This window comes from Aegilops tauschii, chromosome 5, assembly GCF_002575655.3.
Source record: "Aegilops tauschii subsp. strangulata cultivar AL8/78 chromosome 5, Aet v6.0, whole genome shotgun sequence".
Lineage (NCBI taxonomy): Eukaryota > Viridiplantae > Streptophyta > Magnoliopsida > Poales > Poaceae > Aegilops > Aegilops tauschii.
In genome coordinates, this window is record NC_053039.3 from 135,930,687 (window position 1) to 136,074,865 (window position 144,179).

Genomic DNA, 144,179 nt, shown 5'->3' on the forward strand with positions numbered 1-144,179 from the left:
CTCTGTCGCACGTCTGCGCTGCTTTTCGCCTTGGTATATGATCCTTTGAGAGGATCATCGATCGAGTATACATGAGGAGCCTGGAAAAGGGCCCTTGGTATCAGCGAAAAGTGATGTAGGTTTTGAGGAACCTGAAAAATAAAAATAAGAAGAAAAAGGGGAGAATATGAGGGTCCGGATAGGGTCAAACCGCATTGTGGACCTTGTTTTTAGTGGGCCTCCGTCCTTGCCCATGGTATCTTTAGTGCGTAGTTACGTACGCGCGGTACGTATGCCGCTATCAGGTTGGGGCTTTGACGGAGGCTGAATTGCTAATCTAGCTCTGGACGAGCCAGACCGCCATTCTGCAGGGTAGACCGGACTCGTTTCATAGTGTCCGGGGGCTTGACTGCCGATGTAGTATTCGGCTTAATGAGCCCACCCTGTACTTTGGCTACGAGAGCCGCAGTATGCTCCTCAGTACGGAGGGAGCGCTCCATGTTTCCATTGACTGTTATAACGCCACGTGGTCGAGGCATCTTGAGCTTTAGATAAGCGTAGTGCGGGACTACATTGAAATGGGCAAAAGCAGTTCGTCCGAGCAGTGCATGATAGCCACTGTGGAAGGGGACGATGTCAAAGATCAAGTCTTCGCTTCAGAAGTTATCCGGTGAGCCAAAGACAACTTCTAGTGTTATGGATCCTGTGCAACAGGCCTCCAAGTCGGGTATCACTCCTTTGAAGGTGGTTTTGGTGGGCTTGATTCTTGACGGATCGATGCCCATTTTGCGGACAGTGTCCTGATAAAGCAAGTTAAGGCTGCTACCTCCGTTCACAAGGACTAGCGTGAGATGGAATCCGTCGATAATCGGATCGAGGACCAATGCTGCCGAATCTCCTTGACGGATACTGGTCGGGTGGTCTGTGCAATCGAAAGTGATCGGACAGGCTGACCATGGGTTGAATTTTGGGGCGACTGGCTCTATGGCGTAGACGTCCCTTAGCACGCGCTTGCGCTCCCTCTTGGGGATATGTGTAGCATATATCATATTCACTGTTTTAACCTCGGGGGGAAATTTCTTCTTTCCCACTGTGTTCGATGGGCGAGGCTCTTCATCGTTGTCCTCGCTGGGCGGCCCTTTCCCCATATGTTTGGTGTTTATCTTACTGGTCTGTTTAAAGACCCAACAATTCTGTTGGTATGATTGGCAGGCTTGTCAGGGGTGCCATGAATCTGGCAAGGCCGATCGAGTATTCTGTCCAAACTGGATGGACCATCCTTGTTTCCTTTGAATGGCTTCTTCCGCTGACCGGGTTTAGAGCCACCGAATCCGGCGTTGACCACCGTGTCTTCGGTATCTTCGTTGTTGCTTCGACGCTTGTGTTTGTTGCGTCGTGGCTTGCCGTTGCCATCTTTGGCTTCGGAGGTGCCAGGGTCGCTCGTACTGTTGCTTCTACGAGCGAGCTAGCTGTCTTCTCCCGCGCAAAAGCGGGTCATGAGTGCGGTAAGGGCTGCCATGGACTTTGGTTTTTCTTGGCCGAGGTGTCGGGCGAGCCACTCGTCCCGATGCTGTGTTTAAAGGCCGCGAGGGCTTCGGCGTTCGGACAATCCACAATTTGGTTCTTTTTAATTAAGAACCTGGTCCAGAGCTTCCGGGCTGACTCTCCGGGTTGCTAGACTATGTGACTAAGGTCATCGGCGTCTGGAGGCCGAACATAGGTACGTTGGAAGTTGTCTCTAAAGGCATCTTCCAAATCTTCCCAGCTACCAATAGAGTTTTCTGGGAGGCTGTTTAACGAGTGCCGTGCTGGTCCCTTGAGTTTTAGGGGGAGGTACTTGATGGCATGGAGATCATCACCGCGAGCCATGTGAATGTGGAGAAGAAAATCTTTGATCCATACTGCAGGATCCGTCGTACGATCATATGACTCAATGTTCACGGGTTTAAACCCTTCTGGGAACTGGTGCTCGATTACCTCGTCGGTGAAGCATAAGGGGTGTGCGGCGCCTCTATATCGGGCGACGTCACGATGTAGTTCGGATGAAGTCCGTATGCGGTTTTCGGCCCGGGTGAGGTTGTGTCTGTCGCACCAGGCCTAATGGTCGTCCTCTCGCATTGAGGCACGCCCCCTTGATCCATAGAAATATCTGGCTTGGCCTGATCTATTGTCCAGGTCCTGCCGTAGGTCGTAGGTGTATCCTGGAGCCGCTATTTCTCTACCTCTATGGCGAGGTGGTGCGGGTTGGTGTTCGGCGTAGGTGGCCGCTTTATCTCACCCACGTGGTGGGCGGTCTGGTTCATCAGCATGGTCATGTCTTGACGGTATGGGCTCGAGGGCCTCGTCATCAAATTGTGGTAGTAGCCGACGCTTCGGATAACTCTTTGTTGGGCGTTGAAAGCCATACTCTTCGGCAGCTAGGACCTGGGTCCATCTATCATTGAGTGTATCATGTTCGGCTCGTAGCTGTTGCTGCTTCTTTTTTAGGCTTCTCGTAGTGGCGATTAGCTGGCGCTTAAAGCGCTCCTGCTCGAGTGGTTCCTCTGGCACGATGAAGTCTTTGTCGCCGAGGCTCACATCATCCTCGGAGGTTGGTAGATTGTTACTATCCTCCGAGTCCTCGTTCCTGACTAGATCGTCAGGGTTAACTTGCCCATCATCCCAATCATCCTGTTCGGATCTTGCCTCGACAGGGGCTTCGGGGTCTTCGGCGTTCTCTAGAGTGTTATTGTCTCCGGTGCCGGTATTGCTGTCTTTTTTGCGACGCAATTTTGAGCGGCGCTGTTGACGTCGACGCTTTGGAGGTGCCTCAGCGGGCTTGTCCTCAAACGAATCCTTTCGGCCGTCGTCGTCATCTTCTTTGGTGTGTCCACCATATACACGTCATACGGGGAGGTGGCCGTCCAACGTCCGGTGATCGGCGGGTCTTGGCCTTGTTCTTCTCCGGCATCATCATCCATGCCGTCAATGTCTTCGGAGGCGTAGTCCAGCATGTCGGTTAAATCTTCGACAGTGGCTATGAAGTGGGTGGTGGGTGGGACGTGAAATTCCCCGCTCTCAGCCCCTAGTCCGGGCTGGGCGTAATTCGGAAGTGATTCCTCTGTAATGGCGAGGGATCGCATTAAGTCTAGAGCCTCGTTTAAGAGCGAGGTTTGGACGGGGAAACGAGAGTCCGCGGGGCTGGCCGGGGCGAAGGCCTCCTGGCTATGCTTGCTTGGCACGGACTTCGAGAGTTCGGATCTAGAGTCCAGGGGCGAGTCCGGCCTTTCAACGATAGGGGGAACCCGGTCTGATTCCAAGTTCGTCGTGGACACAATCGCCTCCGGATCCTCGATAATGCAGTTTGCAGCGAAGAGTCCGATGGGCTCCAAACTCCCGTCTTCGGACCTAATGGTTTGCTCCGGATCTAAGGCTAGAGCGGTGATCGAGGCCGCGAACCCTTCGAAGGTCAAGTCTCCTCGGATATCAGCGACATAATTTAGGTTCCCAAAACTGATCTGATGACCATGGGCGCAGCTGCCGATCTGTTCAAGCTGGCCAATCGAGTTGGCACGCAGTGTGAAGCCGCCGAATATGAAAATTTGGCCGGGGAGGAAAGTCTCCCTCGAAACAGCATCATTGTATATGATCGGTCGAGCCATCGAACCTTCTGTCGACAGCACAATGGAACTCCAAATGAAAGCACCAATGTCGGTGTCAAAACCGGCCGATCTCGGGTAGGGGGTCCCGAACTGTGCGTCTGGGGATCGAAGGTAACAGGAGACAGGGGACATGATATTTACCCAGGTGCGGGCCCTCTTAATGGAGGTAATACCCTACTTCATGCTTGATTGACTTTGATGAGTATAGGGGTTACAAGAGTTGATCTACCTTGAGATCATAATGGCTAAACCCTAAATGTCTAGCCTGTGTGATTTGTGATAGCCTCTACGGACTAAACCCTCCAGTTTATATAGACACCGGAGGGGCCTAGGGTTGTACAGAGTCGGTTTACAGAGAAAGGAAACTTCATATCCGAACGCCAAGCTTGCCATCCACGCAAAGGAGAGTCCCATCCGGACACGGGGGAAGGCCTTCCATCTTGTATCTTCACGGCCCATCAGTCCGGCCCAGGTCACATAGCCCGGACACCCGGGGACCCCCTTATCCAGGACTCCCTCACTAGTGGACGACATTTGCGGTGGAGTGGCGTTCCATGTGATGCATTGACAACGTGGAGTCTCGGCAGCATGCCGCGGCATGGCCTCGTCGACAGATGTGTGGTGATGGACACACGTATGGAGGAGGTGTTGTCTGGCGCCGTGGTAGCGTCGACAGCAGGCCTGGCAATGTCGGTGCGTCAATATTTGCTTTGAAGATGGATCAATGAAAGATGGAGACGACGACCTAAGTGCATCGGGCCGGTTTGGGCCCAGACCTAGTATGTGGCTTGGTCGGAGTCTCTGGCTTTAGATGTTAGGCTTTGGTGAGAGGTTAAGGTATTCGACTCATATGTTCTGCACCCCTTCATCAATGGATACGAGTAGCAACAGATGTTTCCAAGATGGCGGCTTCACACATATTAATGTATTACTTTGTAATAAAGTGGTTTCATGGATTTTCCAGATGCAGAGGCCGGTGGTCATTCTCCTTTTCTAAAAAAATGAACCAAAGGAGGCCTTATTTTTGAGAAAGCCTTGCGTTTTAATTCATTGGTAGAAGAAGAGTTTGTGCAATCCCACACACGAGTACACCAAATGCTACAACATAAAGCAACTAAACGCCAGCCACACAAAGCAGCTAGGCCTCTTGCGCCTGTGGTCGCCCAATGCCAGTAGTTATACAAGCCAATTACAAACGCATTACAAATATAATCACTTGCAACCAATTCACCATAAACATCTTTCAAATGGTTCACCTATTTTTTCGGTCACAAGTTATGAGATGAGGAATGACCGGAGCATCATTTTTTTCTCGAAGGCCATTCACTTGCTCAAGAAAACGACTTATGTCTCGACAAAGAAAGCCACACACTTGACTTTTGAGCTATGGTTGGTCTCTGTGCCAATGGAGCAATGGGTCTTCTATTAAGTGAAGCCTAATGGAGTATATAAACCAAGGAGACAAAAGGAAAATTAAGTCAATGTTCTAGTTAACTCAAACATCCTACTCGCAAACCTTATCAACTACGATGCCCATCAGGTGCCAGTTATCTTCCTGAACCAGTTAGTTGTGCACAGACATGCCTTGGTCATCTGTTGGAAAGAGCATGTGCATAGGAGCAAGCACACAGAGCATGGTTGCTCGGCCTATGAACCATGCGAGGTCTAAAAGTTAGGAAGCATGACAAATAAACTAGCCGACCAGGCTCCATGGTGAGAAGAGACTGCGTAGGCAAGATTAGCTCTTCGTCGGATCGAGGCCAGCAGTTGAAAGAGCCAGACAACCGTTGTTTGAGTAGGGCTCGTGACAGTCAGGGTCTGGTAAGTCCAGGGTCCTCTGCATCTGAGTAGAAGCAACGGGTGGTAGCGACATGCAATGTCCACATTAGGCCCTGCTGCCTGAAAAAATAAGCATGCAATCTCTCCGGAACGGCATGGCACTAGTTAGGCAAGGTTAGCATTCGAACGAAGAACCGCACTCAGGATAATATAAGCAAAAGGAAACAAGGCAAACCGCCCAGATGATCGTATTTGAGGTTGAACTTTAATTTGATCACAAAGTTTGGGTATTATAATATGAATTTTCTTAACCACAGTTGACACCATAGAGTGTTCCTTAATCCTAACATGAAAAGGTGGTTTCTCAGTATAAGCAGTAGGTAAAATAGGATCAACATTATTAACTCGCAATTCCTTATTAGCACTTATAGTTTCCTTACAAGAGATTTTTAATGGGTTCATGATATTTAAACTACTTATCCTTAAGGAGATCAATATGAGCACAAAAAGATTCACAAAAGTTGACGACTATTTCATAATCAAGTCCATACTTAGTGACCCATCTAGCTGCAAAGGTCTCAAGGTCCGGTCAGTGCTCAAAAACCACACCTAGATCCCAAAACACGCTTTCCCGTCAACACTACAAAAAAAATACACTTCTATGATGATACGTGTTTGTCACAATAGGTCACGTTTTCTGTCATGCATGTACATCCATGATGATTTTATGACAGAATCAAGATAGTCATACATGTGCTGTCATAGAAGTGTTCCATGACATTACCAAAATTATCATCACGGAAGTGTCCACTTCCATGACGATAAATCGCGCGTCACAGAAGTGCTTTCGTCAAGGGTGACCGACACATGGCATCCACTGTAACGGAACGCCGTTAAGCTATCGTGTCCGGTTTTGGATCCAATAACCCGTTAACAGCCCCGACCAATGGGAATTTTCCACGTGTAAAATCATCATTGGCTGGAGGAAACACGTGTCGGCTCACCGTTGGGACAGATGTCATCCACTCATTGGACCCAAAGCGCCTATGATACGTCGACATGTGGCACGGCCCAACAGAGGCCCATTCCTGCGAAAAGGCCGGCTCATTTGACTTGGTCAAAAGGTGGCGCGCCGGCCCACGGCAAGCCTGTTAACGGCCTCATCGCATATAGCCCATTTACAGCCCGCTAACCCAGGGCCCGTTTACGACCTATCCGAATTAGGCCCAATAGCGTCATTTGGGCCGTCCAATATAATTACAACCCGTTTTAACTTCCGGCCCATGACGTCTTTCGGCCCATATGAGGCCCTTTGTAATTCTCGGCCCATTAACGACCCATGGTAAAACTGGCCCGTAATGAACAGTGTATCACTTTATACCCATTAACGGCACATGGTGAAACTGGCCCGTAATGAACAGTGTATCACTTCATACCCATTAACGGCCCATTATTCCATTAGGACGTTTCCAGCCCATGTTATCTTTCGGCCTTCTCAGGGCCCATTTATTCTTGGGCTCATTTCCAGCATTCGGTTACTTACGGCCCGTTACTGTCAGTTTCTGCTTGTGCGCCAAATTCAGCCCGTGGTTACAGTCGGCCCGTTTGTGGCCCGTTAATACGTTGGGCCGTTTTCATGTCAAAAAAACCCGTTTGGCTGTTTTCATAGAGTTATCAAATACGGCCTATTAACGGCCCGTTATTGTCCACGAATAGTACAGCCCATGATTGGCGAAATGATGATACGCCCCGTAGAAGGCCCATGGATCGTACGGCCCGTAAAAGGCCCATGGCTCGTACGGCCCATATAGAAGGCCAATGGATCCTACGGCCCGTAGAAGGCCCATGGATCATACGGCCCGCAGGAGGCCCATGGTTACAACAGTCCGTGTGTTGCCATGATTATTTTGGCCTAGTTTCCAAAAATAGGTTATTGTGGCCACTAGAAAAACATAGAAAAAGAACTGCAGTGACTACAAGCAAACAACTAAACAAGACAATAAGGAAATAAATAAGCAAGCAATTAATGCTAGCCTATTACCGCTATTACACATATTAGATCCACTGGGCATCAAAGTTCGCCACCAGCGCAAATATAGGGAACAAAGCAGCATATTACATACATTGGCCGTCTAAATTGGCCACCAGTGCAAATAAACGCGGCAGCAAAACAAGAGCATAACTGAAACAACTTCAGAAGAGCTCAAGAAACGTTATCCTGGGTACCCACCATGCTAGCAATAAGCTTAGCAAGCTTATTAGCTTTGTACTATTTGGCGCTAAAATCCTCCAACGCTTGCTGTTGCACCAGAAAGTATGCATCTGAATGCTCCAGGGACTTCCGCAGTCCTTCCGCTTCTTGTTGCAGCACAGCTGATCGATGTCTTTCAGCTTGTAGTTGAGACTCAAGAAACCGAACTGATTCAGACAATGAGTTTGAATAGCTTGTGCAAGTGGTAGTGGCCAGTAACTCGAACACTAAACCAAGACAGGACTTTGGGGTTGTCTCACTGTCTTCAAGATAGTCTTGCTTACCTATTTTATCAGCTTTGTTGGAGACCAACAAGGATGTGTCACTATCCTGAACCTTATCTGCATTACTTCCTTTACCATTGCTTAATAAGGCACTCTTCCCCAATATTCTGTCAGCATTCTAAAAGAAGAAACAAGCAGACACATAACAGGTTTAGCATGTACTAGTATATGAAACTCATTTCGGTGAACCAGTTCATTAGTAAGGTGGACAGGATTAAACTACCAAGTCTTCTATTGCCAAGTACTAGTACATAATAAAAGCATCAAACAAACATATATCTATGTCCTATGGTCACTGCATTGTCTTGCCAAATCAAAATAGAGACATGGTTCAAATCATATCAGTTCAAGACAAAGCAGAAGTGAAAGAATACAAAGCGTGGGAAACTACACAGCACAACAAGATTTCAGATGGGTACCACGGGTCTACATGTACAACAACACTATTGGCTCTGTTGTGATGCTAGTAATGTGCATGATATGAGAAGTCAACTGCATACACAATTGAAATTGAAATCAACAGAGCTATTGATAAGAGCAAGCTTGTTAAAGAAACATGCGTGAACATACCTGCTGTGCCATTGGAGTTTCGATTGGATCTTTCAATTTAAAAATAAGTTTGTATGAGTAAATACAGTGATACAAGAGCAAAGCAGTATGCACGATAGCAATCATAGTTAAAAAAGGCACGCCTAAGCGAGGGCTTAAGCGCGCCTAGGCTCTAGGCGTTGGCAAAACGCATTGCGCATAACTACGCTTAATCTGTGCATAACTACGCATAAGCATGCGCTTTGGTCAGTAAAGTTCAAGGCGGTGGCAGAACGCACAATTAACGCCTAGCGCTTTTTTGAACTATGATAGCAATGGAATCTTAAATTAGAACAATTGTCTTTAGGTTTAGGCACTTGTTCTACATGAACAGAGTACAGTAAGACGCAAGAATATAGTACTTAAAAATAGAAAATGAGCTCATAGACCTTACCACATTCTTGGTTCGGGACCAGTACAGAACAAGGCGTTCCCAGTCATCGTCCAGTAAATGTGTCTCAGGAGAACGTAAGGGAATTTGATGAGTTTCTTTGTCGGTGAAGTATGTTTTCTTCAGGTAATTCCGATACTGCCACCAAGCATTCTTGAAGATAGCAGAGGTATTAGCACAGGTTACCTCATCCCGAGTTTCCAAATCGGTCCTTCTCTATAGAGAAAAATGGGAAAATTTGCTGTATTATAACCATCATGGTGGTAGGATGTATGGGACAAAGCAAAGTAATTGCCATTAATAACATTACTTACACATAACTCCTGGACAAACACCTGCAGCTGGCATTTTCCTTCATCTTCAGTATAATATTTCCAAGATGAGAAGATACGCACATACGATTTAACAACATCAAATGCGATAGATGCTAAACTACGACTAGCTGGTTGTGGTTCCTCCACAGGAATAGGCGTACTAATTGGTGGAGTTGGGGTTCGCCGTGGTAGTACTGGCCCTTTGGGAACTAGAGCTGCCTTACTAACTGCTCTTTTTGGGAGCTCTATGGTGGAGATGGTGCTGTGTCAACAGGAACTCGGTTACTATCTGCTGGGGTTGGGGTTAGATTGGGTGAAGCTGGTTCTCTGTCCATCGCAGTAGGGGTACAATCTGCGAGAGTTTGGGTTATGTGTGGTAGGGCTGGTTCTCGTGCATGTACAACCGGGGAGCTATCTCCACCAAGAGGTAGCACTGGTTTATTTGAAGACCATGTTTTTAGTCCGCTAGATACTGGCATCACCCGCTCCAATTCAAATGGCTAATAAACAGGAAATATAGTTGAATGTACACACATCTGTAACATCCCAAATTTTCAATTTGGAATGTTATACATTAGATCATCATTGCATATCATATTTTATTGCATTTTGGCTTGATCCTAGAAATTCTACGCAACTCAAGGACCCACGGGGAGAGTTGGGGATTTCATTATTTTCATATTTGAGCTCTCTCAAATTTTGAAAAGAGGATCGTTTGATTTTAATTATTTTTTCTCTTCGAATATTTCTTTTATGAAAATAAAAGAGAAGGGATAAAATGACTTCCCCAAAATAAAGAAATATTGGAGATTTAATAATAAATTCAAATAAGATTTTATTCGGAGTTTTTACCGCTATTTTATTTGAATTAGGAAAAAATATGCATTTTTCAAAATTGCATTAGAGGCCCAAATAAATGTTCACCTTGTCTGCTATATTTTTTAGAGGACGGGGAAAAGTTATTTCAGGATTTTTGGAGCCTGTTTAGTATTTCTTTTCTTTGTTTTTCTACGCGCGGAGTTATTTAAAAAAAGTCAACCGCCTTACCGGGCCATGTTCGACTAGGACACTGCACCCGGCCGACCTTTTTAAGGCCGAGGCCTGAGCCACCCAGCCCCAAACCGTAGCGCCCCGCCCCGCCTCGAAATCCGCGCCGCCGCCGCCGGATTCGCCGCAGCCGCCGCCGCCGGATTCGCCGCCGCCACCCCGTCGCCGACCCCGTCCCCCCCGCCGCCGCCGCCGACGCACCGCCGCCCCGTCGCCACCCCGCCGCCTCGCCGGAGTTGCCCGCCGCCGCCGCCGTCACGCGTCCCGAGGTAGCCGCCGGTTTTCGTTGGAAAACCGTATGCTTTTTTTCAGAAACCCTTGGTTATTTTATTTTAGATCGGTTTTATTTTTTTCCCGGTTTAGTTATTTAGCGAACGCCCGTTTGTACGTTCGTTTTAACGAACACCGTTCACCCGTTAACCGCAGACAGCGAACGTTCGTTCGTTAGCCTGTTCGTCAGTTTTTCTTTTTCCAAGGTTTTTTCGCGATTATTTTCGATCGTGATTTCTGCCCTGATTTTCGTTTTAGTTTATCTTTTCGCTCGTTTATCGGAATCAGGCGATTCAAGCGCCTAGATCTTCGTTTCAAAGCCGCTTTTCTGTTTAACCAACTTGAAAAAGATTTTGCTACTGTAAAATTTGACTTAAGTCCAGATTAGTAATCGGATCTTGTTTCTTTCGCAGTTTGAGTTTTGTTGCTTCGTTTGATTTGATTCTTTTTGCAAACCAGAGTTCTTCAGTTCAACTCTCTGGTTAGATCTCTTATTTGAGTTTTACCCGTGCTTCTAGTTGAGTGCTTATTGTATGCTTGTTTGTTTGCGATAGAGTACCCGGAGTGTGAAGCGTGCTACTACGAGTCTCTAGGTTTCACGGATCATCAGCAAGGCAAGTAACACTTTGATCATACCTCTTTACTACCCAGTTTTATTGCATTAGATCAATCCTCAAACAATTGCATGGTTAGGATTTGATTAACTTGTGGGTTTTGGGAAGTAGATGAGGTAGTACCTATTTACCTGTTTATTATCAAACCTATGGGAGTTACTTCTACATTGCTTATATTGCTATGCTATGCTCATAGACGTGGATTGGGTTTGAGTGTATCCATGACATATGTGAGTTTGTTAATTAATGGTTCAACTTAAGGTGGCAACTTTAATACCCATCTGGGTGGATTGCTTGTGGGCACCTGGAGAATCCAGTGTTGTCCTAGGATATCCCGGAGGACCCGTGTGATCATCCTACGGTCCGCCACCCAGGCTCAAAGGGATCATAAGATTATTCATGCTAGAAACTTCCATGTGCAGCCACAAGCCAATATGGGCTCTGGCATAGTTGAGTAAGTTGCGTGAAGCTCTTGAAGAGGTAGACTAGCAGATGTAGTGGGTTGTAGGTGGTACTGTCTATCCAGAGTAGAGAGTTAATGCTTCAGAAAGACTGTGTCTCAAATCTCCGACCATGGATGTATTTGAGTCTTGTGGGGAAAAGTGCGCAAACCTCTGCAGAGTGTATAAACTAATCATGGTTAGCCGTGTCCCCGGTTATGGACGTTTTGAGTATCTAGTTCTTGGATTATCATGTTGATCTCATCACTCTTAATATAATTTGATTGGGTTTAATGATGATGCTTAATTGAGGAACCTTCTCAATGTTTAACAACCACCATGATAGTTAAATAAAATTTATTCCATTTGTTGTAGGGAAAAATGGGCTTTTCGCAAAACATATTAACCATACAGCCTCCACCAGCCAAATATGCATGTAGTGATAGCAATTATTCTGTTCATTACTATATGTGTTACATTGCCAGCATATTCCATGTGCTGACCCGTTTCGGGCTGCAACGTTCATGTTGCAGACTTTTCAGACGACGAGTAAGGAGCCATAGGTCATTGTCTTTCACTCAGTGATGCCGTTGGAGTTGATGGACTCATTTTATCTTCCAAGCCTTCTGCTGTTATCGATTTTAGATGGCCTTAAGCCATATTTATTATAATAAGTTCTCTTTTAAGACATTCGATTTAGTAAGTGTGTGATTACTACTCTGTTATATATCCTCAAGTACTGTGCGTGTCAGCATTACCGATCCAGGGATGACACTGATGCACAGGGATCAGACTGTTTGAGGTCTGGTCGCTACAAGATGGTATCAGAGCACACGCTGACTGTAGGACACGACCACTAAGCTAAAACCCTAGATCACTACTCTCTTCTCATTTCTGACTCCTCTCCCCTTTCTACTCTATAGGATGGCAGATGCAAGGAACAAGTTCACTCAACCGGATGAAGATACACCTTTTGGACGACACTTGAAGGAAGTTACTAGATACCTAAACATCGGAATACCAAGCTTCACCGGGACCTACATCGCCACTTTACCAGAAGAGGAGCGTTGGATGATTCGAGTTCAAGTTCCAGGAAGGACATTCATGCCAGTCACTGAGCCCATAGAGTTTTCCTTTGATGCACCAACCTGGAGTCTAGGAAAGAGCATGGCAGCCCACATCACCATGGGACGCATTGGAGAATTTTACCACAAGGATCTCAAGGATACTATCTACCAGATTTGTGGGCGCCGAGATGAGCAATGGGAGATGATCAGGACCAGGAAGGATAGATCTATTGCAGCTTTCATCCAGGAGTTAAACCAGCACATTCGTCGCCAGGAGAACCAGATGTGCACAGGCATGATAGATCTGAAGAAGGCAATGACCAGGATCACGGAGCTTGAAGAGGAACTCAAGTCTACACGCGATGGATACGAGGAGGAAATGACGATACTCGTGGAGAAGAATGACGATCTGACAAGGAAGCTAGGAGTATTCATGGGAGACCCCGCGCCAGGAGGAGAAGACGACGATTCCACTTGTCCAGAGAGCTACATTATCATGGACGACACCGACTCGGACCCCGACGATAGCGATGATGACTTTGTTGATGAAGCTGGAGCAGATATTATGGAATCTTCCACCGATCAATTTTTCTAGTCGACCACCATATCAGTAGTAGTATTCCCCCATGTATATAGCTTAGTCCGAGCACTTTTGTAACGATAGTTAGACCGATTGTATGCCCTTGTTTGAATTGATTGAAGTGATATGTTTGTGTTTGTCTCATGTGCATATGGGTAGTGTTTCCCCCTAGACCTCATTCTATTCTGTTTTCTCATCTTTTCTAAACCCATCAGATGCCTCCGAGACGCGACAATGGATTTGCTTTCCCACCAGAGCTCCACTCAGTTGATCCAGCAGCAGAATGCATTGATGCAGACCCTAGTCCAGAATCAGAATCAGGGGAACAACAACAATAACCCACCACCACCACCTGTTGATCACTTAGCCCGTTTTCTAAGGTAGAACCCGCTGGTGTTCTCCAGTAGCACCGAGCCGATAGTTGCAGATGATTGGCTCCGCAAGATTGGAAGGGAGTTGACCATTGCAGGATGCACAGATGCGGAGAGAGTGCGTTTTGCCGCACATCAGCTTGATGGACCTGCAACATCATGGTGGGAGAATTTCACAGCCACTTACCCCATCGACACTGTCACATGGGACCAGTTTCAGCAGGCTTTTCGCACTGCCCATGTATCAGCAGGAGCTATGGCCATGAAGAAGCGCGAGTTTCGCAACTTACGCCAAGGAGGACGCACCGTCGACCAGTATGTGGATGATTTTAGTAAGCTAGCACGTTATGCCCCAGATGACGTTGCTACAGATGCAGCTAAACAGGAGAAGTTTCTGGAAGGACTAAATGATGAGCTGGGCATGCAGTTGATGGTGGCAACCTTCAATAACTACCAGGAGTTGGTAGATAGAGCTCTCATGATTGAAGGGAAGCAGCAACAGATTGACAACCGCAAGAGGAAGTATGGACAAGGGAAGTATAATTCTGGAGCTCAGCAGAGACCCCGTTTTACCCCGAACTCGGGAGGGCCCCTTCAGCATAACCATGGAGGTCACAATCACAATGGAGGGATTTCGCACAACCATAGTGGCCCCAAGAATGGGAATGGTAATGGAGGAAGCAACGGTCAGAACCGTTCCAACCCAGCAACGCCCGCTAAGAAGGATCTAAGTCACATTACTTGTTTCAAGTGCGGGAAGAATGGACATTATGCCACAGAGTGTTCTGAAGCAAAGAATGGCAATGTAAATGGAAGCTCTGGGAAGAAGCCCAAACCTTTCAATAGGGGACAAGTGAACCACGTTAACATGGAGGAGGTTGAAGCGCAACCCGATGCAGTAATAGGTATGTTTTTGGTTAAGTCATTTACTGCAATCGTTCTTTTTGACACTGGTGCATCGCATTCATGCATGTCAAGGGGATTTGTGGATAAGTTTAAACTGCCAACGCAAGGCCTTAGGTCACCCATGTTAGTAACCTCGCCAGGAGCAGAGTATATGGCTAGCCTATGGTGTCATCGGTTACCATTAAGGATTGGTAACTACGTGTTTCCCTCAGACCTAATAGTATTGGAGTCACAAGGACTGGATGTGATATTAGGCATGGATTGGTTATCGAAGTATGGAGGGAACATTGACTGCGCCAGTAAGTCGATTTTGCTTACCACCCCAGAAGGAAGAAGGATTAAGTATGTATCCCGGCATGTGCCGAAGGGGACTCAAGTGAATTCCTTATCAGGAGTTGTACAGGAGGAAGTACCAGTGGTGAAGGATTTCCCGGATGTGTTTCCAGAAGAGTTGCCAGGCATGCCACCGGATAGAGACATTGAGTTTTTGATTGAGCTTTTACCAGGCACATGGCCAATATCTAAGAGACCGTACAGGATGCCCGCAAAGAATTTAGAGGAAATTAAGAAGCAAATTACGAAGTTACTGGATAAAGGCTATATTCGCCCAAGCTCGTCACCTTGGGGATCACCAGTGCTTCTAGTGGAGAAGAAGGATGGATTGTTGAGGATGGTTGTTGATTATCATGGATTTAATGAGGTGACGATCAAGAACAAGTACCCACTGCCGATGATCAATGATTTTTTTGACCAGCTGCAAGGAGCTAGAGTGTTTTCCAAGATCGATCTGCGATCAGGGTACCACCAGCTGAAGATTCGAGAGCAGGATATACCTAAGACAGCTTTTACCACAAGGTACAGGCTATATGAGTATACCGTTATGTCATTTGGTCTGACTAACGCACCTGACTATTTTATGAACATGATGAACAAGGTGTTTATGGAGTTTTTGGATAAGTTCATCGTGGTGTTCATTGATGATATTCTGGTCTACTCGAAGAATGAAGAGGAGCATAAGGAGCATTTGCGTTTGGTACTTGGGAAGCTCAGAGAACATCAGTTATATGCCAAGTTCAGCAAGTGTGAGTTTTGGTTGAAGGAAGTTGGATTCCTCGGACATGTTATATCCGGAGAAGGAATAGCAGTAGACCCTACCAAGGTTGTCACTGTGACAAATTGGGAAGCACCCACGTCAGTTGGAGAGATCCGGAGTTTTCTTGGACCCGCAGGATGCTACCGGAGGTTCATTGAGAATTTCTCGAGTTTGCCAGCCGAGTCACACGCAGTAAGGTTATCAAGTTCTGCAAAGTTCAGTGGAGCCACCATACCGAGGATGAAGCCACCTGGGAACGAGAGGAAGACCTACGGAAGGATCACCCTCACCTATTTTCTAGCCAACCCGAATCTCGAGTGCGAGATTCATCTTAAGGGGGGTAGGTTTGTAACATCCCAAATTTTCAATTTGGAATGTTATACATTAGATCATCATTGCATATCATATTTTATTGTATTTTGGCTTGATCCTAGAAATTCTACGCAACTCGATCCACGGAGAGAGTTGGGGATTTCGTTATTTTCATATTTGAGCTCTCTCAAATTTTGAAAAGAGTATCGTTTGATTTTAATTATTTTTTCTCTTCGAATATTTCTTTTGTGAAAATAAAAGAGAGGGGATAATATGACTTCCCCAAAATAAAGAAATATTGGAGATTTAATATTAAAATCAAATAAGATTTTATTCAGAGTTTTTATCGCTATTTTATTTGAATTAGGAAAAATATGCGTTTTTCAAAATTGCATTAGAGCCCAAATAAATGTTCACCTTGTCTGCTATATTTTTTAGAGGACGGAGAAAATTTATTTCAGGATTTTTGGAGTCCGTTTAGTATTTCTTTTCTTTGTTTTTCTGCGCGCGGAAATATTTTAAAAAAAGTCAACCGCCTTACCGTGCCGTGTCCGACTAGGACACTGCACCCGGCCGGCCTTTTTAAGGCCGAGGCCCGAGCCGCCCAGCCCAAAACCCTAGCGCCCCGCCCCGCCTTGAAATCCGTGCCGCCGCCGCCGGATTCGCCGCCGCCGCGCCGTCTCACCGTCGCCGCCGGCGCCCGCCGCCCCGTCTCCACCCCGCCGCCCCGCCGGAGTTGCCCGCCGCCGCCGCCGTCACGCGTCCCGAGGTAGCCGCCGGTTCGAAAACCGTATGGTTTTTTTCTTCAGAAACCCTTGGTTATTTTATTTTCGATCGGTTTTATTTTTTTCCCGGTTTAGTTATTTAGCGAACGCCCGTTTGTAAGTTCGTTTTAACGAACGCCGTTCACCCGTTAACCGCAGACAGCGAACGTTCGTTCGTTAGCCTGTTCGTCAGTTTTTCTTTTTCCAAGGTTTTTTCGCGATTATTTTCGATCGCGATTTCTGCCCTGATTTTCGTTTTAGTTTATCTTTTCGCTCGTTTATCGGAATCAGGCGATTCAAGCGCCTAGATCTTCGTTTCGAAGCCGTTTTTCTGTTTAACCAACTTGAAAAAGATTTTGCTACTGTAAAATTTGACTTAAGTCCAGATTAGTAATCGGATCTTGTTTCTTTCGCAGTTTGAGTTTTGTTGCTTCGTTTGATTTGATTCTTTTTGCAAACCGGAGTTCTTAAGTTGAACTTTCTGGTTAGATCTCTTATTTGAGTTTTACCCGTGCTTCTAGTTGAGTGCTTATTGTATGCTTGTTTGTTTGCGATAGAGTACCCGGAGTGTGAAACGTGCTACTACGAGTCTCTAGGTTTCACGGATCATCAGCAAGGCAAGTAACACTTTGATCATACCTCTTTACTACCCAGTTTTATTGCATTAGATCAATCCTCAAACAATTGCATGGTTAGGATCTGATTAACTTGTGGGTTTTGGGAAGTAGATGAGGTAGTACCTATTTACCTGTTTATTATCAAACCTATGGGAGTTACTTCTACGTTGCTTATATTGCTATGCTATGCTCGTAGACGTGGATTGGGTTTGAGTGTATCCATGACAGATGTGAGTTTGTTAATTAATGGTTCAACTTAAGGTGGCAACTTTAATACACATCTGGGTGGATTGCTTGTGGGCACCTGGAGAATCCAGTGTTGTCCTAGGATATCCCGGAGGACCCGTGTGATCATTCTATGGTCCGCCACCCAGGCTCAAAGGGATCATAAGATTATTCATGCTAGAAACCTCCGTGTGCAGCCACAAGCCAATATGGGCTCTGGCATAGTTGAGTAAGTTGCGTGAAGCTCTTGAAGAGGTAGACTAGCAGATGTAGTGGGTTGTAGGTGGTACTGTCTATCCAGAGTAGAGAGTTAATGCTTCAGAAAGACTGTGTCTCGAATCTCCGACCATGGATGTATTCGAGTCTTGTGGGGAAAAGTGCGCAAACCTCTGCAGAGTGTATAAACTAATCATGGTTAGCCGTGTCCCCGGTTATGGACGTTTTGAGTATCTAGTTCTTGGATTATCATGTTGATCTCATCACTCTTAATATAATTTGATTGGGTTTAATGATGATGCTTAATTGGGATTGAGTTGGAGGAACCTTCAATGTTTAACAACCACCATGATAGTTAAATAAAATTTATTCCATTTGTTGTAGGGAAAAATTGGCTTTTCGCAAAACATATTAACCATACAGCCTCCACCAGCCAAATATGCATGTAGTGATAGCAATTATTCTGTTCATTACTCTATGTGTTACATTGCCAGCATATTCCATGTGCTGAGCCGTTTCGGGCTGCAACGTTCATGTTGCAGACTTTTCAGACGACGAGTAAGGAGCCATAGGTCGTTGTCTTTCACTCAGTGATGCCGTTGGAGTTGATGGACCCATTTTATCTTCCAAGCCTTCTGCTGTTATCGATTTTAGATGGCCTTAAGCCATATTTGTTGTAATAAGTTCTCTTTTGAGACATTCGATGTAGTAAGTGTGTGATTACTACTCTGTTATAAATCGTCAAGTACTGTGCGTGTCAGCATTACCGATCCAGGGATGACACTGATGCACAGAGATCAGACTGTTTTGAGGTCTGGTCGCTACAAGATGGTATCAGAGCACACGCATCATCCCTCTCTTCGATTCTATGGACACCTCAAGCCGATGATACCTCCACTCTCTTCTCGTGGATTGCCCCCTCTATATATATGATATATCCAGGACTCTATTTCACACACATTGCATATGTTACATTTTTTGATTGACCCCCCCCCCCAAAAAAACTCTCACGAACCCACACACTATATCTCTCTACGTTTGTCTCACACAACCCCATGTAGGTGGTGTACGTATACAAGAAGAGAATAGGTGCACCATGCACGTACTCACGCTTCGTGCCCAGCCACACCCACGCGGGTACACGTTGGAGCTCACGTGCTAATTTGAACGCGTGTAGCGGTTGTTTACCTATGGAGGTCGTGTACCACCCGTGCACGAAAAAAAGTTTGACTCGATGCGTTGGCGCGTTATTTTTAAATAAAGTTATATCGCTCAATGGCACGTACACAGAATATAAAACAATTTTTATGGAGAAAAAGGTAGTCCGCTCCACTATATACAATGGGGCCTGCCTGCCTGGTTTGTCTCTCTTCGGAGTATCTCACACAAGGCTGCGGTGGCCTCTCTCTCTCTCTCTCTCACCATTGGTCACTGATCCGGCCGCATCCCATCCGCCGGTGGAAAGGGAGGACGTGCATCATTTCTCCGTTCGACGGCGCCGAGGCAGCACATCCAGAATTGCGGTATACGCCGTTCTCTCTGACCAAGCTCCGGCGCAGTAGGGCCTACGCCACCTGCTTGTTGCCGCAGTATGGGCAGATTCCGCCCGCCGCCGCTCACCTAGTTACATCCCGATGACCTCCAGGCATCCCCTCCGGCCTTGCTCCACTGCCCGTCTTCCCACGTCGCTGCATGTGGATCTTCCATAGTTCTTTGCCCAAAACGTAGCTCGTCCGGCGTACTTTCCATATTGCAATCTCGTCCTCACACCGTTTTAGACAAACACAACCGTGTTGTTATCTTCCCTTAGGACAAGGAATATGCTTCTATTTTGTCGTCGCATGTGTCATCAACTGTTATTGGCCAGTAATTGTTTCCTTTCTACCTCTTTTTTGCAAACAGGGCTATCCATTTCACCTCGTTGCTACTGCGACCTTTTGATGAACTGCACAAATCACTTTTTTCTTAAGAGTGTTTTGTGCAGTTCTACCAAAATGTCACACGGGCAACGTATCTACATTTCAGTGCGAGTGCACAAAGGGAGATTGGTTTTGCTCTATCCTCCTCATCCAACTCCGAGCCTAATCTTCTCCAACTAGTTAGTCTTAAGAGAGACTACAAAGGTGACCGGCTTCTATTTGTGTGGTTATTGTTTCATCAGCAGTCCTCTATTATCGTAATCACACTTAATATCTTTGGAACAGGGACGCTCAGCTCTATTTTAGTGGAACTGCACAAAATGATCGGAATGTTGCATGCTCCAGATAGCTACTTTTTCCCAACATGCCTTGTTGATTTAGACAGAGCTGGGGGACGTTGCTGCCAATGAAAGCATGGATCAATTTTAATTTAACACCTTCTCACAACTTTGTCTTCAGTTGTGATGTAAATATTAGCTCTGATCTGCTAATAATTGAGATGCATTAGCAAGGAAGTTAGTTTTTTATTGTTTCCGAAAGAGCATCGATGGCAAGACACACGAAACAAAAGTTGAAAGCTCACACCATTGTACAATTTCATGTCGCTGGAAAATTATTTGTATAGTACGTCAATTATGTAAACAAATGCTGGAAGCTTGATAGCATTGCCAGGAGCCTCTTCGGCATCCGGGTCCATGTGCCATGCACAAAATTATACTCCTTCGTTCCTAAATATTTGTCTTTTTACAAATTTCAAATGGGCATATTTTAGTGTGGATTCACTCATTTTGCTTCGTATGTGTACTCCCTCCGTTCCTAAATATTTGTCTTTCTAGAGATTTTAACAAGTGACTACATACTGAGCAAAATGAGTGAATCTAAACTCTAAAATATGTCTATATACATCCGTATGTAGTAGTCCATTTGAATCTCTAAAAAGACAAATATTTGAGTAGTCACTCGTTGAAATCTCTAGAAAGAAAAATACTCCGGAGTATATTTAAGAACCGAGGGGGTAGTGCACAGCCGCATGGGAGACTCAGCCCAGTCGTTGCACCGCATTAATAGTGAGTAATGAGCAGTCAAATCATAAGCCCCACCTTTCCCACTATAAGTTGCTCGGTAGAAGAAACCATCAATACGCTCTTCTTTGAATTCGCTCATACTACTCCATCCGTCACTGTTTATAGAGCGCGCTTCAGAAAAAGAAAAAATCTCTGGGACCAAGGCGACTAGCGATCGGCCTGAAAAATAGCATTGGTAGTTATAGCACGGCGTCTATTACTAGAGGAAATAATGCGTACACACATGCATGCAGTGCTTCCACCCCGGGTACACACATGCATGCACTTACTCCACTCCGTAGTACATCGAGAGAAAAATTTGGACTTGATTGCGGTTACCACGCCCTAATTAATTGAGCATTAAACCAAACGCGTCTAAAGTCTCTCTGGTGGTGGAAGTGCATTGAGAGAAATGCATCATAATGAAGCGCACCCTGTAAACTGTGACGGAGGGAGGAGTAGTATGAAGGTGCAAAACCAAGTACGCGTATGGCCAGTCGGTCAATGCACCTCCTCTTGGCATATGACTGACATGTGGGACCGGAGTGTGAGCAAACCGATCTTAATTGACGGCAAAATGGCCAACCCACTGTTCCTTGAGAGAGACGAGGAGCGAGAACACACAGACGGGCTCGCACGGAGGCCAAGATATATTCGAGCATGGTTGATCGATATCATCATTACATGTTGGGCTGCCGTTTTCCGCCCTTCTCCGGAATAAATGTGTACTTTATCAGAGATTAAAAAAATAAGAGTACAGAGGCTCCACCATGCGGTTCTAGTAGTAGTACTACTCGTACTACTAAACCTTGCGCTTGGCTCTTCGCCTCTTCATGAAGTCGAACAATGATGGTACTCCGCATGTTCGGTACTACAGTGTATGCCTCTGGCAATCTGACACTGAATGAACTGATGCATGTCCACCGCCTGGGCGAGGGTACGTTGCATTAGTCAAAAGGCGTAAGCGAGCTTCACCTTGTCCTGCAAGCTTCTCCTCGTTCTACAAGTTGACGGGACACACCAAAAAGTAGTGCTAGTCCATACTCCCTCCTTTCTGGTTAATATGGCTTAATCTTTTTTGCGGGTAAATGAGAGAGCTTTATTCATATATAAGCATTCTTAGGATGATCAGCCAAGACACTGGTCACTAGGAAGCAAGGTACCCCGCAAAAAAAGAAGTAGGAAGCGAGGTGTTTCATCAAGCCAGCTCTCGGCCACATTCAAAGTGCAGCAAGCACGGTTCGCACAAAGATGCGCCGCAAGGTTTGGTGACCTGTTTACATGCTGAATAACAAAAAAAAGAGGAAATATTATCGAGCGCTCCTATTTGTAACATGTTATGAGCCAGAATTAAGAGAGAATTGTGGCGAGTGTTCCATGCAATCAAGTTCCATTATCACATGCGAGAGCCCTCGAAGAGAACCAAATGTGCTGAAGATTGCTTTGTCAAATTTTAAAAATATAATAAGAGTGCAGACGCTCCTCCATCCGGTTCCTAGTACTAGTATAGTACATACCTCTATAGACTATAGTAGTAGTACTAGTACTAGTAAACTTTGCGCTTGGCTGTTCGCCTCTTCGTGAAGTCGAACAATAATAGTACTAGTATAGTGTATGCTTCTGGCAATCTGACACCGAATTAACTGTTGCACGTCCACCCCTGAGCGAGGTAGAGCTTGCATTAGTCAAAAGTTTCTCCTTGTCCTGCGATCCACCGCGCGCAAGCTTCTCCCGTACTGCAAGCTTCTCCTCGTCCGGCAAGTTGTCGGGACATAGCAAAGTAATGCTAGTCGATACTGCCTCCTCTCCGGTTAATATGGCTTAATTTCAAACGAGATAAATACACTGTCTGTCACTGTATATTTGTAAAAATACGGTCAGTGGACTTCATAATACGCTCATTGCGCTCAATATATACATTTTCCGGTGTTTATACGGTCACTAGCTCACCCTGGCTGAGTATGTGTGTGCATGCACGTGTAGGTTGAGCAGTTGAGCATGACCGTGTGTGTTCTGTCGTGTGCTCGGACATGCATGCATTAGGGCTTCACGCGCGTTTTTGCATCCATGTGTATGTGTGACTGTTGCATACACGTAGGGGGAGTACGTGTAGGGGCCACTAAAGGAGCAGTCAAATCACACAGTAAGTTAGTCGAAAGAAGCAACCATCATTTCACTCTTTAGTGACACGTACGCAATATAAAATGGTTGAAAACCACTATATATACACTAGCAGGAGCCTAAGCTACAAGCCTGCTTGCTTGGGTTGCTCTCTTCACAAGCACGGTGGCCACACCGTTGGTCACATATCCGGCCTGATCCCGCAGCTGGGGGGAAGGGAACAATGTTCTGCGTAGACGCGGTCGACATCGGCGAGGGAGAAAATCCACAGTCGATGCGTCCCAATCGGGGGTCACCACGGTATGGGCCGATGCCGCGTCCCAACCGCCCTTCTAGCTATAGCCCGGCGTCCCAGGTAGTCCATCTTCCTTTTGGAGCCGGCTTGCTCCACTGCCGCAGCTCCCCACGTAGCTCCATCTCCATGTCGATCCTTCTCTACTTCTACCGTCTTATACTTGTGATGAGTTTATGTCTCATGAACTAGTGCCAGTACTATTATTCCAATCACACTTCTTCAATATCTTTGCCATCAGGGATGCTCAGCTCGATTTTAGTGGAACTGCACAAAAGCATCAGATGATCCGAGGGTGCCAGCCGTCTTTCCTTCGACAGGTCTACCTGGCCAGGAAATTAAATCCTGTTTAGGGTTTAGGGTTTAAGTCGTAGTGACCCCATCAGTAGTTTTTCTTTCGTACATGCTCTCACAACTTTTGTCTTTAGTTGTGAAGTAAATATTGGCTATGATATGTGAATCATTGAGATGCATCAGCATGCGTGTTAGTTTTCCTTTGTATTTGATGGAATGTTGTAATGGGGCAACCTTGGAGTAGGAATGAAAATGGAGTGGAAAGTTTCCGTTTTTTCAGAGAAAAATGGAAACGGAGATAAACCAACGTTTCGTTTCGTTGGATCGCGCCATCGAGCAAAACCAACATTTAAATCACGTCTGTCGCGTTCGTGTCTCACCCTCCTCCACGGCTTGACCCCACACGGTCGCTCGGCATGCACTCACCGCAAACCGAGTATACGATAACTTTCCCACCTGCTTGTCGATGGATCGCGCCATGGAGTACTAGTACTACTGGAAGAGATTAATGAGTTGGGGGAGGACAGCTAGCTGTAGCACGGACTCCCAAGAACTTTTTACATGCATGTTGTGGCCGGCTATTGTGACCTTTGAACGCGGAGCAGTTGCGTGCACCAGGAAGCGGCGCGGGCGACACTCTCTCGGCCGGCGCGCCGCTTCAGTGCCGGCGCCAGTGAGAGGTTGCGTCCGCTCTGGCCGGGCATGAATGCGGCACTGACTGTTTCGGGCGCGAAGCACGCGCGGGTGATGAAAAGGGTTTGGGTTGGTCAGGAGCGGCTGTGGCAGCGGTCCGGACGCCCGCAAACAAGAGATGATGTACGTTAATATTGCCGCGTATATAATTAACAACGTAAATAATGTGCCAGTTGGACAAATATGATTGGAGATGGAGATGGAAATGGAATTTTACATAAACATGGATATGCATGTCTATGTCTATGTGTGTGTGCGCGATGACTCTGGCGACCTGGAAGCGGGGGCGTGTTTTTGATCGAGTTTTCTTTCTTGGTACGTTAAAAAATTGTCCGCCAGTTTTTGTTTCTTTTTTCCGGGAACGCGCGTATTCTATTTAAAACCACTGCTATGGAGAGATTGTTTTACTCCATTATAGCCTCTTGTTTGATAGAGTTTCTCGCATCTCGCTCTCTCACCCTCTCCATATCAAAACAAGATGACAGTGTCCACACTATCTCTCTCCTCACCGGTGGTCACAGATCCGGCCTAATCCCGTTTGCTGCGGGAGGTGAGGAGGTGCAGCGTTGACGTTGTCGCCGTCGGCGGTGGAGGAAGCCGATGCGCACCGTCCTCTCGGAGCCGGCGCTGGCGCGGACGAAGGTCCTCCGCGCCCTTGTTCGCTGCCATCGTGTGGGCAGATCCCGACCGCCTAAGCGACATCTCGTGCACGTGAGGTATAACTTCTTGTACTGATCCAGCTCCCCAGGTCGCTGCATGCGGGTTTTCTTCTATGCGACTACTCCCCAGCTCCCCATGTATAGTAGGTAGGGTTCGTCGGCTGGTCCAACATCACCTACTATTATAGAGGAAATGCCACTCGAAAAGTTGTCCTGATTTATGCCTCGGTGGAGGTATACATGTTGTTTTGACAAAAAGTACATGGTGGTTGTGCGGTCATTGTCCATATGCTCCTATTACTGCTGCTAATCTAATACTATCACTGGTTAAATGAAGAAATGCTTTTTTTCTCGGGTATCCTGGTTTAGTTCCCATCAAGATAATCATGATGCTTCTGTTTGTTGGTGTACTTTTCATAATTCTTATTGACAATTGAGATGTCGTTGTTAATCTTGTAAAACAAAGTAACAACACTATATCCCATTTTTATATTTTTGGAAACAGCAATGCGTATCTCCATATCCGGGCATGTCTTCCTCAATTTTAGTGGAACTGCACAAAATTGGATGGCCATTGTTGTTCCGCCTCACTGTCCTCTACCACGTGGTTCTTCCTTCCTCGAGCTTGATTACTGAGAAGAAACAGACCACAGTGAGGATTTGTCGAACTTCATAGGTGCCTCACCCAAACTTGATGCCAAATGGATGATGCATCACCACGATGACCTATCGATGCTCATGGTTGGGCCTCATGGTTGCGTCGGCTAGTGAAGCTGATCGATTTTCAATGAAAAACAAGCTGTCTTCCATCAATGCTCTTTGCTTGTTACCCACAAAGATGATATCCTTCGTCAAGTCACCTTGGTTGCGTTGGAGACGCAGTCGTCTTTCACGTTGGTGCAATTTTATCACACAATTGGCTATGAACCAAATGTTTCCTCGAAGAAGGATCGACGTTGGTACTAAGAGCATAAGTTTTGTATTGATTTCTAAGCCTTCTCACAACTTTGTCTCCAGCTCCCCTGTAATTTTATTTGTCCAGCTATTAACTTTGATTAAGAAAATGGTGTGGACTAAAAACCCGGATGGACGTAGTAGCGCTCCATTTTTATTTACTCCGCATATTAGATTTGACTGAAGTCAAACTTTGTAAAGTTTGACCAAGTTTAGGCCGAACACAACAAACCATAATTATTAGAGAGGGCAAACTGTACATACTCTCAAACCTTTCCGATAATTGAAATTAAAATTCTTTATTTGTACACACTCTCACACGTTTCCGATAATTTGGCGCATGTGTGGTTGTTCACTTAAGGGAGGGTAGTGTACCGCACGTGAAGGACAGGAAGTGCGACCAGGACGCGTGGATCGTTAGTTCATCGGAAGTACTCCCTCCGTTCCTAAATATTTGTCTTTCAAGTGGTTTGAAATGGACTACCACATACGGATGTATATAGACATTTTTTACAGTGTAGATACACTCATTTTGCTCCGTATGCAGTCATTTGTTGAAATCTCTATAAAGACAAATATTTAGGAACAGAGGGAGTAGTAGTTTTCTTCACTGGTACGTTAAATAAAGATATTCGTTTCGTACTTACACAATTTAAAACGATTGTTATGGAGAGAATAATAAAACCACTCCACTATATATTAGTCGTATACACGAGTACTATATGGACGCAGCTTCATTGACTTTAGTGCACCTGCCTTCGGGTTTATGACAGGTGGGCCCTAAATGTGGCTGGCCCACCTGTCATATAGCCAAAAGCAAGTGCAGTTAAGGCACCGGAGCTCAGTCCGTACTACAATATATATATAAGCTGGAGCCTCAGCACTTGTTCGCTAGGGTTTGCACTCTGCACACTCTCGCCGCACTACATATATATATATACACACTGGAGGCTCAGCGTTCCTTTGCTAGGGTTTGCTATATTCACAGTCTCTCACCCTCTTCACCAGATCTAAACAAGACTGCGTTGTGGCCTCTGTCTCTCTCACCCCCCTCACAGCTGGCGAAGGAGGCGTCCGGATCCCGTCGCACCTAGAAGGGGAGGAGGTGCAGCGTTCACTCTATCGCCTTCGGCGAGGGAGGCAATCCACTGCCGGCTGCGCTTTTCTCTTTCACCCAGCGCCTGTGCGGGAGGGCCACTGACCCCTTCTTCCTCGCTGTCGTACGTAGTGTGGGCAGATCCGACCTCCCGCCGCACGCCTTGCCACATCCCGACGACCCTAAGGTATAAGTTTCTTTGAAACCGTCATTGGTCTAGCTGCATGCGGATCTTTTTCGATTCTGTAGTCGAATCTAGGTCTTGGTTGAAAGAGGAAAGAAGGGTGCGGCGGGGTGGAACATGAATCTAGGACGTGGTTCAATGAGGAAAGGAGGGAGGGAAATAGTATAGACTAGCTATCCAGCCGCTTTGTTGGTCGAAAAGGGAAAAAGGGCGTAACCCAGTACACACATCTGTAAGGAACCGAACTCTTTGTTGAAAAGGGAAAGAAATTGGGGGGTCAGGTAGTTTGTGCAGGACTAGATTTGCTGCCCTCACATAGGAAAAAGTTTCAGAGAGAACAAATATGGGACCAATGCAGATATGCTGCTTGGCTACATACTCTGCATCACCCATTCATACGTGTGGACGCACATGGTGCTGGCATGTCCCATGTCCCATCCACATGATCGTGCAGTGTGTTTTGAGATGTTGTGCTACTTGTATTGGTACTGTTTTAAATAAATGTTCAATTGAAGCTATTGTATTGCTCTCTATTCCCATTAAGTAGTGAACAAAAATGGGACCAACCCAGACATTATGCTTGTTGCTTTGTTACAACAAACTCTGCATCACCCCCTTTATAAGTAGATGGAAGCACATGGTGTTGTTGCGCCCACTCGCCCTGGAACTGTTAATGTTTTTTCTTAATCTAATGCTGATGGTAAAATTAAGCAATGCCACTCTCAGAATTAACTACTGAACTATTTTAAGAGAATTTCTCTGTTAATATGAATCAATGCAACCGTTTTAGAAATGCTACTGTCCTATACTTTGTTTTCCATCAAGATAAGGTAGATTCTTCTTTTTGTGGCCGCATGTTTCATCCTCCTTTATTGGCAGTAATTGTTTCCTTTTTTGCCTCTGTTAAATCAGGGATATCTATTCAACTTGTTGCTATAGCAAACTTAAATGTCACACTAGCGACTTTACTTGATTTCAGTGCAACTGCACAAAACGAGATTGGATTTCCTATTCGTGTTGGCAGATTCGTACGTGATCTTGTGTGCGTCATGACAGGTTGGTACTTGCCTTCAACCACATGATCGTGCAGTGTGTTTTGAGATGTTGTGCTACTTGTATTGGTACTGTTTTAAATGAATGTTGAATTGAAGCTATTGTATTGCTGTCTTTTCCCATTAAGTAGTGTACAAAAATGGGACCAACCCAGACATTATGCTTGTTGCTTTGTTACAACAAACTCTGCATCACCCCCTTTATAAGTGGATGGAAGCACATGTTGTTGTTGCGCCCACTCTCCCCTGGAACTGTTTATGCTTTTTGTTAATCTAATGCTGTTGGTAAAATTAAGCAATGCCACTCTCAGAATTAACTACTGAATCTTATTTCAAAACTGCAACACTTGTTAGGGATTGACGGGATTACCATTTTTGTGGCCGCATGTTTCATCCTCCTTTATTGGCCAGTAATTGATTCCTTTTTTGCCTCTGTTAAAACAGGGATATCTATTCAACTTGTTGCTATTGCGACATTTTGCTTCGCTTAATTTTGGTGGAACTACACAAAATGAGACTGGATTTCCATATATGTGTTGAGATCTCTTTTAGATCTTACTCAGGAGTTGTTTCAAATCTTGGTCTTGAAAGGTCAGTACCTACTTTCCTCAGAATTAACTACTGAATCTTAGTTCAAAACTACAACAGTTGTTAGGGATCGACGGGAGTACCATTTCTGTTAGGGATCGGCCAGAGTACATGTTTAAGAAATGTATTGTTTAGATAATGTCTCTGTTATTATATATCATTTACAGTGTTATACAAATGGCACTATCGTGCTTTGTAGTTCTTGCTACATGTTTAACCAAGGTATTGTTAAGATAATGTCTCTGCTAAAATGAATCAGTCGCGTTGTTTTAGGAATGAAACTTTTCTGCTTTGTCGTTCTTTATACATGTTGAAACAAGGCATTGTTAAGATAATGTCTCAGTTAATATGAATGAATGACACTGATTGAGAATTGCTACTCTCCTGCTTTGTTTCCCATTAAGATAAGGTAGATCAGTAGATGTTTTTCTTCTGGGAGTACAAGTCATCAACCGTTATTTCTCAGTAATTGTTTCCCTTATACCTATTGTTGCTTACAGGGATATCAAAATTAAAGCTCGGTTTTATTCCGACTTTGATTTTAGTTGAATTGCACAAAAGGAGCCAATGTGTCTAAGGCAAACTGCTGCACTAGTGGGTCCAGTTGGTCTTACCACTTTGCAGAAATAAGCAGTCACTATTTGCGCTACATTACACAAGGAATGATCGAGAAGCTTTACAGAGTATTAGTAGACGCTGGTGACATGACTAGTCTGCAGAGAGCATAGGAAACTCTACAACACGTGGAGTGCACTGGGCAAAAAGTGCCCAAACAAGTACAGGAAGCCAGGGCAGGAGTCCAAATCTGTCAATGTCATTCTAAGCAACAATGATGGGGCATCTGGGTATGCTAATCTGTTTACCGTACTTTCAGTTTGTTAGTCCACCGATTGGTGGGTTGACATTGGGGCCAATAGTCATGTGTGTGCTGCCGTGTCTTTGTTTTCTTGCAGCATATAAATACGATATCCACAGGGATGCTCAACTTGATTTTAGTGGAACTGCACAAAATGTCCAGATGGTTTGTGTCCTCCATAATACTTCATCATGCACAATACATCGAATGGTTCTCTAATCATTCGTCATCACCTTGAGCCACCGGACTATATGTTTGAATGGTGCTGCCAGCATCGGCCATTAAGAAGGGTAAGAAGAAAGACAAAAAGAGAGATGGCTGCTTTACTTGTGGTTCAGAGGAACACTGGGCAAACAAGTGCCCAATCAAGTACCAAGAAGCCAGGACAGGACTCCAAGTCTATCAATGTCCCTCTAAGCAACAATGATGGGGCATCTGGGTATGGTAATCTGTTTACCGTACTTTCAGTTTGTTAGTCCACCGATTGGTGGGTTGACACTGGGGCCAATATTCATGTGTGTGCTGATGTGTCTTTGTTTACTGGCAGCATATAAATACTAAATCCACAGGGATGCTCAGCTTGATTTTAGTGGAACTGCACAAAATGTTCAGATGGTTCGTGTCCTCCATAATACTTCTCATGCACAATACATCGAATGGTTCTCTAATCATTCGTCGTCACCTTGAGCCGCCGGACTATCAGATGACAAACCCTGACCGTTCCACAATCATAGGCATTACATATTTTGAATGGGAAAAGCTTGTCAAAGTTGACATTAGTTTAATATATTGGAATTGGAAAACCTTGTCAATTTTTGCTCATTGATGTTAGCCAGAAGACATGCATTTGATATTTTTGAGTGGGACGCCCTTTGCTGTGAGCAACGTCGATCGTTTTTTCCGATTCCTGTCTTCAGTTCAGAAGTAAATAATTACTCTGGTGAGATGCATAGTCACATGAATGTTGACTTATGTAAGATATTTTATGAGTTTGTTCTGAATATTGTCTATGTAATGCCAGGCCTTGTGTTTGATTGCAAAGTTGAGCTTGGAATGTTGTGGCATGCGGCATCACGAGCTATTCACCGTGCCTCCTGAGAATAATGCTTCGTATTGTTTTGCATGTCGATCTAATGCCAGTGATTTGCTTGTTAGGAAGATCATCCTCTTCTGTTGTTTCCATGCTTAAGAAGTTCATTGTCTTATGTTTCATTCATAGACTAGACGACAAGTCGGGTAGGTTAGACGTGAAACCATATGATCTTCTGACCAACTCATCATCTTAGGCCTTGATTGGATCGTCATTTTCCAACCAAAACCGCTTGTAAAACTAACGCTTGTAAATAAAAGCAGATGGTCTCGGGCGAAGCGCTTGGTTGGTCGATTTCGACTAGTAAAATATACACTGGTCTCTCAAATTACACGCGTAACCCGTCGGTTTTACTTACAGACCTCGGGCCCTCGGTTTCATTACGCCTGTATTTTACGCATTGTCTCCGATGACGAGTAAATTACACTTGTATCTTAATTCAGGTGTGAAATAAACCAGAGCTCTCAAGCGCGGCCTTACCATTTCATGCCGTCTCAGTCTCTCGAAGGTGCTCATAGGTGTCCGATGATCCTGGCTTCCTGAATGAGCAGCGAGCGCTGTATCAGACTATCCGCAGGGCCCACGAGGCCCTCTCCGTTGTCCTTCGAGTTGTTGCGCTCGCCGTGGCGCCGAGCATTGTTAACATGGTCAATGAACATGAGGATTCAGGAGATGACTTTATTTTGACTAGATGACAGTAGGGACCCACTAGGGCCATAGCCGTACGTACGCAAGTGCCTCCTTATTATGTACAACTATATTTTTTTGCTTCCTCCTGGTTTCCTGACATCACGGTCTCACACCATTGTCAACCTATGTAGTCAATATAAACGAGAGAATTGCACAAGGTGCGGCCGACAGCTGCGACCAAGCAGCTCGAGCAGTATTTGTGTTTTTGAGGCGTGAGCACCGCAGAGTTTTTCTTGGCGATGTTTTCGTTGTTGTTCAGAGGAGAGCAGGGTATTAACTGGGCGGGCTGTGGCCCGTCTAGCCCAGGACAGATATCCAGCCCAGATATTAATTTTTTTCAAAATGAAAATGGCTAGCCCATCTATTCCTTTTTTGAGGAATACCCAGACAAGGTCAACTTGTTATTCTCCGCCCTGCTCGGCTGCAAATCTTTCCTAGGAGGGATGCATTAGGCTTAACAGGAAAATGGGCTTTAAAAAAATGGGATGTAATTATAAAAACTGGGCAGTAACTATAAAATGCACCAAACACGAAATTAGTTTATAAAATATTATTTATGGATTTTTAAAATCTTAATTTTTAATTGTTGCACGCGCAATGTTTCGTTAGATTTTATGTAATACAAATTTATATTTAATCTGACTAGAAATTTCGGGATAAAAATATTTCGGATCCCATCAAAATGTGGGAAATTTTATTGAATTCTGTCTTGAACGGTTGGTTGAAATTATTAATCGTTGTCCTAGCTAGAAAATGGGCTGTACTTTTAACAAACTGTAAATGGGCTATAGTAGATTCCATTAGAATTCAAAAATGGGTTGTACATTCTTACAAATCGCAAATGGGCTATAAGTTCTCTGCCACACACTTGTGGGCCTACTAAGTTGACGCGTCCCCTAAAAAAAGAAGTTGATGCGTATGCAAGGCTTTGTCAACTTATTATAGTCAACACACGGTTCTAGCAGCAGTGGCCGTTGGATGTCTATCCAACGGATGTCGTGCTTCTTCATCAATCTCGGATATTGTAGCTTCGGCCGCCCAAAAAATGATTCCTCCCCCTGACATCTGGGGCGCACCATTTCAGAGGCTGGCCTGTGGGCCTACTAAGTTGACGCGTACCAAGGGCTTTGTAAACTTAGTCAATATGAACGATTCTAGCTCCAGTGACCGTACGATGTCCACCCAACGGTCGTACTGCTTCTTCAACCTGTTATCTTCTTGCTCCAGCCGCCCAAACCAGCGCCGGTCGTGCCTCGTGCTCCTGCCTCTCGTGGCCGGTTGTGATGCCGCGGAGGCCTCACCGCCCCCTACTACTCCCACCGCTGGCCAGGCCATCCCTCTACTCACCCACACCCCCTGTTATTCTGCGGCGACGGCAGCGTCACACCGCATCGAACCCTCATACTCCTCTACGCGTGGGCATCCACTGCCGCGTCTTCCCCGGCTCCGCGTCGTCCCCTTCCTAGGTCTCGCCGTCGTCCACCGCCCTGGTGCTCTCGGCGCGGCGTGGTCTACATGGTCAAGGAACGGCTTCCATCGGACGTGGACTGCACGTGGAGAGGCTGACAGCTGGGTCCACGGCCGCATCAAGGTAGTGCCTCCTTATTACGCGGAAAATAATGATTCCTCCACCTGAAAGCAGGGACCCACCGGCGGGCAACCGTATTTCGCAAAAAAAAAATGTTTCCCCCTGACTACTGGGACCTACCAGCTACATCTTCGCACGCAAGGAAGTGCGTCCGGGCAAAAAAAAGATTCGCCCCCTGATTGCTGGGACCCACCAGCTACATCTTCGCACGCAAAGAAGTGCCTGATAGTCGGGACCCAGCTGGTCGAAGCGTATGTAGCGTTGTCATTCTGGTCGCGAACGTGTATGTACATACTGGTCGATGTAGAGGCACGCACGTGTCGTAGTAGAGGCACGCACGTAGCATGTACACGTACGTACTTCGGCCAGGGTGCAAGAAAGTAAATACGGCCACGTACGTACATACGGGCGGGGTCTCGAACGCCTACTCGCGCGTACGTACGGCCAGGGATCATGTACATGGCTGGGTCAGAACGGAGAAACTGCGTCATTGTCGTGTTCATGGGGAGGCAACGGAATGCGTCGTGTTAATCGGGAGGCATCGGAACGCGTGGGAGCCAACCGGCTTGGACGGAATAGCCGATGGAAACGAGGCCTGGCGTACCACGGAACGGAGGAAATGGCCTTGCGTCGACCGGCCATGGTCGAAACAGGATCCTGTTCATCGAGAGGGGTCTGGCGTACCGCAAAACGGAGGAAACGGACCTCCTACGGTCGAAACGGGGTCCTGTTCATCGGGAGGGGTGTGGCGTACCGCAAAACGGAGGAAACTGACTTGTGTTGGAGCGCTACGGTCGAAGCGGGGGTCCTGTTCATTGGGTGGGGTGTGGCGTACCGCAAAACAGGACTCCACGGGATACTGTTCATCTCAACCGCCGACCCCCTCCAGCCTCCACGGGCTACTGTTCATCCACCGTCGACCTCCTCCAGCCTCCATCAGCGACTGTTCATCCACGGGCTCCTGTTCATCCAGCCTCCACCGCGCGCTACTCCACCGGCTACTGTTCAACCAACCCTCTCCACGGGCTCCTGTTCAACCACCCCTCCACGGGCTACTGTTCATCCAGCCCTCCACCGTCTACTGTTCATCCATCCCTCCACGGGGTCCTGTTCATCCAGCCCCAACCGGCTCGATCGATCGGGGTCCTGTTCATCCAGAGGCAACACCACGGGGTCCTGTTAATCCACCCCCACAGGGAACTGTTCATCCAAAACCCCCCAGCAACGCTCACTGTTCATCCAAAGGCAGCGTCGATCAACTTCAGTTAGCAGCAGTAGCGAAGGAATCGCTCGATCGGGTTCAGTTAACAGCCACCGATCGATCGCTAGGGTTCAGTAACGTGTAGCCTGCAGTGCAATCGCTCGGGTTCAGTTAGAGCCCAACGCCTCGCTCGGGTTCAGTTAGAGCCCAACGCCTTGCACCCACGCGCGTGCGTGTACGAGAGAAACGTGCATCGCTCGGCCCCGACCATCCACCGTAACCAGGAACACCCCGATATTTTCCTCGCCCTCGCTTCTACCACGGTTTTTTCCGTCATGGACGGCCCAAAGAATGTCATGCAGCTGCGTCTCCGGCCCGCCCAGGACGAAAAGCCCATTTTCTGTCATGATTTTTTGTCATAGAAGTAGGAGCCCACCACATCTATGATGATACCGGGTTTTGTCACAATTATCGTCATAGAAGTGTCATAAGTATGACAGAAAAAAATTTCATTCGGCCCAAAATGTCACGGATATGTCTTTTTTTTGTAGTGCAAGGGGATGCAGCGGCGAGAAGTCACGACACATTACGATAATCCGCCTAACTGAACACAAACAAAAGAAGCCCAACGTACACACTGCATTTCTATCAATGATTGTCAATGCAAAAAGAAACACAATATTAACACAACCATTTGCAAACAGTTGAGGAAAAAATCATTCAAATAGCTTGCTTAACTTTCGGTCTGCAGTTGGTCTCTGCGCCAACTGACGAAGCATGTCATCTAGTATTATACTTGGCGTGCTCTGTTAAGTCTTGTTATGAAAGATCAGTTTTCTGGAAATTTCAATGAATATGCTCCTACACATCTTTATTGTTTTGTTGAACTTTGTGATATGCAAAGATCTAAGGATGTGAACAATGATATTGTAAAACAAAAATTATTTCCCTTTTCCTTAAGAGATAGAGCTAAACAATGATTATTGTCTTTACCTAAAAATGGCATTGATTCTTGGACTAAATGTAACGACACTTTTATTGGAAAGTACTACCCTCTGGCTAAAATTATTTCATTAAGAAATTACATTATGAACTTTAAACAAATTGATCAAGAACATGTTGCCCAAGCCTTGGAAAGAATGAAAACTATGCTAAAGAATCGTTCTACTCACAGGTTAAATATTTGGATGGTAGTACAAACCTTCTATGCAGGTCTTAACTTCATGTCTAGGAACCTTCTAGACTCTGCTACCGATGACAAAAAGTATAGGGGATCAATCGTAGTCCTTTCGATAAGTAAGAGTGTCAAACCCAACGAGGAGCAGAAGGAAATGACAAGTGGTTTTAGCAAGGTATTGTCTGCAAGTACTGAAATTATCGATAAGAGATAGTCTGATAGCAAGGCAATTTGTAACGCGCAATAAGTAGTAACAGTAACGAAGTGGCAGCAAGGTATCCCAATCCTTTTTGTTGCAAAGAAAAGGCCAGAACGGTCTCTTATAATAAGCAAATCATTCTTGAGGACACACGGGAATTTAATCTAGTCACTTTCATCATGTTTGTTCGATTCGCGTTCGCTACTTTGATGATTTGATATGTGGGTGGACCGGTGCTTGGGTGTTGTTCTTACTTGAACAAGCCTACCATTTATGATTAACCCCTCTTGCAAGCATCCGCAACCACGAAAGAAGAATAAAAAAATCTAACCAAAGCATGAAACATATGGATCCAAATCAGCCCCTTACGAAAAAGCGCATAAACTAGGGTTTAAGCTTCTGTTACTCTAGCAACCCATCATCTAATTACTACTTGACAACGCCTTCCTGATGTGGCTTGAAGCTACGTCGGTATTTCCCCAAAGAGGAAGGGATGATGCAGCACATCAGTGGTAGGTATTTCCCTCAGTGATGGAACCAAGGTTATCGAACCAGTAGGAGAACCAAGCAACACAACGTAAACAGCCCCTGCACACAAATAACAAATACTCGCAACCTGACGGGTAAAGGGGTTGTCAATCCCTTTCGGGTAGCGGCGCCTAGAGATAGGCAAGCGGACGTGAATACATTGTAGTAGATTGATAGATCGAACGCCAAATAAAATAAATAAGAATAAATTGCAGCAAGGTATTTTTGTATTTTTGGTTTAATAGATATGAATATAAAAAAAGGAAAAGTAGATCGCAAAGGCAAATTATATGAGAATAAGACCCGAGGGCCGTAGGTTTCACTAGTGGCTTCTCTCGACAAAAATAGCAAACAGTGGGTAAACAAATTACTGTTGGGCAATTGATAGAACTTCAAATAATCATGATGATATCCAGGCAATGATCATTATATAGGCATCACATCCAAGATTAGTAGACCGACTCCTGCCTGCATCTACTACTATTACTCCAAAAATCGACTGCTATCCAGCATGCATCTAGTGTATTAAGTTCATGGAGAAACGGAGTAATGCAATAAGAACGATGACATGATGTAGAGAAGATCTATTTATGTAGAAATAGACCCCATCGTTTTATCCTTAGTAGCAACGATACATACGTATTGGTTCCCCTTCTGTCACTGGGATCAATCACCGTAAGGTCGAACCCACTACAAAGCACCTCTTTCCATTGCAAGATAAATAGATCAAGTTGCCCAAACAAAACCCAAATATCGGAGAAGAAATACGAGGCTATAAGAAATCATGCATATAAGAGATCAAAGAAACTCAAATAACTTTCATGGATATAAAAAGATAGGTCTAATCATAAACTCAAAGTTCATCCGATCCCAACAAACACACCGCAAAAAGAGTTACATCATATGGATCTCCAAGAGACCAGTGTATTGATAATCAAATGAGAGATAGGAAGCCATCTAGCTACTAACTACGGACCCGAAGGTCAACAAAGAACTACTCACGCATCATCGGAGAGGCACCAATGGAAGTGGTGAACCCCTCCGTGATGGTATCTAGATTGGATCTGGTGGTTCTGGACTCTGCGGCGGCTGGAATTGATTTCGTCGACTCCCCTAGGGTTTCTGGAATATTGGGGTAATTTTAGAGCAAAGAGTCGGTTCAGGGGGCACCCGAGGTGGGCACAACCCACCAGGGTGCGCCTAGGCCTTCTAGCGCGCCCTGTTGGGTTGTGCTCCCCTCGGAGCACCCCCAGGCACTTCTTCGGCCCACTTGATGTCTTCTGGTCCAAAAAAAATCTCCAAAAAGTTTTGCTGCGTTTAGACTCCGTTTGGTATTGATTTCTTGCGATGTAAAAAACATGCAGAAAACAACTGGCACTTAGCACTATGTCAATAGGTTAGTACAAAAAATGATATAAAATGATTATAAAACATCCAAGATTGATAATATAACAACCTAGAACAATCAAAAATTATAGATACGTTGGAGATGTATCAACATCCCCAAGCTTAACTCCTGCTCGTCCTCGAGTAGGTAAGTGATAAAAACATAATTTTTGATGTGGAATGCTGCCTAACATGTCATCTCATAGTCTTTTCTTTATAGCATGGACATTTGAACTTTTACATGGTTCAAAGCAATAGTCTAGTTTTGACATGATAACTTAAATACTCAAGCATATCAACAAGCAACCAAGTCTTTCAAAATATCAACGCTAAAATAAGTTATCCCTAGCCCATCATGCTCAAACATTGATCCATTCATGAAACACACTCGCATATTAGCTACACCCAATACTCAAGTACGATCATAGTGCCTCCTGCTTGGTGCTTTTATAAGAGAAGATGGAGACTCAAATTCAAAAATAAAAATTGCATGAAGTAAAAGAAAGGCCCTTCGCGGAGGGAAGTTGGGATTTGTAGAGGTGCCAGAGCTCAAAGAGAAAAACTTAGAGATAAATTTTTTTGGGAGGTGTGCCTTTCCAACCAACGAAAATGACTTAGAGTTCCCAACACTTTCCATGCTAGATATATCATAGGCGGTTCCGAAACAGAAAATAAAGTTTATTCCTTTTTCCACCATACTTTCACTTTCCATGGCTAACTGTATCCACGGGTGCCTTCCATACCAACACTTTCCAAGGAATTTATTATTTCACAAAATAAAGTAAATTCATTTTTCATTTTGGGACTGGGCATCCCTAATACCTTTGCCTTACTCTCGTGTAATGACAAGTGAATAAACACTCATCGTGAGAATAACACATCTAGCATGGAAAATATTAGCCACCCCTCACCGCCTCGCGAGCGGTACGAACACACAAAAGAGAAGTATAGTTTGAAAATTAGAGATGGCACATACAAATTTGCTTAGAACGGCAAAAGAATACCGCATATAGGTAGATATAGTGGACTCATGTGGCAAAACTGGTTTAAAGGATTTTGGATGCACAAGTAGTGATCATGCTTAGTGCAAAATGAAGGCTAACAAAAGATTGAGAAGTGACCAACCAAGAAATGAATAATATCATAAGCGAGCTTTAAGCATAATTAACACCGAATAGTGCATCACAAGTAGGATATAATTTCATTGCATGACTATTGACTTTCGTGCTTGCATAGGGAATCACAAACCTTAACACCAATATTCTTACTAAAGCATAATTACTCATCAACATGACTCACATATCACATCATCATATCTCAAAACTATTACTAAGAATCAAGTTTATTTTGTCCAATGATATTCATGAAAGTTTTTATTATATCCTTCTTGGATACCTATAACTTTGGAACTAATTTTCATGTGTTGCTTTTGATAGGCTCATACAAATATAAGTGAAGATCATGAGCATAAAATTTCTTTCTCTCAAATTAATTTAAGTGAAGCAAGAGGGAGTTTCTTGAAAATTTTACTAACTTTCAAATAAATCTAAGTGAAGCAAGAGAGTATTTCTTAAAAAAACACACCATGCTCAAAAAGATATAAGTGAAGCACTAGAACTAATCCATAGCTCATAAAAAATTTAAGTGAAGCATAAAGAGCAATTCTAACAAGTCATGGCATAATTTTGGCTCTCTCAAATAGGTGTGTCTAGCAAGGAATCAAGACTTAAAAAACAAAATAAACAAGCAAAGAGTCGTATCATACAAGACGCTGCAAGCAAAACACATAGTATGTGACGAATAAAAATATAGCTTCGAGTAAAATACCGATGGTCGTTAGAAGAAAGAGGGGATGTCACTCGGGGCATCCCCAAGCTTAGTTGCTTGCTCTCTTTGGATAATAGCTTGGGATGCCGGGGCATCCCCAAGCTTAGGCTCTTCTTACTCCTTATTCCTTCATCCATCGTAAGATAACCCAAAACTTGAAATCTTCAATCACACAAAACTCAACAAAACCTTCGTGAGATCCGTTAGTATAAGAAAGAAAATCACTCAGACAAGTGGGTAATGTTGGGGTGAACCAAAAAAGTTTGGGTAGAGCCGGATCTAAGTGTTGGCTAGGTAAACGCCTCGTAGTAAGAGGGGTAGTTATGAACCCTGTGGACCACCCCCATGGGGGCGGTGAAGGGAAAGCTCCCATTTGTAGAAAAAAAACCACAACCCCTTGGGGTTATCCTGCGATTGGAAGAAGAACTAGGAAAAGGAAAAAATATAGCGATAGTTTTATTCTTCGTCGCCGTAAGTAAATACGTAACTAGGAATATGGAAAATTGCATTTTTGGAATTTGCAATAATGCGATGGGCGAACGACGGGAATTGAACCCGCGCATGGACTATAAGTACTGTGTCAAACCATTCATATTTTATTCTTGCATTATATCTACTGTATTCCAACTTTTCTATGGCAAACACTCATCAAAGAAGACCATAGAATCATCAAAACAAGCACACAACGCAAAGAAAACAGAATCTATCAAAAACAGAACAGTCTGGAGTAATCTAAATATTTCGAATACTTCTGTAACTCCAAAAATTCTAAAAAATTAGGAAGACCTGGGAAATTTGTATATCAATCTACTGTAAAAATTCAGGATTTTATCGCGCTTCTGTGATTTTAAATAATTGTAACTCTGGCCGCGAAAGTTTCTGTTTTTTCAGCAAGATCAAACAACTATCACCCAAGAAGATCCTAAAGGCTTTACTTGGCACAAACACTAATTAAAACACAAAAAACACAATCATAACAGTAGCATAATTTTGCAATCACTCAAGAATAGAAAGCAAAAAGCAAAAATAAATTTTATTCATTGGGTTTCCTCCCAACAAGCGCTATAGTTTTACGCCCTTAGCTAGGCATAAAGCAAGGATCTAAGTTTTGTCATCTTTGTTTCGAGATCCATAGGATGCCCTCATGATTGATTCATATGGAGGCCAAATTCTTGTTCTAGGAAAGTGTTCCATACCCTTCCTTAACGGAAATTGGAACTTAATATTGCCTTCTTTTATATCAATCACGGCACCAATAGTGCGTAAAAATGGTCTACCAAGAATAATTGGACAAGACGGATTGCAATCAATATGAAGAACAATAAAATCTATGGGCACATAATTCCTATTTCCAAGAATAAGAACATCATTAATTCTTCCCATAGGCTTTTTAATAGTAGAATACGCCAAGTGCAAATTTAAAGAGCATTCTTCTAGATCGGTAAGACCAAGCACATCACATAAAGATTTCGGAATTGTAGAAACACTAGCACCCAAGTCACACAAAGCAAAACACTCATAATTGTTAATCTTGACTTTGATAGTAGGTTCCCGTTCATCATGCAATTTTCTAGGAATTGAAACTTCTAATTCCAACTTTTATTCCAAAGCTTTCATCATAGCATCAACAATATGTTTAGTAAAAGCTTTATTTTGTTCATAAGCATGGGGTGAATTTATCATGGATTGCAACAAAGAAATACAATCAATCAAAGAGCAACTATCATAAATAAAGTCTTTGTAATCTAAAAGAGTGGGCACATCACTAGTTAAAGTCTTGACCTCTTCAAACCCACTTTTATCAATTTTCTCAACAAGATTTTCACCCTCCGAAATACCGAGATGACTTCTAGCTAAAGTTGAATCTTCTCCAGTCCCTTTTTCATCAATCTTAATTTTACTAAACAAGGAATCAATAGAAGAAACACCAATCACTTTAATATCATCATTTTTATCTTCAAACGAGATTGGTTTAGCGGACATTTGATTTACTAGGGTAGCTTGTGCATCAGATATTTTTCCTAGCAAACTTTCGGCAAAAGCATACTTAGATTGGAGATTGCAAACTTCTCTACTAATATCATCAAGTTGTTTTGTTATAGCATCAAGCACAACAGAGTGCTCCTTAAGTTCTTTGGTAAAATACTTATTATGCTCAAATTGTGTAGTCATATATTCCTTAGTACTTTTCTCAATTTCAAGCAAAGTATTGGGGTAAGGAACATCATAATATTTCCTTTGAGGCATCATGACAATGCAAACAAGATTGCACTCAAAAAGATCCGGCAAGAAAACGGCGAACGAAAAAGAAGGCGAATAAAATGGCAAATTTTTGTGAAGTGGGGGAGAGGAAAACGAGAGGCAAATGGCAAATAATGTAAATTGCTAGGAGATGATATTTGTGATTAGGAACCTAGTATATGTTGAAGATCCTCCCCGGCAACGGCGCCAGAAATTCCTTTTGATGCGGCTTGAAGCTACATCGGTATTTCCCCAAAGAGGAAGGGATGATGTAGCACAACAGCGGTAGGTATTACCCTCAGTGATGAAACCAAGGTTATCGAACCAGTAGGAGAACCAAGCAACACAACGTAAATAGCCCCTGCACAGCAATAACAAATACTCGCAACCCACGTGTAAAAGGGGTTGTTAATCCCTTTCGGGTAGCGGCGCCTAGAGATAGGCAAACGGACATGAATAAATTGTACTAGATTGATAGATCGAACGCCAAATAAAATAAATAAGAATAAATTGCAGCAAGGTATTTTTGAATTTTTGGTTTAATAGATCTGAAAATAAAAGCAAAGGAAAAGTAGATCGCAAAGGCAAGTAATATGAGAAAGAGACCCGATGGCCGTAGGTTTCACTAGTGGCTTCTCTCGAGAAGAGCAAACGGTGGGTAAACAAATTACTGTTGGGGAATTGATAGAACTTCAAATAATCATGACGATATCCAGGCAATGATCATTATATAGGCATCATGTCCAAGATTAGTAGACCGACTCCTGCCTGCATCTACTACTATTACTCCACACATCGACTGCTATCCAGCATGCATCTAGTGTATTAAGTTCATGGAGAAACGGAGTAATGCAATAAGAACGATGACATGATGTAGACAAGATATATTTATGTAGAAATAGACCCCATCATTTTATCCTTAGTAGCAACGATATATACGTGTCAGTTCCCCTTCTGTTATTGGGATCAAGCACCGTAAGATCAAACTCACTACAAAGCACCTCTTCCCATTGCAAGATAAATAGATCAAGTTGGCCAAACAAAACCCAAATATCGGAGAAGAAATACGAGGCTATAAGCAATCATGCATATAAGAGATCAAATAAACTCAAATAACTTTCATGGATATAAAAAGATAGATCTGATCATAAATTCAAAGTTCATCCGATCCCAACAAACACACCACAAAAAGTGTTACATCATATGGATCTCCAAGAGACCATTGTATTGATAATCAAACGAGAGAGAGGAAGCCATCTAGATACTAACAACGGACCCTGTGACGCCCCCGATTTGACCGTACACTAATCATGCACGCAAATGTGTACGATCAAGATCAGGGACTCACGGGAAGATATCACAACACAACTCTACAACATAAATAAGTCATACAAGCATCATAATACAAGCCAGGGGCCTCGAGGGCTCGAATACAAGTGCTCGATCATAGACGAGTCAGCGGAAGCAACAATATCTGAGTACAGACATAAGTTAAACAAGTTTGCCTTAAGAAGGCCAGCACAAACGGGGATACAGATCGAAAGAGGCGCAGGCCTCCTGCCTGGGATCCTCCTAACTACTCCTGGTCGTCGTCAGCGGCCTGCACGTAGTAGTAGGCACCTCCAGTGTAGTAAGAGTCGTCGTCGACGGTGGCGTCTGGCTCCTGGGCTCCAGCATCTGGTTGCGACATCCAGGTAGAAAGGAAAGGGGGGAAAAGAGGGAGAGAAGCAACCGTGAGTACTCATCCAAAGTACTCACAAGCAAGGAGGTACACTACATATGCATGGGTATATGTGTAAAGGGCCATATCAGTGGACTGAACTGCAGAATGCCAGAATAAGAGGGGGATAGCTAGTCCTGTCGAAGACTACGCTTCTGGCCATCTCCATCTTGCAGCATGTAGAAGAGAGTAGATTGAAGTCCTCCATGTAGCATCGCATAGGATAATCCTACCCGGCGATCCCCTCCTTGTCGCCCTGTTAGAGAGCGATCACCGGGTTGTATCTGGCACTTGGAAGGGTGTATTTTATTAAGTATCCGGTTCTAGTTGTCATAAGGTCAAGGTACAACTCCGGGTCGTCCTTTTACCGAGGGACACGGCTGTTCGAATAGATAAACTTCCCTGCAGGGGTGCACCACATAACCCAACACGCTCGATCCCATTTGGCCGGACACACTTTTCTGGGTCATGCCCGGCCGCGGAAGATCAACACGTCGCAGCCCCACCTAGGCTCAACCGAGAGGCAACACGCCAGTCTAAATCCTATGCGCGCAGGGGTCTGGGCCCATCGCCCATTGCACACCTGCACGTTGCGTACGTGGCCGGAAGCAGACCTAGCCTAGCAGGCGTTCCAGTCCAATTCGGCGCGCGCCGCACCGTCGCTGACGTCAAGAGGAGCTTCGGCTGATACCACGATGTCGAGTGCCCATAACTGTTCCCGCGTAGTTGGTTAGTGCGTATAGACCAAATGGTCAGACTCAGATCAAATACCAAGATCTCGTTAAGCGTGTTAAGTATCCACGAACACCGACCAGGGCCAGGCCCACCTCTCTCCTAGGTGGTCTCAACCTGCCCTGTCGCTCCGCCACAAAGATCCACTTGCGGGTACTCCTACGAGCCGACCCGACTTTAGTCACCGCATGTGTCATGTATATAGTATATAAGTATATACCCGTGATCACCGCCCAAGTGATCACGGCCCGATAGTATAGCACAGCAGACGGACAAGAATGTAGGGCCACTGATGGAGAACTAGCATCCTATACTAAGCATGTAGGATTGCAGGTAAAGGTAACAACAGTAGAAGCAAGGACAGGCTATGCATCAGGATAGGATAAACGGAAAGCAGTAACATGCTACACTACTCTAATGCAAGCAATATAGAGAAGAATAGGCGATATCTGGTGATCAAGGGGGGGCTTGCCTGGTTCCTCTGGCAAGGAGGGGTCGTCAACTCCGTAGTCGAACTAGGCAGCAGCAACGTCGGTCTCGTAGTCTACCGGAGAAGGAGAGGGGGAAGAAACAGTAAATACGGAGCAAACAAAGCATCACAAAACATAAGGAGGCAAAACGCGGTGCTAGGTATGCCCTAACGCGGTAGGAGGTGATACCGACGAAGGGGGGAAACATCTGGGAAAGTATCCCCGGTGTTTCGCGTTTTCGGACAGGTGAACCGGAGGTGAAATGTTACAGGTTTGCTATGCTACGTATGTGTGGCGGGCGAATGGGCTGCGTATCCGGATTCGTCTCGTCGTTCTGAGCAACTCTCATGTAGAACGTATTTTCATCTGAGCTACGGTTTATTTTATATGATTTTCTAAATATTTAATCATTTTCTGATTTTAATTATTTATTTAAATCCAACATTATCCAGAATAGTGTATGCTGACGTCATCATGATGTCATCATGACGTCAGCAGTCAACAGGGTGTTGACTGGGTCAAACTGACGTGCGGGACCCACCTGTCATATACTGTTTAGGTTAATTAGGGTTTAGCTAATCTAATTACTATTTAATCAAACTAACTAATTAACTAGATTAATTAAATTGAATTAATTATATTGATTAATTCACTAATTAATTAATTATTAATTTTATTAATTCATTTTCATTTTCTTTTTTTTATTAAAACGTTCTGGGGCTAGGCCCCGTTTGTCATAGGCCCCAGGGGCCTTTGCGGGTCTCGGGCGCGGGTCTCGGGTGCCAGGACCCGGCTGGGGCAACCGAACGGGGCTGTGGGCGTCGGGTCGCCGAACCCGGGCGCGTGCTGGCTGGCCGGCGGCCACGGCAGGGCTTGCCGCAACGGGGCGTGAAGGCCACGGCGGGCGGAGCTGGTAGCCCCGACCAGCAGGACAGGGTGCAGCAGAGCACGGGGCGGGGCTCACGCGCGGTAGGTGGGGTGAGCAGCAGCGGCGGAAGCAGCAGGAAAAGTGGCGCAGCAGGGGACGACAACGATCACGGCGGCGACATCGGCTGGAGGTGGGCGCGCAAGGGGGGAAACGACGGACGCTGCTATCGGGAGGACGGCGGTGCGCGGGTACGTGCATTGGGCGTGGCCGGGTCGCACGGCGTGAGCGGCGACCACGGCGGAGTACGAGAACACAGAGGGGGAGGAGAGGGGAGGCGCAACCGGCACGGCGGCTCAACGTGAAGCTATAGGGAGGGGGCAGTGGGCTCGAGGCGGCTTGGGGGTGGCCGGAGTCCGCAACGGCAAGGCCAACGACGTCGGGGACGAAGAGGTCGAGGGCGGCGTCGGTGGGGACGAGGCGGTCCAGCGAGTGGGGCTTCGGGGAGGAAGGCGAGGCGTCCATCGAGCGACGGGCGGCGACGGGGAGGAGGTTCAGTGACGGGGCAGCCCGGCGTGGAGTCGGGGACGCCTCCGGCGCGTTGGGGCGCCGGGTTCGGCCCGATCCAGATCGAGAGATGGAGATGGGATCGGGGGAAGTGGGGGTATCATGGGGAGAGTGCAGGGTTAGGGTTTGCGGGGTGGACCGAGGGGGGATGTAGGCTGGGCGACGGTGCGGGCCGGCCTGGTGGCCTAGTTGCCAGTTGGGCCGGTCGGCCCAGTGGGGGGTGGGGGAGTCTTTGTCTCCTTTTTATTTATTTTTTGTTAGTTTTCATTTATTCTTCGTACTTATTTTCCTTTTTCGTTTTACCTTAGTTTTTGATTTATTATAGTCTTGTAAAATACTGTATTTAACTCCTAAATTAGTGTCATGGTCTAGCCCTGTGCCACAAAAAGGTTGGGCCCCCAAATAAAATAGTGTAACAATTTAATATTTATAGAAGGCATTATTTCAATTGTTATAGCCAATGTTTTAGTTATTTTGGAGCATTTACATATTTTATAAAAATGTGGCTTCATCACCATAATTACCTATGCATTATATGTCACCTCTAGAACACTTTAGTTTTGATTTTCAAAAACTTTTAATGTTTGCCTAAAATTCAAATTTGATTTTGAAACGTTTTGATCTAACGCGAGGTTAGCAACGGTAACAGAGGTGACGTGGCATCATTAGCGTAGGTTTGCTGTAGCATAATTATCCGGGCGTCACAATTCTCCTCCACTACAAGAAATCTCGTCCCGAGATTTAAGAGGGGAGTAAGGGGGAAGAATAGGTTACGAAATTCTAACGATTCTTCTCGGTCTTGGTTGCTCTTCTCGAAGAGGTTGATCCATTATGTTGATGTCTTCATTTCTCTGCTTCGGGTCATCATGATGAAGTCGGCATTCTTTCTTCGGGAACTCCATCGTACTTACGAAAGAATAAGGGGGTATTCTGGGAGAATGGGACCTCTGCAAGGTTGACTATGCGGTCAATGACATCGGGGAAGGTGGTGGAAAGTAACTCTCAAATTGAACTTAAGAAAATATCGAGAGCAAAGTAAGGAGGTATCATGGAAAGTTTCGAGCGGGTACGCAATCGCTCAATGTCTGAAACAGGGCATGAAAGGGGTTCAAAGCAACGGGGATAAGTATTGTGTTCGATACCAGAATTGATGATCCCTCGGAAGGTGGTCGTGAATTATATACGAGGTCACGCGCGAGGAACAACCTTGGGAACTAGTGGTGTACAGGAGAGTCAGGTTTTGATCCTGTGGAACTGTGGGTTATGGGCCCACCATGTGGATTAAAAGTAGGAGGAATGGTAACATCTTGCACTGTCATGGTAGCAAGGCATGTCAGAGGGTAGCCTGTCAGTTTTGTTGGCAACAACGTTGGTACCAAGGGCGAGGGACGAAGAGAACCATTTTCCTGCTCGTTGAAACGAGGCGGACCAATAGGCAAGGTTCTCGTCCATCGGTGATTACCGGAATGTCATCAACAATAGTAACAGGGTCTTACTAACAGAGTGGTGCAACAAAGTGCTTCCCTAAGCAGGGAATTATCACTACTCAGCTAAGTCAGGTTACAAGAAACGTTAATCCAAACAATGGAAAGGAAAATGTGATTCTCAGATTAAACAGAACAATGGAAAGGAAAATGTGTTAAAACACATATTTCAGGGGTATATCCTTCCCAATGACAAGCAGAGCATGATATCCATGAGAGGATATAATGTAGAAAACCCTTTAGGAAAGGGGAGAGAAATTTCATGACATTACCCGTACAACGGTGTTTGGATAATTGAGCAAGAAACATTTAGCATTGGGCTTCAAATGTTCTTGTTGAAAATCGAAGTACCATAGACATGCTTCGAGATAGCATTGACATGGTCATTAGGTAAGATCAGGCTATGGATACACAAAGGATCCATCAGGAACAACTTTATAGAGTAAGTCTTACAATTTCCTCATGGAAGAATAGGTCCTCCAGCCAGGTGTGCGAGCCATGACATCATGTTACCGGGTCATAAATAGACCAATGTTATAACTCTTGGAAATATGTTCCAACCATCATATCTGACCGAGATTCAGATCTGATTGGTGTTAGGATAACTCAGACTTAGGATGTCTGAGAAGAAAGGTGCAACACAAATTGATGGGATGACATTGTAAGATTCTCGGGAAATGGCGTCCAGAAGCAAGGCTCTGAAACAAGGGTTCATCTTTAAACCAAGGAGAGGATGATGAGGTGGCTGATGGGCTAAGGACAATTCATCGAGATTCCCAAAAGATGGATTTCCACAATTATGTGAACAAGGAGATAACATTCGTCAGATCAGATGATATAATGAGGTATGCTCAAGGAAAACATGCCCAATTTAAACATTGGTTGAAAGGTGCGCCCGAAATATGGGCTGGGTTGCATGACCGATGTTATAATGGTGATTCGATAACCAATGGTCTAAGAATGAAATGTCGACCATTAACTTCAAAGCAATAGGGTTGCTATAAGGAAAGAATCCGAACAATAACGTTCACTTGTTGGAATCAACACGGGGACCAAGAAAGAATGGTGATGGTGAGAAGTATCACTATACCAAGAATTCTTAAGAGGTGGAGTAATGCTCACGACATTCTTGACATCAAAGATGGTAATACTCCACGGTAGAACATAACATAAGTTGGATAGCAGGGAAATCAAGATACAACACAAAATATGAACAAGTTTGTGTTGGGGGGAGGCAAGAATGTTGTCGATGATAACACAATTCATCGAGGGGCAAGGATGGTATTTCTCATCCTGAATTTCGACACACAACTTGGAAGAAGTCAAATTGTTGACAATGATCATGACAAATTTGTCGAGAGGGTTTCAAGAAGATGTAATTGATCGACGATGACATCAATTCAAAGGAATGATGAAAGCGAAAGGTTATTGGAACCACGGGTAGGACACAAACTCGAAATCAAGTTTGCTGTTCAAGGAGAAGTGATATGCCGAGGAAGATCGACGCAAGATTAGCTCACTGTCGAAATTTGTGCGCTGGGAAGGTCCAGGTAGCACAGTTAAAATCGGCATGATAATGACATAGCCGAGCAGGCTAGAAATGACTTGAAGGATTATTAAACTCGTAAGCAACAAAAATTACTTAGAGTTATTGAATCGGAGTGCGGAATTGATTCACTTATCGGTGTCCTTGAGGGGTTCTAACAACTCAGAACCCGTTGAAAAAATGGAATCGGCAAGAATATTAGTTGATGAAGAACTCATAAGAAGTTAAGTAGTTCCTTGGCATTCTCGAGATACCAGGGGGGTAATACTCGACGACAGACCAAAGTAGAGGTTGGACGGGGGTATTGCTCTACAGAGGACAAGTGCTTAAACTTGCACGAGAAATGGTATTTAAAGGAGAACATGGTCGGAACCACGATTGCAAAAGGATCAATACACAGATACTAGACGATATCATATCAAGGAAATAGTTATTATTACAAGAAGCTTCTATGATAGGATCTACATCGTGTCCATGGGCATGAACACAAAGTTCAAGGTCAACTCCCACTTCTCCAATGTATAACCTTTCATTTACTTCTCGCGTTCGATGAAGTTGTATGGTAGAAAATTATCTGGTAAAATACCAGAAGGGTATGGCTTGTGAAAACCTTCGGGTTCATACGGTTTTTAGGGAAGGTATAGGTTCAATCCATCGGGGCATCTTAGAAACATATACCTCAAACTTCAAGAGTAAAATCACCAGCTCAAAAGTAGAGTATGGTTATCAAGCAGAGGATACAAATTACCAAAGGCATTATATATCCATGGAAATGATCACAAGGTTATTGAATATGAAGGACACTGTCGGATAATAACCCAACAAGGGGTCTTGTGGTCTACAACGGAGCTGATGCGAGTATCGGTACTCTATCAGAGGAAGAAGGAACGAAAGGGCATTGGACTATAAAAACAACTGATTAATTCAAAGCTCAAATGCAAAGGAATTACCATTTCCAAATCAAGGGATCAGAAGCCAATGGTCTGATTAAGAATGGATAAGTTGAACAGACTTAGGGGTACAACCGACGGCAATTTGATTGGTCGATAACCAGTTCACGTTTCAAATGACGTCTGAGCCGGAAGGATGAATTCTAGGCTCTGATTGAGGACTTCGAGCATTCGCAACAAATTGAATCAACGGACTCAAAATGATAATGACAAGAGATGCCAATAAGATTACGAGACTTAAGATTAGTCATAATGCAAGCAATCAAGAATTTCAAGAGCAAAAGGCTCCTGAGGATTTTCGGAAGATCGAATGGTATTTTGAACACTTTTGTGAAATACTTGAATCAACTGGGGATGAGCGGATACTCGGTAAGTGCGAGAATTTTCCGTAGGGGTATTCAGGTGACAAAGAACAACAAGGCAGTAAGCTCAAAGGATTCTCAGAACAACAGAGAGAATTTCGGGGTATCTTGTAATAACAAGATCAACTGGGAAACATTGTATGAATGGCGAGTATACGTGGTTATCCATAGGAGTTTATCGATGAAAGGGAATTGCAAAAGTGATGAACACAAGTTCTCGGGTTATCAGCGGAGAGTATCTTCAGGGTCTTCACATGTAGCAGACGATCATCAGTAATAAGGGGCTCTCCGGGTGAAAGTGATAACGAGATCCTAATGTTAGATTTAGCAAAATTCACTTAACCCAAATAGAAGAGAGATCAGAGTCCCAGAGTATAGACAAGGAGTAAAAGATCCTAATACCACCCAATCGCGACGTGGGCCCGTAAGCCGCACAGCCATGTTAGTAAAAACTTTTTCAATGACTAGACTCGACTTCGGCCAAGGAGTTGGAAAGGGGGATTCCTATAGGCAGTCGGCTCTGATACCAACTTGTGATGCCCCCGATTTGACCGTACACTAATCATGCACGCAAATGTGTACGATCAAGATTAGGGACTCATGGGAAGATATCACAACACAACTCTACAACATAAATAAGTCATACAAGCATCATAATCCAAGCCAGGGACCTCGAGGGCTCGAATACAAGTGCTCGATCATAGACGAGTCAGCGGAAGCAACAATATCTGAGTACAGACATAAGTTAAACAAGTTTGCCTTAAGAAGGCCAGCACAAACGGGGATACAGATCGAAAGAGGCGCAGGCCTCCTGCCTGGGATCCTCCTAACTACTCCTGGTCGTCGTCAGCGACCTGCACGTAGTAGTAGGCACCTACAGTGTAGTAAGAGTCGTCGTCGACGGTGGCGTCTGGCTCCTGGGCTCCAGCATCTACATCCAGGTAGAAAGGAAAGGGGGGAAAAGAGGGAGTGAAGCAACCATGAGTACTCATCCAAAGTACTCGCAAGCAAGGAGCTACACTACATATGCATGGGTATATGTGTAAAGGGCCATATCAGTGGACTGAACTGCAGAATGCCGACTCCATCTTGCAGCATGTAGAAGAGAGTAGATTGAAGTCCTCCAAGTAGCATCGCATAGCACAATCCTACCCGGCGATCCCCTCCTCGTCGCCCTGTTAGAGAGCGATCACCGGGTTGTATCTGGCACTTGGAAGGGTGTATTTTATTAAGTATCCGGTTCTAGTTGTCATAAGGTCAAGGTACAACTCCGGGTCGTCCTTTTACCGAGGGACACGGCTGTTCGAATAGATAAACTTCCCTGCAGGGGTGCACCACATAACCCAACATGCTCGATCCCATTTGGCCGGACACACTTTTCTGGGTCATGCCCGGCCGCGGAAGATCAACACGTCGCAGCCCCACCTAGGCTCAACCGAGAGGTCAACACGCCGGTCTAAATCCTATGCGCGCAGGGGTCTGGGCCCATCGCCCATTGCACACCTGCACGTTGCGTACGGGGATGGAAGCAGACCTAGCCTACCAGGAGTTCCAGTCCAATCCGACGCGCGCCGCTCCGTCGCTGACGTCAAGAAGAGCTTCAGCTGATACCACGACGTCGAGTGCCCATAACTGTTCCCGCGTAGTTGGTTAGTGTGTATAGACCAAATGGCCAGACTCAGATCAAATACCAAGATCTCATTAAGCGTGTTAAGTATCCGCGAACGCCGACCAGGGCCAGGCCCACCTCTCTCCTAGGTGGTCTCAACCTGCCCTGTCGCTTCGCCACAAAGATCCACTTGCGGGTGCTCCTACGAGCAGACCCGACTTTAGTCACCACATGTGTCATGTATATAGTATATAAGTATATACCCGTGATCACCGCCCAAGTGATCAGGACCGGATAGTATAGCACAGCAGACGGACAAGAATGTAGGGCCACTGATGGAAAACTAGCATCCTATACTAAGCATGTAGGATTGCAGGTAAAGGTAACAACAGTAGAAGCAAGGAGAGGCTATGCATCAGGATAGGATAAACGGAAAGCAGTAACATGCTACACTACTCTAATGCAAGCAGTATAGAGAAGAATAGGCGATATCTGGTGATCAAGGGGGGGCTTGCCTGGTTGCTCTGGCAAGGAGGGGTCGTCAACTCCGTAGTCGAACTGGGCAGCAGCAGCGTCGGTCTCGTAGTCTACCGGAGAAGGGGAGGGGGAAGAAACAGTAAATACGGAGCAAACAAAGCATCACGAAATATAAGGAGGCAAAACGCGGTGCTAGGTATTCCCTAACGCGGTAGGAGGTGATACCGACGAAGGGGGGAAACATCCGGGAAAGTATCCCCGGTGTTTCGCGTTTTCGGACAGGTGAACCGGAGGTGAAATGTTACAGGTTTGCTATGCTACGTATGTGTGGCGGGCGAATGGGCTGCGTATCCGGATTCGTCTCGTCGTTCTGAGCAACTTTCATGTAGAAAGTATTTTCATCTGAGCTACGGTTTATTTTATATGATTTTCTAAAGATTTAATCATTTTCTGATTTCAATTATTTATTTAAATCCAACATTATCCAGAATAGTGTATGCTGACGTCATCATGATGTCATCATGACGTCGGCAGTCAACAGGGCGTTGACTGGGTCAAACTAACGTGCGGGACCCACCTGTCATATACTGTTTAGGTTAATTAGGGTTTAGCTAATCTAATTACTATTTAATCAAACTAACTAATTAACTAGATTAATTAAATTGAATTAATTATATTGATTAATTCACTAATTAATTAATTATTAATTTTATTAATTCATTTTCATTTTCTTTTTTTTATTAAAACGTTCTGGGGCTGGGTCCCGTTTGTCATAGGCCCCAGGGGCCTTTGCGGGTCTTGGGCGCGGGTCTCGGGTGCCACGACCCGGCTGGGGCAACCGAACGGGGTTGTGGGCGTCGGGTCGCCGGACCCGGACGCGTGCTGGCTGGCCGGCGGCCACGCTATTGCTTGCCGCTACAGAGCGTGAAGGCCACGGCGGGCGGAGCTGGTAGCCCCGACCAGCAGGACAGGGTGCAGCAGAGCACGGGGCGGGGCTCGCGCGCGGCAGGTGGGGCGAGCAGCAGCAGCGGAAGCAGCAGGCAGAGTGGCGCAGGAGGGGACGGCAACGGTCACGGCGGCGACAGCGGCTGGAGGTGGGCGCGCAAAGGGGGGCACGGCGGACGCTGCTATCGGGAGGACGGCGGTGCGCGGGTACGTGCATCGGGCGTAGCCGGGTCGCACGGCGCGAGCGGCGACCGCGGCGGAGTAGGAGAGCACAGAGGGGGGAGGAGAGGGGAGGCGCAACCGGCACGGCGACTCACCGTGAAGCTGTAGGGAGGGGGCAGTGGGCTCGAGGCGGCTTGGGGGTGGCCGGAGTCCGCAACGGCGAGGCCAAACGACGTCGGGGACGAAGAGGTCGAGGGCGGCGTCGGTGGGGACGAGGCGGTCCAGCGAGTGGGGCTTCGGGGAGGAAGGCGAGGCGTCCATCGAGCGACGGGCGGCGACGGGGAGGTGGTTCGGTGACGGGGTAGCCCGGCGTGGAGTCGGGGACGCCTCCGGCGCGTTGGGGCGTCGGGTTCGGCCCGATCCAGATTGAGAGATGGAGATGGGATCGGGGGAAGTGGGGGTATTGTGGGGAGAGTGGAGGGTTAGGGTTCGCGGGGTGGACCGAGGGGGGATGTAGGCTGGGCGACGGTACGGGCCGGCCTGGTGGCCTAGTTGCCAGTTGGGCCGGTCGGCCCAGTGGGGGGGGGGAGTCTTTGTCTCCTTTTTATTTATTTTTTGTTAGTTTTCATTTATTCTTCGTACTTATTTTCCTTTTTCGTTTTACCTTAGTTTTTGATTTATTATAGTCTTGTAAAATACTGTATTTAACTCCTAAATTAGTGTCATGGTCTAGCCCTGTGCCACAAAAAGGTTGGGCCCCCAAAAAAATAGTGTAACAATTTAATATTTATAGAAGGCATTATTTCAATTGTTATAGCCAATGTTTTAGTTATTTTGGAGCATTTACATATTTTATAAAAATGTGGCTTCATCACCATAATTACCTATGCATTATATGTCACCTCTAGAACACTTTAGTTTTGATTTTCGAAAACTTTTAATGTTTGCCTAAAATTCAAATTTGATTTTGAAACATTTTGATCTAACGCGAGGTTAGCAACGGTAACAGAGGTGACGTGGCATCATTAGCGTAGGTTTACTGTAGCATAATTATCCGGGCGTCACAGACCCGAAGGTCTACAAAGAACTACTCACGCATCATCAGAGAGGCACAAATGGAAGTGGTGAACCCCTCCGTGATGGTGTCTAGATTGGATCTGGTGGTTATGGACTTTGCGGCGGCTGGAATTCATTTTCGTCGACTCCCCTAGGGTTTCTGGAATATTGGGGGTATTTATAGAGAAAAGAGTCGGTTTAGGGGGCACCCGAGGTGGGCACAACCCACCAGGGCGCCTGGGCCTCCTGGCGCGCCCTGGTGGGTTGTGCTCCCCTCGGAGCACCCCCCAGGCGCTTCTTCGCCCCACTGGATGTCTTCTGGTCCAAAAATAATCTCCAAAATGTTTCGTTGTGTTTGGACTCTGTTTGGTATTGATTTCCTGCGATGTAAAAAACATACAGAAAACAACAACTGGCACTTGGCACTATGTCAATAGGTTAGTACAAAAATATGATATAAAATGATTATAAAACATCCAAGATTGATAATATAACAACATGGAACAATCAAAAATTATAGATACGTTGTAGACATATCACTTCCCTTAGGCCCAAAGATGGTGAAGTGTCATGTAGTCGACGTTCACATGACACCACTAAAGGAAGCAACAACATACGTATCATCAAATATCGAACGAATACCAAATTCACGTGATTACTGATGACAAGACTTATTCCATGTCCTCAAGAACAAAAGTAACTACTAACAAATCATATTCATGTCCAAGATCATATGGTTATTGAATAGAATCAAGGATCTGAAGATATAATCTTCCACCAAATAAACCAACTAGCATCAACTACAAGATGTAATCAACACTACTAGCAACCCACATGTACCAATCTGAGGTTTTGAGACAAAGATTGAATACAAGAGATGAACTAGGGTTTGATATGAGGTCGTGTTGGTGAAGATGTTGATGAAGATTGGTCCGCCCATGATGAAAGGGTTGTTGCTGATGTCGATGGCTTCGATTTCTCCCTCCCGGAGGGAAGTATCCCCGGTGGAACCGCTTCGCCGGAGAGTAAAAGTGCACCTGCCACTAAAAAAAAAGACACATCCGTGACATTTTGGGCCGAACGAATTTTTTTCTGTCATACATATGACACTTCTATGACGATAATTGTGACAAAACCCGGTATCATCATAGATGTGGTGGGCTCCTACTTCTATGACAAAAAATCATGACAGAAAATGGGCTTTTTGTCCTGGGCGGGCCGGAAACGCAGCTGCATGACATTCTTTGGGCCGTCCATGACGAAAAAAACCGTGGTAGAAGCGAGGGGGAGGAAAATTTCGGGGAGTGCCCGGTTACGGTGGGAGGTCGGGGGCCGAGCGATGCGCGTTTCTCTCATACACGTATGCGCATGTGTGCGAGGCGTTGGCTCTAACTGAACCCGAGCGAGGCGTTGGGCTCTAACTGAACCCGAGCGATTGCACTGCAGGCTACGCGCTACTGAACCGGAGCGATCGATCGATGGCTGTTAACTGAACCCGATTGAGTGATTCCTTCGCTACTGCTACTAACTGAAGCCGATCGATTGGATGAACAGTGAGCGTTGCGCGCCGAGGGGGGGGTTGGATGAACAGTGAGCGGTGGCGTTGCCTCTGGATGAACAGGACCTCGTGGTGTGGTGGAGGGCTGGATGAACAGTAGACGGTGGAGGGGTGGTTGAACAGGACCCCGTGGTGTGGAGGGCTGGATGAACAGTAGACGGTGGAGGGGTGGTTGAACACTAGCCTGTGGAGTAGCGCGCGGTGGAGGCTGGATGAACAGGAGCCCGTGGAGGCTTGAGGAGGTCGACGGTAGCCCGTCGAGGCTGGAGGAGGTCGACGGTGGAGATGAACAGTATCCCGTGGAGTCCCGTTTTGCGGTACGCCACACCCCTCCCGATGAACAGGACCCCCGTTTCGACCGTAGGAGGTCTGTTTCGTCCGTTTTGCGGTACGCCACACCCTTCCCGATCAACATGACCCCCGTTTCGACCGTAGGAGGTCCGTTTCGTCCGTTTTGCGGTACGCCACACCCCTCCCAATCAACAGGACCCCCGTTTCGACCGTAGGAGGTCCATTTCGTCTGTTTTGCGGTACACCACACCACTCCCGATCAACAGGACCCCCGTTTCGACCGTAGGAGGTCCATTTCCTCCGTTTTGCGGTACGCCACACCCCTCCCGATCAACAGGACCCCGTTCCGAACGTAGGAGGTCCGTTTCCTCCGTTTTGCGGTACGCCAGGCCTCGTTTCCATCACCTGTTCCGTCCAAGCCCTCCTGATGAACACGACCACGCATTCCGTTCCGACCCAGCCGGTTGGCTCCCACGCGTTCCGTTGCCTCCCGATGAACACGACGCATTCCGTTGCCTCCCGATGAACACGACGCATTCCGTTGCCTCCCCATGAACACGACGCATTCCGTTGCCTCCCCATGAACACGACGCATTCCGTTGCCTCCCCATGAACACGACGACGACGCTGTTTCTCCGTTCCGACCCAGCCATGTACACGAGCCCTGGCCGTACGTATGCGCGAGTAGGCGTTCGAGACCCCGCCCGTATGTACACATACGTGGCCGTATTTTCTTTCTTGCACCCTGGCCGCTGTACGTACGTGTACATGCTACGTGCGCGCCTCTACTACGACACGTGCGCGCCTCTACTACGACACGTGCGCGCCTCTACATCGACCAGTATGTACGTACACGTTCGCGACCAGAATGACAACGCTACGTACGCTTCGACCAGGTGGTTCCCGACTGTCAGGCACTTCCTTGCCTGCGAAGATGTAGCTGGTGGGTCCCAGCAGTCAGGGGGGCGAATCGTTTTTTTTTGCCCAGACGCACTTCCTTGCGTGCGAAGATGTAGCCGGTGGGTCCCAGCAGTCAGGGGGGCGATTCGTTTTTTTTCCCGGACGCACTTCCTTGCGTGCGAAGGTGTAGCTGGTGGGTCCCAGCAGTCAGGGGGCGAATCATTTTTTTGCCCGGACGCACTTCATTGCGTGCGAAGATGAAGCTGGTAAGTCCTAGCAGTCAGGGGGAAACATTTTTTCCGCGAAATACAGTGGCCCGTCCGGTGGGTCCCAGCTGTCAGGTGGAGGAATCATTATTTTCCGCGTAATAAGGAGGCACTTCCTTGCTGCGGCCGTGGACCCAGCTGTCAGCCTCTCCACGTACAGTCCACGTCCGATGGAAGTCGTTCCTTGACCACGTTGACCAGGCCGCGCCGAGAGCACCACGGCGGTGGACGACGGCAAGGCCGAGGAAGGGGACGTCACGGAGCCGGGGAAGACGCGGCAGTGGAAGCCCGCGCGGAGAGGAGTACGAGGGTTCACTGGTTCGGCGGCGGTGTGAGGCTGCCGTCGCCGCTGGGCCTGGCCAGCGGTGGGAATAGTAGGGGGCGGTGAGGCCTCCACGGCAGCACAGCCGGCCACGGGAGGCATGAGCATGCGGCACGACCGGCGCTGCTTTGGGCGGCTGGAGCAAGAAGACCAGAGGTTGAAGAAGCACTACGACCGTTGGATGGACATCGTACGGTCACTGGAGCTAGAATCGTTCATATTGACTAAGTTGACGAAGCCCTCCGTCCCCGTCAACTTAGTTGGCCCACAAGTCATCCTCCCACTATGGTGGGTCCCAGCTAGCAGGGGGTATTCATTTTTTTGTGCGTAATAAAGAGGCACTTCCTTGCGTGCGAAGATATAGATGGTGGGTCCGACATGTCAGCGGGGGGAACGTTTTTTCATGAAATACAGAGGCCCTTCCAGTGGGTCCCAGCTGTCAGGTGGAGGAATCATTATTTTGCGCGTACAGTCCACGGCCGATGGATGTCGTTCGTTGACCACGTTGACCAGGCCGTGCCGAGAGCACCATGGCGGTGGACGACGGCGAGGCCTAGGAAGGGAACGACAGGGAGCCGGGGAACACTCGGCAATGGTTGCCCACGCGGTGGGGAGTACGAGGGTTTACTGGTCCGGCTGCCGTCGCCGGAAAATAACAGGAGGTGTGGGTGAGTAGAGGAATGGCCTGGCCAGCAATGAAGTAGGGTGGGGCGGTGCGGCCTGTGCGGCAGCACAGTCGGCCACGGGAGGCGGGACAGGTAGTCCCACCGGAGCTGGTTTGGGCGGCTGGAGAAAGAAGATCAGATATTGAAGAAGCAGCACGGCCGCTGGATTAACATCCAACGGTCACTGCTGCTAGAATCGTTTGTGGACTAAGTTGACAAAGCCAAAGTACACGTCAACCTAGTAGACCCACAAGCCAGCCTCCAAATTTGTCCCAAACAGCATACAACCCGAAATTTCTAGCCAGATTCAAATTAATTTTAAATCTAAATATACCTTAATTTAAATTCAATGAAATTTTACCTGCACAAAAACAATGAAATTTAAAATATCAAAATCCAAAAGAAAACAGTATTTTGGAACTAATTGCCTGTTTGCTGTATTTTTTCATTTTACAGCCCATTTATTATTACTTATAGCCCATTTATTATTACTTATAGCCCATTTTCTGGGCAAAATGCATCCCTTCTCGTCTTGAAAGATTTCCGGCCCAGCAGGGCGTAGAAAAGCAAGTAGGCCTACGCTGGTTATTCTGCAAAAAACAAAATAGCTGGCTAGCCATTTTCAGAAAGGAAAAAAACAAACTGGGCTGGTCATGTGCTAAAAATATGAAATAAAAGCCTGGGCTAGACGGGCCACGGGTCCCGCACAACCCAGTTGATACCCTTCTCCGTCCCGAAAAAACAAAATTACTGCGCGCGCTGCTGGGTCCCTACTGTCATCCTCACCATGTACAGTCATCTCCTTATTCCTCTCGGTTGTTGACCATGTTGACAACACCGGAGGGCGGCGCCGCGGCGAGCGAACCAAGGCGGAGGATGATGGTGAGGCCTCGGACGGGAACAAACAGGAGCCGGGGAAGATCACAGCCAGCCATGGGAGGCGGGAGCAGGCAGTCCCGCCGGCGCTGGTTTGGCTTTGGCGGCTCGAGAAAGAAGAGACTGAAGAAACGCGACAGACGTTGAATGCCAATCCAACGGTCAAGGTTGGCACAATCGTTTGTTGACTAAGCGGACACCAAGTAGCATACTTTTTTATATATAGGAAGAAAACTGCGAGGAAAATGCGTTCGTCTGCTGTCCTCCTCACAGGGAACGTTCGCCACATAAGTGACTAGCACCCTTGGTTTTCAACCGAGAGGTCTTGGGTTCGAGTCCCAGGAACTCTCAATTTTGTCCTCCTTCCTTCCTCGCGAAAAAAGGGAAAGAAAATCAAAGACTTGGGAAGGCGTACAGAACAAGCTAGTGTACCAGTAAAGACACGTTGCCGAGTTTTAGAAAAAAGAAAGACGTGCTCCTGTAGCTGGTTCGAATCCAAACCTAGACTATGACTATATATGGTGCTATGCTACTTTGCAAGTAATGAAACTGACATATCCAACGTTCGCTTCTCCACTTCTCTACTTACTCTACCTAGCATCAGAAGCTCTGGCCACAGCAACCATGTCCGCTGGCTGCTCGTCCACCTGCTCTTCAGCAGGCAACAACCAGATATGCGCCAAGTCACCACCCGTACCATCGCCTGTGGGTCTCCTCACACCCCCGCCGGCACGCGCACTGCAGCCGATTGCTCATCGCAACCCGCTGCCGTTGGTGTGGTGCCACTGCTGCAAATCACGCAGAGTCATCCATCGCGTCTCAACCACAATCCGCAACCCTGGCCGAGTCTTCTACAAATGCCCGAATCATGGGGTAATAATATGTTTAAGTGTTGTTCTGCTGCTTTCAGTTGCTAATTTTTTAATAGTTTGGTTGATGATCTTCCAGTTTGATTCGTGCAGAAAAGGGAAGATTCGTGTGATTTGTATTTCTGGGAAGTTGCTGATGTGGGGGAATGCAACTACACTGATTATTTGGTTAGCCGAGGAATCCCAATACCAGCAGGTTGGGGTGTTGGACAAGTAACTGAAGGAACGACAGAAGAGGAAGATGTAGAGCAGAAGGTTAAAGATGCAGTTCCTCTGATCATGGCGAAGCAACAGCTGCTGAACGGCCTTGACAGCAATGAGGAGATGAAAGAGCTTGTGAAGATAATGGGAAAAATCGATGTGCTCTGTAGGATGATTGTCTCTTTATTTGCATTGTATGTAGCACTCGTGATGTATTCAGTGGCTACGACATGCGCACTTTTCTGAAACTAGTAATGAATGAAACCTGTGTAGCAGGCTGGGCGTAGTGTTGTGAACATCTAATGATTTCTATTAACGGAAATCAGGGGGTATCCCCTTTTGCTCATATAAATAAATAAAAAGCAGAGGCCCTGTCGGGTCAGCTTTGTTCTCATTTGAAGACGTCGAGCAAATCGCAGTCCAACAGCAAACTATGTCATCAAATTCAAGTTTCACAGCCAAATATGAGTACAACTAAACAACAATGTCATCATGTTTTAGTTGACATACAATCACCAAACACAAATCAGCATACATAACAAGTGATGTTCTCACAGCAAAATACTAAACAACATGTTCATCGGGTTTCAGTTGTCATAGCAAACACAATTTCATATAGTAGATAAAAAAACGTCTTCTGACAGGCAAATACGACAAAAGCAATGTAATCATCATCTGCAGCAGCAGCATCAACATCTTCGCCATGTGTATCAGTCTGAATCGTAATTCCCCACGGTGTCATCTTCTTCTTCGTCCTCAACGTCCTCGAACGTTGGCTTCTTTTTGATCAACTCTTGTGTGTCCACAATACGACATGCAATCTTTTCGCCGGCGTCATTGACGTGATGGTTCTCAAAGATATTAGGAACATCTGTGTTATCTTGTACATCAGGAGCAATGTAAGCATCATCTTGTTGTGCAACTTCATTAAATGAATTCCTCTGCTCAAACCTTTGCAATACTCTCCAGTCATCGCTACGTGCAAATGTGTCTTCCAAGAAAAATATCTGTGTTGCTTGATTTGCCAAAATAAAAGGCTCGTTGGTCTGGTACACCGCCTTGACATTGATGGATTTGAAATAATCATCAGCTCTGGGTTTTGTGATCCTGGAAAACAGGTTATACCAACGACAACACAACAGAACTACACACCGATGATCCTCGAAACTGGAGATATACTGCAACTGAACAATGTCAGTTATGTTAGCATACATTTCAGTTATCTCTTTGTCATACGTATCCGTGTTCATGATGGCACCGTTTTGTGTCTTCCTGCCTTCGTCTCGTGCAAGGGTGTTGTAGCGCACATCTCCAACAACGCAAGATTCATAATGTCTTACCCGAGTATCAGGACCCATTGCTAGTGAGTAAAGGGCATCATCAACTGCCTGCCCATCCTCCCGCATCTTCTTAACCTATGGTTAGAAAATAGACAAGCTGATCATCTTATGTACTCAATATATTAAAAAAACTGACAGTGCACTTCAAAAGCTTCCATGGTTCTTGAACCATTTCGCGAATCCTGCCATAACTAGTTTGTCAATGTTTCTTGGATTTTGCGGCAGTAACTCCTCTTTGTAGATGCTGCACAACATAGTGATCGCGTCAAACATCTAAATATATCAGAATGTGCTGCAAGTTTTGTAGATTACGATGTATAAGCTGCAGTACTGCACTTACTTGATGTAAGGTAGTATCTCAGGACAGTTATTCAACACATACCAAACCATTTTGTCCAAATCTTTAGGTTTGTCCTCTTGTCGACTCTTCCCTGTAACTCGAACAGAATAATTGAAAACATTGAGCCCGGGATTGTCTTCACCCACCTCTTTGCTAAGCTGATCAGCTGTTTCAATGTATTTTGAGCAGAATGCCAATGCTTCTGTAGCAATGTAGGCCTCTGCAATGGAACCCCCGGGTCTAGCTCTGTTCCTAACATAGCCCTTGAAAGTGCCTAGCCGCCTTTCAGTAGGGTACATCCAGCCATACTGTACTGGACCTCTAAGTAGTGCCTCATCAGGTAGATGAACAGCCAAATGCACCATCACATCAAAGAAGGCTGGAGGATATATCTTCTCAAGGTCGCATAGGATAGTTGGTATCTTGTCTCTAAGACGCTCCAAAGCATCTATCCTGATATTCCTAATGCAGAGTTCCCTGAAGAATTGTCCCAACTCTGCAACTGCTCTGTATAAGTCAGGGCGGCCCAATCCTCTAAGGATAACAGGTAAAACCCTTTAAAGTAGGACGTGGCAGTCATGAGTTTTCAACCCTTGTACCTTGTTTCCATCTGCACTGACTCTCCTTTCAGGGTTGGAAGCAAATCCATGTGGGAATCTCACACATGACAGGACCTCGCAGAATTCTTTTCTTTTTGCCTTGTCCAAGACGTACACAGCTGGTGCCATATCCTGTGGTTTACCTTCATCTTGCACCTGCAAATCCTTTCTGATACCCAGGTGTGTCAAATTAATCCTGGATTTTAAGGTATCTTTCGTCTTGCCTTCAATATTAAGAAGTGTGCCGATAATGCTGTCACATATATTTTTCTCGATCTGCATCACATCAAGATTATGCCATAGATCCAAATCTTTCCAATACTCCAAGTCCCACAAAGTGGACCTGCGGGTAAACAATAATCTCTCTTCTACCCTACCACGCTTCCTTTTCCCGCTACCATTACCAGGATGGTTTCCAGGTGTAATATGCCTGACCTTCTCTAATTCCACTTGCAACTCATCGGCGGTGAGCCTCTTTGGCGCATCACGGTTTTCATGCTTTGCATGGAACACATGTCTTCGGTATTTTCTAGGATGCGGCTTGTCCTTGGCAAGGAAACGGCAGTGTCCAATGTAACAGATCTGGCTAGGTATTGCGTATGACAGCGGGTTCCTGTCATAGCGAACATATGCATTGTAACCATGTGTCGTTCGCCCTGACATAGTGCCCAAAGCCGGATAATCATGGATGCACCAAATTATAACAACACGCAGAAAGAAATCAGCTGGTGGGCTGCTATATAGGCCTCGAGTGAGAACACCCTTCCATAGTTGTTGAAGTTCCTCCACAAGAGGTCCATGAACAAATGAAAATCCTTTCCAGATCTTTTTGGACCTGGGATGAGCAAGGCCATCATGTAGTTTGATTCTTTGGTGCAGACATTTGGAGGCATGTTGTAAAGGATAACAAGCATTGGCCACATGCTATATGTGGCGCTCTGGTGGCCAAATGGGTTAAATCCATCTGAAGCTAAGCCAAGTCTAATGTTTCTCGGGTCAGCAGCAAACTCTTTGTGTTTATCATTGAAGCTTTTCCACTCACTACCATGAGATGGATGGCTCATTACATTCTGATCTCTGTACTCCTGGTTCCTAGAATGCCACAGTACATCCTCTCTTGTTTCAGCATCATGAAACAACCTCTGCAATCTTGGTGTAATTGGAAAATGTCTCAGAACATTATGAGGAATCCTCTTCACAGCATCGCCATCTTTCCATCTTGATGATTTGCATTTCGAGCATTCACTTAAGTTGGCATAATCCTTCCGGAACAGAACACAATTATTCTTACAAACACGGATCATATCATATCCAATTCCAACTGCACGAAGGAAATTCTTCATTTTACTTTAGGTGTGTGGCAGCTCAGACGCATCTGGGAAAGATTTGCGGAAAGCAGCCAACATCGCATCGAATGATTTGTTGGTCATCCGCTCAGATGTCTTCACCTGAAGAAAGGTGACCATAGCTGAGAATACTGGTAGCTTATTTCCTGGGGTGACAGCAATGTTGCATTGTTCCAACATGCGGGCCCACCATTTTTCTTCTGCAGGTGAAAGTTCACGGAATGCACGAGCATTTCGTAGCATTGTTTCAATGTTGGTCAAACTCACTGGCTCCGCCACCACCAGCTCCTCCTCCTCTTCCACCTGAGCATCAGGCAGATCAAGATGGTGATCTGCTGCTTCCACGTAGTCAATAACATTGACGTTCACAGCTTCACCATGATGAACCCACCTAGTATATGTGACCGACATCCCATACAAGTGTAGATGATTTTGCACAGTTGACTGGGGGTCTTGTAACTGAATTCATACAACTGCTACACGGGCAGAGAACATCTGATTTCGGACCACCGTACTCAACTCTGATAAAGTTCATGAAGTTTTCAATCCCCTCGACATATGCAGCGGAGAATCTTCGAGCAGAAGTTATCCAAGTCCTGTCCATCTGTTAGACATACAAATTAGTTCTTCTACTAGATATTACAGGAAAAACATATATGCTTTTTTATGAAGTCCAGAAAAAATACCTAGGTCGATGTCTAAAGCTATGGCAAGATATTTGGACGAGCAGATCTAAGTAACGAAATATATGTAAAGCTAATTCAGCAAACAGATTTGAGTGCCAAATTATGGCAGGCTGTTTCAGCAGTCAATGAGGCCGAGCACACAGCCATCGAACTATCGAAGGCCATCGCAGCAACAAAGATCGAGTATAAAACGGTGTAGAGCTATTTCACCTAACAGATTGGCTACTAGACCATGGCAATCTACGTCACATAAATATATGGCAGGATATTTTAGCAACTAATTGGCCTTGGCATGCCATCTCAGCTAAGCAGATTGAGTGCAGAACAGGGCAAGGAAGCTTCTTAAGCAGAGCATATTGACAGTAAACTACTTCGGCAAACAGTGAGATTAACAGCGTCTATCAGCTAACATTCAGCGCTACACCGACATGAACGGGGCCTCAGTCTAGAATGCGCATACCGTGGGAGAAGCTGACCGCCATGCGTCTCCACACGAACGTCGCCAGTGGTGGCGGCGCTGACCGCCGTGCGCCTCCACAAGAACGTAGCCAGAGGTGGCGGCGCGGCTAGAGGACGGCAGTCTACGAGAGCGTACTGTGGGAGCGAGAGGATCGCCGAACGGCGGCGGCGACGTATCGGTGCGGCGGGGAGGGTGGCTTTGGCGGAGCGAATGGAGTGGAGGGGGACAGGGGGGAGGGGGTTTGGGGAATATTATTGGCTAGTTGGCCGAAGGGCGGTTGAATCGGATTTGGGGGGAATTTTTGGGTGTGGGAGGGGGGGGAGGATTTTCGCGCGTTGGGCGGGGGGAGTTTGGCGCATGGCCGTTTTCTCCAAGTGCAGTCCCACGTGTCAGTGAAGAGGCAAGCCGAAGCGCGTTCCGTTTGCGTGAGCCGTGTGCAGGACCGAACGTGTGTGGGGTGCAATACGACCGTGACAGGAGTGCTGTGAGTGTACCGCCTTTTTTCCTTTTAAACTAGGTGCTTCGCCCCCTCAAAAAAAAATTGTTGCTTCGCGCGATCCATCGATACTACTACTAGTAATCCGGTAATCCCCACTAAAACAGCGCGGCCGGGTCTTTTCCCGCGCGATATGCTGGGAGGTTGGCTTAGTTGGGTTTTTTAGGACGAGTAATGCTACACCTACGTAATCCCAGTTACGTAATTAACGTAATGTGAAACGTGTGAGCTGTTGATTGTAGATTGGGGGTGGGAGGGGCCCACCACCATGAAAATCAGGGGAGGAGAGAGAGAGAGGCAATTTACGTTAACCCTTTCATAGGTTCTCGTAGATGTAGAAAGATGTGAAATGCGTGAATGTGTAGTAGACGTACTACTGGAGTGCCTAAGATAATTTGTGTATGTATAGACCCTATGTGTTTATTTTACTTCACATGTTAGATTTGTCTCGGTTCAATAAAAAGCAGAGTTGGTGATGACGGTGTGCCTGTCATCCTGCAATATAGGCCGTCCGATCTATATCTAACGGATAGGAAGGAAACTATGACAATTTACCCGCACTCCTCTCCACATTTGCAGATAAGGATTTCTCTCGTTCATCCTTTTCTCCCACAAGATCTTGATCTTCCGTGCAACGCACGGGCATCTTGCTAGTACTCCTACAATATGTATATTATTGTGAAAGTTCATATACACCGGCCGAGATTAATGCAAACATGGCAGATTTTCATTACATTTCGAACTTTTATAGGACAGAAAAATAAAAGAAACCCGACCCTAAACCTATTCTACGGCGGCGACCGACGTCCTCCATCTGCGATCTCTATGTACGGGGGCGGGGTTCAAGACCCGTGAAGTGAAGGTGCAGTCTCCGGCGAGGAAGAGTAGAACACGGGATACGGACCGGCCAGTTGGCACACCATGCCCTGCCGCCTCCCATGCCCTACTCATCCTCGGAGGAGTCCCCGACCTCGGCGGTGCCGGACGTTGGACAGCGGCAAGTAGGACGCGTGGCTGACGGTGCTCCCATCGTCGGCCGCCAGCGTGGCCACCGCTTGTGCGGTCGCGTCCGCGTCCGGCTACGCCGCTATTGCGTCGTGAGAGGCGACTTGAGCGAGGGCGGCGACCTCAAGCTTCATCCCCAAAGACAAGCTCTCCCGCAGAGCGTTCGCACTTGTGGTCATGGCGGATGTGGTGCCAGGTAGGAGGACGATGCGCTATGGTATGGAGGTTAGTTGGGCGTTGCCGCTTTAAGTAGCGCATTCCGGTGAGGCCAAGCGTCCGGGTGCGTCATTAAGTCGCCGGAGTTGGTTCCTCGGGCACCGAGCCTCTTAACGACGACATACGAACGGACGGTATGAATGCGGGCAGCTGGCGCCGGCTGGGAACGCACCGCGCGACGGCGCGAGGGACGAGGGTTTTGGTGTGCCAGGGTAGTCATCTGCGGACGTGGCAACGTTGGAGATGTCCTTTTCTCACATGCGATCCCCGCATGTCATTGAAAAAGCAAGACGACCCGGCATGGTCTCAGGTCCAGAGGATGTAGTTGGCCGCGCTACACCACTCCGCGGATGCGTCGCGGCGCCCCGTGCATCCTCGACGAGCTGGGTGTTGGGGTGTGTTTGTCTTGTGGCTAAAGTGCACCTTACCAAAATTTTGGTCATGACCCAAAGATTGGTCTTTGTTTGGATGGTTGCCATTTTTTTGGCATGCCAATGAACTCTAGCCAACTCTAGTTCATTTTTCTTGCCAATGTCGGCCAAATCATGGGCAACCAATACCTCAACCAAAATTTTGGTCATGACCCAAAGATTGGTCTTTGTTTGGATGGTTACCATTTCTTTGGCATGTCAATGAACTCTAGCCAACTCTAGTTCATTTTTCTTGCCAATGTCGGCCAAATCATGGGCAACCAATACCTCAACCAAAATTTTGGCTACCCAATGCTTTGATGGGGCAACCTTGGGCACAAACCAAACATATCGTTGGTCGTGCCACAGCACTAAGGCCACCCTCGACACACTGAAACCAACTGTGTCTAGCGACGATATGAGCGTGTCGCTCACCGCGGTCACCGTGTCCAGAGGCGGTGCTGGAGCTGCGCCCCATTGTTGGCCCCAACGACCCACATGAACGGTTGTCGGTGGCGAGGAGGTCGTGGGCCAGCTCCTCCATTGGACTAGTCTGCGCTACGTCATCCCGGCGGGTGTGCCCCACATGTCGGTTTCCCTGTTTTCCCGGCCATATTCGAGCGTCAGTGCTCCGCGTTGCGCATTAGGCCTTTCACTATGTAGGCCAAGCGAGACAACTTATTGTTTATTTGAGCCGTTCAAGTATAATCATGTGGCATTTGCTTATTTCTCATTCCTCTCCAACCCTCTTCTCCATCGATCATGTCGCCCTCCAGTCGAGTCCATCCTCCTGCATGCCTCATTTGAACATTCCGCCGAGTATCATTCGCATGCACCCAGCCTAGTCCTCTTTCAATAGATCTCCGGACCCCGAGATGAAATCGAGAGGGAACGAGTGGGGGCATGTGATACCTAAGGCGGATTCAAAATTTTGAACCGGTGATCATAGCATCCGCAAATCATATATAAAGGGTATTCAATGTTCGTTCCGTTTTTGAACGTACAATATACTCCCCCTATCCTTTCTAGTTTACATATAAGTTTTATGTGTAGTCAAAGTATCTCTACTTTGATCAAAAAGGTATCAACATTCAACAACGCCCAATCAATATTGTTAGATTCGTACGCACTCCTAGATTTGTACTCGAGATGGTTTCCAATTTGACTATTGACAAGATTAATAGTACATGAGATGTATAATGTGAAAATTATATCATTGGAAACTCCTTTCACATACGAATTTGACCGTATGCTTTGTGTAAGTTGCATGTCATATATTATTACTCTAACATTTGGTTAAAGTTAGCCTCAAAAAACGCATTAGACCCTGTATGCTTTGTGTAAGTTGCATGTCATATATTATTACTCTAACATTTGTGTAAGTTGCATGTCATATATTATTACTCTAACATTTGGTCAAAGTAGTATAGTGGAAGTGGATCCTCTGACGTAGGTATCCCTGCCTTACCCTCCCTTTCGGTCACTTACTGGCGGACCCCATGCTTGCTAGGCCCCGCATGTCAGTTACTCAATGGGTTCGGCCACGTCAGGGGATCCTCATCCGTAGTATACTCCCTCTGTTTTTATTTACTCCGCATAAAATGGAGGGAGTGGTGGTGTAATAAATGACGCGGGCGGGGGAGGGGGAGGGACGTCGGTTTGCTCTCAACTGCGGTCCCACAAGCGAGCAAAAACGCAAGACGAAGCGCGTTCCATTCGGTGAGCGACGTGGAGGGTCCAGCGTGCCGGGCTGCAACGCGAACGCGACAAGAGCGATGTACAGTCAAAACCGATTGACCGGTCGTCACCGGAACCACTATTCACACCAGAACCTTCGCTGCTCGGCCTACGCCAGCCACTGCCCTAAAACCACACCAAATCTCCAGCCCATTCCCCCACCTTTCGATCCCCTAGCCCGCATCAAGCGTCCCCTAGTTCGCCGGAAAGCCATGGTGCGCCGCAAGATCACTTATTACAAGATGCTGACGCCGGAGCACCGCGCAGAAATCGCGGCGGCGGTCGGCGCCACAGACCTCTGTTCCCAAGCTCGCTTTGCGGCGGGCCAATTCCCGAGTTCTCTGGAGCCAAGCTACGAGGAGGAGGAAGCCGATCCAATGTTCATGGCGGAGGTCGCGGCGCAGAAGGCCCCCGATGGGTATGAGACGATGGACGTCGACTTCGTGCCAGCGTCCGAGTCCCCCATGGTGCAGGGGGACCAGCGGTTCAACATGGCGATACTAAAGGAGGACCGGGAGGCAGAGGCTCAACTCAACGCGGAGCGCGCGCATGCCGCTGCCATCGAGGCTCTCCTGCAGGCGGAACCGGATGTCGTGGATGTGAACCGGGCGGCGGAGGCTCAACTTGAGGCGGAGCACGCGGATACCGCTGCCATCGAGGCCCTCCTGCAGGCGGAACCGGACGTCCTGGACTTGAACCGGGCGCGAGAGGCTCGACTCGACGCAGAGCGTGCGGATGCCGCTCTCATCGACGCCCTCCTGCAGGCGGAACCGGACGTCCTGGACTTGAACCGGGTGGCGGAGGCTCGACTCGGCGCGGAGCGCGCGGATGCCGCTGCCGTCGAGGCCCTCCTGCAGGCGGAACCGAACGTCCTCGACTTGAACCGGGCTGTGCTCTTGTCCGTGCAGAGCGCCCGCACGCTCCGCTTGAATGAGCAGCTGGAGGCCGAGGACAACCACGGTGCGGAGACACACATCGGTAGCGACGGCTGGTTCGCGCCGGCAGCCAAAGACGACGAGGCCGTCTCTTTCCGCGAGCAGTGATAGTTTTTCTTTATGTTGTTGTTTTTATGGATCTTTTCCTGTGTAAAACATATATTTGTTACGCAAGTCCCCTGACTTGGGCCAGTCTACCATTTCAGGCGGTTGGATGAATATCCTACGTCTCCTAACCCTTCTTTCCTTCTTCCTCACCTCTTCTTCTTCCCCAACAGACCACCGCACGGGCCGTACGGATACTCCCCAACATGCAGTTGGATAAACATACTCTATGAACGAAAATTATGTGTCAGCGATAGGATGGCTGAGTTTGGTTTGTTCACATGCGATAGCACGTGTCAGTGAGGGTGCGTTCCCTTGGTTGGGTTTGCGGCGTGCAGGAGCGACTGTGTGAGGGTGCGGTGCGACCGCGGCGTGCAGGAGCGACCGTGTGAGGGTGCGGTGCGACCGCGACAGCCGTGCGCAAGTGTACCTCCTTCTCATTTTGAAAACTTTAGGCAAGCTTGGCAAAAATGTGTGGCGAAGTTTGGCAATGCAATGGCCTAGACCCAAACAGGATAAGTATGTACGTACTAGGAGTACTAGTGTTAAAAAAGAAGGCGGGGTTTTCCTTCGCGGGATTTAATCGATACAAATCCTCGTTTCACGTGTCAATTAATGCGTATTTTTTTCTCCAAAGACCAAAGAGCTAACCATCTCACTCCTCATCGCTTGATTAATGCAGCGCCATGCAAACCAACCTTCTCACTTCCGCATGCATGCAGGGGATATTAATGTCCTTGGTTGCGAACCCCATCAATTTTGCCTCGATTAGTGTTAGTGGCCCTTTGCAAATTGTAATTTTGATATACTGGCCTTGTGTACAAAAAAATGGAGGTAGTAACTATATTTGACTTCCTTCCCCATTGCGGTGACGTCGACGATATCTTTTTTTTGGTGGTTTGGCGAAGTGCGTTTGACGGAGAACACCATTGAGGGAGACCACGGTAAGTCGTTCGCAAGTGCCGCCTGCAAGCCGAGACAACCGCCTTATTTGCATCCAGGAAGTCCTTTACTAGTAGTACTAGGAGTACTAGTGCGGTGAGATGGTTTCTCGAAGAAGACGATGGAGAAGCGGAGTCAGCGAAGAGTGAAATGATGGTTGCTTCATGCGTGCTTTTGTGATTTGACGCCTCACTGCTTTGTGATTTGTGATAGAAGGGACAGGGGAGTAGACTCTGTGCTCTATACTGTACTACATGCGTCCAAGCATGGGAGAAAGAGGAGAGACGTTGCATTTTTCTATTCCTTCAATCAATCAATCAGGGAGCTTCGGTTCCATCTTATTGGCTTTGGCAACACTGTCCACAATGGTTCCCACGATGCCAAAAGCTATTTTCACATTTGGCTACACATTGTGGATGCCCTTAACCGTACCACTTGGTTTTGCTCCTATGTGCTAGCTATACAAATCTCAATTATATTGATCTAAAAAATTATAGAATCAAGATTAGTAAAAAGGAGGTGATTTTGCCGCGCGGATGGCGGGGGAGGTTTCTTATTTGAGCAATGCTACATCCACGTAATGGTTTATGTAAAGTTACGAACTGATGTGATGTGGGACTATTTGATTGGATTAAAGGAGAGGATTAGGCCCACCCCACCTGAAAATCAGGGGGGCATATATAGATTAGATGGAAAGTATATGTAGCAGCTACGTAGCCCTTTGTAAGTCTAGGATTAGGCTTCTTATTTTCGGAGGACGTTGTCCTAGCGGTTTGCTAACATGCGGTCCCACGTGTCAGTGCTTTACCAAGCCGATCCGCGTCCCACATGAGGCAGAACAACGGTAGAAGCAACACGTGGTTAAGTTGAAGAAGATGAGGGAGAAGCGGATTCAGCAACGAGTGAAATGATGGTTGCTTCATCCCTCCAACTTAACTGCGGGAAAGGTGCAGCTTTGTGATTTGACGCCTCATTGCTCATTACTACGCCGGCGCCATGACTGGGGTGCTTCACCCCGGCTGCTCTGCACTGTATTCCGGTATGGCACGTGGACCCGGTAGCTTGATGTCCCACATGTCGGCGAAAGGGACTAGAAGATTTATGAAAGCGAGCGCTCCACTCTTACGATGGAGGAGTAGACGACACGACGGCCCAGTGAACTGTCACTTGTAGTACTGTATAGTACTATAGTTTTGCTGTTTCGCACGATCCATCGATACAAACCCGATTAAACAGGAAAGGGCGGGATTTTTCCCGCGCGGTAGATGATACTGGCCATACATTTCAAAGGCAATTTTAATGTATGCAAACTGAATAATTATAAGTAACAAAATGATATCTAGTAAAACTAAAAACACATATGATTTATTGTGTTAGAGTGTAGTAGTAGTGTTGTATTGCATAGTTGTTAGATGTAACATGCGAGAACGTGTAGAGATGTAGTTTTGGAGGGCCTATGGAGAGAAAAGCGTAATACGGTCACCGAACTTCAGAATAAGCTGATTACGGTCACTATATACGTTTTGCGGTGATTATACGGTCACTTGCTCACAGTTCAGCATCGGATTGCACTCTGTTGACCAGCCAAATAGTCTGCGTGGCGCCATGTTGACTAGTTAAATTGACCATGTTCCTTGTGGGTCCCACCTGTCAGTTCGCATAGGCAAAAGGTGAGATAAACACAAATTTACGCAGGCGCGACAAGGCTCTGTCAGGGCCTGATGTCTATGCATGCACGTGTAGGTTGAGCACTTGAGCGTGAGAGTGTGTGTTGGTCGTGTGGTGTACTGGTGTGTGCATGCATGCGTGCGTGTGTGCGTGTGAGTGTTGCGTGCGTGCGTGGCTGCGTGTGTACGTGTGAGTGTTGCGTGCGTGTGTGGGTGCATGTGTTTGTGTGAGTGTTGCGTGGATGCAGTTCGTGTGCATGCGTGCGTGTGTGTATAATCACCACACCAGCTCATGTGTGTTAAAACAGATGGCTCAACATACCAATACAAGGCCACCCTGTCCGCTGTGCCCGCGGTCATGACTTCGAACCACCGTCCAAATATTTTTTTTGTCGTTTGTTTTCATTCTTACTAGCAAGATGCCCGTGCGTTGCACGTAACATCAAGATGCATTTGTATGACTTGTTTATCTTGTGAGAGAAAAGGATGAACGAGGGAAGGCCTTATTTGCAAATGTGGAGAGGTGTGTGGGTACCTTTTTGCAAAATTGCCATAGTTTCTTTCCTATCCGTCAGATATAAATCGGACGGCCTATATTGCAGGATGGCAGGCACACCATCATCACCAACTCTATAAGAGTGTATTTTATGTATTTTATAAGAGTGTAGATGTAGAGTAGATACAAGTCGACAGGAGGGCACGATGGTAGTGAGATAATGTGATGCAACACTAGAGGTGCCACGTGGAGCGTTTAACTGGTCAACTAGTCATGTCATGAGCAAATACAGAGTTGTACGGTGAGCCCGTAACTATATAATAACCACTAAACGTAAATGGTGACCGTAATGAGTGGATTCTGAAGGCCAATGTACGTATCGTGCTTTCGCTTCAAATACAATGATCGTCATTGCATATATCGCGAGAGAAAGATGAAACATGCGTGAATTTTCTGGGGGCTTACTTTTAGAGGACCTGGAGATAATTTTGTGTGCATACGTGAAAGGGGCGTACAGGGGGGGTATGCGATGGAGAGAAAGATGCTCTTCGTTTCTCTTTATTATGACTAACTTTGTATATAGTATAAAAATATACAAATTCACAGTGCGGAATAAATATCATTGTGGGCACCATGCAATGCAAATTAGCGTTCGTACTCCTCCATATAACTTTGTAATGTTGTATATATGTAGAAACTCTAAAATAATTTTTTAGCCAGACCTTATTCAAAAGGAATGTTGTATGCGAAATAAACGTGAAGAGAGGGCTTTTTAGATCAATGGGGTACATGATGTAACATGTGTGAATGTGTAGTTGATGCATTTGGCGGGGCCTAGAGAGGTATGTGTGTGTATTACGTATTCGAGAGAGGCATGGATAGAGGGGGCGACGGGGGGGGCGTGGGAGAGATAGCACGAGAAATGAGAGTGGTCTAGAGAGAGAGACGAATATGACGTCACGACAAGAGATTCCATTCCCTTGAGTGTGTATATGCAAGGGGGAGGGAATAGAGGCACCAGGAGAAATTTTCTGTGTGTGTGGTGTTTGGGTTGGTATGTGTGGGTGCGAGAAGATAATGAGACGTGGGGGCAGAGGGTGTGTCACCGCGTGAGGTCCGGTGGGTCGAGGTGAGGCCCTTCGTTCGGTTCCGTCCTGCGCCACATTGGTCGGCCCGTGACGCATTTAGGAAGACCCATGGATGACTAGTCGTACAAGAAAAAGATAGCAGAATTGTGAAGGACTCTGTGTCCACTGACAAAGCCGGCTAGGATTTGTAACCCTAGGTTCTCGGACTAAGGTAACCCCTTTATCTCTGATATTACTATTCATCCAACCTAACTTTAAGGGGCATCCTACAGAATGCTCTGCTAGAATCATACTCATCGATTAGGAAGAGAGGTGTGAGACAATGCGTGAGAGACAGGCGTAAAGATAATGTGCGTACATGAGACACGTAGGCAGGTCCATGTATATAGAAAGGGTCGATGAGGATTGTGCATGTGTATGTTTGCGAGAGGAAGAGTGCTTGTGATAAAGGTTATTGAAAACCGTTGTAAATGGTTACGGGAGGGAGGGAGGGTTATATCTAGAGCATGTGTGCGAGAAAGACACCTCAGGAGAGAGTGTGTGAGCATGTGTGAGAGACCACCGATGGAGAGTGAAACTACACGTAAAAGACTGCTCTACACATTGATTAAAGATATAAATTGTATCCAAATATTAGGATGGGATCATGATATTTGCAATTCGCGTAAGGAGCGGTCATTGATCCATCAGACATCTAGATTCTATCGAATTTGAGCATGTCTATGTTATTATTCGACACAATTGATCCACATAGTTAGTATTTTGAACTCCAGACAATGCATCGCTTTAGCAATCGAATATAAACGTGAGTATAGTTCATGTTGTGTGTGTAAAGCACATTATACATACGAAAGTTACACAATGGACATTATAAATAGCTACCTATGAACTAGCATACATTTGAATTCAACTTAAGGTGGTTTAAAAAAATCTAATTCAACATGAAGTCCATTCAATTATTTGAATTTGATATCATGGCATTTGTAAACCATACCTAAATTATGGGGGAACCAATCTTTGCTCTGATTTTGTACATAATAGCATATGTAGTCGTGTACAAAATAGATTCAAATTTAGCTCCTCCATTCCAAAATAATCGTAGTTATAGGATTTTCAAGTGTCAAAATTTCAAAAAGAAGCGGATAATTTAATGAGATTTTCAAACATACAAGGTCAAATATAACGTGGTCTATTTAGGTCAATCCTCATAGTTCAAGAGTACTCTAAACGTGAATGCTTGTGTTTCAAAATTTCGAACGAAGCGCCAAAAGAGCCTCTACTCGCCCGAAACCGCGTGAGACCAATGTTTGGTAGTACAAGGAAATTACTTTTCTAATAACTCCGACCCGTGAAACCTACCGGCCCGACGTCCAAAGGTCTAAACCGGGGTAGGTTTGTAGCTTCATCTAGACGCCACGCAACCGCATCCGAAAAACATTCATACACAATGGCCGCCTAAGCACACATGCGTGCGGCCGAAATCGCTCCCGCCCACTATTTGGGACACCTGGGATTACCATCCTACCCCCGACCCGCAGTAGGTCCGAAATTTAAGAGGGGGGCAAAGTTTGTACTTTCCCCAAATTTCAAACAAGCGCATCCCATCTTCTGTTCAAAAAAGCCAAAAACAAGCGCGTCCCAGACCGAAACATGGTTCCCCCCACCCGTCTGATTCCCCATTCGTACTCCGTGGGCGCCAAAACTACCTCTCCACCAGCCGCGAAACCCCGGCGTCCTCCGTCCGCCACCCCATCCCACCCATCAACCGCCGCCCTCCTCCATCACGCCGGAGCCGATACCCCGACATCGTCGTCCACCGCAACCTCAACCGCAACGCCCTCCACGGCTAGTAGTTGAAGCCGAGGCCGAGCCGTCCGTACCCGAGCCAGTTCAACCACGCCGTCCTGCGCCTCACCGCTGCCGCTCCAACTTCGCCACCCTCCACCGCACCGGAGCTGTTCCTGCTACGCCGTCCTTCGCCGCCTCGGATCTGCTTCCCCTCCGTCGACATACGGCCACGGCAACACAGTCAACAATTTGGCCATGGGTTCGTCCAAGCCTGCATCCTCCAGAACATCGGTTTCCCCGGTAAAAAGAAGAAGATCGGCGCGACATGTGGTGGTGACCACACCGGCAACCGAAAAAGGTACTCCTCTTCCCTTATTCGTGCAAATCTTACGTCTCTGCTTGCACGGTATTCATCCCACAGAAGACACTAGTTGACCGCTTCTTCTTGATACTAGATGTTCCTAGTAACTCGCGATGCACAAGGTTTCTCCTCATATACTATTTCACCTTAGCTAGAGGTCCGTCGCCCCCCTGAATTTCAATTTCTGGCCAGTTGATTCCCAATTAACGGAAGCATTCCCCGGCGTAACAGGCGCTAGTACGCCTACTACGCCGGGGAAGCAGCGCCTTGGTGTTTATCTTAGGGGCGTGTGCGGCCTAGAGCTACTGGCGCCCGATCTGGAGGTCGGCCGGGATTAAAGGGATGGCCTGGGGGCGCTGCCAAGCACGGCGGTGGTGTGAGGTCGATGGGAGGGCGGGGCGGCGGAGGCAGGGGTCTGGGCCGGTGGTCGTTGGCGGTTTGAGAAAGATCGTCAACAGTGACTGGCGGGAGGTAGACGAAGGCCATCTGCCCGTTCCTTATAGATCGGACGGTTCATTAAAAAAATCAACTAACCTATTTATTTTCAGTCGACTGTTATCTTAGATATGACCACATGTGGTGGTGTGCTGGAGGAGTACCTGCATTTCCTGTGCTCATATATTACAAAATCATACGGAGTAGAATCTGATTTTGTTTGCCATGCAATGTTGTAGAGCTATCATATGTCTCCTGTCATTTATTTTTGAGCCACCTGCTATCTGCTACTTTTACAGTGCACTAGTTCTGCACACACTTCACCCTTACTCTCACTATTGTGTTTTTATGCAAGGGTATTTCAGACTCTGCTGCCATGAGAGAAGTCGCTCCAGCGGCGTATGCGGGTAGGCAAGACACGTTACAGCGCTATAAAGGGTGCAGTGTCAGCAGATGGAGACGGTAAACGTAGCTCTGGATTTGATGACCTCGCTCGCAATGAACCACCATCCCAGGTGCTTGCTTTAACTTTGCGGTGTCATATGTGGTTGCATGTTCCATATGGTGTCTAGCTTGTATTTGAAAGGCCGAAGTCGTTAAGATAAGGAAAGATATTTTTTACATGAACCACCATCCCGTGAGCACCAGAAGATAAATAGCTAGTCAGGGCACTGGCCGAGCCAGTGACAAGCCCAGCAAAGATAGGCATCACCTGGAAGCCAACTAAAAAGCTGTGATGGTGGCGAAGCAGCCCGCCTCCCACCAGGCTCTTAGGTCCAAGATGATCCTGCTCACCACTCCAGCCGGATGTCTAGCTTGTATTGCTTCCAATTTGGTTAAATTACATCTGCTTAGCTTACACATTATACCTTTGAATATGACATGCCTTTCTGTTTTTGGTACATACTAGTACATCTGTGTATTAACCATGTTCTTACATCAAACTAATGTTCTTGTGTATCCCTCATCAATCAGTTATGACGAGGCAGGCAGGCAAGGGGACTACTCCTCATTTAAAGAATGCAGCGTCAGCCTCCCGACATGATTCTCAAGAAACAGAAATGCTAGATGAAGATAGTGAACGTAGCTCTATAGTTGATTACAGCATTTCCCCTACACTAGCATCGCAGGTGCTTGCTCTAACTTGGCAGCGGGATATGTGGTTGCATGTTGCATATGGTGCCTAGATTGTAATTCTTCCAATCTGGTTAAACTGCATGTGCTAGTCTGCTTAGGTTATACATTATACCTGTTAATGTGACATGCCTTCCTATATTTAGTACATAGTACATCTGTTTATTAAGCATGTCCTTACATAAAACTATTGTTTTTTTTGTATCCCGCATCAATCAACATGACGAGACACCTTTAGTATATGCAGTGCAATATTAGTTGCATCTTTCATATGATTTATAGCATGCGCTGCTTCTAATTTGTTGAAATTCCATTTATGATGGGACGCTTTTAACTTGGCAGAGTCATATTGGTTGCATCTTTCATGTGGTATCTAGCTTGCATTGCTTCTTATTTGCTGGAATGGTTTCTGCTTAGTTTACACAAACAGTTGTGAACATGCCATGCCGTCCTGTTTTTCGTACATATTCCATTCTGGTATCATGTGTTTGCCTTACATCAAAGTAGTGATTGTCAGTATCATGCATGAATGAGTTCTGAAGAGAGAATTTTATTGCTTTTTCTTGTCGGTTTTACTTGACAATTCAAAATCAATAAAGCGGAAGGAAGTTAGCAAGGCAGCGGATAAAGGTGCTCCTTCCGAACGGAGGGCCTCTACAGTTTCTACTCCTCCACACCCCCAAGATGATTTCCAAGACAACACATGCATAGACACTCAACAAAGCTGTGTTTATGATGAGCACGTCTCCCCTAGTGCAGCATCACCGGTGCTCCCTCTAACTTGGCACTGTTATATGTGGTTGCATGTTATGTGTGATGTCTAGCTTGTACTGCTTCTATTTTGTTGAATTCCATCTGCTTACTTTACACATTATACTTGAATAAGACACGTGTTCCTGTTTCTAGAACATACAATATCTGTCTATCACACCATGTTCTTACATCAAATTACTACTGTTGTGTAACCTGCAACAATCACTTATCATAAGACACGTTTGACTTTGGAGTGTGATATAGGTTACATCTCACATTCTTTTCTAGCTTGTACTACTAATTTATTGAAATGGCACTTATGACGAGACAGTTTTAACTTGGTAGAGTGATATTCGTTGCATCTTTCATATGGTGTCTAGCTTTCATTGCTTCTAATTTGTTGAAATGCCTTCTCCTTAGTTTACACATCATAAGCTATGAATATGCAATGGCACTAATGATGAGAGACCTCTATCATGGTAGTGTGATGTTGTTTGCATCTTGCATATGATTTATTTCTTGTACTACTTCACATTTGTTTAAACGCCATTTATGATGAGACACAGTTAACTTGGCAGAGCGATATTTGTAGCATCTTTCATATGGTGTCTACCTTCCATTGCATTGCTTCTAATTTGGTGAAATTTCTTCTTCTTAATTTACACATCATAGTTCTGGTTATCTCTTCCGTCCTGTTTTTCATACATATTACATCCTCCTATCATGTGGTTGTCTAACATCAAAGTTCAGTTCGTCTACATCACGCATCAATTTGTTCTGAAGAACTAAATTGTTATTCGTTTTTCTTGTCGGCTTGACTTAACATGGCACAGAGAAAGAGGAAGAAACACAGAATGGCAGGGAATGAGAAGCGGATGAATCCTGCAGATTCTGCTGGTACAGATGGTGCAATAGAAGGTCAAAGTCCAGCGGAAAATTCTACAAACACGGCATCCCATGCTACACGAGTTGCAAAAAAAGCCAAACAGAAACAAATAGCTGCCACCAAACAAGCAGAGACAGCCCTAGTTCTTGCAACACCTACCACAGTACTACCAGCTGCACGACTTACTCGTGCATCAACTGAGCTAGCAGCACGTTCCCAAGCTCCCTTCCCACCTGACACTACTTCCCAAGCACTCTTGACACAAGACGAGTTGGCAATATCAGATGAACCTTGTGAGCTTCAACAGCAAGAAGGTAGTTGCTGGAGTCAAGTTACAGTTGCATGCTTCTTTATATGTAGTCTCACAGTTTGATGTACACTAACACTTCCTATGTTCGTTGTTGGACTAGCACCTAGGCGCAAGAGGAAACAAACATCAGGGATAATGCTCGATAGGTTAACTAAATCTAGAGGAGGAAGAATGGAGATCCGTTTTGAGGCAGGTTTAAAAAGGCCACGTGATGCTATAGAGTCAGCCAAGTTAGTATCAGAGGCAGCGGTTGCCATTAGGTGTCATGTACGTATCCTCCCAACATGGATTCAGTACAGGAATGACAAAGATGAAACCCAGTTCAACACCTTCCTCGACCATTTATCTGTAAGTATGGTTATGTATGGAAACTAGTAATATCGTCTTGCTCTGTCCCATACTTTCTAGGTTGCTGATAATGAGACTCCCATAATTTTCAACAGATGAGGTTCAAGTTGGATAGCCAAGATGATGCAACCAGACAAGCTTGCACCCATGTTTTCAAGTCTGCTCTGCGACAGTATTGGTATAACTTAAGGAAAACTCACTTTGAAGGCAAGGCTAACAGTGAACTTTCCCAAACATCTCCAGTGGAAAATATATCGGATGAAGACTGGAGGGGCCTTGTTAAACACTGGTCTGATCCGAAGTATCAGGTACATTATATATATGTGATCAGATCACATGTTGAAGTCCTATTTACGCATGTGCCACACAAATCTATCTTCTTGTAGGTGAACTATTCAAAGAACAAGGCCAACCGTACGAAAGTGAAATTCCAACAGACGACAGGATCTCGTAGCTATATTGCACACTGCGAGGCTCTTGTAACTAGCTGCTGTTTCACTCTTTTCTCTATACCATATTATCATATCTATATTGACTTGTTCGAAATGCAGAGGAAAGCCCGCAAGGACCAAAAAGTACCTGAACCAAATGTTGTGGAAATCTTCAAGGACTGTCACACAGGCAAGAAGAAGGGCATGACTACCCCAGTCAAAGCCGCTGTTGTAAGTCCTTAATCCTCATGCCTTTTAACTACTACTTACTCTGACTTGTGCCTTGAACTGCATGGTTTGCATCCAATGTCTATTACTCTTTTCAATTTTATACACAATTGTCTTAGCGTATCATTGCACCTTACAAGGTTTAAAAGAGAGGAGTGATGTTCCTTTGATCTTGACCCGTAATCTAGTTCCGTGCTGGACTTGCCCACACAATGTTACAATTGCCTGTTCGTCTGTTCTTAGTTGTTTTGTGATATGAATGATGTCATACTATGCTTACCGTATTATAAACTTCGTCTCTTTATCCTTAGCCCTCAATACAATGTGAAGAAATAGACAATACATTAGCGATGGTACATGGTCATATGTTTGGAACCTGGTTTTATTATGTACTTTGTAATAAAATACAACTAATATTTTACATGGGTTCGCCAGAATAAGTTCTGTATATAGACCAAAGCTATTTTGTTTGGTTTTGCTGCCTCCTTAATATCTTCTGTTATGGTACTACTAATGTAAAACCTCAACTTTTCAGCGAGCTATGGAAAAAATGATGGAACCGCCACCTTCTGAAGGTGGTGAGGCAACTATAACCGCAATGTCAGCTCTTGCTGCAGTGGGTCAGTACCTATCCACTAACAGTGCCAAAGGCACGCTCCTGTGTAATACTGGGTTCGTTGTTAAGGCAATATCGTCCAAACTGCCTCATGATCAAGATATGCAAGCTCAAAGCAATGTTGTATCTGCGCTCCAGACACAAGTCCATTCCCTAACAGAGACCCTTTGTGAAACAAGGAGACACGTTGCTCAATGTCGTCAAGATATGCATGGTTTTGAAACCAGACTATCAGACATTTGCTATGTTGTTCAGGAGCCTAGGGGAAATGAAGGCGAGGGTTATGGTGCTCCATCGGACAATACAGCATGAAAACGTAACAGTCAGGTCAAATGAACTGAGCTTCTGAACTTCTGGTGGCGCATTTATCTGCTAGACTGTTAAGTTTTATGCCAACCTTCCTTTTGTTATATAGTTGTAATTTGTTTTGGTGCGATACAAAATTTATTCTTAACGTGCAGCCACCGGCTGAAGAAAACAGCAATCCATTTTTGTATAGTGTAGGGTGTTCCCTATATTTGCACTGGTGGCGATCTTTGATGCCGAGTGGATGTAATCTGTGCAATCGCCTTAATAGCCTAGCGTTAGTTTCAGCCTTATTTATTTCCTAGTCTTCTTTTTCCCTGGTTTGCTAGTGGCCGCAACTACCATGGGCCATATACGGGCCGTAGGATCCATGGGTCTCCTACGGGCCGTCGATAAATGGGCCTGTAATCGGTGGGCCTCGGGCCGTCGGATAAATGGGTCTACATGGGCCGTAATCGGGCGTAATTGGTATCGGCACAGCATGGTAACAGGCCATATGACATCAAAGGCTTAATTCTGTCACAGGCATAACGGGTCGTTAATGGGCCAAAATATAGGACGGGCTGGAAACGGCGCAACGGGTTAACAGGCCAGAAACGGGCCGACTCTTGCCATGGGCCGAATTTGGCCCATTAGGGTAACAGGACAGTAACGGGCCGACTCTTGCCATGGGCTGAATTTGGCCCATTAGGGGAACAGGCCAGTAACGGGCCGACTCTTGCCATGGGCCGAATTTGGCCCATTAGGGGAACAGGCCAGTAACGGGCCGGAAGTAATCGAGGGCCGAAAAGGAGCCCAAGAACATATGGGCCGTCAATAGGCCGGAAGCTAACACGGGCTGGAAATGGCCCATGTAAATCACGGGCCGTTAACGGGTATAAAGAAAATTACTATTCATTATGGGCTAGAGTCACCGTGGGCCTGTAAAGGGCCGAAAGATACGAAGGCCTCATATGGGCTGAAAGACGTCGTGGGCCATACATCGGCCGAAAGTGAAATGGGCTGGTGTTATATTCGACGGCCCACATGACGTTGTTGGGCCGATTTCCTTTAGGGCCTAACGGGCCGTGAGTTAACGGGCCGTAAAATGGGCTATTTGCGAAGAGACCGTTAACAGGCTTTTCATGGGCCAGCCCATTAACTTTTAACCAAGTCAAACGGGTCGGCTTTGTAAGCTAAATGGGCCAGTGGTGGGTCGTGGCACGTGTCGACATATAATAGGCGCCTATCTGACCCACTCACGAGCTGACACGTGTTTCGTCCGGCCAATAAGAATTTTCCACGTGGAATTTTCCCATTGGTCGGGGCTGTTAACGGGTTATCGGATCCAAAACCCGACCCGATAGCTTAACGGCGTTCCGTTTCGGTGGATGCCACGTGTCGGTCACCCTTTGACGAAAGCACTTCTGTGACGCGCGATTTATCGTCATGGAAGTGGACACTTCCGTGATGATAATTTTGGTAATGTCATGGAACACTTCTACGACAGCACATGTATGACTATCTTGATTCTGTCATAAAATCGTCATGGATGTACATGCATGACAAAAAACGCGACCTACTGTGACAAACACGTATCATCACGGAAGTGTATTTTTTTGTAGTGTTCCCAGGTTCCGCCTCGAGACGGCGACGCTTCGTCCCGAAAGTCCTCTTCTTATTTTTTTCTAGGGCAAATGGCTTCATATAGCAGAAGATGGGCCACGGAGGCTGGCCATGGGCCCCACAAGGGGCACGCCCTGGTGCCTCGTGCGCACCTGGTGGCCCCCTCTGATATTTATTTCTTCTGGTATTTTTTTATATATTCCAAAATAATTCTCCGTGAAATTTCAGCTCATTTGAAGTTGTGCAGAATAGGTATATCTCATATAGCTTTTTCAGGTCCAGAATTCCAGCTACCGGCAATCTCCCCCTTCATGTAAATCTTGCAAATTAAGAGAGAAAAGGAATTAGAATTGCACCGCAAAGTATTATATTGATCAAAAACATCATAAATAACAGTAGGAAAACATGATGCAAAATGGACGTATCAACTCCCCCAAGCTTAGACCTGGCTTGTCCTCCAGCGAAAGACGATATCGATAATAATGTCCACATGTTTAGAGATTGAGGTGTCGATAAAAACAAAATACGGACATAGTATCATAATGATCATTATCATAGCAACAATATATATATATATATATATATATATTATCATAGGGCTTCTCATGAGCAAGTAACTATTCATCACAACAACGAAGTATAAGGCATAAACTTTCTTGAAAACTAACAAACTATGTTCTCAGTCAACAAGGCAATTACAATTCATCATATTTTCAGGGAGGGTCTCATGCAAGAGCTTTTTGTTTAGCAAGTCCACATACTCAACTATCATTTAGTCTTGTATGATTGCTGACACTCACGACATACATATGGAGTAAAAGTTTCAGTCAGACACATAGAAAGATAGGGGCTTATGTTTTGCCTCCCAACTCATTTACCTCAAGGGTAATGTCAACAATAATAACTCATGATCACTCATATCCAACTGGATATATATGCCTAGATCTTTCCCCACCTCGTGATGCTTGCAAAAGACAAAAATAAAATGGAAGAGAGGAGAACACTATTGACTTTTGCATGGAAAGTAAATACATATAGTTAGAAGATAGGCCTTTCGCAGAGGGAAGCAAAGGTTGTCATCCGCTTTTTGTTTTTGGATGTGCAAGCTCTTAATGCAAAGGAAAGTCACTTTATATTGCCCCTTGTGATAGCAACCTTTATTATGCAGTCCGTTGCTTTTAATTCTCTACCATCACAAGATCGTACAAAGCTTATTTTCCCTTACAATAAAAGATCATACATATTTAGAAGTAACTTTTATTACTTTATGCACCGATTACAACTTACTTGAATGATCTTATTCAATCCAAAGGTAGATATAGTGGACTCTCATGACATGAAACTGGGTTTAAGGGTTTGGAATGCACAAGTAGCATCTCTACTTGGTGCGGATTTTTGGCTAGCAAAATTATTGAGCAAGCACCACATGTTGGAGGATCTATAACAACATAACTTTTATGCGAATATAAGCAAATGTAACTCATTATGTTGTCTTCCTTGTCCAACGTAAACTATTTGACATAGAATATTTTAATGGGGGTTCACAATCATAAAAGATGTCCAAGATAGTATATTTATATGTGAATCTTCTCTTCCCTTACTAATCTTTCATGAATTGCATCATTGACTAATACTATGTTTGTTAACTTCCAATAAATTTTACCACTTACATTTTGATTTATGTAAAGTCATTACTTTCTATGAGATTAGCATATGATCTTCCCATTATTTTCATTGCTAAGATTGAAACGTAAAAGTAAGGAAGCAAAAATAAAACTACTCTTCATTATATAATTCTCAACTCGATTACATAGATAGATAGATCACGTAACTAGCCCTAAAAAATAGATCATACTAAACTTTTATTCTACTGAGTCACGAAATAGCTAAGGAGCGAACTAGGAAAAGTAAAGATAATAAAAGTTATGGTGATACGATACCGGGGCACCTCCCCAAGCTTGGCACAAGTGAGTGCCCATACCCGTGTACTCAAGTTTCTTTCTTTGGTGATGATGGGGGGATGTTCTTGGCAATGATGTCTTGACCACCCATAGTGATCATCATCATCATAGGCTCTTGGATTTGCAGCCGTGTGCGAAACATGGCTCTCTCCAACCGAGTCTTGGCACGACATACTTTCAGATATGTCAGAAAAATAGCACGAAACAAGTACATAGGAGGTTTCTCGATACAGTGGTAAAAACGTCCGAGAGTATATACAAAGAATTTTTATCTTGCAAAACAAGTATTCCAGAAGAAAACGGAGTCGGGAAGGCACACGAGGGGCCCACAAGCCACCAGGGCGCGCCCAGGTGCCCCTTGAGCGCATGGTGTGTCTCCTCGGCTGTTCCTTATTTGGTATTTTTTCTAATATCCCAAAATGTACAGACAGTATTTTATGGAATTTTCGGAGTCGGTTTACTTACTGTATCACATACCTATTCCTTTTTAGGGTTCTGGAAGGTCTCTCTTATGTGCTACTCCGGTGCCATAGTTTGAATAATGTTAGTTTCAACATTAATGGGTGTACCTGAGATATAATGCTTAATTCTTTGTCCATTAATCACCCTTGGATTATTGCCTTGGGAGTTGTTGATCCTGATAGCTCCGGAAAGATAAACTTCTTTGATGATATACGGTCCTTCCCATTTAGAGAGAAGTTTTCTTGCAAAGAATCTAAAACAAGAGTTCTATAATAGAACATACTCACCCACTTTGAATTCCGTTTATGGATTCTTTTATCATGCCATCTTTTAACTATTTCTTTAAACAATTTGGCATTTTCATATGCTTGGGTTGTCCAGTCATCTAACGAGCTAATATCAAATAACCTCTTTTCACCGGCAAGTTTGAAGTCATATTTAAGTTCTTTAATTGCTCAATATGTTTTATGTTCTAACTCAAGAGGTAAATGACATGCTTTCCCATAAACCATTTTATACGGAGGAATACCACTAAAAAAAGACACATCTGTGACATTTTGGCCCAACAGATTTTTTGTCATGGTTATGCCACTTCTATGACAATAATTGTGACAAAACTACATATCATCACAGATGTGCTGGGCTCCTACTTGTACGACAAAAAATCATGACAGAAAATGGGCTTTTCGTCCTGGCCTGGCCGAAGACGCACCTGCATGACATTCTTTGGGCAATCCATGACAGAAAAATCATGGTAGAAGCGAGGGCAAGGAAAATATCGGGGGAGTTCCCTGTTATGGTGGGTGGTCGGGGCCGAGCGATGCACTGTTGTTTGCGTGTTTCTCTCATGTATGCGCGTGTGTGCGAGGCATTGGTTAACTGAAGCTGAGCAATCGTACTAGCTATGTTACTGAACCCGAGCGATCGATCCCTTAGCTTTTAACTGAACCTTAGCGATCGATCCCTTGGCTGTTAACTGAACCCGAGCGATTCATTTGTTGCTTACTGAACCCGAGCGATTCCTTCGCTCCTGCTGCTAACTGAACCCGAGCGATCAATCACTGCTGCTGCTTACTGAAGCCGATCGTGCCCCGTGCGAGATGTAGCCAGCCGGTGTTGGGTTGCCTCTCGATTAACATTGCCCGTTGCTACGATGTGTGCGGTCGTAGAACGAGTCGAGACGTGGTGAGTCGAGCCGGTTGGTTGGCTCTGGATGAACAGTTCCCTGTGGGGGTTGGATGAACAGGACCCCGTGGTAGTAGGCGGTTGCCGGTGGATGAACAGGACCCCGAGGAGGCGCCGCACCCCAGCCGGTTGGGGGTGGATGAACATGACCCCGTGGAGGCTGGATGAATAGTAGCGCGTGGATGAACATTAGCTGGTGGAGGCTGGAAGAAGTCGACGGTGGATGAACAGTAGCCTGTGGAGGCTGGAGCGAGGCAGTAGATGGTGGGTGAACATGACCCCATTTCGACCATATGCTCTCGAACAAAAGTCTGTTTCCTCCGTTTTGCGGTATGCCACACCCCTCCCGATAAATAGGACCCCGTTTCGACCGTAGGCACTCAAACAAAAGTCTGTTTCCTTTGTTTTGCGATATGCCAAACCCTTCCCGATGAACAGGACCCCGTTTCGACTATACGCAGTCGAACAGAAGGCCGTTTCCTCCGTTCTGCGGTCCGCCAGACCTTGTTTCGGCTGTCCTGTCCAAGCCGGTTGGCTCCCATTGAACAGGACGCATTCGGACCCAGTCGGTTGCCTCCTGACGGACACAACGTTGTTTCCTCCATTCCGACCCAGCCGGTTGGCTCCGGACGAATAGGACGCATTGCTGCCGTCCGTATGTGCGAGTACACGTTCGAGAGCGCGCCCGTATGTACGTACGTGGCCGTATTTTTTGGCATGTGGTTGTACGTATGTGTACATAGTTTAGAAGGGACTGCCTAAACTACTACGTCCGGGGCTCTACTACTACACGTGCCGCTGCTTGCTCGGCCACGGTTCATCATTGCAGACAGACCGATCGACCAGTATGTACGTACATGTTCGCGACCAGACAGACAACCCTATGTACGGTTCAATCGGGTGGGTCCCAGCTGTCAGGGAGGATAAGGAGGAAATTCCTTACGCGCGAAGATATAGCTGGTGGGTTGCTACTTCTTGAGCTTGCGTTGGTTTTTCCCTTCAAGAGGAAAGGGTGATGCAGCAAAGTAGAGATAAGTATTTCCCTCAGTTTGAGAACCAATGTATCATCCAGTAGGAGACAACGCACAAATCACCTAATACCTGCACAAACAATCAAACAACTTGCACCCAACGCGATAAAGGGGTTGTCAATCCCTTCACGGTTACTTGCAAAAGTGAGATCTGATAGAGATAGATAAACGGTAAAGTAAATATTTTTGGTTTATAGATCGGAAAGTAAAAGATTGGAAAATAGTAAATCGGAAACTAATATTATAGATCGGAAACTTATATGATGGAAAATAGACCCGGGGGCCATATGTTTCACTAGAGGCTTCTCTCAAGATAGCAAATAATACGGTGGGTGAACAAAGTACTGCCGAGCAATTGATAGAAAAGCGCAAAGTTATGACGATATCTAAGGCAATGATCATGAATATAGGCATCACGTCCGTGTCAAGTAGACCGAAATGATTCTGCATCTACTACTATTACTCCACACATCAACCGCTGTCCAGCATGCATCTAGAGTATTAAGTTCATGAAGAATAGAGTAACACATTAAGAAAGATGACATGATGTAGAGGAATTAACTCAAGCAATATGATGAAAACCCCATCTTTTTATCCTCGATGGAAAAATACAATACGTGCCTTGCTGCCCCTACTGTCACAGGGAAAGGACACCGCAAGATTGAACCCAAAACTAAGCACTTCTACCATTGCAAGAAAAACCAATCTAGTTGGCCAAACCAAACCGATAGTTCAAAGAGAATTACAAAGATATCAAATCATGCATAAAAGAATTCACAGGTGATTCAAATAATATTCATAGACAAGCTGATCATAAATCCACAATTCATCGAATCTCGGCGAACACACCGCAAAAAAGTATTACATCGAATAGATCTCCAAGAACATCGAGGAGAACATAGTATTGAGAATCAAAGAGAGAGAAGAAGCCATCTAGCTACTAGCTATCGACCCGTAGGTCTATGGTAAACTACTCACGCTTCATCGGAAGGGCAATAGAGTTGATGTTTGAAGCCCTCCGTGATCGAATCCCCCTCTGACAGGGTGCCAGAAAAGGTCCCTAGATTGGATCTCATGGGTACAGAAGGTTGCGGCAGAGGAAAAGTGTTTTTGTGGCTCCCTCTGGTGGTTTGGGGATATTTGTGAATATATAGGCGAAAGCATTAGGTCAGGAGGGTCACGGGGGGCCCACAAGGGTGGGGGCGCACCCTCCATCCTTGTGGCCGCCTCATGGCTCCTATGACTTCAACTCCAAGTATCCTGGTTGTCTTCTGGTCCAAGAAAAATCACCGCGAAGGTTTCATTCCGTTTGGTATTTCTTTTCCGCGAAACTCAAAAACAAGGAAAAAACAGGGACTGGCACTAGGCTCTAGGTTAATAGGTTAGTCCCAAAAATAATATAAAATAGCATATAATGCATATAAACATCCAAAACAGATAATATAATAGCATGGAACAATAAAAAATTATAGATACGTTGGAGACGTATCAAGCATCCCCAAGCTTAATTCCCGCTCGTCCTCGAGTAGGAAAATGATAAAAACAGAATTTTTGATGTGGAATGCTACCCAACATATTTATCTGTGTAATTTCTTTATTGTGGCATGAATGTTCAGATCCGTAAGATTCAAAACAAAAGTTTAATATTGACCTAAAAACAATAATACTTCAAGCATACTAACAAGGCAATTATGTTTTCTCAAAATAACATGGCCAAAGAAAACTTATCCCTACAAAATCATATAGTCTGGCTATGCTCCATCTTCGTCACACAAAATATTTAAATCATGCAAAACCCCGATGACAAGCCAATCAATTGTTTCATACTTTTGATGTTCTCAAACCTTTTCAACTTTCACGCAATACATGAGCGTGAGCCATGGACATAGCACTATAGGTGGAATAGCATATGGTGGTTGTGGAGAAGACAAAAAGAGGGAGATAGTCTCACATCAACTAGGCATATCAACGGGCTATGGAGATGCCCATCAATAGATATCAATGTGACTGAGTATGGATTGCCATGCAACAGATGCACTAGAGCTATAAGTTTATGAAAGCTCAAAAAGAAACTAAGTGGGTGTGCATCCAACTCGCTTGCTCATGAATACCTAGGGCAATTTGAGGAAGCCCATCATTGGAATATACAAGCCAAGTTCTATAATGAAAAATGCCCACTAGTATATGAAAGTGACAACATAGGAGACTCTCTATCATGAAGATCATGATGCTACTTTGAAGCACAAGTGTGGTAAAAGGATAGTAACATTGTCCCTTCTCTCTTTTCTCTCATTTTTTTAGTTGGGCCTTCTCTCATTTTGTTGGCCTCTTTTTTTCGTTGGGAGTCTCATCCCGACTTGTGGGGGAATCATAGTCTCCATCATCCTTTCCTCACCTGGGACAATGCTCTAATAATGAAGATCATCACACTTTTATTTACTTACAACTCAAGAATTACAACTCGATACTTAGAACAAAATATGACTCTATATGAATGCCTCTGGTGGTGTACCGGGATGTGCAATGGATCAAGAGTGACATGTATGAAAGAATTATGAACGGTGGCTTTGCCACAAATAAAATGTCAACTACATGATCATCCAAAGCAATATGAAAATGATGGAACGTGTCACAATAAACGGAATGGTGGAAAGTTGCATGGCAATATATCTCGGAATGGATATGTAACGACCAAACCTCGAAGGATTTTAGTCTCTGTGCTTACTGTGCTAGTCCGTGGATCGAACTCGCTAGCACAAACAGTATAGATGAATACCAGAATAGCAAGTGCATCATTTATTACAACGTATGATCTAGAATGTATAAAATAAAACAATATGCATAGCTCTTGGCTAGCTTTATTCAATCAAACAGCGGAAAGTAGCAGAAAAATAATGATGAGTCCCATCATAGCCCAGTGGCGATGCTGAGTGCAGACTCGCGACCCTAATGGTACCTTACTCTTCGTCTGAATATCCTGCAACATGAGACGTTGCAGCCATATAGGTCAATACTTTGAATGTATTGGCAAGTTACACAGGAGTAATAATATAGCAGACCTACATGTATATGCATAGTATAACAAAAGGAAGGCTTGAGGGTTTATTTTTGCATAAAGCTGATTTTGTCCTAGTAACTACCTAATAGTCAATTTTATTATTTAGTTCTTTTATTACTACAATTATGTACACAAGGTTGAGTTGGCAAAATCAACTCCAACCTACCCTTTATTAAGTTGCCCACAAATATTATTAAGTGTCACATCTGTCAAGATCATCCAACAACTGTAATGGCATAGTCGCTCAAATTTACCCATAACCGGGGGCACGGCTAATCATGATTAGTTTTTAATACTCTGCAGAGTTTTGCACACTTTACCCACTAAACTCAACCCGAGGATTGAGACGAAGTCTTTCAGAAGCAGTCAACTCCACCCCCGGCAGCCGGTACACCTACTCATATCTACATCTGCTAGCTTACCTGGGCGAGGATCCCACAACCTACTCAACTAAGCCAGAGCCCATTTAGCTAGTGGTTGCGCATGGAAGCTACTAGTCACTAAGTCTGTCTGATCTTTTTGAGCCTGGGCGGCCGTCCACTTACATTCAGAGGGTATAAACCATGATGTTCTTGAAACCACCCTTCAATACTAATTCCGCCCAGAGGTGAATTAAGTTCTTAATTACTACTCAATTTGTTATATTTATAGTCCTCACATAATCTCAATGAATACACGAACCACCCCGTCTACAAAGCATAGCAACTACAACTACCACGATTTGCAAAAGACGGGAAGATAGCTCAACAACATAGCCAACATATATAATACTCCTATACATGCATATATTCATAGTGTGATATAACTACATGCATAGAAAACAATAGGTAAAGGATGATCAACATGTAACTTGCCTTGGTTCTGGTTCAGAAAGTCACACTCCTCACAATAGCTCGCGTCGCACTCCGGACAATCTACACGTTTCACACAATTCAACAAATCAATCACCGGAACACGAAAAAAACCAAAACAAAACCAACAGCAAGGAAAACATTTTTAAAACTCAACAACAGAAGCTTAACAGCTCCTAAATTGCACTACGGTCACAATGCAAAAAGAAACACCTAAAACCGACAAACGGTTTGAAAGTTACGGCCTCCGGAAGATTTAATTCAAATTCAAAAGAATTCAAATTTGAACAGTGCAAACATGTGCAAAGTTGGTACTGTGATAAAGGGCTGATTTTTGTGAGTGCATAGGAAAAAAATTACCTAAATTGGACTTATAGAATAAAAGATATAGCTAGTTGAATTTTAGTTGGAAAACTGAAAAAGAAAGAGCAACAGAAAACGCCTGCGCGCTGTAGCGAACTCCTGTAGAAGCTCCTGTAGTGACTTGCCACATGGCGGTTCTTGATTGGCCGGGCGCGTGTGCTCACCAAAGAACAGAGAAACGGCGGCGGCGGTCGGGCGTCGGCGGTGGCACTCTTCCGGTGACTTTCCGGCGATGGGGAAGTGACGGGCGGATGCAGCTTCTAGTGGCGGATGCGGTGGTGGTGAAAATGGCGATTGGTTCGTCCTCTGGAGGCGACGGCGACGACGGAAACGCGGCGTGCTCCGGCGAAGTCGGGCGGGGTCGCTCCTCTCGCTCCGCTACGAGTTGGGAAATGCCAAAGTGTCAAACGGGTGCACGGGAGATAGAGGGGTCGACCGGAGTAGGCGGTGCGGCTCTGCTCGTTCTTACGGTGGTGCAATCTTCCGGCGAACGGCGGCGGACGGCGGAGCTCCGGGCGAGATGCGTTTCGCCCTAGCTCGTGCGTGCGGCAACAGGGAGGATCGAGGAGGGGATGCGGGGTTGCCCTGGGTCTTCTGCTTGCACACGGCGGCTCGGGAGCGCTCGAGGTGGACCAGGAGCACGAGCTCGGGTCGGGTTCGGCCTCAGGTGCGGGAGCGGCGCGGCGCTCCTCTGGCTCGGGGAAGCAGAGGAACAGGGGCACGGGGTGGGGCCCGCTGGCAGTGGCTGGAGACGAGGTGGATCGGGCGCGGGTCGGGTGCGAGCGACGCTGCTGCGTACCGCTTCGCGGGAAGTGGGCTGCGGCGGCGGGAGCTGGGCCGCGGCGTTGGCTGGCTGGCTGTCTAGCTAGCTGGGCCGCTGGCTAGCTGGCTGGCCGGCTGGTGTTTCTTTATTTAAAAAAACTACAGCAACAGAACAAAATAAATAAAATAAAATACACAGTATAAATTCTAAATAAAAGTACCTAGACACACAGTAAAAATAGCTCTACAGCTATAAACTACAGGAACACTAGTTCCAACACTAATGCAATTTTAGAAAATAGTGTTTATGCAATGGGCCACACAAAACAGCAACAAAACAGTCAAATAAAATATTTTGGGGACTAATAAAAATACTAGGACATAACAAACGAACTGAAAATAATATTCTGCACATTATGAACATTTTTAAAACAGGGGAGAAGTCATGTTATCTCCACTCCAAATAAATTGCCGTTTTGTTGCATAATGATTTGAATATTCTGAAAAAGCAAATAATGCAATAAAAATATGATATGCATATGAATGATCTAATAACATCCTAATTTAGGAAAATTGGGATGTTACAAACCTACCCCCCTTAAGATGAATCTCGCCCTCGAGATTCGGGCTGGCTAGCAAATAGGTGTGGGTGATCCTGCCTCAGATCTTCCTCTCGTTCCCAGGTAGCTTCCTCCTCTGTGTGATGATCCCACTGAACCTTTCATAACTTGATTGTCTTGGTGCGAGTAACTCTCTCTGTTGTCTCCAGAATCTTAACAGGTTTCTCCTCATATGTCAAATCACTCTCCAACTGAATTGCCTCAAGTGGCACTGTGTCCCTCAATGGAACATCCATCATCTCTGCATGGCACTTCTTCAACTGAGATACATGAAACACATCACGAACTCCTGACAAGGATTCTGGCAACTCCAGCTAATAAGCTACCTCTCCTCTACGCTCCAAGATCTTGTAAGGCCCCACAAAACATGGTGCTAACTTACCCTTAATTCCAAACCTCTTAATTCCACGAAGTGGTGAAACTCTAAGATATGCACGGTCTCCTACCTCATATGTCACCTCCTTACGTTTTGCATCTGCATAACTCTTCTGCCTGGACTGTGCTATCTTCAGCCTGTCACGAATCAACTTGACCTTCTCCTCAGCATCTCTAATCAAGTCTGGTCCAAAGAATTGACGTTCTCCAACCTCATCCCACATCAACGGTGTCCTGCACTTTCTGCCATACAATACCTCAAACGGTGCCATCTTCAGACTAGCCTGATAACTGTTATTATATCAGAACTCTGCATAAGGTAAATTATCATCCCAACTGAACCCATAGTCCAAAGCACAAGCTCTCAACATATCCTCCAAAATCTGGTTTACCCTCTCTGTCTGCCCATCTGTCTGTGGATGGAAAGTTGTACTGAACTCCAGCCTGGTGCCCAAGGATTCATGCAACTGATGCCAAAATTTGGATGTGAACTGAGTACCTCTATCAGACACTACCTTCCTTGGAACTCCATGCAGACAAACATTTTTAGACATATAAATTTTTGCTAGCTGAGCACTGGTATAAGTAGTCTTTACCGGGATGAAGTGAGCAACTTTAGTCAAACGATCAACAACTACCCAAATAGAATCATAACCTGACCGAGTCCTGGGTAAACCTGTAATGAAGTCCATACCAATCTCATCCCACTTCCAATCAGGTATAGGCAATGGCTGTAACAAACCTGCTGGTCTCTGATGTTCTGCTTTAACTCTCTGGCACACATCACATGTTGCAATATATCCAGCAATTTCCCTCTTCAGGCTAGGCCACCAAAATCTTTCCCTCAAATCCAAATACATCGTAGTATTACCTGGGTGAATAGAATAAGGTGAATCATGTGCCTCTTGAAGAATCAACTTCTTGATATCTGCATCTTGAGGTACACAAATACGCTTTTCAAACCATATGGCCCCATGTTCATCCTCACGGAAACCTTCTGCCTTACCTTTAACCATATTCTCTTTTATCTCAGCAATCTCCTTATCATTCTTTTGAGCTTCTCTGATCCTGTCAAGCAAAGTAGGCTTTACCTCAAGTGTTGCTAAATATCCCTTAGGAACCATCTCCAACCTGAGATTCCTGAACTGTTCACATAACTCGGGTGGCATATGATCAATATTAATTGCATTAGCATGGCTCCTACGACTCAATGCATCAGCAACAACATTAGCCTTACCAGGATGATACTGCACATTCAAATCATAATCTTTAATAAGCTCCAACCATCTCCTCTGCCTGAGGTTCAAATCCTTCTGAGTAAAAATATACTTCAAGCTCTTATGATCAGTAAATATATCACAATGATTACCAATAAGATATGGCCTCCGAGTTTTCAATGCATGCACAACTGAGGCTAACTCCAAATCATGTGTAGGATAATTATGCTCATGATTCTTAAGCTGACGTGAAGCATATGAAACAACTTTACCTTCCTGCATCAAAACACTCCCAAGTCCTTGACGAGAAGCATCACAATATACCTGGAAGTCCTTATGTATATCCGGCAGAGTTAAGACTGGTGCTGTAACCAAACGCTGCTTCAACTCCTGAAAACTGGCTTCACATTTATCAGTCCAAACAAACTTCTTCTCCTTCTTCAACAATTCAGTCATAGGCTTTGAAATCTTGGAAAAGTTCTCAATAAACCTCCTGTAATAACCTGCAAGGCCCAAAAAGTTGCGAATCTCTCCAACTGTCGTGGGTGTCTCCCACTCTGTAACTGCAATAACCTTAGATGGATCAACTGCAACTTCATTACCTGACACAACATGTCCAAGGAAAGCTACCTCATCCAGCCAAAACTCACATTTGCTGAACTTGGCATACAACTGATGTTCCCTCAGTTTCTCCAATACCGAACGTAGATGCACCTCATGCTCTTGCTTATTCTTGGAGAATACCAATATATCATCAATGAAAACAAGCACAAATTTATCCAAGAACTCCATAAACACCTTGTTCATCATATTCATGAAGTATGAAGGAGCATTAGTCAATCCAAATGACATAACAGTATATTCATACAACCCATACCTCGTAGTAAAAGCAGTCTTTGGAATATCTTGCTCATGAATCTTCAATTGATGATAGCCAGAACGGAGATCAATCTTAGAAAACACAGTAGCTCCCTCCAACTGGTCAAACAGATCATTTATCATATGCAAAGGATACTTATTCTTAATGGTTACCTCATCCAGAGAACGATAATCAACACACATCCTCAAGGTCCCATCCTTCTTCTCCACAAACAAAACTGGAGCTCCCCAAGGTGATGAACTTGGGCGAATAAATCCTTGTGCCTGCAATTCTCTTATCTGCTTCTTCAATTCCTCCAACTCTTGAGGAGGCATTCTATACGGTCTCTTTGCAATAGGTCTAGTACCCGGTATTAAATCAATAAGAAACTCAATATCTCTATCTGGTGGCATACCTGGCAACTCCTCTGGAAACACATCTGGATAATCCCTCACGACTGGCACCTCTTCCAGGCTACCCCCCTTAAGAGAGTTCACCTGCACCTGGTTACGCTTATACTTACACACATATTTGATCCTCTTCCCTCCAGGTGCACTGAGAGTGATAGACCGACTGGCACAATCAATACGACCTTTATATAACTGCAACCAATCCATACCCAAAATAATATCCAGACCTTGTGACTTCAATATAATCAAATCCGTAGGAAACTCATGCTTCCCAATAGACAACGTCAACTGATGACAACCAACACCTGCTATCATCTCAGCTCCTGGGGAACTCACTCTAATAGGCATACTAAGTGTTTTGGTTGGCAATCCATGTTTATCAACAAATACCCTCGAAATGAATGAATGCGATGCACCAGTATAAAAAAGAACAACTGCAGGTACTAAATTAATCAAGAACTTACCAATCACTGCATCAGGTTCATTGTAAACCTCCTCCACATTAACATGGTTGACATGACCCCTTTGGATGGGGTTTGGCTTGCTCACTCCTGAATTCCCATTACCGTTCTTGCTCTCTGGACAAGCATTGGAGTAGTGGCCCATCTGCCTACACTTATAGCACTGAACCTGACTAATATCCCTCTGCACAGGCATACTCTGGTGGCTCTGGTTATTATTCCCTCCATTACCATTACCATTACCATTACCTCTACCATTGCCATTGTTACTCTTGTGCCCATTGTGATTATGGTGGCCATTATGGTTGTGGCCATTCCCTCCATGATGATTATGATCATTACCTCCATGATGATTATGATGCCCATTACCTCCATTACCATGATATGAATTGCGTGGCTTCTCCTGTGGTCCTGAATTATACCTGTTATTGTTGTTGTACTTCCTCTTGCGATTCACTATGGCCTGTTGCTTTCCTTCCAGCACAATAGCCTTATCAATCAAATCCTGGCAATTCCTAAAAGTGGCCACTGTCAACTGAAGGCTCAACTCATCATTAAGGCCCTCCAAGAATTTCTCCTGCCTAGCTGCATCAGTGTTAACATCATTAGGAGCATAACATGCAATATTATTAAATTCCTCCACATACGCATTAACTGTGCGACCTCCCTGGCGCAAACTGCGGAACTCCTTCTTTTTTCAGACTCATAGCACCAGCAGACACATGTGCAGCACGAAAAGCATCCTGAAACTGAGGCCATGTGATAGTAGCAATGGGATAAGTGACCAAGTAGTTGTCCCACCAAGCTGCAGCAGGACCCTCCAACAAATGTGAGGCAAACCTCACCCTCTCTGCATCTGTGCATCCAACCGTCTCCAGGTTCCTATTGACTACACGGAGCCAGTCATCAGCCACAATAGGTTTAGGGGAACTGGAGAACCTCTGAGGATTCAACCTCAAGAACCTGGTAAGCATGTCCACTGGTGGAGGTGGCGGTGGATTGTTGTTGTTATTGTTGTTGTTCTGGTTCTGGACAAGCAACTGGATCAACTGAGCTTGTTCCTGAAGCAACTGCTGCATGTATGGCGGTACATCATTGCCATTGTTGTCTCCTCCTGCAGCATTACGCCTATTATCACGCCCCGGCGGCATCTAGTGGGCAAGCATAGAAGAGTTATAGATATAATAGGGCCAAACGCTATGTATATATAAATATATTCTGCCCATATGCATAATATGATCAAGCCAACAAAACACAACAACGAATAACACCAACAACCAAACAAGCAACAAACAACATAATATAGTATTATATATATAGTCGAATAATTTCGACAAGATGTAATTTAACAAACAACTAACAATCAAGCAAACAATCTAGTATCTTCATACCACGAAAGTGGGCATAATCAGATACGCTAACACGATAATGTTGCAATATAAAGCAAGCATGAATGGTGGTCTCAGCACTAGTTCCTACTTAACTGTTCAAGATACTTGAGGGGGTTAACTAATAAACAGCAAGAAGTATAGCTGGTTTATAAAATAATTTTCACTCCTATGGCTTTTCTAATCCATTTTCTAGGGTCACGTCCTACAGTCAACACACTTCTCTGATACCATATGTAACGACCAAACCTCAAAGGATTTGAGTCTCTGTGCTTACTGTGCTAGTCCCTGGATCGAACTCGCTAGCACACACAGTATAGATGAATACCAGAATAGCAAGTGCATCATTTATTACAACGTATGATCCAGAATGTATAAAATAAAACAATCTGCATAGCACTTGGCTAGCTTTATTCAATCAAACAGCGGAAAGTAGCAGAAAAATAACGATGAGTCCCATCATAGCCCAGTGGCGATGCTGAGTGCAGACTCGCGACCCTAACGGTACCTTACTCTTCGTCTGAATATCCTGCAACATGAGACGTTGCAGCCATATAGGTCAATACTTTGAATGTATTGGCAAGTTACACAGGAGTAATAATATAGCAGACCTACATGTATATGCATAGTATAACAAAAGGAAGGCTTGAGGGTTTATTTTTGCATAAAGCTGATTTTGTCCTAGTAACTACCTAATAGTCAATTTTATTATTTAGTTCTTTTATTACTACAATTATGTACACAAGGTTGAGTTGGCAAAATCAACTCCAACCTACCCTTTATTAAGTTGCCCACAAATATTATTAAGTGTCACATCTGTCAAGATCATCCAACAACTGTAATGGCATAGTCGCTCAAATTTACCCATAACCGGGGGCACGGCTAATCATGATTAGTTTTTAATACTCTGCAGAGTTTTGCACACTTTACCCACTAGACTCAACCCGAAGATTGAGACGAAGTCTTTTAGAATCAGTCACCTCCACCCCCGGCAGCCGGTACACCTACTCATATCTACATCTGCTAGCTTACCTGGGCGAGGATCCCACAACCTACTCAACTAAGCCAGAACCCATTTAGCTAGTGGTTGCGCATGGAAGCTACTACTCACTAAGTCTGTCTGATCTTTTTGAGCCTGGGCGGCCGTCCACTTACATTCAAAGGGTATAAACCATGATGTTCTTGAAACCACCCTTCAATACCAATTCCACCCAGAGGTGAATTAAGTCCTTAATTACTACTCAATTTGTTATATTTATAGTCCTCACATAAGCTCAATGAATACACGAACCACCCCTGTCTACAAAGCATAGCAACTACAACTACCACGATTTCCAAAAGACGGGAAGATAGCTCAACAGCATAGCCAACATATATAATACTCCTATACATGCATATATTCATAGTGTGATATAACTACATGCATAGAAAACAATAGGTAAAGGATGATCAACATGTAACTTGCCTTGGTTCTGGTTCAGAAAGTCACACTCCTCACAATAGCTCGCGTCGCACTCCGGACAATCTACACGTTTCACACAATTCAACAAATCAATCACCAGAACATGAAAAGAACCAAAACAAAACCAACAGCAAGGAAAACATTTTTAAAACTCAACAACAGAAGCTTAACAGCACCTAAATTGCACTATGGTCACAACGCAAAAAGAAACACCTAAAACCGACAAACGGTTTGAAAGTTACGGCCTCCAGAAGATTTAATTCAAATTCAAACGAATTAAAATTTGAACAGTGCAAACATGTGCAAAGTTGGTACTGTGATAAAGGGCTGATTTTTGTGAGTGCATAGGAAAAAGAATTACCTAAATTGGACTTATAGAATAAAAGATATAGATAGTTGAATTTTAGTTGGAAAATTGAAAAAAAGAGCAACAGAAAACGCCTGCGCGCTGTAGCGAACTCCTGTAGAAGCTCCTGTAGCGACTTGCCACATGGCGGTTCTTGATTGGCCGGGCGTGTGTGCTCACCAGAGAACAGAGAAACGGCGGCGGCGGTCGGGCGTCGGCGGTGGCGCTCTTCCGGCGACTCTCCGGCGATGGGGAAGTGATGGGCGGATGCAGCTTCTAGTGGCGGATGCGGTGGTGGTGAAATCGGCGACTGGTTCGTCCTCTGTAGGCGACGGCGGCGACGGAAACGCGGCGTGCTCCGGCGAAGTCGTGCGGGGTCGCTCCTCTCGCTCTGCTGCGAGTTGGGCAGGGCCAAAGTGTCAAACGGGTGCGCGGAAGATAGAGGGGTCGAACGGAGTAGGCGGTGCGGCTCTGCTCGTTCTTACGGCGGTGCAATCTTCCGGCGAACGGCGGCGGACGGCAGAGCTCCGGGCGAGATGCGTTTCGCCCTAGCTCGTGCGTGCGGCAACAGGGTGGATCGAGGAGGGGATGCGGGGTTGCCCTGGGTCTTCTGCTTGCACACGGCGGCTCGGGAGCGCTTGAGGTGGACCAGGAGCACGAGCTCGGGTCGGGTTCGGCCTCAAGTGCGGGAGCGGCGCGGCGCTCCTCTGGCTCGGGGAAGCAGAGCAACAGGGGCGCGGGGTGGGGCCCGCTGGCAGTAGCTGGAGTCGAGGTGGATCGGGCGCGGGTCGGGAGCGAGCGACGCTGCTGCGTACCGCTTCGCGGGAAGTGGGCTGCGGCGGCGGGAGCTGGGCCGCGGCGTTGGTTGGCTGGCTGGCTAGCTAGCTGGGCCGCTGGCTAGCTGGCTGGCCGGCTGGTGTTTCTTTTTTTAAACAAAAACTACAGCAGCAGAACAAAATAAATAAAATAAAATACACAGTATAAATTCTAAATAAAAGTACCTAGACACACAGTAAAAATAGCTCTACAGCTATAAACTACAGGAACACTAGTCCAACACTAATGCAATTTTCGAAAATAGTTTTTATGCAATGGGCCACACAAAACAACAACAAAACAGTCAAATAAAATATTTTGGGGTGTAATAAAAATACCAGGACATAACAAACGAACTGAAAATAATATTCTGTACATTATGAACATTTTTAAAACAGGGGAGAAGTCATGTTATCTCCACTCCAAACAAATTGACGTTTTGTTGCATAATGATTTGAATATTCTGAAAAAGCAAATAATGCAATAAAAATATGATATGCATATGAATGATCTAATAACATCCTAATTTAGGAAAATTGGGATGTTACAGGATATGGAAATGCCATAATAGGTAGGTATGGTGGCTGTTTTGAGGAAGGTATATGGTGGGTGTATGGTACCGGTGAAAGTTGCGCGGCACTAGAAAGGCTAGCAATGGTGGAAGGGTGAGAGTGCATATAATCAATGGACTCAAAATTAGTCATAAAGAACTCACATACTTATCGCAAAAATCTATTAATTATCGAAACGAAGTACTACGCGCATACTCCTAGGGGGATAGATTGGTAGTAAAAGACCATCGCTCGTCCCCGACCGCCACTCATAAGGAAGACAATCAATAAATAAATCATGCTCTGACTTCATCACATAACCGTTCACCATATGTGCATGCTATGGGAATCACAAACTTTAACACAAGTATTTCTCAAATTCATTATTACTCACTAGCATGACACTAATATTACCATCTCTATATCTCAAAACAATCATAAGGAATGAAACTTATCATAGTATTCAATGCACTTTATATGAAAGTTTTATTATAACCCTCTTGGATGGCTATCATATTAGGACTAAATTTATAACCAAAGCAAGTTACCATGCTGTTTAGAGACTCTCAAAATAATATAAGTGAAGCATGAGAGTTCAAAATTTTGTATAAAATAAAACCACCACCGTACTCTAAAAAGATATAAGTGAAGCACTAGAGCAAATTTGCCTAGCTCAAAAGATATAAGTGAAGCACATAGAGAATTCTAATAAATCACGATTCACGCGTGTCCCTCTCAAAAGGTGTGTACAGCAAGGATGATTGTGGCAAACTAATAATTAAAGACTCAAATCATACAAGACGCTCCAAGAAAAACATGTATCATGTGGTGAATAAAAATATAGCCTCAAGTAAAGTTACCGATAGACGAAGACGAAAGAGGGGATGCCTTCCGAAGCATCCCCAAGCTTAGGCTCTTGGTTGTTCTTCAATATTACCTTGGGGTACCTTGGGAATCCCCAAGCTTAGGCTCTTGCCACTCCTTATTCCATATTCCATCAAATCCTTACCCAAAACTTGAAAACTTCACAACACAAAACTCAACAGAAAATCTCATAAGCTCCGTTAGAATAAGAAAATAAATCACCACTTTTGGTACTGTTGTTAACTCATTCTTTATTTATATTGGTGTAATATCTACTGCATTCCAACTTTTTCATGGTTCATACCCCCCGATACTACCCATAGAATCATCAAAATAAGCAAACAACACATAGAAAACAGAATCTATCAAAAACAGAACAGTCTGTAGTAATATGGATAGTTCGAATACTTCTTTAACTCCAAAATTCTGAAAAATTGGGAAAACCTAAGAAATTTGTTTATTAATCTGTTGCAAAAAGAATTAGTATTTTATCACACTTCTGTTAAAAATGAGAATTGTTTTCCTAAGCGCAAAAGTTTCTGTTTTTCAGCAAGATCAAATCAACTATCGCCGTAAGCCATCCTAAAGGTGTTACTTGGCACAAACACTAATTAAAACACAAAAACACATCTAACCAGAGGATAGATTAATTATTTATTGCAAAATAGAACCTAAAAAATAAAAACAAAAATAAAATTGGGTTGCCTCCCAACAAGCGCTATTGTTTAACGCCCTTAGCTAGGCATAAAAACACGAATAGATCTAGGTATTGTCATCTTTGGTATGGAATCCATAAGTAGCTCTCATAATAGATTCATATGGCAATTTAATTTTCTTTCTTGGAAAGTGTTCCATGCCCTTCCTTAACGAAAATTGAAATCTAAGGTTTCGTTCTTTCATATCAAAAATTTCACCAATCGTTCAAAGGAAAGGTCTACCAAGAATAATAGGACATGTAGGATTGCAATCTATATCAAGAACAATGAAATCTATGGTGTCGGTGTACAAAAGTAGGGGCACTCTTTTTTTACCCCTTTACTTGTGCACGGACAGTCGGAGCCGCGCCCACGACCACACTGAGCAGGGCAGAGGAGGGGAGCCAAAGGCAAAAGGCGACCAGAGGCAACGCCAAGACCAGAGAACACAAAAGAGCAAGAGGGCGAGGTGGACTCCCCCAGCAAGACCCTTGCCGGGGCAACTTGCCCGATGCCAGCGGAGCAGGCCACCCTTGAGCCCGCGGGTTCCAACACCACCAACCAACTACATTGGAACCAAGGCTCGGGAGACACCTCTGTGGTGGCATGCAGATCTTCGTCAAGATCATAAACACACAAGATCAGATGAGGATCAGAAGACGACTACCCTCGGCGGGATCCTAGCCGAGGAAATCCACGAGATCCCCGGCAAGACCCTTGCCGAGCACGACCACGGTGCCGCGGCAAGACCCTTGCCGGGGCCCCGGCAAGGCCCTTGCCAAAGGTACTTACGGGGCCACAGCCAGGCCCACGTCTGCCAAGGCTCCACCGCCATCCCCATGCAGCTGCCAGCTCAACCAGCTGAGTAGGCACCTGCGTGGCGACGAGCGGCCTCCATGACCGACTCAGCAAGCACCTGCGTGGTGGCATGCAGGTCTTCGTGAAGGCTCAACCACCGCGCCAGCCCAGCAGCCAGCCAACGTGGCGCTACAACACCTCGTCAGCTCGGACGCGCGTCGCAGCCAGGCGAGGCGGCGACAGCTGGGACATGCTTCCTTGCCGTCCCCGATAAAGCGAGAGGGACACGTCGACAGCGCATTAAATGCGTTTGTCCGACGGTGCTAGAGGATAGGCTCATCCACTGTACACCTTTCCACCTCCTATGTGCCACTGTGGCAACCCCTTTTTGCCTATAAAAGGAGGCCCGAGGCGACCAGGAGAAGGATTCGGATCTTTTGGGCAAATTGCACCCCGTAGCTAGCTCAAGAACACGAGAACACTCAAATACATCCACCAAAGCAGGACTAGGGTATTACGCATCTTCGCGGCCCGAACCTGGGTAAACGATCCATGTGCTTCCTGTTAGACCCGCTCTTTGCACAACCCTGCGCCCGCCAACCATAGAAGGGATCCCAGTGATTCCATAGTTGTCGATTTCCCCCGACATCTTTGGCGCGCCAGGTAGGCGGTGCAGTTGTGGAAATCTGGTCTGATCGGAGCAGCGGCTTCATCGTGGCTGTCGTTCCAAGGAAGAAGACGACCAAACTTGATGGCACCATATGCAGATGCGGTGGACGCCCGCGCAACGACAGAAAAGCTAGGTCGTGTGAAGCTTTAAGAAATTTCTTTTCATATATAAGGTTATTGTCCTCGAAGGTCCTGCCCTATGTATGGAAAACCTGCACGCAAAGGGGCCCCTCCGCTATTGGCAACGCCCTTGCCCTGTTTCAAGTCCGCTCAACAGCTCAAGCAGCCGCGTCGAGAGCGGCAGGGTAGCCTTCCGCAATTGGCAACACTCTCGATTCTGACTCGAGTCAAGCTCGATAGTTCGAGAGGCCGCGTTGAGAGCGGTAAGGTGGTTCGCCTAGCAGCAAGCATACCCAGAAGGCTATTGGGGCTCCGTCCTCAAGGCGTCGTGGCCTGGGTTACGCGCCGGCAAGCCTACCCGATCCACGTAGGGTGGACATACAAAGGGGGATCAAACAGGGAAATAACATGCATCGTTTCCAAAAGTACTGCAGAGTTATATTACATCAATTGTTGCTGCGGTTCTAACTAAAGATAAAAACTGTCTTGGTTCTGAACCTGCAGCGGCGATGAGAAACGGGGTGCCTAATCTCGGCGCTGGCCCTCCACCCTCTGGATTCCGTCGACGCGGCTGATGACGGGCTTGATACGCTCCTCGAGCGTCATGAGGTCTGCATCCTTCGGCAAGCTCTCCAGCGCGGCGTCGAAGTCGAGGTCGGGGTTCCAGTACACCATCTTGGTGAGGACCTTGGTCATGGCACCCCGGCAAAGCTTTCGGGCCTCATCGGCCAGAGAGGCCGCCCAGTTGGAGCGAAACTGCTCCAGGGCCCCGAAGACACCCTCGAAGAATATGGTCAGCTTGGCGTTGGGACTCACATTGCGCTCCGGGGTGTACCTCACATTTGGCATCCCCATGGCAGCCAGCTTCGCGGTGATCCTGCCGGCGACGTCTTCGAGGCGACCGATCCAGCGGTTCTCGCCCACCACAAAATCCTTGTGGTTGGCGGCTTCGTTCTTCCGCAGCTGCTTCTCGGCCTCCAGATCCTTGGCCAGGGTCTCCTCCCGGGCCTTGGCCTCTGAGAGCGTCCCCTCAAGGCTCTCCTTCAGCTTCAGGTCCTTGATGGACTCATTGGCCATGGAGAGTAGCCCGGCCTTGCTAAGGACTGCGGCCTACGCGTCAGCCAAGGCGCCGCTGGCCGCGTCCCTCTCCCCCGTCAGCTCTAGGGCCTGCCTCTTCAGCTCGTCCCGCTCCACCTCCAACTCCTTCACCTTGCCGGCATGGACCTGAGTCTGGGCATTGAGCGCCTCCTCGTGCTTCTGCTCCAGCTCCTGGGTCTGCTGCCGGACAAGCTTCTCGACCTCCTCGTCTTTGCCGCGGAGTGTCGCGGCGAGCTTCTCCTCGTGCGCGGCAAGGTCCTCCTCCTGGGAGTTTAGCGTGGCCTGCTGCTGGTGCCGGGCGGCCTCGGCCTGGGCGGCCTGCTGCTCCGCCAGTTCTTGGGCCTTCTTGATGTCGGCCTGCTTCATGACAATCTCCAGCTGGCGCTCGGCCAGCGTGTCCTGGGCAGCCCCTCAGGTTGTTGTGGGCCTAGCGGAACCAAGCCTGCGCCTTGGCAACACGCTTCTCAAGGTCAACCTTCGCCTTGTCCACCACCGCCATCCTGGACTTGGCCTTGTCCTGGCGGGCACGGTGAAGCGCCTGGAGCTTCTGGAAGTTGGCGCCCATGGCCTGGAGGAGCCGCTCTTCGTGGGAACCGTCGCCACCGGGTCAATAACCTCAAGCCCAGCGGCGGCGAGCACTTCGTCATCAAACACCTCCTCCTCGACAGGCGCCCTGGCGCTCGCCGTCCCTGGGAGGTGGACGAACAGGTCGTCGCTCACCCTGAGGTACCTGCCTGAGCCAGAGGCAGTAGAGGAGGAAGGTTGGTCGTCAACCACCTCCTCCTTGGCAGCGGCCTTGCCGGCCTCCCCCGCAGGCCCCTTGCCGGCCTCCTCGGCAGTAGCCTTGCCGGGCTCCCCAACAGACCCCTTGGCGGCGTCCTCGGTAGCGCCCTTGGCAGCCTCCTCGGCGGCGATCTTCTCGGCTTCCACCGCGGCGGCCTTGGCGACATCCTCGATGACGGTGTCTACGTCCTCCCGGTCCGCTGAGGGAGGATCTGGATATCGAGAAGGGGATGAGGCGAAGCCAAAACCAAGATTCAAAAAAGATAAAAGAACAGGGACGGAAGGCGAGTGACTTAGCCATGCCAGGCTGGGAAGAAGAGGCCCCCTCCCCGCCAACATCTGGCGCCGAGGCGGAGCCACCAGCTCCCAAGTTTGCCTCCTCCTCCTCCGTGTGCATGGGCTTGGTGCTTGGCGACCTCGCCGGGGACGCCCCTCGGGGCGGCTTGGTCGATGGGGGCGGCATGTTGGGGGTAGCCCTCAGTGGCTCCTCCTGCTGCCATCCTCCTCCTGCAATCACGGCAAGGTCAGCGCCAAGGAATCGTACCCCCAACACACGTTGACAAGGGGCGAGTGACGAGCTTACGCCGGGGGCTGTGGCAGGGGCTGCTGTCCGGACGGCTCAACACCACCAGCGGTGTACCGGAAGCACCTACCGGGGGCTGGCCGCCCGCCGAGGACCTGGCCCTCTTCGCCCTCTGGGCCAGCGTCTCCGCATCCCTGCAAGGATAAAAACAAATCAAGATAAGCGGCATAGTCTGAGGAGACGAAGATGACAAAAAAGAAAAGGAGCAAGATACTTACTCGTCTTCCACCTCCTCTTCTGTTGCCTTCCTCTTCCTCCTTGGGCTGAGGGACCCAAAGTCGAAGACGACCTCCGCGTCGATGTCTGCCGGAGGAGGGGAAGGAGGCGGAGTCTGGACACGCTTGGACGAAGAAGAGGCAGTTGCTTTCTTCTTCGCCACCGCGGCCTTCACCAACTTCCTCGCTGCCGCGGCCCTTGTCTGGCGCACAGACCCCTCCTGGGTCTGCTGCGGTTGCGCAGCCCTGCCGGGCCGGACCGGCTCGCCGGAGCTGGCCGGCCGCAGGACTCGCCCTCTCCCCGTGGCTGGGGGGTCGGCAGCCTCGACCTCCTCCTCCGACGACTCGTCGACCACATCCTCAATGAGAGGGGCCCCGGTGCCGGCGCTGCTGGCCTCCCCTGTGGACTCCGCCCACTGGGCGAGCTCCCTCTCCTCTTCGGCAGCCGCGGCCTTGTCCTCCATGCTGCTGGTGCTGCCGGCCTCCTTGGCGAGCTCTGCCTCCGCCGCCCTGGCGGCGATGTAGTCCAGCTCCGCCTGGGTGGTGTCCTGAACAAGCAGCGGCTCGGCGCGGACATACTTCTCCTCCAAGGTATCAAAGAACTCCTGCACCTGATCCGCCGGTGGCTCGGCCCAATTTGGCACAAGGCCATGCGCGTTGAACTCCGGCATCATGGCGATGATGTCGTTTCAGCGCGAGTTATTGCTCAGCGGGACCACCCCCGCCGGCAACCCAAACAAGGGCCCCTTGGCAACCTTGCCGGTCTTGGCGGCCTTGCCGGACCGTACGACCTTGCCGCCGCAGTTCACGTCGAGCTGGAAGAGCCGCAGGCAGAAGTGGGCGTGCCCCATCACCGTGAGGTTGTGGTCTAAGCCGGCGCGAAGCCTCGTGATGTCGGCCGCGTTCGTGAAGAGCGAGGCCGGCCTCCCCTTGTTGTGCAGCGGAGCGATTCAGCGGATGAAATCCGCCCCGATCATCTCAAGGGTGAGCCCGGCCTCAGTGAGGCAAAGAATCCTGGTGGTGGTGACCGTGAGCTTCGCGTTGTCGGCGTCAACATTGCTCCAGTCGTTTCTGCGAACCGGCGGCGCCTGGCGAACCAGGTAGAATTCCTGCGGGTCCTCCTCCTCAATCCAGCACCACCGGCCCCGCCACTCCTCCCACCTCTCCTTCTGAGTGCCCTGCGGGTATGTCCCCTTGGACCTTGGGATCCAAGCGACACAGCCGGAAATGGCGCCCCCCTTTTGGATCCGAGGGAAGAAATATTGGCGGAAGAGCGCCGTGTTGGGGTGCACCCCGGCGAAGCCCTCGCAGAGATGCGCAAAAAGAGCCATGCACGCCACGCGTTTGGAGTGAAATCTAGAAGGTGGAAGCCGTAGGTATGCATGACATTGTTGAAGAAATCAGAGAAGGGGGGCAGAGGCCGTAGGAAAAGTAGTCGACGAAGAATGGGTATCGATTCGGGCCGGCCTTGGCGAAAGCAGCAGGGATGATGCGCGTGGCAGGGTGCCCCGTCGTCTCCCCCCCCCCCGTCTTGCACCCTCACAGGTGCTTGAAGTAGTCCCGGAGATGGACCGCATCGACCGTCGTGGGGAAGTAGGCGGACTGCGTCTGCCGTACCGCCAACTCACTCTCCGGCGGCTCCTCCACCCCGGCGTCCTTGGCCACTCCCGTGTCTTTACTAGTTTTGGGTGCCATGACGGCTGCGAGAGGCGAAGGGGGAAGGACGACGAAGGCGCGGCGGCGGCGAGCAAAGGCAAGAGCTTGAGAGGGAGAAAGAAGGGGACGGCGGTTCCGAGATTGGAGAAAGCACGGAGGGTAAATGAGCACCGCGCCCGCGGTTATTCCTTTTTACGGGGAAGGCGCGGGCCGCCACTTTTCCCATTAACTGCGATGTGACGCATGCGTGCGGGGACCGCCCCACGCATGACCCCCACGTCACGCACGACCCTCCATGTCGCGCGTTCAACGCGGGTGGTGGGGAAGCGCAAGCGAGCGAAAAAGTACCACGGTAAAAATCCCGCCCCGCCTGCCCGTGCACCGTTCTGGGCCTGGCCCAACAACGTGTCGTGCTTATGTGTGGCCCAGGCCCGGGGGCTCCTGTCGGTGTACAAAAGTAGGGGCACTCCTTTTTTACCCCTTTACTTGTGCACGGACAGTCGGAGCCGCGCCCACAGCCACACCGAGCAGGGCAGAGGAGGGGAGCCGAAGGCACAAGGCGACCAGAGGCAACGCCAAGACCAGAGAACACAAAAGAGCAAGAGGGCGAGGTTGACTCCCCCGGCAAGACCCTTGCCGGGGCAGCCTCCGCGGCCCCGGCAAGAGCCTTGCCGGGGCAACTTGCCCGATGCCAACAGAGCAGGCCACCCTTGAGCCCGCGGGTTCCAACACCACCAACCAACTACATTGGAACCAAGGCTCGGGAGGCGCCTTTGTGGTGGCATGCAGATCTTCGTCAAGATCATAAACACACAAGATCAGATAAGGATCAGAAGACGACGACCCTCGGCGGGATCCTACCCGAGGAAATCCATGAGATCCTCGGCAAGACCCTTGCCGAGGACGACCGCGGTGCCGCGGCAAGACCCTTGCTGGGGGCCCGGCAAGGCCCTTGCCCAAGGTACTTACGAGGCCGCGGCCAGGCCCGCGTCTGCCAAGGCTCCACCGCCATCCCCATGCAGCTGCCAGCTCAACCAGCTGAGCAGGCACCTGCGTGGCGACGAGCGGCCTCCACGACCGACTCAGCAAGCACCTGCGTGGTGGCATGCAGGTCTTCGTGAAGGCTCCACCACCGCGCCAGCCCAGTAGCCAGCCAACGTGGCGCTACAACGCCTCGTCAGCTCGGACGCGCGTCACAGCCAGGTGAGGCGGCGACAGCTGGGACGTGCTTCCTTGCCGTCCCCGATAAAGCGAGAGTTACACGTCGGCAGCGCATTAAATGCATTTGTCTGACGGTGCCAGAGGATAGGATCATCCACTGTACACCTTTCCACTCCTGTCTGCCACTGTGGCAACCCCTTTTTGCCTATAAAAGGAGGCCCGAGGCGACCAGGAGAAGGATTCGGATCTTTTAGGCAAGTTGCACCCCGTAGCTAGCTCAAGAACACGAGAACACTCAAATACATCCACCAAAGCAGGACTAGGGTATTACGCATCTTCACGGCCCGAACCTGGGTAAACGATCCGTGTGCTTCCTGTCGGACCCGCTCTTTGCACAACCCCGCGCCCGCCAACCGTAGAAGGGATCACAGTGATTCCATAGGTGTCGATTTCCCCCGACATACGGGCACATAATTCCTATTTGCAACAATAAAAACATCATTAATCCTTCCCATAGGTTTCTTAATAGTGGAATCCGCAAGATGCAAATTTAAAGAACAATCATCAAATTCACGGAAACGTAGCACATCACATAAAGTTTTCGGAATCGTGGAAACACTAGCACCCAAATCACACAAAGCATGGCACTCATAATCTTTAATATTAATCTTAATAGTAGGTTCCCACCCATCATAAAGTTTTCTAGGGATAGAAACTTCCAATTCAAGCTTTTCTTCAAAAGATTGCATCATAGCATCAACGATATGTTTAGTAAAAGCTTTGTTTTGATTATAAGCATGAGGAGAATTTAACATGGATTGCAACAAGGAAATACAATCTATTAAAGAACAATTATCATTATTAAATTCCTTGAAATCCAAAAGAGTGGGTTCATTGCTACTTAAAGTTTAGACCTCTCCAATCCCATTTTTATCATTTTTTGCATCAAGATCTAAAAACTCTGAATCATTGGGATGCCTTTTAACTAGAGTTGACTCATCTCCAGTCCCATCTTTATCAAGATTTATATTGGAAAACAAAGATTCAATAGGAGTCACATCAACCACTTTAAGATCTTCATCATGCTTTAAAGATTCTTGTTTAGCTGCCATCTTATTTACTAAGGTAGCTTGTGTATCAGAAATTTGGCCTACTAAATTTTCAACATGAGCAAACTGAGACTTCAAACCATAAAATTCCTTAGACATATCATCAAGCTCTTTATTCATGTATTCCATAAAACTTACCTACTCCTTGAGCTCGTTTCTAAAGAAATTATTATGCTCAAATTGCAAAGACATGAAGCTCCTAACATTATTTTCAATTTCTTCCAACCTCTTAAAGTGAGGATCAACGTTCTTTGGTTGAGCCATCACACGAGCACAAAAAAAGCAAACGAAGAAGACGAACGGAAGAGGGGCGAAGAAAAGGCAAATCTTTTCAAAAATTGTTTTAGAAGTGGGGAAAGGAAAATGAGAGGCTTAATGCAAGAGATGAGAGTTTATGATGGGTACTTGGTATGTCTTGACTTGGCGTAGATCTCCCCGGCAATGGCGCCAGAAATTCTTCCTGCTACCTCTTGAGCTTGCGTTGGTTTTTCCCTTGAAGAGGAAAGGGTGATGCAGCAAAGTAGAGATAAGTATTTCCTTTAGTTTGAGAACCAAGGTATCAATCCAGTAGGAGACAATGCACAAATCACCTAATACCTGCACAAACAATCAAACAACTTGCACCCAACGTGATAAAAGGGTTGTCAATCCCTTCACGGTTACTTGCAAAAGTGAGATCTGATAGAGATTGATAAATGGTAAAGTAAATATTTTTGGTATTTTTGGTTTATAGATCGGAAAGTAAAAGATTGCAATCAGAAACTAATATTATAGATCGGAAACTTATATGATGGAAAATAGAAACATATATGATGGAAAATAGACCCGGGGGCTATAGTTTCACTAGAGGCTTCTCTCAAGAGAGCAAATAATATGGTGGGTGAACAAATTACTGCCGAGCAATTGATAGAAAAGCGCAAAGTTATGATGATATCTAAGGCAATGATCATGAATATAGGCATCACGTCTGTGTCAAGTAGACCGAAATGATTCTGCATCTACTACTATTACTCCACACATCGACCTCTATCCAGCATGCATCTAGAGTATTAAGTTCATGAAGAATAGAGTAACACATTAATAAAGATGACATGATGTAGAGGAATTAACTCAACCAATATGATGAAAACCCCATCTTTTTATCCTCGATGGCAACAACACAATACGTGCCTTGCTGCCCCTACTGTCACTGGGAAAGGACACCACAAGATTGAACCCAAAGCTAAGCACTTCTCCCATTGCAAGAAAAACCAATCTACTTGGCCAAGCCAAACTGATAGTTCGAAGGGAAATACAAAGATATCAAATCATGCATAAAAGAATTCAGAGGAGATTCAAATCATATTCATAGATAAGCTGGTCATAAATCCACAATCATCGGATCTCGGCAAACACACCGCAAAAAAGTATTACATCGAATAGATCTCCAAGAACATTGAGGAGAACATGTTATTGAGAATCAAAGAGAGGGAAGAAGCCATCTAGCTACTAGCTATGGACCCGTAGGTCTGTGGTAAACTACTCAGGCTTCATCGGAAGGGCAATATAGTTGATGTAGAAGCCCTCCGTGATCGAATCCCCCTCTCGCAGGGTGCCGGAAAAGGTCCCTAGATGGGATCCCACGGGTACAGAAGGTTGCGGCGGTGGAAAAGTGTTTTTGTGGCTCCCTTTGGTGGTTTGGGGATAACTGGGAATATATAGGCGAAAGAATTAGGTCAGGAGGGTCATCGAGGGCCCACAAGTTGGGGGGTGCGCCCTACCCCCCTGGGCGCGCCCTCTGTCCTTGTGGCCGCCTCGTGGCTCCTCCGACTTCATCTCCAAGTCTCCTGGTTGTCTTCCGGTCCAAGAAAAATCATTGCGAAGGTTTCATTCCGTTTGGTATTCCTTTTCCGTGAAACTCAAAAACAAGGAAAAAACAGAAACTGACACTAGGCTCTAGGTTAATAGGTTAGTCCCAAAAAATAATATAAAATAGCATATTAATGCATATAATACATCCAAAACAGATAATATAATAGCATGGAACAATAAAAAATTATAGATACATTGGAGACGTATCATGGGTCTCAACTATTAGGGGGAAGAATCATTTTTTTGCCCGTAATATGGATGCACTTCCTTGCGTGCGAAGATGTAGCTGGTGGGTTCCAGCTGTCAGGGGGAAACATTTTTTCGCAAAATACAGTGGCCAAAGGTTGAAGAAGCATGGTGATACGTCCATTTTGCATCATGTTTTCCTACTGTCATTTATGATGTTTTTATCCATAATAATGATTTTTGGAGTAATTCTAATGCCTTTTCTCTCATAATATGCAAGGTACACACAAAGAGGGAGAACTCCGGCAGCTGGAAATCTGGTCCTGGAAAAGCTACGTCAGGCCAACTATTCTGCACAACTCCAAACAAGCTGAAACTTCACGAAGATTTTTTTATCAAATATATGATGAATATTGGAGCAAATAACTACCAGAGGGGGGCCACCAGGTGGGCACAACCCACCTGGGCGCGCCAGGGAGCCCAGACACGCCCTGGTGGGTTGTGCTCACCCAGGTCCACCTCCGGTGCCCATCTTCTGGTGTATAGGTCATTTTGACCTAGAAAAAATAAGGAGAGGACTTTTGGGACAGAGTGCCGCTGTCTCGAGGCGAAACTTTGGCAGGAGCACTTTTGCCCTCCGGTGGAGCGATTCCGCCGGGGGAAATCATTGTCATCATCATCACCAACAACTCTCCCATCTTGGGGAGGGCTATCTCCATCAACATCTTCAACATCACCATCTCATCTCAAACCCTAGTTCATCTCTTGTATTCAATCTTGTTACCAGAACTATAGATTGGTGCCTGGGGGTGACTAGTAGTGTTGATCACATCTTGTAGTTGATTACTATATGGTTTATTTGTTGGAAGATTATATGTTCAGATCCAATATTCTATTTAATACTCCTCTGATCATGAGCATGATTATCATTTGTGAGTAGTTACTTTTGTTCTTGAGGTCATGGGAGAAATCATGTGAACTTGATATGTGTTTGATATTTTGATAGTATGTATGTTGTGATTCCCTTAGTGGTGTCATGTGAATGTCGACTACATGACACTTAACCATATTTGGGCCTAAGGGAATGCATTGTGGAGTAGCAATTATATGATGGGTTGCGAGAGTGACAGAAGCTTAAACCCCAGTTTATGCGCTATTCCTTTAGGGACCGAGTGGATCCAAAAGTTTAATGTTATGGTTAGAATTTATTCTTAATACTTTTCTCGTAGTTGCGGATGCTTGCGGGAGGGTTAATCATAAGTAGGAGGTTTGTTCAATTAAGAACAACACCTAAGCACCAGTCCACCCACATATCAAATTATCAAAGTAGCAAACACAAATCGAACCAACATGGTGAAAGTGACTAGATGAAATTCCTGTGTACCCTCAAGAAGGCTTTGCTTATCATAAGAGAATGTTTTGGCCTGTCCTTTGCCTCAAAAGGATTGGGCTACCTTGCTGCACTTTTTCTACTACTATTGTTACTTGCTCGTTACAAATTATCTTGCTATCAAACTACTCCGCTACTTACAATTTTAGCACTTGCGGACATTACCTTGCTGAAAACCACTCACTACTGCAGGATGTTGCTAACGCGACACTACGATCAGAGACCCTTCGAGAAACTGTGTGCGATGCAATAATCGCAAATAGTGCTGTATGAAAACCGTCAGAAATGATGCAAAACTTTTGCGATGGAGGATGCATCAAACACGGTTCAGATTTTAGTTGTGTGTGTGATGCAGGGCATACGGTTCAGCTCAATTAATTGTTTGCGATGATGAGGAACAAAAGAAACAGGCAGCCAGATGAAGGTGTGTGCGATGTACAGCATACGGTTCACTCGGATGAACTGATTGTGATTAGACAACACAAAAGAAAACAGATAGCAAGATTCGAGGTGTGTGCGATATACGGCATGCGGTTCACTCGGATGAACTGTTTGTGTTGAGACATGAGAACAGAAACAGTTCAAATGAATAAGATGTGTGTGATACGAGGCAAACAGGTCTGTAATCAGAAACATGTGCAAAGACTGATAAGAACACAGACGATTACTGCTAACAAGTCGTGTGTGTTGTGAGCAAACGATTGCTGGTATACAATTGTGAGTGATTGATGAAAACATCACCGACGGGTTCCATTGTTTAGTCCGTGTGCGATGTGATTTTCTTTGTCCGTGCACCATCTACGCTCTATCTATAGAGCATCAACATATATACTTAAAAAGACAGCATTGCATAACCAAATTAAGCATATAATTACACAAGTGACTACACACATAACATTTGCACACACCAAAGTAAGCAATTACATGCATACTAAAGTAGGAGAAACGAGGATCGAATCATCTACTTATTGTTGCAACGACGCTTGCTGTTGCTCTGCTTCCGGCTGGATCCCTGGCCATTTTGGGGAAGGAGGGACTTCCTCATGTCAACGACCCGCCGGTACATGTCGTAGCTCGTGTACGCCTCCTTGGCCGCGTACACGACGTGAGCTTTCTCGAGTTTCTCCATCCAGGCCGAGTGCCAGGCACACTTGTCCTTGTTGCATGAATCCTTCATGTCTCTGTAGTAGGGGTCGATGATGGCCTCGGCGAGGTGAACCAGTGAGTCCTTCTCATGCTCCTTGCTGCCCCAAATCTTGTATTGGCCCTGGACGTCGACAAGATTCTGGCAGGCGATGCCCGAACTCTCGTGCGCCCTTACATCGTTGGTGATGTCCACCGTAGCGAACATGTAGTGGGGGCTGTTGACAAACCTGGCGAAACGCTCGCAAGGCCTTGTGGCCAGGCAGTCATGGTAGACGAGGACGTGGTGGCGCACGCACATCTGGGCGACAGCGACCTTGGGACGAGACACGGCACGAGCGCGGGTGTACTCGAGGTTGAACCCGACCACCTTGTACTTCTCCTCGGCAAACAACAGCTCCATGATGTGGATGGAGTGCTCCGCCCAGACCGGGTCGTTGGTGTACACCACCGAGAGGTCCATGAACCTTCTGTGTGTCCACCACGGCACGCATGGTGAACTGCTGCTCGTCATCGGCAGCCGCTCGGAGCGCCATTGGAGCCGCGGAGGATACCATCTAAGAATTTCTCGTGGCGGGTGTGCTTCTTGCAATGGTGGGGCGCGATCGAAAGGTTGAAGAGACACAAGGATAGGTTAAATGGCCGCTATAATAAATGGGGGCCGGCCGGCCTGTAATCGTCACGTCTTGTCACGGCGTTCATAGCGGAGGATTCCAGAATCCAGTGCACTCTTGACAACACCGCACCCCAGGCGCGGACACTCAAGTGCGATAATTAATTCTGCGCTCTAAAGTGCACACGGTGGAAGAAACCAACTATGTGCAATAATGTTGAAGATCGCAGTCGAGTTAGCTATATAGATCGTGTGCTGTGAGATTGACAAGGTAAACTGATTCGAGAATGGTTAATAAAATCTAAGACCATTGCATATTAAGGTCAAAATTGTGCTAGCAATATACAAGTCTCATACGATGCCATTTCGACGATTGTACCACAAAAGCTCGAAATGTTACAAGGTTCAAATTCCAGAGTTATATGGCTCAAATTCGAAGATTACAAGGTTCAAACTGATATTACAAATGAAATTCAGCTCATCAGCTGCAAATGCTCGCGCTGATGCGCTAAACATGGATATCAGAGAGGTTCAAATTAATATCACCGCTTCTAAGTCTGGCTTCGAAACCTCACAATTTTTGCAAAGGGGCTAGCCACTGAGAAGTCATGTATGGGGTTGACCCGATGACTTCCGATTACTCTGTCATCTGAAGTTCCAAAATGAAATTCAGCATTTTTGGAGCCTACTCCATTCTGCCGCAGGCACTGGCGCTGATCAACAGACCATTCATTTTTGTGAAATAATGTATGGAAAACCTCATTTCCTTCAGCACCCTTGCTCTAAGAACAAAGAACCTGGCAAATATAATCTTCGGTAAGGTCCCTCGGTAGGAGTTCAAAGTAATTTCTGAGAGATGCAGATCTAGGCATTGGACGTGATTGTTATATTGTATCACATTATCCACCACTGGGCCTAATCTTATCTGCAAAAGAAGAAAACATGTTAGTGCCTACAAGCAGTTTTGAACATTACTACATGACTAGCTATTTGGTTTGCAGGATTTGTAAAATGCACTAACATGCCATCTTCGATCTGACATGATTAACATGGGCATTTGATTACATTCTAGAAAAATGTAGCCTTCTTCACAAGAGGTTGGAGTGGATGAAAAGTTCCCTAAGAAAACTAGTATAGATGAATCCAAAGGAGAAATGCTTATTGATTGTAACCATATGGATCAAGCAACCAATATGGGGGGGGGCATGTATGTACTGAAATCCTCCAAAAGAACCTTCAGAAATCATAGTACATTGTCATTGTAAACTTGGAAAAAGGTGTCACAAATTGAACTCCCTTATGGTTAACATTTAACAGGAAAGGAACATCACCTCAATATATAGCTTCTCCAGGCACGGAAAGCATACCAGGAAACTGACAACTTGCTCCAGGTCGGGCCCGATAGATTCTAGTGCCAAGACCTTCATTGTGCGCAGTTTCGGGGTCAAGCTTGTTGGAATCATTTTCTAAATGACAGACGAACAAACATCTTCAAAATTAGAAATAATGTTAATTTGTAGAAGGAGAGGTAGAAGGCGGCTGTTGTACCTGAATGGGTGTGGATCCAATAATAAGTTCGGAGTATTTGTCAGACGAGTAGCCCACCACTGTCAATTTCGGCGCAGAAATGACATTGATTCTTGTTGGACCTTCTTGATCAACTACAAGTAATATCTCAAGTGCAGGTGTGTCCTGGATGACCATATCGTGGTCCACCTTTTGTGATGTCTTCCTGCCACACCAGCAACACACGTAAATAGTTCGGAGAGTCATGGATGTGATGTGGAAGGTACTCAACCCATTGATCACCTGAAGACGAAGGTACTCGAGTGCAGTACAACCACGGAGCAGGCGCTCCATGTCACCCTTTGAGAGGCAGACGGCGACGAGCTCGAGGTGCTTCAGTCATGGTAGAATAAGAGGGGGCGCATCATTAAGGGGCGGGAGATGGCAATTCCTGAACTTGGAGACACACAAGGTGGGCGCGAGGCGGAGTGCAGACATTGGCAGCGACCGCATATGCCCATCATCAAAAGTGAGCTCCTCGAGCTGATCTAGGGCGGGGGATCGGAACCAGCCGTCAAGCTTGGCTCGGTCCTTGCCGTTGGAACGGAACTTGCCCATTCTAAGGCCTTTGGTTGGGCCAAGGTGAGTGACGAGGATCTTGGAGAACGCATCCAAGCTTTTGTGATAGCCATGGCAGAGCTCGTGGGTGTCGATGAGGTCGAGAGGGCTGGAGTTCCATAGGGGGCGCCACCGCCGGGAAAGGAGGGTTGTCCGCGCCCCATATTCGATTGGGAGGAGGGAGATGATGACTCTCAACATATCATCGGGGAGGCTGGTGATTAAGTCTAGGCCTGCTGGATTCGCTTGCGGTTCTAGCTCGCCCCGCCTCCGCTTGTTGGCAGCCCCGTTCTCCACCTCCGGAGTCTCCTTGTCAGCGCGCTTTCTGATAGAAATGGGAGTACAGGGAATATTTAGTTAAAACAGGGCAATAGAAAAGTGTATTGGTAACTAGAAGTTATTAGGTAGGAATATAGTAAGATAAGGGAATAACAATTGGTTGCTTAAATACTACACAATTCATTTGACATTGTTGGGTAAGTCAACATATGCAGATAGTTGAAAAGAAAACTTACTTCGAACAAAGTCTGGACGGATGATTTTGTCGGGGAAGTTAGCATATATCTCATGACCAGGCCCTTCTATGTGCAGTGCAATTTTGGTGCCAGCTTTCAGTACATAAAACTTTGCAATTTCATTCCAAAAGCCAGTGCCAAAATAGGAGTCACCACGTTCATCAAGTCTTACAGTAGCAACGATTGTAAATCCATGGTTTGTGCGCAATATGACATTCGTGGAGCCTTGATGTATGTAAAGGGAAAATTGTGCACTACATAATCTGTTGCATAGCGAGGGATGTCCTGCAGAAAATGGTAGGGTTGTTAAAAAAAATATGGTAACACGCAAATATGGGCCCAAATTGAAAGAACTGTACAACAGTTGAAATCGAAGGACAAAAGTCTATAATTAAACAGATAGGGTAAACATGATGTCATGGAAATATGAGAGTAATCGAAAGAACAATACATCATTAATTTGCCTAATATAGAAAGAAGAGGGGGAAATCCCCTTTGACGTATATGGTGCATGTGGCACCTTTTATCCAAATGTAGCAATATTTAGAATATGTTCAGGAAAGTAGGCCATGCCAACCGATTTAGGGTGAGATTGAACATACCGCGCGCGTCCTCAAGTTATCTGGTACGATGAGATGGAAACTCTGGCGGCGGTCGCCAAGTCCTGAAGTATCGGCGCACTGTACATTCTATGAATGAAAGAAAACCCTCAAATCAGCTCGAAGAAAAAATGAATTCACGGCGATTTCCGCCGGGTGATTAAAGGAGGCAGATGAACTGGGATAAGAGATGAGATAACATCTCGTTAAATTAGTTACCTTGTCGTCCATGAGAAAGAACCCTCAGTACGGCAGATTCCCCAACCGAGCAGAGCTGGGTCGACCGCGAGCAGCGTCGAAAAAGTCGATGGCGATAGGCGGCGGCAAGCGGAAGTGGCGAAATGCGGTGGGCTTTGCCGGCAGCCTAGCGGCGGCGGCAGGCGGCGAGCTAAGTGTTTACCGCCGCGATAGGCGGTGCCATGGCATGGACGCGGAGGAGCTTGTGCAGGTGTGAATGGGGAACGTACCAGAGGGGCCGAGGGGGTGGCGGGCGGGGTGAGGGTTTTTGTGACGTGGGGGTGGTGAGGGTTTTCTTTTTTGAATTGGGTGGCGAGGGTTTTCTGTCCCACAAAGAATTTTGGGGGCGACAGTTTGCTAGAGCGAACCGTGTGTGATTGACGCAGCAGGCAAAATGATAGTCATTGCACACGGTTCCAATTTTGGGAACCGTGTGTGATTGACGTACTACCTCTGTCCTGGTTTATTGGTCCCCCGTTGTAAATTTTACCAAAATTTGGTGAAATATTTAACATACTCAGACATAGATAATAAACGTACACGTACATAAGCATAGTTCAACCATAAGTAGATAGTTCAACCGTCATTAAGCATATTCAAGCGTACATAGTTCGATCCATCCCACATATCATCTCACATGCGGCCGACACGATCCTGAAGCTTCTCCAGGTACTCGGCGTACGCGTCGTGCGCCACCCTGCAAGAATACTTCTGCTTGAAGGAGCCAATGGCCCGTCCTCTTGCATGCGCAAGAAAACTTAGATACGCGTCATGAATCTTGTGGTTGCAAAATGGGCATCCATAGCCGTCGTTCCAGGTCCTAATACACTTGTTATGCATTCCCGCATAAAGCTCCCTCAGGATTCGCCTCTTGTAGCTCCTCTGGGCATCTTCATCCTCGCTGTCCACATCGTTAGACAGCACCTATACATATAGTAAAACAAATTTGGCATCAAATCACTGATTACATGCTGTGAAGTAGGATTAGGAATTTATGGCTATTTATTTATACATATTCAGAGATTATGGTTCGATTTTTAAGCACACTCGTCTATGTACAGACCAATCTTGAAGAAAATAATGGCACAAACATATGTAGGTCATTCCAAATCATTTTTCAAGTCCTGGCTAGGAATTATTAGCACGAACACTAACCCTAGTCGGATTACTAGCAAAAATCATTTGCACAGATGAAACAACTAATCACTTATCACATGTACCATTCAAACAATCAATACACTACACGGGTCTAACGAAACTTACTCAGATTTCATGGATTGGGAGAACATAACCACAAGATTTCTATTCCAAAAGGGGGGAGGCAGGAGTAACCAGAGAAACCCTATGATCTATTTGACACATAAATGGTTATAGATGACTAACCAGCTGTCCGTCGTCGTCGGAGTCGTCGCCGGAGTGGTCGTCGGAGTCGTCGCCGGAGTGGTCGTCGGAGTCGGTGTGGAACTCCGCCTCCGGCTGTGGAAGCTCGACGCCGTCAGGGTGCAGCGATAACTTGCCGGCGCTGATGGCAACCTCTGTCTCCATCTCGCCGTGCTCCGGTGCTTTAGCAGCCCCGACGTCGCCACTCCCTCCGATGGGGCGCTTCGGCGGCATCCTCATACACTGACAGCTTTGCGGACTGAGAGCGGCGTCGAGGTTGCAAGCGGAGAGAGAGGATTGTGTGTGCGTAGCGAGGATGGGGGTGCGGCCGCTCGGGCGCACCATTAATATGGAGTAGTGGTAGTTGTGGGAGAGAGCCGGGCGACGGTCAAACCGATGGCTCGCCTCCCGGTGAGCCTGCGCACCGGACTGCTGGTATGCCTACCAAAGTTTCACACAGCTACTCGCACGCCTCCCGATGACACTGCGCAGCGAGCACGCCTCCATCAATTCACACATCTGCACGCACGCCTCCCCGTCTGCCTGCGCGGCGGACTGCTCGCATGCGTCCCATCAACTCACGCCTGCTCGCACGCCACACGGGTCACGCGGCGGCACGTATATTGTTTTTCTATTTGGATGATTAATGCTGCCGCTTTATTGCTTAACCGAAGCATGGCACGTATCCATTGTTGGTCTAACGCTCACAGTTCGAATAAATAATCCGTTTGGGATATTGGTTCCCAATTATTAATAATCTCCTGTCTGTAATTCGATAAAGATTACATCAAAACCGGTCTCAAATTTGACAAAAAGTACAATGCTACTTTGTATTGGTGTCCATATGACAACATGATAAGTTTCATGAACTTCAAATAAGTTTTGGATGTACTAGAATTTAAACATCAAGATTCTCAATGTTTGAATTTGTTGCACGGGGAGTAAACATGCACCCAGTGAGACACATGTGTTTTTGCAATCCATTTAGGTGCACTGTCACGTGTGCATGTAGCTCAAATTTGATTTTTGCACATTATACCCATAGAAAATCAATCAATCAATGTACTAAAATGTCTTAATGATCTCTGTGATTTTTTTGAAATTAAAACATCCCTCCTTTGGTAACATGTATGTTCACCGCGGGATAATTAATTTAACATGCATCGTAGTTGCGGTGGATTCGCAGTGTGTGTGTGGGTGTGTGCGTCTGGGGGTGGCGGGTGGCTCGCAGTACACTATGAGTTGTGAGCCACCGTGTGGGTTGGCCATTTTCTTAGGCAGGCTAGTGCCACATCAGAGTCGTGAAATCATTATTTAAAACATTACACAACCCTTTCATACATAAATGTTTTGGCCACATGCAGTAGATGGTTGTCCTACACGACACTCGATACTCGCGTGTGATGCTTTGTGGGCCCGCGAGGTCGTCGTCCATCACTTTGACGAACAGCCGGCAGTGAGGTTAATTTGACCAGCAAGGTAAAATCTTTTTTGTTTGTGTTATGGTGGTATATAGTACGCGTCGAAGAGGTGCGAGGGGACTAGCATATTTACTATACGTATGCGCCCGTGAACAAGTACACCTCACTCAGTATCGGGACTTTTTGGTTCCCGAGGCACGTGCCACATCAAAATTGTGAAATTGGTTATTCAAACATCACACAACACCTTTTTGGGCCACATGCATATATATCCTAGCTAGGACACTCACGTGTGACGCTTCCATCTGTGGGCCCACGAGGCCATCGTCGATGCATGCATGCATGCATCACTTTGACCTACATCGGGAGAGGCTAATTAATTTCACCATCGATGAGGATTCTTTTGGGTTGTACATATATTACGGCAGGAGCATATAGTATGCGGTGAAGAGGGGGGAAGGGGACCATCATATGTAGTATGCTTGATATGAACCTCGCTCTGTGTGGGTGCATGGTTTACGGTTATTGAGGCATGTGGCACATCAAAGTTGTGCATTTTGGGTATTCAACATATATATGTTTGGCCCACATGCAAAGCGGTGGTGGTTGTCCTCTCGCACCCACTTAAGCGGTTATCAGCGATATCGATGCTTTCCATCTGTGGGCCCGCTTGGTCCATCACTTATTTTTGCCTAACAACAAGAGAGGTTAATTTGACTTAGGAGGGGATTATTATTTTTGCTCTGGGATGACATGCATGATACACTTTGAGCACACACACATGCATGTGTACGCATGAATCCCTCCCATCGAGTCGAAGTGGCTGAAGGAAATATGCCCTAGAGGCAATAATAAAGTTATTATTTATTTCCTTATATCATGATAAATGTTTATTATTCATGCTAGAATTGTATTAACTGGAAACATGATACATGTGTGAATACATAGACAAACAGAGTGTCACTAGTATGCCTCTACTTGACTAGCTCGTTGATCAAAGATGGTTATGTTTCCTAGCCATAGACATGAGTTGTCATTTGATTAACGGGATCACATCATTAGGAGAATGATGTGATTGACTTGACCCATTCCGTTAGCTTAGCACTTGATCGTTTAGTATGTTGCTATTGCTTTCTTCATGACTTATACATGTTCCTATGACTATGAGATTATGCAACTCCCGTTTACCGGAGGAACACTTTGTGTGCTACCAAACGTCACAACGTAACTGAGTGATTATAAAGGTGCTCTACAGGTGTCTCCGAAGGTACTTGTTGAGTTGGCGTATTTCGAGATTAGGATTTGTCACTCAGATTTCGGAGAGGTATGTCTGGGCCCACTCGGTAATACACATCACTATAAGCCTTGCAAGCATTGTAACTAAAGAGTTAGTTGCGGGATGATGTATTACGTAACGAGTAAAGAGACTTGCCGGTAACGAGATTGAACTAGGTATTGAGATACCGACAATCGAACCTCGGGCAAGTAACATACCGATGACAAAGGGAACACCGTATGTTGTTATGCGGTTTGACCGATAAAGATCTTTGTAGAATATGTGGGGGGCAATATGAGCATCGAGGTTCCGCTATTGGTTATTGACCGGAGACGTGTCTCGGTCATGTCTATATAGTTCTCGAACCCGTAGGGTCCGCACGCTTAAAGTTCGGTGACGATCGATATTATGAGTTTTTGTGTTTTGATGTACCGAAGGTAGTTCGGAGTCCGGGATATGATCACAGACATGACGAGGAGTCTCGAAATGGTCGAGACGTAAAGATCGATATACTGGACGACTATATTCGGACACCGGAACTGTTCCGGGTGATTTCGGAGAAAACCGGAGTGCCGGAGGGGTTACCGGAACCCCCCGGGGAAGTATTGGGCCTTAGTGGGCCTGAGGGGAGAGAGAGGGCAGCAGCCCAGGAGGTGGTGCGCCCCCTCCCATGAGGAGTCCGAATTGGACTAGGGGAGGGGGCGCGGCCCCTCTTTCCCTCTCCCTCTCCCTCTCCCTCTCTTTCCTTTCCCCTTCCCTCTTCCTAGTTGGACTAGGAAAGGATGAATCCTCTTCCTAGTAGGAAGAGGATTCCTCCTCTCCTTGGGGCGCACCAAGGCTGTCCGGCCTGCCCCTTGCTCCTTTATATACGGGGGCGGGGGGGCACCCAAAGACACACAAGTTGATTGTTCCAAGCCGTGTGCGGTGCCCCCCTCCACCATAATCCACCTCGATCATATCGTAGAGGTGCTTAGGTGAAGCCCTGGGTCGGTAGCATCATCATCACCGTCATCACGCCGTCGTGCTGACAAAACTCTCCGGCGAAGCTCTGCTAGATCGGAGCTCGCGGGACGTCATCAAGTTGAACATGTGCTGAACTCGGAGGTGTCGTGCGTTCGGTACTTGGATCGGTCGGATCATGAAGACGTACGACTACATCAACCGCGTTGTGCTAACGCCTCCGCTTTCGGTCTATAAGGGTACGTGGACACACTCTCCCCTCTCATTGCTATGCATCACCGTGATCCTGCGTGTGCGTAGGAATTTTTTTGAAATTACTACATTTCCTAACAGTGGCATCCGAGCCAGGTTTTATGCGTAGATGTTATATGCACGAGTAGAACACAAGTGAGTTGTGGGCGATACAAGTCATACTGCTTACCAACATGTCATACTTTGGTTCGGCGGTATTGTTGGATGAAGCGGCCCGGACCGACATTACGCGTACGCTTACGCGAGACTGGTTCTACCGACGTGCTTTGCACACAGGTGGCTGGCGGGTGTCAGTTTCTCCAACTTTAGTTGAACCAAGTGTGGCTATGCCCGGTCCTTGAGAAGTTTAAAACAGCACTAAATTGACGAACTATCGTTGTGGTTTTAATGCGTAGGTAAGAACGGTTCTTGCTCAGCCCGTAGCAGCCACGTAAAACTTGCAACAACAAAGTAGAGGACGTCTAACTTGTTTTTGCAGGGCATGTTGTGATGTGATATGGTCAAGACATGATGCTATATTTTATTGTATGAGATGATCATGTTTTGTAACCGAATTATCGGCAACTGGCAGGAGCCATATGGTTGTCGCTTTATTGTATGCAATGCAATCGCCCTGTAATGCTTTACTTTATCACTAAGCGGTAGCGATAGTCGTAGAAGCAATAGTTGGCGAGATGACAACGATGCTACGATGGAGATCAAGGTGTCGCGCCGGTGACGATGGTGATCATGACGGTGCTTCGGAGATGGAGATCACAAGCACAAGATGATGATGGCCATATCATATCACTTATATTGATTGCATGTGATGTTTATCTTTTATGCATCTTATTTGCTTAGATCGATGGTAGCATTATAAGATGATCTCTCACTAAATTTCAAGGTATAAGTGTTCTCCCTAAGTATGCATCGTTGCGAAAGTTCTTCGTGCTGAGACACCAAGTGATGATCGGGTGTGATAAGCTCTACGTTCAAATACAACGGGTGCAAGACAGTTTTGCACACGCGGAATACTCAGGTTAAACTTGACGAGCCTAGCATATGCAGATATGGCCTCGGAACACTGCAGACCGAAAGGTCGAGCGTGAATCATATAGTCGATATGATCAACATAGTGATGTTCACCATTGAAAACTACTCCATCTCACGTGATGATCGGACATGGTTTAGTTGATATGGATCACGTGATCACTTAGATGATTAGAGGGATGTCTATCTAAGTGGGAGTTCTTTAATAATTTGATTAACTGAACTTTAATTTATCATGAACTTAGTACCTAATAGTATTTTGCATGTCTATGTTGTTGTAGATAGATGGCCTGTGCTGTTGTTCCGTTGAATTTTAATGCGTTCCTTGAGAAAGCAAAGTTGAAAGATGATGGTAGAAATTACACGGACTGGGTCCGTAACTTGAGGATTATCCTCATTGCTGCACAGAAGAATTACGTCCTGGAAGCACCGCTAGGTGCCAAACCTGCTGCAGGAGCAACACCAGATGTTATGAACATCTGGCAGAGCAAAGCTGATGACTACTCGATAGTTCAGTGTGCCATGCTTTACGGCTTAGAACCGGGACTTCAACGACATTTTGAACGTCATGCAGCATATGAGATGTTCCAGGAGTTGAAGTTAATATTTCAAGCAAATGCCCGGATTGAGAGATATGAAGTCTCCAATAAGTTCTACAGCTGCAAGATGGAGGAGAATAGTTCTATCAGTGAACATATACTCAAAATGTCTGGGTATAATTATCACTTGATTCAACTGGGAGTTAATCTTCCGGATGATAGTGTTATTGACAGAATTCTTCAATCACCGCCACCAAGCTACAAGAGCTTTGTGATGAACTATAATATGCAAGGTAGAAATCAAGAAGGAGCATCAAGTGTTGATGGTCAACAAGACCCCCAGTTTCAAGAAAAAGGGCAAAGGGAAGAAGAAGGGGAACTTCAAGAAGAATGGCAAACAAGTTGCTGTTCAGGAGAAGAAACCCAAGTCTGGACCTAAGCCTGAGACTGAGTGCTTCTACTGCAAGCAAACTGTTCACTGGAAGCAGAACTGCCCCAAGTATTTGGCGGATAAGAAGGATGGCAAGGTGAACAAAGGTATATGTGATATACATGTTATTGATGTGTACCTTACTAATGCTTGCAGTAGCACCTGGGTATTTGATACTAGTTCTGTTGCTAATATTTGCAACTCGAAACAGGGGCTACGGATTAAGCGAAGATTGGCTAAGGACGAGGTGACGATGCGCGTGGGAAATGATTCCAAAGTCGATGTGATCGCGGTCGGCACGCTACCTCTACATCTACCTTTGGGATTAGATTTAGATCTAAACAATTGTTATTTGGTGCCAGCGTTGAGCATGAACATTATATCTGGCTCTTGTTTGATGCGAGACGGTTATTCTTTTAAATTAGAGAATAATGGTTGTTCTATTTATATGAGTAATATCTTTTATGGTCATGCACCCTTGAGGAGTGGTCTATTTATATTAAATGTCGATAGTAGTGATACACATATTCATAATATTGAAGCCAAAAGAGGCAGAGTTGATAATGATAGTGCAACTTATTTGTGGCACTGCCCTTTAGGTCATATTGGTGTAAAGCGCATGGAGAAACTCCATTCCGATGGACTTTTGGAATCACTTGATTATGAATCACTTGGTACTTGCGAACCATGCCTCATGGGCAAGATGACTAAATCGCCATTCTCCGGAACTATGGAGCGAGCAACAGATTTGTTGGAAATCATACATACTGATGTATGTGGTCCAATGAATGTTGAGGCTCGCGGCGGGTATCGTTATTTTCTCACCTTCACAGATGATTTGAGCAGATATGGGTATATCTACTTAATGAAACATAAGTCTGAAACATTTGAAAAGTTCAAAGAATTTCAGAGTGAAGTAGAAAATCATCGTAACAAGAAAATAAAGTTTCTACGATCTGATCGTGGAGGAGAATATTTGAGTTACGAGTTTGGTCTTCATTTGAAACAATGCGGAATAGTTTCGCAACTCACGCCACCCGGAACACCACATCGTAATGGTGTGTCCGAACGTCGTAATCGTACTTTACTAGATATGGTGCGATCTATGATGTCTCTTACTGATTTACCGCTATCATTTTGGGGTTATGCTTTAGAGACGGCTGCATTCACGTTAAATAGGGCATCATCTAAATCCGTTGAGACGATGCCTTATGAACTATGGTTTGGCAAGAAACCAAAGTTGTCGTTTCTTAAAGTTTGGGGCTGCGATGCTTATGTGAAAAAGCTTCAACCTGATAAGCTCGAACCCAAATCAGATAAATGTGTCTTCATAGGATACCCAAAGGAGACTGTTGGGTACACCTTCTATCACATATCTGAAGGCAAAACTTTTGTTGCTAAATTTGGATCCTTTCTAGAGAAGGAGTTTCTCTCAAAAGAAGTGAGTGGGAGGAAAGTAGAGCTTGATGAGGTAACTGTACCTGCTCCCTTATTGGAAAGTAGTTCATCACAGAAACCGGTTCCTGTGACACCTACACCAGTTAGTGAGGAACTTAATGATGATGATCATGAAACTTCAGATCAAGTTACTACCGAACCTCGTAGGTCAACCAGAGTAAGATCCGCACCAAAGTGGTACGGTAATCCTGTTCTGGAGGTCATGTTACTAGACCATGACGAACCTACGAACTATGAGGAAGCAATGATGAGCCCAGATTCTGCAAAATGGCTCGAGGCCATGAAATCTGAGATGGGATCCATGTATGAGAACAAAGTATGGACTTTGGTTGACTTGCCGAATGATCGGCAAGCCATCAAAAATAAATGGATCTTCAAGAAGAAGACAAATGCTGATGGTAATGTTACTGTCTACAAAGCTCGACTTGTTGCGAAAGGTTTTCGACAAGTTCAAGGAGTTGACTACGATGATACCTTCTCACCCGTAGCGATGCTTAAGTCCGTCCGAATCATGTTAGCAATTGCCGCATTTTGTGATCATGAAATTTGGCAAATGGATGTAAAGACTGCGTTCCTGAATGGATTTCTGGAAGAAGAGTTGTATATGATGCAACCTGAAGATTTTATCGATCCAAAGGGTGCTAACGAAGTGTGCAAGCTCCAGCGATCCATTTATAGACTGCTGCAAGCCTCTCGGAGTTGGAATAAACGTTTTGATAGTGTGATCAAAGCATATGGTTTTATACAGACTTTTGGAGAAGCCTGTATTTACAAGAAAGTGAGTGGGAGCTCTGTAGCATTTCTAATACTATATGTGGATGACATATTGTTGATTGGAAATGATGTAGAATTTCTGGATAGCATAAAAGGATATTTGAATAAGAGTTTTTCAATTAAAGACCTCGGTGAGGCTGCTTACATATTGGGCATCAAGATCTATAGAGATAGATCAAAACGCTTAATTGGACTTTCACAAAGCACATACCTTGACAAAGTTTTGAAGAAGTTCAAAATGGATCAGGCAAAGAAAGGGTTCTTGCCTGTGTTACAAGGTGTGAAGTTGAGTAAGACTCAATGCCCGACCACTGCAGAAGATAGAGAGAAAATGAAAGATGTTCCCTATGCTTCAGCCATAGGCTCTATCATGTATGCAATGCTGTGTACCAGACCTGATGTGTGCCATGCTATTAGTTTAGCAGGGAGGTACTGATAACCCACAAGTATAGGGGATCAATTGTAGCCTCTTTCGATAAGTAAGAGTGTCAAAACCAATGAGGAGCTAAAGGTAGAACAAATATTCCCTCAAGTTCTATTGACCACCGATACAACTCTACGCACGCTTAACGTTAGCTTTACCGGAAACAAGTATGAAACTAGAAGTACTTTGTAGGTGTTGTTGGATAGGCTTGCAAGAAAATAAAGAGCGCGTAAATAAAGACTAGGGGATGTTTAGATAAAGACACAACTAAATTAGTAAAGAGCTTTTTGTTACGAGAAAGTTATTTGTCCCTAGGCAATCGATAACTAGACCGGTAATCATTATTGCAATTTTATTTGAGGGAGAGGCATAAGCTAACATATTTTCTCTACTTGGATCATATGCACTTATGATTGGAACTCTAGCAAGCATCCGCAACTACTAAAGATCATTAAGGTAAAACCCAACCATAGCATTAAAGCATCAAGTCCCCTTTATCCCATACGCAAACAACCTACTTACTCGGGTCTGTGCTTCTGTCACTCACGCCACCCACCATAAGCAAATCATGAACATATTGCAAACCCTACAGCGGGAATCCCTCACGCTTGCGCGACACGGAGAGCACCATAGGACAGCACCAATAATAAAACATGCAACTCAAACCAATCTTGATCATCAAATAGCCCATAGGACAAAACGGGTCTACTCAAACATCATAGGATAGCCATACATCATTGGGACATAAAATATAGCGTTGAGCACCATGTTTAAGTAGAGATTACAGCGGGTAAGAGAGAGGTTACACCGCTGCATAGAGGGGGGAAGAGTTGGTGATGATGGCGGTGAAGTTGTTGGTGAATATTGCGGTGATGATGATGGCCATGGCGGCGTTCCGGCGCCACCGGAAGAGAAGGGGAGAGGGGGCCCCTTCGTCTTCTTCTTCCTTGACCTCCTTCCTAGATGGGAGAAGGGTTTCCCCTCTGGTCCTTGGCCTCCATGGCGTGGGAGAGGCGAGAGCCCCTCCGACATTGGATCTGTCTCTCTGTTTCTCTCTGTTTCTGCGTTCTGTTTTCTGCCCTTTCACCGTTTCGTATATATATATATGGAGATCCGTAACTCCGATTGGACTGAAACCATCGCCATGATTTTTTACCAAAAATTAGCTTTCTTGCGGACGAAGAAGGGCATCAACCGCCTTACGGGTGGCCCACGAGGGTCAGGGGCGCGCCCAGGGGGCAGGGGCGCCCCTGCCTCTTGGCCACCTCGGGCACCGTCTCGCGTGGATTTTTCTTCCGAAATTTTCCAAATATTCCAAAAATAAGATCCGTCCGTTTTTATCCCGTTTGGATTCCGTTTGATATGGATATTCTGTGAAACATAAAACATGCAACAAACAGGAACTGGCACTGGGCACTGGATCAGTATGTTAGTCCCAAAAATAGTATAAAAAGTTGCCAAAAAGTATATGAAAGTTGAATAATATTGGCATGGAACAATCAAAAATTATAGATACGACGAAGACGTATCAACATCCCCAAGCTTAATTCATGCTCGTCCTCGAGTAGGTAAATGATAAAAAAGATATTTTTTATATGGAATGCTACCTAGCATAATCTTGATCATATGTCTAATCATGGCATGAATATTAAGACACGAGTGATTCAAAGCAATAGTATATCCTTTGACATAAAAACAATAATACTTCAAGCATACCAACCAAGCAATTATGTCTTATTGAAATAACATGGCCAAAGAAAGCTCATCCCTACAAAATCATATAGTCTGGCTATGCTCCATCTTCACCACACAAAATATTCACATCATGCACAACCCCGATGACATGCCAAGCAATTGTTTCATACTTTTGACGTTTCTCAAACCTTTTCAACTTTCACGCAATACATGAGCGTGAGCCATGGACATAGCACTATAGGTGGAATAGAATATGATGATGGGGGTTACGTGGAGAAGACAAAAAAAGAGAAAGTCTCACATCGACGCGGCTAATCAACGGGCTATGGAGATGCCCATCAATTGATGTCAATGTGAGGAGTAGGGATTGCCATGCAACGGATGCACTAGAGCTATAAGTGTATGAAAGCTCAAACAGAAACTAAGTGGGTGTGCATCCAACTTGCTTGCTCATGAAGACCTAGGGCATTTGAGGAAGCCCATCGTTGGAATATACAAGCCAAGTTCTATAATGAAAATTCCCACTAGTATATGAAAGTGATAACTCAAGAGACTCTCTATACGAAGAACATGGTGCTACTTTGAAGCACAAGTGTGGTAAAAGGATAGTAACATTGCCCCTTCTCTCTTTTTCTCTCATTAATTTTTTTTGTTTTCTCTTTTTTTTTGGGCCTTCTCTTTTTTTGGCCTTTCTCTTTTTTTTTCGTCCGGAGTCTCATCCTGACTTGTGGGGGAATCATAGTCTCCATCATCCTTTCCTCACTGGGGCAATGCTCTAATAATGATGATCATCACACTTTTATTTACTTACAACTCAATATTACAACTCGATATCTGGAACAAAGATATGACACTATATGAATGCCTTCGGCGGTGTACCGGGATGTGCAATGATCTAGCGTAGCAAAGATATAAAAAAACGGACAAGCCAAGAAAATATCATACTAGCTATCTTACGATCATGCAAAGCAATATGACAATGAATGCTCAAGTCATGTATATGATGATGATGGAAGTTACATGGCAATATATCTCGGAATGGCTATGGAAATGCCATGATAGGTAGGTATGGTGGCTGTTTTGAGGAGGATATAATGAGGCTTATGTGTGACAGAGCGTATCATATCACGGGGTTTGGATGCACCGGCGAAGTTTGCACCAACTCTCGAGGTGAGAAAGGGCAATGCACGGTACCGAAGAGGCTAGCAATGATGGAAGGGTGAGAGTGCATATAATCCATGGACTCAACATTAGTCATAAAGAACTCACATACTTATTGCAAAGATCTATTAGTCATCGAAACAAAGTACTATGCGCATGCTCCTAGGGGGATAGATTGGTAGGAAAAGACCATCGCTCGTCCCCGACCGCCACTCATAAGGAAGACAATCAATAAACACCTCATGCTCCAACTTCGTTACATAACGGTTCACCATACGTGCATGCTACGGGACTTGCAAACCAACACAAGTATTTCTCAATTTCACAATTACTCAACTAGCACGACTCTAATATCACCACCTTTATATCGCAAAACTATTGCAAGGAATCAAACATATCATATTCAGTGATCTACAAGTTTTATGTAGGGTTTTATGACCAACCATGTGAATGACCAGTTCCTGTCATCTCTCTAAATAGATATAAGTGAAGCACGAGAGTTTAATTCTTTATACAAAATATATGCCCACGCTCTAACAAATATAAGTGAAGCAAAAGAGCATTCTACAAATGACGGTTGTCTATGTAAAGAGAAACAGGCAATCCAAGCTTCAAATGATATAAGTGAAGCACATGAAGCATTCTATAAAGCCATACTCAAAAGATATAAGTGAAGTGCAATGAGCATTCTATAAATCAACCAAGGACTATCTCATACCAGCATGGTGCATAAAAGAAAAGTGAAAACTAAATGCAAAAGACGCTCCAAGATTTGCACATATCACATGAATGAAACGAATCCGAAAACATACCGATATTTGTTGAAGAAAGAGGGGATGCCTTCCGGGGCATCCCCAAGCTTAGACGCTTGAGTCTCCTTGAATATTTACTTGGGGTGCCTCGGGCATCCCCAAGCTTGAGCTCTTGCCTCTCTTCCTTCTTCTCACATCGAAACCTTCTCGATCATCGAACACTTCATCCACACAAAACTTCAACAGAAAACTCGGTAAGATCCGTTAGTATAATAAAGCAAATCACTACTCTAAGTACTGTTGCAAACCAATTCTTATTTTGTTTTTGCATTATTTCTACTTTAATATAACTTTTCCATGGCTTAATCCACTGATATAAATTGATAGTTTCATCAAAACAAGCAAACTATGCATCAAAAACAGAATCTGTCTAAAACAGAACAGTCTGTAATAATCTGAACATTCACCATACTTCTGATACTTGAAAAATTCTTCCAAAATTAGGAAAAATAAACAATTTGTGAAGAAAGACAGTGCAAGAAGAATCATAACCATTTGACATTCCAGTAAAAAATGTAAAATCGTGCACTACAGACAAAGTTTCTGTCCTGCACCGCACAAACCAACAAGCATTGTAAACATCCTAAAGGCAAACCTTGGCACATTATTTTTATAATACAATGGAATTGTACAAGGGGATAATTATTTTTATTGAAAAGTTTCTGTAATTAAGATTCACAAAGTTTCCGTGAGCATGAACAAAGTTCAAGGAGCTCTCCCACTTCAACAATGCTTGTCTCTCTCACTTTCACTTTTCTTTTTGAAAAAGTTTTGGGTTCCCCTCTTTATTTTTGTTGTTTTTAAACTATATGAAAGCACTCAGAAGAAATAAATGACTCTCTAAAACTTCCGGGTTGTCTCCCTGGCAGGGCTTTCTTTAAAGCCATTAAGCTAGGCATATAGTGCTCAAGTAATGAATCCACCCGGATCCCAAGGTATATCAAAGCCAATTTTAATTAACAATGATTTGTAATTTAGTAGTGAGCACAAAGTAACATATATCATGTAATGATGAAGTATAACTCTCTTCCTATGCATCGGCATGTCATAAAAGAACAATTCATGCTCACCTAGTAAAGGCCAATGCATAGTATAAACAGTTTCTTGCAATTTTATCATGTTGGAAACATAGAGAGGTGGAGATATAGTTCCTCTCTCATAATAATTGCAAGTAGGAGCAGCAAGCACATGCATATTATATTCATCAAAATCATCATGTGTAACGGTAAAAGGCAACCCATCAATATAATCCTTAATAAGTGCAAATTTCTCCGATATAGTGTAGTCGAGAGAATTCAAAAAGATAATAGGACTATCATGCGTGGGTGCAATAGCAACAATTTCATGTTTAACATAAGGAACTATAGCAAGTTCATCTCCATAAGCATAATTCATATTGGCGTCATGGCCACAAGCATAGCAAGCATCATCAAAAAGGGATATTTCAAAAGAATCAACGGGATCATAGCAATCATCATAGCAATCATCCTTCGGTAAGCACGAAGGGAAATTAAACAATGTATGAGTTGAAGAGTTACTCTCATTAGAAGGTGGGCACGGGTAGCTAATCCGCTCTTCCTCCTTTCGTTCTTTGCTCTCCTCCTCATCTTTTTCATCCAATGAGCTCACAGTTTCATCAATTTCTTCTTCTATAGATTCCTGCAAAATATTAGTCTCTTCTTGGATAGTGGAGACTTTATCAATAAGTGCATTAATATCAGAATTGTATTCATAATTCTTATAGAAATATTTGAGGATAGCTAAATTTTCAGGTCTATAAGCAGCATCATCAAAATCTTCAAACTCTTTAAACATAGATTCAATTTCATAAGCACCCATAAAAGCAACAAATTCTTCTATTTGCTCCACATCATAGTAATCATATATACCATTAGCATAAGAAGCTAAGGTTTTATTATCATTAAATTTGCATGAAAAGGGAAGGTGTGGAGCCTTCATCCTAGAGCAACAAGTATAATCATAACTCAAGCATAGTTGCCTAGCATACCACTTCAATATATGAATTTCATCCCATAATAGTTTCCCTTTTTGTGTCAAGCGATAATCCCTAAAGTATTCATGTTGATCTAACGTTACTCCCATTACAAAGTTGAATGGGGTTTTCTCAGGATTATCAAAGTAGTACATAATATCTATCACATAACGAGCATCGAGGGTTTTAGGAGGTTCCCCATCTCCATGAGCAGCAAGTACACCTAATTTTTTGGTATTTCGTGTTCCATATCCATAACTAAAGATAGAGAACAACTAAGAACGGCAAATAAAAATTACTTAGTGATAAAGCAAACAAGCACACACGAGAATATTCACCCCACGCTATTGCTCCCCGGCAACGACGCCGGAAAAAGGTCTTGATAACCCACAAGTATAGGGGATCAATTGTAGCCTCTTTCGATAAGTAAGAGTGTCGAACCCAACGAGGAGCTAAAGGTAGAACAAATATTCCCTCAAGTTCTATCGACCACCGATACAACTCTACGCACGCTTAACGTTCGCTTTACTGGAAACAAGTATGAAACTAGAAGTACTTTGTAGGTGTTGTTGGATAGGCTTGCAAGAAAATAAGGAGCGCGTAAATAAAGACTAGGGGCTGTTTAGATAAAGAGACAACTAAATTAGTAAAGAGCTTTTTGTTACGAGAAAGTTATTTGTCCCTAGGCAATCGATAACTAGACAGGTAATCATTATTGTAATTTTATTTGAGGGAGAGGCATAAGCTAACATACTTTCTCTACTTGGATCATATGCACTTATGATTGGAACTCTAGCAAGCATCCGCAACTACTAAAGATCATTAAGGTAAAACCCAACCATAGCATTAAAGCATCAAGTCCCCTTTATCCCATACGCAAACAACCTACTTACTCGGGTCTGTGCTTCTGTCACTCACGCCACCCACCATAAGCAAATCATGAACATATTGCAAACCCTACAGCGGGAATCCCTCACGCTTGCGCGACACGGAGAGCACCATAGGACGGCACCAATAATAAAACATGCAACTCAAACCAATCTTGATCATCAAATAGCCCATAGGACAAAACGGATCTACTCAAACATCATAGGATAGCCATACATCATTGGGAAATAATATATAGCGTTGAGCACCATGTTTAAGTAGAGATTATAGCGGGTAAAAGAGAGGTTACACCGCTGCATAGAGGGGGAAGAGTTGGTGATGATAGCGCTGAAGTTGTGGGTGAAGATTGCGGTGATGATGATGGCCACGGCGGCGTTCCGGCGCCACCGGAAGAGAAGGGGAGAGGGGGCCCCTTCGTCTTCTTCTTCCTTGACCTCCTTCCTAGATGGGAGAAGTTTTTCCCCTCTGGTCCTTGGCCTCCATGGCGTGGGAGGGGCGAGAGCCCCTCCGAGATTGGATCTGTCTCTCTGTTTCTCTCTGTTTCTGCGTTCTGTTTTTCTGCCCTTTCACCGTTTTGTATATATATGGAGATCCGTAACTCCGATTGGACTGAAACCTTCGCTGTGATTGTTTACCAAAAATTAGCTTTCTTGCGGCCGAAGAAGGGCATCAACCGCCTTACGAGTGGCCCACGAGGGTCAGGGGCGCGCCCAGGGGGCAGGGGCGCCCCCTGCCTCGTGGCCACCTCGGGCATCGTCTCGCGTGGATTTTTCTTCCGGAATTTTCCAAATATTCCAAAAATATGCTCCGTCCGTTTTTATCCCGTTTGGATTCTGTTTGATATGGATATTCTGCGAAACATAAAACATGCAACAAACAGGAACTGGCACTGGGCACTGGATCAATATGTTAGTCCCAAAAATAGTATAAAAGGTTGCCAAAAAGTATATGAAAGTTGAATAATATTGGCATGGAACAATAAAAAATTATAGATACGACGGAGACGTATCAGGTACCAAAGTAATCCAGGAGTGGATCACTGGACAGCGGTCAAGCACATCCTGAAATACCTGAAAAGGACTAAGGATATGTTTCTCGTTTATGGAGGTGACAAAGAGCTCATCGTAAATGGTTACGCTGATGCAAGCTTTGACACTGATCCGGACGATTCTAAATCGCAAACCGGATACGTATTTATATTGAACGGTGGAGCTGTCAGTTGGAGCAATTCTAAACAAAGCATCATGGCGGGATCTACGTGTGAAGGGGAGTACATTGCTGCTTCGGAAGCAGCGAATGAAGGAGTCTAGATGAAGGAGTTCATATCCGATCTAGGTGTCATACCTAGTGCATCGGGTCCAATGAAAATCTTTTGTGACAATACTAGTGCAATTGCCTTGGCAAAGGAATCCAGATTTCACAAGAGAACCAAGCACATCAAGAGACGCTTCAACTCCATCCGGGATCAAGTCCAGGTGGGAGACATAGAGATTTGCAAGATACATATGGATCTGAATGTTGCAGACCCGTTGACTAAGCCTCTTCCACGAGCAAAACATGATCAGCACCAAGGCTCCATGGGTGTTAGAATCATTACTGTGTAATCTAGATTATTGACTCTAGTGCAGGTGGGAGACTGAAGGAAATATGCCCTAGAGGCAGTAATAAAGTTATTATTTATTTCCTTATATCATGATAAATGTTTATTATTCATGCTAGAATTATATTAACCGGAAACATGATACATGTGTGAATACATAGACAAACAGAGTGTCACTAGTATGCCTCTACTTGACTAGCTCGTTGATCAAAGATGGTTATGTTTCCTAGCCATAGACATGAGTTGTCATTTGATTAACGGGATCACATCATTAGGAGAATGATGTGATTGACTTGACCCATTCCGTTAGCTTAGCACTTGATCGTTTAGTATGTTGCTAGTGCTTTCTTCATGACTTATACATGTTCCTATGACTATGAGATTATGCAACTCCCGTTTACCGGAGGAACACTTTGTGTGCTACCAAACGTCACAAAGTAACTGGGTGATTATAAAGGTGCTCTACAGGTGTCTCCGAAGGTACTTGTTGAGTTGGCGTATTTCGAGATTAGGATTTGTCACTGATTGTCGGAGAGGTATCTCTGGGCCCACTCGGTAATCCACATCACTATAAGCCTTGCAAGCATTGTAACTAATGAGTTAGTTGCGGGATGATGTATTACGAAATGAGTAAAGAGACTTGCCGGTAACGAGATTGAACTAGGTATTGAGATACCGATGATCGAACCTCGGGCAAGTAACATACCGATGACAAAGAGAACAACATATGTTGTTATGCGGTTTGACCGATAAAGATCTTCGTAGAATATGTGGGAGCCAATATGAGCATCCAGGTTCCGCTATTGGTTATTGACCGGAGACGTGTCTCGGTCATGTCTACATAGTTCTCGAACCCGTAGGGTCCGCACGCTTAAAGTTCGGTGACGATCGGTATTATGAGTTTTTGTGTTTTGATGTACCGAAGGTAGTTCGGATTCCCGGATATGATCATGGACTTGACGAGGAGTCTCTAAATGGTCGAGACGTAAAGAACGATATATTGGACGACTATATTCGGACACCGGAAGTGTTCCGGGTGATTTCGGAGAAAACCGGAGTGCCGGAGGGGTTACCGGAACCCCCCGGGGAAGTATTGGGCCTTAGTGGGCCTGAGGGGAGAGAGAGGGCAGCAGCCCAGGAGGTGGCGCGCCCCCTCCCATGAGGAGTCCGAATTGGACTAGGGGAGGGGGGCGCGGCCCCTCTTTCCCTCTCCCTCTCCCTCTCCCTCTCTTTCCTTCCCCCTTCCCTCTTCCTAGTTGGACTAGGAAAGGATGAATCCTCTTCCTAGTAGGAAGAGGATTCCTCCTCTCCTTGGGGTGCACCAAGGCTGGCCGGCCTCCCCCCTTGCTCCTTTATATACGGGGGCTGGGGGCACCCAAAGACACACAAGTTGATTGTTCCAAGCCGTGTGCGGTGCCCCCCTCCACCATAATCCACCTCGATTATATCGTAGTGGTGCTTAGGCAAAGCCCTGCATCGGTTGCATCATCATCACCGTCATCACGCCGTCGTGCTGACAAAACTCTCCGGCGAAGCTCTGCTAGATCGGAGCTCGCTGGACGTCATCGAGTTGAACGTGTGCTGAACTCGGAGGTGCCGTGCGTTCGGTACTTGGATCGGTCGGATCGTGAAGATGTACGACTACATAAACCGCGTTGTGCTAACGCTTCCGCTTTCGGTCTACGAGGGTACGTGGACACACTCTCCCCTCTCGTTGCTATGCATCACCATGATCCTGCGTGTGCGTAGGAATTTTTTTGAAATTACTACGTCCCCTAAGAGTGGCTAGTACAACGACACCATCATGAACCGATCTCGCTCTGTGTGGGGAGCTAGTGTACGATTTTTGTCACACGCGCCAGATCAATATTGTGTATTCAAACATGCATGCATGCATCACCTCCATACATATGCATCTAGTGGTTGCCTTCGAACAATACACTCCCTCACGTGGTTATCGGCGACAAGCCTATATATTTGTGGGCCCGCGTGGACATCCATCATCACCTTGACCAACAACAAGATAGGTTACCATGGCGGATTCTTCATTTGGTTTGTGTTATCGTAGTATAGGTCATGGTGAGATTCAGACCTAATTAAGTTGGAGCGCATATGCTATGCACGCATGCATGCATATATGGATCCCCGTCGTTGGCTTGAAGTGTGGTGTAACATACATATGCATCGTCAACCTAACCCTCACTCAGTGTGGGGATTTATAGTTCAAAATCACGGTGCCACATCAAAGTTGTTCATTGTTACTCAAAAACACACCTCTCCATACATATGTTTGGCCACACGCATACGGTGGTTGTCTTCGAGGACTAGCTACTTGCGTGATTATTGGCGAGCTAGCCCATCTCCGGGGTCGCATGGACGGCCATCACTTTGACCAACAACAAGAGAGAGGTTGTACGACCAAGGTGGATTATTCTTGGTCCGTTTTACGATCCTTCTTGGTGAGATATATGCCTCTCTAGCCTGCCGACAGAAAGTGTGTGTGGGAGGGGGGGGGTTGCTACATCGCACTTTGCTAAGTGAACCTTGGTTGGGGGGCATGCATTCATAGCTTAATTAGGATTCCCTTCGTGGCGACACGAGGGGGTGGGGGGCTGCTAGCTACTTCGCACTTTGCTAGGTGAACCATGGTTGGGGGGAGGGGGCATGCTCATAGCTTAGGATTCCCTTCGTGCCGACACGAGGGGGGTGCTAGCTACTTCGCACTTTGCTAGGTGAACCTCGGTTGGGGGCATGTGCATTCATAGCTTAGGATTCCCTTCGTGTCGACACGAGGGAGGGGTGGCTGCTAGCTACTTCGCACTTTGCTAGCGTGAACCTCGGTTGGGGGGAGGGCATGCATTCATAGCTTAGCTAGGATTCCCTTCGTGCCGACACGAGGGAGGGGGGCTGAGGGAGTCCTGGACTAAGGGGTCCTCGGGCGTCCGGCCTGTTATCCATGGGCTGGACTGATGGGCTGTGAAGACATGAAGACCGAAGACCATACTCGTGTCCGGATTGGACTCTCCTTGGCGTGGAAGGCAAGCTTGGCGACCAACTATGAAGATTCCTTCTTATGTAACCGACTCTATGTAAACCCTAGATCCCCCCGGTGTCTATATAAACCGGAGGGGTTAGTCCGAAAAGGACCGATACACATGACCATAGTCATACAGGCTAGACTTCTAGGGTTTAGCCATTACGATCTCGTGGTAGATCAACTCTTGTAATACTCATATCCATCAAGATCAATCAAGCAGGAAGTAGGGTATTACCTCCATAGAGAGGGCCCGAACCTGGGTAAACATCGTGTCCCCCGTCTCCTGTTACCATCGATCCTAGACGCACAGTTCGGGACCCCCTACCCGAGATCCGCCGGTTTTTGACACCGACATTGGTGCTTTCATTGAGAGTTCCACTGTGCCGTCGACAAAAGGTTCGATGGCCCCTTCAATTGTCAATAATGGTGCTGTCCGAGGAGGAACCTTCCTCCCTGGACAGATTGTCGTATTCGGCGGCTTCGTACTGCGGGCCAACTCGCTTGGCCATCTGGAGCAGGTCGATAGCTACACCCCTGGCCATCAGGTCAGATTTGGAAGCTTGAACTACGTCGCGGATATCCGTGGAGACTTGATCTTCAAGGGAATCGAGCCCGCAGCGATCGCTCCCCCTCGCCCCAATGAACATGACTTAAATCTGTCATCGGATCACACCGAGGAGATGGTTCCTGCTGCTGCAACGGCCTTAGCGCCAAAGCAGATCATGCCATCCCAGGCCACAGAGTCCGCGACGTTGGAGCCGCACACGGGCTTGACATCCCGGAATATTCGCATCAATGGAACTCCGGACTCGTCTCCGGCTATAAGTTCCGGACCAGGTACGCCTGCGGACACCGAGCTGGATCGGTTATCGATTTTCGAATTTAGCGCCGCAGACATCTTCCAGCATTCACCTTTGGGTGACGTGCTAAACTCTTTAAAGAATTTGTCCTTGGAGAAGGACTCACAGCCGAACTATGTCCGGTTCGAGCTAGAGAGGGATGACGAGGAATTTTGCTTCCCGCCCGCCACCCACTTCATAGCCACTGTCGATGACTTAACCAGCGTGCTTGACTATGGCTCCGAAGACATCGACGGTATGGACGACGATGGCGACAAGGAGCAAGGCCAAGACCCACCATTCACTGGACGTTGGACGGCTACCTCTTCGTACGACGTGTACATGGTTGATACACCCAAAGGATCTCGCGACGACAAAGAAGAGCCAGATGCGAATAAAACCTCTGAGACACAGTCCAAGCGCCGACGCCCCAAACGCCGTTCTAAGCCTCGTCACTCAAAAGACGGCAACACCGGCACCGGAGAAAATAGTACTCCAGGCGATGCTGAAAACAATGAAGACCCTGTCGAAGCTGCATCCGAACAGGAGGAACACGACAACAGGCAAGACAACCCTGATGAACAGGCCATAGAAGATGACTCGGAGGACAATAGTTACCGTCCACCCTCCGAGGAGGAGAAAAGCCTCGGCAACAAAGACTTCATCGTGCCTGAGGATCCTCCGGAGCAGGAGCGCTTTAAGCTTCAGCTCATAGCCACTGCAAGGAGCCTGAAAAAGAAACAGCAGCAGCTTCAAGCTGAACAAGATCTGCTCGTCGACAGATGGACTGATGTCCTGACAGCCGAAGAATACGACCTCAAGCACCCAGCCAAGAGCTATCTGAAACGCAGACTGCTACCTCAATTCGATGAGGAGGCACCAGAGCACATATCTCCCTCGCGTAATGCGGAACGACCACGACGTGGTTGAGACAGGGCGGCCGACCGGCCACCCCGCGGTCGGGATAAAGCGGCAACTCAGGCCGAACAGTAGCCGGCCCCACCACCCCGTAAAAATAGAGACGGAAGAGTTCGGGGTCACACATACGACCTCCGGCAGACCCTGGACAGTAGAGCAGGACATACAAGATCGATCTACGGATCGCGAGGACGTGCCTCGAGGAACGATGACGGCTACCTATTCGGACGTGACAAACCTAACTACGCCCGGGCCGAATGCCGCAGACGGACTCCATCAGAGCTACGCCGCGATGTGGCCCGATACAGAGGTGTCGCACACCCTCTCTGCTTCACAGATGAAGTACTGGATCACAAATTCCCCGAGGGGTTCAAGCCCGTCAATATCGAATCATACGACGGCACAACCGATCCCGCAGTGTGGATCGAAGATTTTATTCTCCACATCCACATGGCTCGAGGAGATGACCTCCACGCCATCAAATACCTCCCATTAAAGCTCAAAGGACCAGCTCGACACTGGCTACATAGTCTGCCTGAGAACTCCATCGGCAGCTGGGAGGACTTGGAAGAAGCCTTCCTCGACAACTTCCAAGGTACATATGTCCGGCCACCCGATGCCGATGACTTAAGTCACATAGTTCAACAATCTGGAGAATCAGCCAGAAAATTCTGGACTAGGTTCCTAACCAAAAAGAACCAGATCGTCGACTGTCCGGATGCTGAAGCCCTAGCGGCCTTTAAACACAGCATCCGTGACGAATGGCTCACCCGCCACCTCGGCCAAGAAAAGCCGAAATCCATGGCAGCCCTCACAGCACTCATGACCCGCTTTTGCGCGGGTGATGACAGCTGGCCGGCCCGACGCAAAAACACAGCCAGCGAGGCAGGCCCCTCGGAGGCCAAGAACAGCACCGGCAAGCTCCGGCGCAATAGACACAAACGCCAAAGCAATGGCGATAACACCGACGACACAACAGTAAACGCCGGATTCAGCGGCTCCAAGTCCGGCCAACGAAAGAAGCCCTACAAGAGGAAAAATGAGGGACCTTCCAGCCTGGACCGCATACTCGACCGTCCGTGCCAAATACATGGCACCCCAGAAAAACAAGCCAATCACACCAACAAAGATTGTTGGGTCTTCAAACAGGCTGGCAAGTTAAAAGCCGAGAACAAAGAAAAAGGATCACAAAGTGAGGACGAGGATGAAGAGCCACGACAGCCGAACACCGGGGGGGGGGGGGGGGGCAGAAGAAATCCCCCCCCCCCAAGTCAAAACGGTGAACATTATATACGC